Source organism: Onychomys torridus, chromosome 17 (genome assembly GCF_903995425.1).
Source record: "Onychomys torridus chromosome 17, mOncTor1.1, whole genome shotgun sequence".
Classification (NCBI taxonomy): Eukaryota; Metazoa; Chordata; class Mammalia; order Rodentia; family Cricetidae; genus Onychomys; species Onychomys torridus.
Window position 1 is genome coordinate 889246 of NC_050459.1, and position 119179 is coordinate 1008424.

General features: G+C 43.3%; 2 protein-coding genes and 3 pseudogenes across 2 annotated transcripts; 3 read left to right on the forward strand and 2 right to left on the reverse strand.

The window, feature by feature from the left end:
• The window catches only part of LOC118569139, a 2552-nt pseudogene extending 1430 nt beyond the window's left edge, over window positions 1-1122 (reverse strand).
• Window positions 60-5546, reverse strand: LOC118569140 (annotated as a pseudogene).
• Window positions 5547-16544: 10998 nt separating this feature from the next.
• LOC118568850 (CD209 antigen-like protein 2) lies at window positions 16545-67961 on the forward strand. Its single transcript, XM_036166340.1, has 6 exons — window positions 16545-16563; window positions 65739-65828; window positions 66113-66187; window positions 66429-66580; window positions 67006-67118; window positions 67447-67961. The coding sequence occupies exons 2-6, from the start codon at window positions 65810-65812 to the stop codon at window positions 67586-67588; spliced, it is 501 nt and encodes a 166-aa protein (XP_036022233.1). The 5' UTR covers window positions 16545-16563; window positions 65739-65809; the 3' UTR covers window positions 67589-67961.
• LOC118568851 lies at window positions 55241-55765 on the forward strand (annotated as a pseudogene).
• A 38096-nt stretch (window positions 67962-106057) lies between the features above and the next one.
• LOC118569141 (CD209 antigen-like protein C) lies at window positions 106058-113508 on the forward strand. The gene is made up of 6 exons (XM_036166866.1): window positions 106058-106103; window positions 107161-107250; window positions 108708-108797; window positions 110186-110337; window positions 111176-111285; window positions 113142-113508. Exons 1-6 carry the CDS (start codon window positions 106058-106060, stop codon window positions 113281-113283), a joined length of 630 nt encoding a protein of 209 aa, XP_036022759.1. The 3' UTR covers window positions 113284-113508.
• Window positions 113509-119179: the final 5671 nt, after the last annotated feature.

Sequence of the window (119179 nt, forward strand, 5' to 3'; positions counted from 1 at the left end):
TCTCCGCTGTCCTCACAGGTGCCTCCATTCATACAGGGGCTGGGCAAACAGCTGCTGTTCTTGGCAATGGTCAGGTGCTGCCCTTCCAGCCTGGAGGTCAGGCGCAGGAGAAGTCATTGACTGGGTCATAGCAGCGGCTGCCGCTGTGGCAGAGGTCGGGGAGGCAGTCGTTTTGGGATTGATGTCACAGTTTGCCTTCCCAGCCGCTGGGGCGGAAGCAGCGGAAGGAGTCCATTTCATCAATGCACATGCCCCCATTGCGGCAAGGCTGCCATGCAGTCATCAATGTTCTCACGGCAGCAGGTGCTTGTGAAGCCGCTCTCACAGACGCAGGAAAAGTTGCCCCCTGGTCATCATCTGCACCTCGCCTGGAAATCCTATCCTCATCAGCACTCGGTCATCATCCAACCCTCGTCTATCTGTCCTCATCCAGGCCACGCCTGGGGACTCGATCATCATCTGGTCTAAGAGAAGATCCCCTCTCTTCATCACCCCCCAGGCGCCTCAGCCGATCCTCACGTCTCCTGTGAGGCCTCTCATCATCCTGAGTTTCTCCTCATCTCCATCCCTTCTCTGGTGGCCCTCTCCTCCATTCAGAGTCAGCTTCTGGTCCTTTTCTCCACGTGCCTTCTGAATCTCTGTCTCCCCACTGAGAATCTTTCCTAGAAAGTGGATCATCTCCCAGTCTCCTCTGTGCCGCTCTCTTTCTTCAGTTTCCAGCTTCCTCTGCCATTTTTTCCTTCCCACTTCTTCCAGTTTCTTGACTCTCTCCTGATACTCTCTAAGTTCTTCCTCCCGTTTTGCTATCTCAGCATGCTCTCTCTCTCCTCGCTCTTTTAGCATCTGTTCCTCTTCCTTTTCTCTGTACTAAGTTATTTTACGTTCTTCTTTTTGTGGCCCTTTCCGTTCTTCCAGGCGATTATGCCTTTCTTCTGCTAACCGTTCTCCAAACTGTTTCAGTTTTTCCTCACAGACAGACTGCCGGGCAGCTTTCAGCCGCATCACAAATAGATCTCTGTCTTCCAACACTCGTAATATTCGATTCTTATGTTCCAGAGCCTTTTCTCGTTCTAGCTGCATTGTAGTAATTCTTTCTTCTTCTTCTTGTTCCCACAGGGCCATGTCTTTAACCCTTTGTTCCTCATAAGCACTCCTTATCAAAGGAATTTCTTCCAAACGCTTGGCTCTTTCAAAGTAGTCAATCTTTTCTTGATTCTTCAGGCGTTTTCCTGAAGTTCCTTCTTCTCTTGATTCTTCAGGCGTTCCTGAAGTTCCTTCTTTTCTTGATTCTTCAGGCGTTCCTGAAGTTCCTTCTTCTCTTCCTCCAGTTGTTCAACCTGTTTGTGGCCATGATGAAATCTGGATCCAGTTCCTCAAGGTCTTCAATGTCGATGTCTTTGAATGCTTTGGCACCCAGTTGGGTCTTCTTGATCTGCTCTAACCGCTCCGAACTTCTCTCACTCCATTGCCTCCTGGTGCAGCCTCTCTTTTTCAGCCTTCTGTACTTTCTGGAGTTCTGCTTCCCTCTGCTCCAGTTCGCAGTGCGGGTCTCCAAAGCCCATTCATTAGGTCTTTGCTGGTGCCGCCATGCTGACACTGCCCATGACAGTCGTTGATGTTGATATGGCAGTTGATGCCCTAGGCCAGCACCACTCCGTGCGCCTCCTTAGCTCTCCGCTGCCCGTCTGCTAACTGTTCTTGGCCCAGGATAAGGATGCCGTGTGGTTTGATGGGGTGCCAGGATGCCAGACTCTCACCAGAGCCCCGCAGCTCCCCATTCTGGTAGGCAGACCACAGCCCATCCCTGGTCGTCCAGGCAGTGCAGATATGGTGCCAATTGTTGTCCTTCAGGCTCAGAGGCAGCTGGGCCACCTTGTCGTTGATCATCAGTTCCATTGGCTCAGGGCCAGCCTCCAGCAGCACGATCTCATTGGCCTGCCCGGGCACTGAGTAGGAGAAGGGGGTGCCCTGGATGGAGCCACCCGACCTGGAACGCAGCCACATGCCGGCAGTGAAGGCGTAGAGCTCAGGCAGCGCCTTGCGAACGCGGGCATACATGTAGTTGTTGCGGATGGGGATGCTGACCTTGAAGGCATCTGGGGGACTGTAGGCCAAGGACCCGGGCTCCAGCTCTGCCATGAGACCCTGCAGGGCATTCAGCTCCCTCTCCACTTCCTGTCGCTGGTGGCTGCCGGTGACTGAGGGCAGCACGGCCAGCACCTTCGCGAGCAGCTGGCCTTCTAGCTTGTCCATCTTGGAGTGCAGGGCGGTGGGCACAGCTGGGGCTGGTGCCGAGGAGAAGTTTCCACAGGCTGGGAGTTCCTGCTCGATGCGCTGGATGCATTCCCGCAGCCAGCACCGCGTCCTCCAACTCCAGGAGCAGCGCGGGTGAGTCCTAAGCACCGTCGGCCATAGTGTCGCGGCGCGGTCCGGTGTCCTGGAGGCCGCGCGGCAGGCCGCTCTCACAGCGGCCCAGCTTGCCGGTGAGCTTGCGGTTGGTGTCCCGGGTCTGCCTGCCGATGCGTGCCTCCTGCTTTAGCACCATCTGGCGCAGCTGCTCCACCGTGCTCTGCAGCAGAAGCGGCTCTGCACGCTCGCCCGCCGCGTAACAGAAGGTGAAGCAGGTCTTAGCCCCCGTGGTGGGCGACTCGTGGGTCACCTTGCGCAGGCCTTTGGTGCCATAGTAAGAGTCCGGGCCCTTGAGTGTGGCCCAGGCGGTGTGGTTGACATTGGGCAGGACCCCGACTGGCTCCTTGAACATAACGCGGAAGGTACTAGCAGAGCCGTCACAGCTGAACCCGGTGTCGTTCTGGCCGAGAACCGTGTTGCTGTCCATGTGGATGATCTGGATGTTCACTTGATAGTCAGTGGGCCCGTGGATGGAACCGTAGAGCCCAGACCCCACCATAAAGATGCGCTTGTTGACAGAGAGCCTGATTTGGTCACTGGTGCCACTGTAGCCCCAGCGGCTTTCCACCTGCTGGAACCGGTTAATACTGCACTCCTTGGCCCGCAGGCAGCACCGGGGCCTGTTGATGAACTCCATGGCTTGTCGATGAACTCCAGGCGCGGCTTGAGGTTCACAGTAAAGTCCAGGAAGAGGCTCACCACTTCGCAGTCCACCAGGATGCCGGACTGTGTGGGGCCTGCAGTTAATTCTCCGATGGTCATCAGCGGGAAGCAGATGAGGCCCAGGGCCTTGCCTAGCGCCTTCCTCTTGTTCTCAGGCGTCACCTGAAGCTGCTGCCGTTGGCACTCGGCTTCAGACCAGCGCACTACAGCATTGAACAGCCGAACTTCGCGGATGTCCAGGGTGTCACGCTCCAGCACTGTCACCAGCGTGTCCAGATTGATGTCAGTGAAGCCCTGGGCGGCGAGGGCATCGGCCGTGTTCTGGTCAAGCAGGCCAGCTGCGGCTCATCGAAGAGCCGGCCTGTGTGAGCAGCATGAAGGCGTTGTCAGCCCGCAGGTGCTTCTTCAGGAACTCCACAAAGTGCGCCTCCAGTGCCGGCACTGTGTACTTCTTGGCGGTGTACAACATGGTCATCACTGTCTCAGGCCGGATCTGTACTTCATTGGAATATAGGAACTTGATTTTTTTTTTAATTTTTTTTTTTTTTTTAAGCTGAGGATCGAACCCAGGGCCCTGCGCTTGCTAGGCAAGCGTGCTACCACTGAGCTAAATCCGCAACCTGGAATATAGGAACTTGAGCAGTGCTACGAAGGCAGAAGGCCTCACATCAGGCAGCTGTGGTAGCCATCCCGCCACTGAATATAGAGCGTCAAACACAGCGCTGCCCACGGCTAGCACAAACCCCGAGGACGAGCATCCTAGGCAGAGGCTCTACCCACTGGTCCCCAAGCCGATCCCGGTGGCATCACAAGCCCCGTGGCAAGCTGGTGTGGAATCTGTGGACAGTCCCCCTCTGTAACTACCAAAGGAGCAAGGCATGGAGGCCCAGGCCTGGCATCCCAGCACTCAGGTCGAGGCTGGAGGACCGCAACAATTTCAAGACAGCCTGGGCTACTGCGGAGTTCAGGCCAGCCTGTCTGTGCGTGGGGATGCGCTGCGAGCTGAGCCCCTGCCCACCAGGGGCACAGCACTGGAAGAGGAAGGCGAAGCGCTCCTGCACCGTGGATTTGGTGGCCTGCCAGTTGTACACGGGCTGGGGCAGCAGCGCACCAGGCCCCGCGTCGTCGCGCTCGCCGCCCATGGCCTGCGCGTCCGGCACGGGCCGGGTGGCGGGGATGGAGGGGGCAGCGGCCCCGGGGCGCAGGCGGCGGCGAAGCCGGAGGCCGCAGCGGCGTTGGCGCTGGGCCCCAGGCCGCCCGCGCCAGCCCCGACTCCCGGCGGGCACGACGCGCGCCAGCTGCCCCCTGCTGGGCTCCGGACGGGCAGGCGGCGTGTAGAGGAAGCGGCTGAGCAGGGGCCCGAGGGTCCGGCCAAGCCGCCAGCGCCGTGCAGTGAGCTCAGGCTGCGCTGCTAGCCCCGGCCGCCGGCCGCCGAGGCTTTGTGGGCGTGGGCGGGGCCGGCCGCCAAGGGCATGCTGGCGATGATGCAGATGACTGCACCGAGAAACGCCAGCATGCCCGCGGCCAGCAGCACGACCAAGAACTTCTGCGTGAAGCGCGGAGGCGGGGTGGGGTGGGGGGCGTGGGAGCCGGAGATGTTGCAGCGGTCGCTGCTGCTGCTCGCTACAGCCGCCGGGCCGGTCTTCAGCGTCCGCCCTATGAGCCCCGCGGCACACAGGCCCGGCTCCCACCCAGCGGTGGCGGGTTCCTGGAGAGGGTAAAGTGAGGATACCCGAGGGGTTGAGGAAAAGGAGGGTACGGGGAGCAGGGGACAGAGGATGGTTTCTTTGCCCGCTCTTTTATCCTACAGCTTTGAGTTCATCTGTGCAGCTAGCTGCACATTGACTTCTGCCTCTGGCTCTTACAGGTCCCTCTTCTTCAATGATCCCTAAGGAAGAAGAAATGTGATATAGATGTGCCAGTTAGAACTTACCATTCCACAATCTCCTATTCTCTGCACCTTGACTACTTGTAGGTAGCACTGTTTCACTGTTTGGGTCACCTAATAAAAGAGGCTTCTCTGATGAGGGTTGAGAGATGCACTAATCTACGGATCTAGCAGCAGGTCATGAGGAGTCTGTTTAGTTCTGTGCCCGTTTAGCAGAGTAATAGTATAGCAGGCTCTCTACTGCGTGCTATGACCTGTCTAGTCACAAGTTCTAGACACTGAGAGTAGTGCCAGGTATGGGTTTCAACTTCTGGCGTGGGCATTACATCTAATCAGAAAGTGGTTGGGGACACCCATAACATTTGCCCCATTGTTGCATCAGTGGACATGTCTTGCCATGCCCGTCATTATTGTAGTTCAGAAAGTTCTTAGTTGGATAGGAATTGCAATTACTTTTATCCTGCAGTAGCATGCAAAGTACCTCTGCCACTATGAAACCTAACCAGTAAGGATGGAGCTTCTGGCTGAGTACCAACTTGGTTTCTCCATGATCTCAACTATTTGGCACCATTACCAATAGGGTCATACTGTCAAGTTCTGGAGGGTAACCAAGAGCATTGGCAGTAACCTATAACATTTGGGGGTCTATAGAATGTCACTGGCTAACAAGCCTCAATGAGAAAATCTATCCCTGACATGGGGATTTTTGCTTCTTAGTTTGTGGTGTCACCCCATTATAGGATGACTCCATTTTAATTCTTTTTGAAACTCCTACAGTAATATGTTTCCATGTGACACTTTCAAAAGGTCTTTAGTGTTGTTTATTCCTACTCATATTTCTTCCATTATCCTGCCCTCCCATCCCAAGCCAATTTAACATTCCCATTCCATTATCCCCTTTAGTCCTTCACACCAATGTTTTTTATCCACCCTTCTTTGAAAACCCTTCCATGGCCCCTTAATAAATTTATGGCTTCTATGAGTATTCCAAATCAAAGCTAACATTCACAAATGAGAGAAAACATTTAACACTTGTCTTTCTGTGTCTGGGTTACCTTGTTCAGAATGGTTGTTTCCACCTACATCCATTTACCTCCAAATTTAATTTTTCTTAATAGATGAATAATATTCCATTGTAGATGTACCCTTATCCATTCATCAGCTTATGGGCATTAGGCTGTTTTTATTTCTTAACCATTGTTTCCATTTATTGTAAAGTATATGTGAAGGGATACTTTTCCTTATTTGTTTGATAAGGATTTTCACTTGCTAATTTTTAAGACTTCTGATGCACTTAACTCTTTTGTTGTTATTGTTATCAAGTGCTGGGGACTTGAACCCACAAACTTTTGCATATTAGGCAGTCACTCTACTGATGCACTACCCAGCACTGTCATTTTGTTGGTGTTCTTAAAAACAGCAAAACCCACATAGGGTGTTCTACCAAATACCTGGTTTTGTGTCACCTCTTCTGTCAGCATAGCAACATTGAGTTACTTTAGTGGGTTCTTTTAACTGATGAGGAACCTTCAGATGTATGCTCTTCTTTTATTTTGAAGGACACTGAATTTACCTTTTTTGCTGCTTCTCTCTCTCTCTCTCTCTCTCTCTCTCTCTCTCTCTCTCTCTCTTCCTTCTTCTTTCTCCTCCCTCTCTCCATACCTTCTCTAGGAGCCATACTTTTTGAAGACTTTCCATAGTCCATTTTCTGTTGCAATAATAAAATATTTGAAACTGTGTAATGTATAAAGGAAAGTTTATTTAGTCATTTCATTTAGAAAGTTATTTGTGGTTTTAGAGACTGTTGTGTGAATTTTTCCTGGGGGAAATTAACAAATATCTATTCACCCCAAATAGGAAACCAAAATGAATGATTCCACTCATGTGTAGCTCAGCAAACCAATGAGTTAAATTAGGTTTCTTACAGAAGCATGGGCAACTTACAAGTGTCTATGCCAGAAAACGTCTTTCTCCCAGCAATTGTTAACTACCTATAAACCCTTAGGGTGAGTGGAGACCCATGATTCCCTTCTCCTTCACAACCATTAACTCTCTATAAATTTCCAGATAGGGTGGGATCTCATAAACCTCTCCACTAGCAACTATCTATCAATCCTCATATAGGGGCAGGACCTCATGAGCCTTTCCTGCCAAAGCCATTGCCTGTCTAAATCCTTAGGATGGGGCAGGCCTCATAAGCCTCTCCTGCTCCATGATGGAACATTAATGCGCCCAATCTTGTGCAAATAATCACAGCTGCTCAGATTTCAAGGGTGCAAAGGCTATGCTATGGGCAGAGAACAGTATCCCACAATAGAGGCTAGAAGTCCAATGAGAACATCTGGTGAGGGCCTTGCAATGCTCTATAACATGAAAGAAAAGCAGATGTGTTTAAAGACATAACACAGGGTTTTTTTTCTTTCCTTTCTTTCTTTTCTTTTCTTTCTTTTTTTTTTTAATGGCAGTTGCCCCATAATGAGTCCTGTCTGACAAAATAGAGAACATATACCCAAAGAGAATAAACTCACTTCCCCAATGGTGCCATTTATCCAAGCAAAGAGAAGCTTAAAGAACCCCTCTGCATTTAACCCACTTCACCTGACTGTACTTCATTTCATTTCACTTTGTTTTAATTGTATTTTACTATGCGTGTGCATGCATGCTCACACATTTGCCACAGAAGATATGTGTAGGTCAGAGAACAGCTTTCAGGAGTTGGCTCTTTCTTTGAGATCCCAGAGATCAAACACAGGTTGTCAGGCTTAGCTGCAGGCTCTTGTATCTGCTGAACCCACCAATATCTCTCTTTTCCTCCCTGCCTCTCTCCGTGTGTGTGTGCGTGTGTGTGTGTGTGTGTGTGTGTGTGTGTGTGTGTGTGTACACGTTTATATAATGTGTATTTAGAATATATAGAAATATACAACATACTTATATATTTATAGATAGAAATACATCTTTATTGTGTGTATACTCATGTATCTGCAAGTGTATAAATATGCATGTTCCTGTGTAGGCTAGAGTATGGGTATGTAGCTCAGTAATTTTCTTCCTTATGATTCTGGAACAGGATCTTTCACCACTAAACCTGGTGCTCTGTAATCCAGATGGATTGGCTAGCTCCAGAACTGCCCATCTCTCTCAGTCTTAGCATTTGGATTTTAGGTTGCACTTCCATGCCCAGTTTTATATGGGTGCTGATTGTGAGAACTCAGATACTCAAACTCATGCAGCAAGTACTTTACTAAGTGAGAAATCTCCCACACCACACTTCTTCTGATGTTAGTTACTTGTGAAGCACAATCCTAATTAGTCTTAACAATAAAAACTTGGAGTCAGATATTAGGGTGAAAGATGAAAGATCAGACAAGCAGAGCAGCAGCCACTAGAAACTTCTTACCTCCACAAATCCTCAGACAAAATGGGGCCCAGATCCTTTCTCCATCCACCTTATATTCTTGTCTCCACCTCCCTACTGCTGGAATTAAAGGCGTGTGTCTGGCTCTGTTTCTTTTTTAGATTGGTTTAATCTTGTGTAGCTCAGGGTGGCCTTGAACTCTTGATCTTCCTGATTTCTCCTCCTAAGTGCTGGGATTAAAGGTTTGTGCCACTATGGTTAAGTAGTGGCTATCTCTATCATACAACATTTACCCCTTCTTGTCTAAACAAAAAGTGAAGGGTTTTAACTAACATAGAAAAACTATAAACAATAAGTACAATAACTACATATAAATATATAAGGCAAAAATTACATTAACAATGTTTATTCAATTAGCATTTGACAAATTCAGAGAAAATATTCCATTATCTACTCTATCTTGGTGAGTTCAAAGTATTGTACCTAATTCACTTTCTATCTTAACTTGCATTACCAACCCAAAACTATCTTTTGATGTCTCTCTACCATATATACTGTACATATCTTTACTGAGTTTCTTTTCTGAGTCTGGTAACAAGGAAAACTATTAACTATCTAGTCTTCAACTTCATCAGAGACCTGAGAAAGATATAATATTACCTGAGTAAATAGGAAGTATAGAGCAAACAACTTCCAAAAATAAGAAATGACAGAAAGAGTTGGCTGCCTAGACAGTAACCCGAGGTTCCTCTGCAATGTTGGGGCATCCATCTTTGGCCTATAGACCTAGAATATCTGACAGACTTTTCTGTGAGGCAGGAATTTTGAAGAACTGTCACACCCTGTCAAGGCAAAGTTCTGCAGTCATTTTCTTTTCTGTCCTGCTTGTCCAATTTGGACAGCATAGTGTCAGCAGTCAAGGCAAGGGCACTTTTTTGCCCAGTGGCTAACTTTTGCCATAAAGAAAGTATACTAGAGAGCTCCCATCTGGACCACAAGTGAGAGACTGGGTTCATACCCAGGGAGGTCTGTCCCTAGGTCTCATCCCTGGCCCCCAGCTGTTCCTGGGGAAGACCTGCCCAACTTGGCCCCAGTTGCCAGCCAGCAGGCAGGGATCCTAAGGGAGGGTTCCCCTTCTCAAAGACCCCCCAGTGCAATCTACACACCCTATCTCCACACCCATCTCCCCCAAGACCACCCCCCACTTCCTGAGACATAGAGACCAGCCCCCAGCTCCCATCTAGCCCAGAGAGCTCACATCCAGTCCAGAGAGAGAGAGCTCTCATGGGACAAAGAGTCATCATTGGACCAAAAGTAAACTCAGGAGACAGGGAATCTTCCAGCCCTGATTAGACCTAGAGTGGCTTTCTGAGAAGTAGAATCTGCCACCTCTCATTGGACCAAGAGAGGCTCCCTGAAATGCTGAGTCTGTCAGCTATGACTGGACAAAGAGTCCTGATAAGACCAAGAATGAATCCACCAAGTGACGTGTAGATGTCAAGGCAGAAGTACATACAACAACATAAAGAGCAATACAGCATCACTAGAACCTAGCCCTCCTCCAAAAGCAAGATCTGAACATCACAAGTTGGAAGAAGCACAAGAAAGCAACCTTAAGAATAGCATCATGAAGATGCTGGAGGCCTTTCAAGAAAAAATAAATAAATAAATAAATGAAATTGAGGAAAAGATAAACAAAAAGTAGAGGAAATCAATAAAGAAAATGAGAAAAAGTCAAACAAAAAAATGGGAAGAACTCTATAAAAACTAGAGGAAAAGAAAATTAAAGCAAGAGAAAACAATAAATCCCTTAAAGAAAACCATGAAAAATCAATGAAACAGGTGAAGGAAACAGTCCAAGACCTGAAGAGGGAAATAGAAACAATGAAGAAGACACAAACAGAGGGAATGTTGGAAATAGAAAATCTGAGTAAATGAACAGGAAACACAGATGCAAGCATAACCAACAGAATGCAAGAGATGGAAGAAAGGATCTTTGGTGGAGAGGATACAATAGAGGAAATGGATTTGTCAGTCAAAGAAAATACTAATGCCAAAAAAATTATAACACAAAATGTCTAAGAAATCTGGGACATCATGAAAAGACCAAACCTAAGAATAATAAGGATAGAGGAAGGAGAAGAATACCAACTCAAAGGCACAGAAAATATATTCAACAAGATTATAGGAGAAAACTTTCCCAACTTGAAGGAAATGCCTATGAAGACACAAGAAGACTATAGAATACCAAACAGACTAGACCCCCCAAAAAAGTCCCCTCGCCACATAATAATTAAATAACTAAATGTACAGAATAAAGAAAGAATATTAAGAGCAGCAAAGGAAAAAGGCCAAGTGACTTATAAAGGCAAACACATCAGAATAACACTTGATTTCTCAATGGAGACTTTGAAAGCCAGAAGGACCTGGACAGATGTAATGCAGATGCTAAGAGACTATGGGTGCCAGCCTAGACTAAATATACCCCGCAAAACTTTCCATCATCATAGATGAAGTGAACAAGACATTCCAAGACAAAGCCAGATTTAAAAAATACTTATCCATAAACTCAGCCCTACAGAAAGAACTAGAAGAAAAATTCCAACCTGAGGAAGTCAGATACACTCATGAAAACACAAGCAATAGATAACACCACAGCAGTAAACCCCAAGAAAGAGAAGTACATACACACACTACCACCAAAAAATAACTGGAATGAACAATCACTGGTCATTAATATCCCTTAATATCAATGGACTTAATTAACCTATAAAAAGACACAGGCTAAAAGAATGGATAGGAAAGCAGGACCCAACTTTCTGCTGCATACAAGAAACACACCTCAAATTCAAAGATAGACACTACCTAAGAATAAAAGGCTGGGAAAAGTCTTTCCAATTAAATGGTCTTAAGAAGCAAGCTGGTGTAGCCATCCTAATATCCTGCAAAATAGATTTCAAATTAAATCAATCAAAAGAGATCAAGAAGGGCATTACATACTAATCACAGGAAAGATCCACCAAGATGAAGTTTCAATTCTGAACATTTATATCCCAAACACAAGGGAACATTACTAAAGTTTAAATCACATACAAAACCCCACACATTAATAATGGGAGACTTCAACTCCAAACAAAAAAGAATATACCTTCTTCTCAGCACCCCATGGAACCTTCTCTAAAATTGACCAAATACATATTTGGCCACAAAGCAAATCTCAACAGACACAAAACAATTGGAATAGCCTCCTGTGTTCTATCACAAAAACTACAGAAAGCTTACAATCTCATGGAAACTGAATAATGCTCAAGTGAATCACCAACAGGATAAGGAAGAAATCAAGAAAGAAATTAAAGACTTCCTAGAGATCAATGAAAATGAATATGCCACATACCCGAACTTATGGGATAGTATGAAAGCAGTGCTAGGAGGGAAATTCATAGCACTAAATGCCCACATAAGGAAGTTAGAGAAATCTTACATAAGTGACTTAACAGCACACCTGAAAGCTCTAGAACAAGAAGAAGCAAAGTCACCCAGGAGAAATAGATGCCAGGAAATAATCAAATTGACAACTGAAATCAATAAAATAGAAACAAAGAGAACAATACAAAGAATTAATGAAACAAAGAGTTGGTTCTTTGAGAAAATCAAGATAGACAAGCCCTTATCCAAACTTACCAAAAGACAGAGAGAGAGAGAGAGAGAGAGAGAGAGAGAGAGAGAGAGAGAGAGAACATCCAAATTAGCAAAATCAGAAATGAAAAGGGAGATATAACAACTAACACTGAAGAAATCCAGAAAATCATCAGGTCATACTTCCAAAACCTCTACTCCACAAAACTGGAAAATCTAAAAGAAATGGATAATTTTCTGGATAGGTACCACATACATAAGTTAAATTAAGACCAGATGAACTATTTAAATAGTCCAATAACCCATAAGGAAATAGAATCAGTCATTAAAAGTCTCCCAACCAAAAAAGCCCAGGACCAGGTGATTTTCAGTGCAGAATTCTACCAGATCTTCAAAGAAGAGTTAATATCCTATGCTTCCACAGAATAGAAAAAAAAAGGAACATTACCAAACTCCTTCTATGAGGCTACAATTACCCTGATTCCCAAGCCAAACAAAGATGCAAAAAAGAAAGAGAGCTACAGACCAATCTCCTTCATGAACATCAATGCAAAAAATACTCAATAAAATACTGATAAACAGATTCCAAGAACACATCAAAACAATTATCTACCATGATCAACTAGGCTTCATCCAGGGATGCAAGGGTGGTTCAAGATATGAAAGTCTGTCAATGTAATACACCATATAAACAAACTGAAAGAAAAAACCACACAATAATCTGACTAGATGCTGAAAAGGCATTCAACAAAATCCAACACCCCTTCATGATAAAGGTCTTGGAGAGATCAGGAATACAGGGAACATACCTAAACATAATAAAGGCAATTTACAGCAAGCCAACAGCCAACATCAAAGTAAATGGAGAGAAACTCAAAGTGATTTCACCAAAATTAGGAACAAGGCAATGCTGTCCACTCTCCCCATACTTATTCAATATAGTGCTTGAAGTTCTAGCCAGAGCAATAAGACAACATAAGGAAATCAAGGTGATACAAATTGGAAAGTAAGAAGTCAAGCATTTACTATTTGCAGATGACATGATAGTATACATGAGTGACCCCAAAAATTTGACCAAGGAACTCATACAGGTTATAAACACCTTCAGCAATGTAGCAGGATACAAGATTAACTTAAAAACACACACACACACACACACACACACACACACACACACACACACACACACACAAAACCTGTAGCTCTCCTATATACAATTGACAAACAGGCTGAGAAGGAAATCAGAGATACATCACCCTTTACAATAGCCACAAATGATATAAAATACTTTTGGGTAACTCTAACTAAGCAAGTGAAGGACCTGTATGACAAGAACTTTAAGTCCCTGAAAAAAGAAATTGAAGAAGATGCCAGAAAATGGAAAGATTTTCCATGCTCATGGATAGGCAGGATTAACATAGTAAAAATGGCAATTGTACCAAAAGCAATCTACAGATTCAATGCAATCTCCATCAAAATCCCAACACAATTCTTCATAGACTTGCAAAGAACAATACTCAGCTTCATATGGACAAACAAAAAATCCAGGATAGCCAAAAGAATCCTGTACAATGAAACAACCTCTGGAGGCATCATGATCCCTGACTTCAAGCTCTACTATAGAGCTACAGTAATAAAAATAGCTTGGTACTGGCATAAAGACCAACATGTGGACCAATGGAATTGAATTGAAGACCCTGACATTAATCCACACATCTATGAACGTATAATTTTCGACAAAAAAGCCAAAACTGTACAATGGAAACAAAAGAAAGCATCTTCAACAATTGGTGCTGGCATAACTGGATGTCAACATGTAGAAGACTGTAAATATATCCATATCTGTCACCATGCACAAAACTTAAGTCCAAGTGGATCAAAGACCTCAACATAAATCCAGTTACTCTGAACCTGATAGAAGAGAAAGTAGGAAGTACTTTTGAATGCATTGGAACAGGAGATCACTTCCTAAATATAACACCAGTAGCACAGACACTGAGAGAAACAATTAATCAATGGGACCTGTTGAAACAGAGAAGCTTTCCTAGAGCAAAGGACACGGTCAACAAGACAAAGTGACAGCTTACTGAATGGGAAAAGGTCTTCACCAACCTGACATCTGACAGAGGGCTGATATCCAGAATATATAAAGAACTCAAGAAATTAGACATCAAAATGCTCAACAGTCCAATTAAGAAATGGGCTATAGAACTAAATAGAGAATTCTCAACAGAGGAAGCACAAATGGCTGAAAGCATTTAAGGAATTGCTCAACATACCTAATCATCAGGGAAATGCAAATCAAAATGACTCTGAGATACCACCTTACACCTGTCAGAATGGCTAAGAACAAAAACACAGAAGACAGCTTATGCTGGAGAGGATGTGGATCAAGGGGAACTCTCCTCCACTGTTGGTGGGAATGCAAGCTTGTACGGCCACTTTGGAAACCAATATGGTGCTTTCTTAGAAAATTGGGAGTCCATCTCCCCCAAGACCCACTATACCATTCTTGGGCATATACCCAAGGAATGCACATTCATACCACAAGGGCACATGCTCAGCTATGTTCATATCAGCATTATTTGTAATAGCCAGAACCTGGAAACAACCTAGATGCTCTTCAGCTGAAGAATGGATAAATTAAATGTGGTACATATACACAATGGAGTACTACTCTGCAGAGAAAAACAATGACATCATGAGGTTTGCAGGCAAATGGATGGATCTAGAAAAAATCACCCTGAGTGAGGTAACCCAGATTCAGAAAGACAAACATGGTATGTACTCACTCATAGGAGGATACTAGATGTAAAACAAAGAATGACTAGGCTAAAAAAATAAAAAATAAAAAAAGTATACTCAATATGGAATTTCTTTGATTCCCATCATCTTCTTTGAAGTAAATTGGTGCTGCCTGGAGCAGATATGTCTTATTGTCATAAAAAATAACCTTATGCTTTTAAAACATTTCAAATACCATGTTCTGTAGATCTCTGAAGTATTTGAAGACCACCTGTCTACTTAAAATAATCTCTTTGACTTTGAAAACATACCTAATGTGACTACAAGTTTGATTGTAATATATGACTAACTACTAATCTGCATTTCTTTATTGTCCTAAATAATTTGTAGTAATAATTTTCAAAGACTAGAAATTTACATTACATTTTAAATGAGCTGTATAGGTACAATACTTTGAACAAAAATTGAAACAAATGTACAGTATGTTATAATCAAAATAACCTTAAATTTGTATCAATATACAAAAATCCAAGCCAATATAAAATATTTAAAACTAGTAGTTGCTTTTTTGGTTTAAAAGTAGATTCAATAATCTACCTTTTTATCCTATCATTTCCATCACTTATATACAGTATAACAAAAATAATCTCAAATTTGTATCAATATACAAAAATCCAAGGCAATGTAAAATATTTAAAAGTAGTGGTTTTTTTTTTTTGGTCTAAAAATAGATTCAATAACCTACTTTTTTATCCTATTTTTATATCCCCCTTTTTCTTTTTGGAACAAGATCCCTGAATCTAATATCTTTTGTTCATCTTTTTCCTGACCATTACCACTTGTAACTGACCACCCTAAATGATGACAGATATCCATAACCAACTGAATGACCAGAATCCAGCCACCCCACCTCTTGGGAATGTGGGTATCATGTCCTTAAAATTTCTTCCTGCTGTCCGGGCGTCGCGCCCGCCTCAACCAGCAAGGATGATGCTCTTCTTTAAGCAGTTTATTCAGGACCTTGTTACAAGCGATGTCTCTCTCCAGGCGAGCCTCTCCCAGCCCTTAAGTAGGCATGGGCTGCCAACCCTGAGCAGCCACGTGGGTGCTGTCCATGGGTCCATGCAAATGCAAGCAACACTCAGTTCCAGCCACAGCCAAATAAGGATTTGTTTACCACTCTGAGCACTCGCCCTCGGGAGGAGGGTGGAAGCCAGCGCCATCTTTAAGGTGCGGCTGCACGCAGCTCTCTACATCCGGGGGCAATGGCATCTTTAGGGGACCCTAAAGCATATTGAGATAATTGTCAAGTCCTGGGAGAGCTAGCTGTATAATTTGTTGCCTAGTCTCTATGTAATGGGAAAGTGCAAGGCTTGTCTCAAGTAGTGGCTAGAGTAGTCTGTGAGGCTAGATCATCTCAGCCAGCCACCTTGAAATTGTCCTGAGTAGTTTGTAGTCCAAAGCCAATCTTTAGATGGTGTTTATCAGCTTATTCGTGTTACCATAGTCCAGGTGGAATCATTTAGCTCAGTGGTAGAGCACTTGCTTAGCTAAAAAAAAAAAAAAAAAAAAAAAAAAAAAGAATTCCCAAGTGTGTCACTAAATCTGCTGCCGATGATGGTGAAGATGATGGTAAAGTGTGAGGCTGACTGCTGCTGTGTAGAACAACAGAAGCCTGATGACCTGTCACTGAGGAGGGAGAAAGGGCAACTAAAGGGGCCAGAAGAGAGGAAGGTGTGTGCTTTGGTCTATAAAGGGAAGGATCATTAACTAGATCAAAGAAGACAGATTCATCCTGTTCTTACTTCACAGATAGCAGGAGCTGGGTGGGGGAACAGGAAGCACAGAAAGAAGGTTTGGAGTGAAGGTAAGCAAAAGCTTTAATATAGAGGGTCTCTTTCCATTCCTCTGGTCATTCACAGTGGTTGTAAAGGTCCCTAATAATATTGGGATCTATTGTGCCATTATGTGGCCATTTAGATTGGTTATCTAAGGGATATTGAGGCCAAACTTTACTGCAAAGGTGAACAAATTTAGGGCCTTTCAAGTTGGGTGCCAGATGTAAAGGTTTGAGATTTTCTAGGAGGCATCCCAAGGGGGAATGGGAGGGTATGGAATACAGAGTTCCCATGGATGAGAGGTGACGGAAGAGTTCACTGCAGCCTATAGTCACAGGCATCCCCTGCACTCAGGGAGGACCAACCAAGGACCAAGCCATTCAGAGGGTCATCACCCACCTCAACAGGGGTCAAGTATAGCAAGCTTAGCCTGGCTAAGCCAGTGGAGAAACTCAGGTACCTGGTACCAGGGCTTCCATAGAGGCAAGAAGACAAGAGAAAACTGAGCTCTAGGGGGAGAGTCTCATCCAGAGGAAAGGGCTGGAAAAGGAGACTTTTGTGACTCCTTTTTTTGTGGGGAAGAGAGGGGGAGAACACAAGAATGGATGCTATAACCTAATTGGGCCTAAGGAAACTGCCCGATTGCAGCTCTAATGGTAGGGAGTGTCGTCAGGTGAAGAGGGCCAGCGGTAGCCGTAAAGACCATGGCTGGAGGTACCTCCACTTCTGAGAGTACTAGAGGGGTGCCACCCAATGGTCACTTCTTCAAACCCAGGGAAATGTTTACACCGACCAAAGGGGGAGCTTACCTAATTACTGCTGTTGATGGGATTCTGAGCAATCAGTGAGCCAGAAGTTGAGTCCATTGCAGATGGAGTGGAGATAAGGGACAGGGTCCCAGTGTGGCTCAGACCACAAGGGGAAACTACAGGCACCAAGGGAGTCTATCCTGGGTTTCAGCACCAAAAAGGTAAGCCAGTGTACAGCTCTGGGGGGAAGAGTATCCTGACTGCTCAGGAAGTCAGGCTGTACCTGGAGCTTCAGTTGGACAGTTCTGGTGGCTGAAGCTGGAATGGGACAGCTCAGCTCTGGAGGGAACGATCCTGACTGGGAAGTCAGGCTATCCCTGGAGCTGGGATGTGGTGGGGGATGATCTCCCCATAGGATATAACAATCCTGTTCCCTCCTGGAGAGCCACTACAGCTGAGCTTTCCTCCACCTCCCTTTAAGGGGCCTTCCTAGCAGAGCTTTGTTTCTTCTCTGGCCCAAGATGTTGCTTCTTTTGCTTCACTCTGCTAAAGGGGAAACCCCTGCAGAAATGTAGCAATCTCCTCCAGCTCTGGGGAAAAGTTGTTACTTTTTCTGCTCTGCCTTGCTCAGTCCCCTAAATGACATATCAGCAAGGTTCTTCTGTTCTGCTCTGCTTTGCCCAGCCAACAAGGGAAGTCTCAGCAAGGTTCTTATTCTCTATACTGGCAAAACTGGGGAATGATGATCTTTGCCCAAGACTCTTTTGAAAAAGAGATTTATTTGGAAAGGAGGAGTCCAAGAGAGTGGCTGCCTCTATCAGGGTGGGAAAGAATAACAGGGTGGTTTATATAGGACTGCTCAAGGATTGGTGATTTTTTTTTCTGCTAAGGGATTGGTTAGTTTAATTGGTCAGAGGCAAAGATGGTCCTGATTTCAGAGCCAAACTGTGTTTCTTTCTTTCTTTCTTTTTCTTTTTTTTCCACCAAAAGGATATTGCAATTTTATTTTTTTATTTTTATTTTTTATTATTATGTGTTTTAATTTTATACATCAGCCATGGGTTCCCCTGTCCTCCCCCGCTCCCGGCCCCACCCCCACCTTTCCCCCAGCCACTGCCCTCCATTGCCATGTCCTCCAGGATCAAGACACCCCTGGGGACTCATTTAAAACTGGTGGATTCAATACAGGCAGGTCCAGTCCCCTCCTTCAAGGCTGAGCATGTGTCCCTGTGTAAGCCCCAGGTTCCAAACAGCCAGCTCATGCACCAAGGACAGGTCTCTGTCCCACAGCCTGGATGACTCCCAAACAGTTCAAGCTATTCAATTGTCTCACTTATCTAGAGGGCCTGATACAGGTGGGGGGCTCCAGAGCCGTTGGTTCATAATTCATGTGCTTCCATTTGATTGGCTATTTGTCCCTGTGCTTTTTGCATTCTTGGATTCAACAATTCATGCTCTTGCAGTCCCTCCTCCTTCTTGACAGTTGGACACCTGGAGCTCAACTTGGGGCCTAGCGGAGGATCTCTGCATCCACTTCCATCAGTTATTGGATGAGAGTTCCAAGATGACTGCTAGGGCGTTTAGTCATCTGATCACCAGACTAGGTTGGATCAAGCTTTCTTTCGACCATTGCCAGCAATCTACAGAGGATATATCATTGTGGATTTCAGGGGACCTCTCCAGCACTCTGCCCACTCCTGTTCTCATGTGGTCTTCATTTATCATGGTCTGTTATTCCTCATTCTCCCTTTCTGTTCTTGATCCAGCTGGGATCTCCTGCTCCCCTAAGCTTTCTTTCCCTCAAATCTTGCCCTTTATTACTCCCACTGTCGTCTAGGTTGTTCATGTAGATCTCATCCATTTCTCTGTCATTGGGTGATCCCTGTGTCTTTCCTAGGGTCCCGTTTTCTAGGTAGCCTCCCTGGAGTTGTGTAGCAGTCTAGTCATCTTTGTTTTACATCTAGTATCCTCCTATGAGTGAGTACATACCATGTTTGTCCTTCTGAGTCTGGGTTACCTCACTCAGGATGATTTTTTCTAGATCCATCCATTTGCCTGCAAACCTCATGATGTCATTGTTTTTCTCTGCAGAGTAGTACTCCATTGTGTATATGTACCATATTTTCTTTATCCATTCTTCAGTTGAAGGGCATCTAGGTTGTTTCCAGGTTCTGGCTATTATAAACAATGCTGATATGAACATAGCTGAGCAAATGCCCTTGTGGTATGATTGAGCATTCCTTAGGTATATGCCCAAGAGTGCTACAGCTGGGTCTTGGGGGAGATGGATTCCCAATTTTCTACCATATTGATTTCCAAAGTGGCTGTACAAGCTTGCATTCCCACTAGCAGTGGAGGAGAGTTCCCCTTGATCCACATCCTCTCCAGCATAAGCTGTCTTCAGTGTTTTTGATCTTAGCCACTCTGACAGGTGTAAGGTGGTATCTCAGAGTCGTTTTGATTTGCATTTCCCTGATGATTAGGTATGTTGAGCAATTCCTTAAATGTCTTTCAGCCATTTGAACTTCCTCTGTGGAGAATTCTCTGTTTAGTTCTATAGCCCATTTCTTAATTGGACTGTTGGGCATTTTGATGTCTAATTTCTTGAGTTCTTTATATATTCTGGATATCAGCCCTCTGTCAGATGTGGGGTTGGTAAAGAACTTTTCCCATTCTGTAGGCTGTCGCTTTGTCTTGTTGACCATGTCCTTTGCTCCACAAAAGCATCTCAGTTTCAACAGGTCCCATTGATTGATTGTTTCTCTCAGTGTCTGTGCTACTGGTGTTATATTTAGAAAGTGATCTCTGGTGCCAATGCATTCAAGAGTACTTCCTACTTTCTCTTCTATCAGTTTCAGAATAACTGGATTTATGTTGAGGTCTTTGATCCACTTGGACTTAAGTTTTGTGCATGGTGACAGATATGGATCTATTTGCAGCCTTCTACACATTGACATCCAGTTATGCCAGCACCATTTGTTGAAGATGCTTTCTTTTTTCCATTGTACAGTTTTGGCCTCTTTGTCAAAAATTATAGGTTCAGGTGTGCGGGTTAATGTCAGGGTTTTCAATTCAATTCCATTGGTCCACATGTCGGTTTTTATGCCAGTACCAAGCGGTTTTCATTACTGTAGCTCTATAGTAGAGCTTGAGGTCGGGGATCATGATGCCTCCAGAGGTTGTTTTATTGTACAGGATTCTTTTGGCTATCCTGGGGTTTTTGTTTTTCCATATGAAGTTGAGTATTATTCTTTCCAGATCTGTGAAGAATTGTGTTGGTAATTTGATGGGGATTGCGTTGAATCTGTAGATTGCTTTTTGTAAGATCGCCATTTTTACTATGTTAATCCTGCCTATCCATGAGCATGGGAAATCTTTCCATTTTCTGACATCTTCTTCAATTTCTTTTATCAGGGACTTAAAGTTCTTGTCATATAGGTCCTTCACATGCTTAGTTAGAGTAACCCCAAGGTATTTTATATCATTTGTGGCTATTGTAAAGGGTGATATATCTCTGATTTCCTTCTCAGCCTCTTTGTCTATTGTATATAGTAGGGCTACTGATTTTTTACAGTTGATCTTGTATTCTGCTATGTTGCTGAAGGTTTTTATTAGCTGTATCATGTTCCTTGGTTGAATTTTTGGGGTCACTCATGTACACTATCATGTCATCTGCAAATAGGGAAAGCTTGACTTCTTCCTTTCCAATTTGTATCCCCTTAATCTCTTTGTGTTGTCTTATAGCTCTGCCTAGAACTTCAAGTACTATATTGAATAAGTATGTGGAGAGGGGACAGCCTTGCCTTGTTCCTGATTTTAGTGGTATTGCTTTGAGTTTCTCTCCATTTACTTTGATGTTGGCTGTTGGCTTGCTGTAGATTGCCATTATTATGTTTAGGTATGTTCCCTGTATTCCTGTTCGCTCCAAGACCTTTCTCATGAAGGGGTGTTGGATTTTGTCAAACGCCTTTTCTGCATCTAGTGAGATGATCATGTGTTTTTTTTTCCTTTTAGTTTGTTTATATGGTGTATTACATTGACAGACTTTCATATGTTGAACCACTCTTGCATCCCTGGGATGAAGCTGACTTGATCATAGTGGGTAATTGTTTTGATGTGTTCTTGGAGTCTGTTTGCCAGAATTTTATTGAGTATTTTTGCATCAATGTTCATGAGGGAGATCGGTCTGTAGTTCTCTTTCTTTGTTGCATCTTTGTTTGGTTTAGGAATCAGGGTAATTGTAGCCTCATAGAAGGAGTTTGGTAATATACCTTCTGATTCTATTGTGTGGAACAATTTAAAGAGTATTGGTATTAAGTATTCTTTGAAGATCGGGTAGAATTCTGCACTGAAACCATCTGGTCCTGGGCTTTTTTTTTGGTTGGGAGACTTTTAATGACTGATTTATTTCAGGGGTTATTGGACTATTTAAATGGTTTATCTGCTCTTGATTTAACTTAGGTATGTGGTACCTATCCAGAAAATTATCCATTCCTTTTAGATTTTCCAGTTTCCTGGAGTAGAGGTTTTTGAAGTATGACCTGATGATTCTCTGGATTTCTTCATTGTCTGTTGTTATGTCCCCCTTTTCATTTCTGATTTTGTTAATTTGGATGCTCTCTCTCCGTCTTTTGGTTAGTTTCGATAAGGGCTTGTCTATCTTGTTGATCTTCTCAAAGAACCAACTGTTTGTTTCATTAATCCTTTGTATTGTTCTCTTTATTTCTATTTTATTGATTTCAGCTCTCATTTTGATAATTTCCTGGCATCTGTTCCTCCTTGGAGACTTTGCTTCTTCCTGTTCAAGGACTTTCAGGTGTGCTGTCAAGTCACTAGCGTGAGATTTCTCCAGCTTCTTTATGTGGGCATTCAGTGCTATGAATTTCTCTCTTAGCACTGCTTTCATAGTATCCTATAAGTTTGGGTATGTGGTGTATTCATTTTCATTGATCTCTAGGAAGTCTTTAATTTCTTTCTTTATTTCTTCCTTAACCATTGGTGATTCAGTTGAGCATTATTCAGTTTCCATGAGATTGTAGGATTTCTGTAGTTTATTCTGTTGTTGAAATCTAACTTTAAACTATGGTGGTCTGATAGAACACAGGAGGTTATTCCCATTGTTTTGTATCTGTTGAGATTTGCTTTGTGGCCAAGTATGTGGTCGATTTTAGAGAAGGTTTCATGGGCTGCTGAGAAGAAGGTATATTCTCTTTTGTTCAGGTGGAATGTTCTGTAGATATTGATTAAGTCCATTTGAGCCATAACATCAGTTAAGTCCTTTATGTCTCTGTTAAGTTTCAATTTGGCCGATCTGTCCAGAGGTGAAAGTGGGGTGTTGAAGTCTCTCACTATTAATGTGTGGGGTTTTATATGTGATTTAAGCTTTAGTAATGTTTCTTTTACATATGTGGGTGCCCTTGTGTTTGGGGCATAACTGTTCAGAATTGAAACTTCATCTTGGTGGATCTTTCCTGCGATGACTATGTAATGTCCTTCATCATCTCTTTTGATTGATTTTAGTTTGAAGTCTATTTTGCTGGATATTAGGATGGCTACACCAGCTTTCTTCTTAAGACCATTTGATTGGAAAGTCTTTTCCCAGGCTTTTATTATTAGGAGGTGTCTCTCTTTGAATTTGAGGTGTGTTTCTTGTATGCAGCAGAAAGATGGGTCCTGTTTTCATATCCATTCTTTTATTCTGTGTCTTTTTATAGGTGAATTAAGTCCATTGATATTGAGGGTTATTAATGACCAGTGATTGTTCGTTCCTGTTGTTATTTTTATTTTTTTGGTTGTAGTGTGTGTGTACTTCTCTTCTTTGGTGTTTACTGCTGTGGTGTTATCTATTGCCTGCATTTTCATGGGTGTATCTGCCTTCCTTAGGTTGGAATTTTTCTTGTAGTGCTTTCTGTAGGGCTGGGTTTGTGGATAAGTATTGTTTAAATCTGGTTTTGTCTTGAAAGGTCTTGTTCACTCCATCTATGATCATTGAAAGTTTTGCTGGGTATATTAGTCTAGGCTGGCATCCATGGTCTCTTAGTGTCTGCATTATATCCAGGTCTTTCTGGCTTTAAAAGTCTCCATTGAGAAATCGGGTGTTATTCTGATGGGTTTGCCTTTATAAGTCACTTGGCCTTTTTCCTTTGCTGCCCTTAATATTCTTTCTTTATTCTGAACATTTAGTTGTTTAATTATTATGTGGTGAGGGGACTGTTTTTGTGGGGTCTAGTCTGTTTGGTGTTCTATAGGCTTCTTGTATCTTCATAGGCATTTCCTTCTTTAAGTTGGGAAAGTTTTCGTCTATGATGTTGTTAAATATATTTTCTGTGCCTTTGAGTTCGTATTCTCCTTCTTCCTCTATCCCTATTTTCGTAGGTTTGGTCTTTTCATGGTGTCCTAAATTTCTTGGACATTTTGGGTCATGACTTTATTGGTTTTAGTGTTTTCTTTGACTGATGAATCTATTTCTTCTACCATATCTTCAACACCAGAGATCCTCTCCTCCATCTCTTGCATTCCGTTGGTTATACTTGCCTCTGAAGTTCCTGTTTGTTTACTCAGATTTTCTATTTCCAGCATTCCTTCTGCTAGTGTCTTCTTCATTTTTTCTATTTCCCTCTTCAGGTCTTGGACTATTTCCCTTGCTTTTTCATGATTTTCTTTCAAGGTCTTATTGTTTTCTTCTGCTTTAATTGTCCTTTCCTCTCGTTTTTTTTATAGCATTCTTTCCATTTTTTTGTCTGTTCCTCTACTTTATTTTTTATTTCTTCTATATAAGGCTCTAGCCTCTTCATGATGTTACTTATAAGGTTGTTTTCTTCTTCCTCCATTCTGTTATGTTCAGATCTAGCTGTTGGAGAAGGGCTAGGTTCTGGTGATGCTGTATTGCTCTTTTTTTGTTGTATGTACTTCTGCCTTGACGTCTGCCCATCCCCTCTTTGGTTTGTTATGGTCTTATCAGTGTACTTGGTCCAGAGAGAGCTGACAGATTTAGGGAGCCTCTCTCTGGTCCAGATGGAAGCTCTGGGCCAGATGGGAGCACTGGTCCAGATGAGAATGCTGGCCGGATAGGAGCTGGGGGGCTGGACTCTGAGTCTCGGGAAGTCCCTGGGGTCTCCTCATTTTGTCCAGATGGGAGCTCCTCTTGTCCAGATGGGACTTCCTCTGGTCTCTGGTCCAGATTGGAGTTCCAGGGCAGGATGGAAGCTGGGGGCTGGTCTCTGATTCTCAGGAAGTGGCTGGGATCTTGGGCAAATGGATGTGGGGGCAGGGTGTGGAGACTGCAGGGTCTGCCTGCAGTCTTGGAAAAGGGAAGCCTTCCTGCAGGGCCCGATTGGCCAGAAACTGGGGCCAAGTTGGGCAGTTCCTCCTGGGATGGCCTGTGTCCAGTGGTGGGACCCAGGGACAGTTGCCTCTCTGGCTATAACCCCAGGCACTCACCTCTGGTCCAGATGGGAGTTCCCGGCCTGTTTTTTTTTTTTTTTTTTTTTTTTTTTTTTTTAATTCAGCTTTTTGGCTCCACTTCTAAGGCCAGGGCATATTTTTTCTGCTGGCTCTGATTCTAGGGACAAAATATGTTTCTTTGGCACTGGTTTCAGGGCATATTTCTTTGGTTCTAGGTTAAGGGATAAAGTTTTTCTTTCACTGGCTCAGGTCCCAGATCCAGGCTGTGTTTCTTTCAGTGGTTCTGGGTCTCAAGGCCAGGATGGGTTTCTTTGGCTGGCCCCTTTCCCTATGCTCTTGATTTAAACCCACTGAAAAATTAGTGCTATCTGTACATGTACTAGTATAGGATGATATACTTGATTAGGGGCTTATCAGGGACCTTATCTGACAACAAAATGGATTTTTTTTCTAGCATGCATCAACTGCTAACAGTTCCTCAGCTATGGTGGCATTTTGTGAGCCCCTCCTTAGTCCATGGTGAGATTTTGGTCTGGCTTTATCTTGTGTAGGTCTTGTACAGGCAACCATTACAATTTCTTAGGTGTAACCGCCCTATAATGTCCAGAAAGCACTCTGGTTGTTACACTACTTCAGTCCCCTCTTCCATGATAATCCCTAAGTCTTGGGGGGAGGGGGTACCCCATTTAGAACTGATCAGTTTGCAGTCTCTTATTCTGTGCACAATAACCAGTTGTGTAAACTCTTTACATATGTTAAAGTGAAATTACATTCCTCCCCACTTCCTCCCTGCAGCCCCCTGGGTGCCCTTCCTCCACTCCTCCCATGCTCCCCACAAATAAATCCATAGCCTGTAACATGAATCTTAAATGGTTTTATTAATAAAAAAAGACTCAGTGCCAGCTACTGGGGTAAATTCTGAAAGATCAGAGAGACAGAACAAGCTACAGCTAATCTCACTTCACCACCTTCTCAGCCGATCCTGTTTCCTCAAACTGGAAACCTCTGAGTCCTCACCCAGAGGGGATCTCAGCTGAACTGTGTTAAAAGCCTAAAAGCTTAAAAACCTCTAGTTCCTGGTCCTCACACTTTATATATCTTTCTGCTTTCTACCATCACTTCCTGGGATTAAAGGTGTGTATCTTCCCCAAGAAAAGACATAAGATCTCAAGTGCCAGAATTAAAGATGTGTGCCCCAAAAAAGGGAGGGGGTGGGGATTTAGCTCAGTGGTAGAGCACTTGCCTGCAAGGCCCTGGGTTCGATCTTCAGCTACACACACACACACACACACACACACACACACACACACACAAAAGTAAAGATGTGTGCCACCACACATGGCTCTGTTCTTAGTATGGCCTTGAACTCACAGGGATCTAGATGGATTTTTGCCTCCAGAATGCTAGGATTAAAGGCATGTGCTACCACCACCATCTGGCCTCTATGTCTAATATAGTGGCTGTTTTGTTCTCTGACCCCAGATAAGTTTATTAGGGTGCACAATATATTGGGGGACAAAATAGATCACAATAGCCTATTTTCCTTTGACTATATATATATATATACATATATATGTATATATATGTGTGTATATATATATATATATGTATATATATATATATATATATATATATATATACATATATATATATATACACACACAAGTATATAAATATAACCTGGTGAGTATATTTTTGTTGTGTATATGTGGTTTCAGAGCTGACCAATCTGCACTGAACAATCAATAAAGGGGTATCATGCTTGTAAGAGGCCAGTTCTTCTAGCAGTCAATAGTTGCCTGTAGTTCTTTATCTAGAGATGGGACCCAGTGAAATTTCCTCCCCTCCCACATTAGCATGTCTGTGATATTGCCATTGTTCTGGTCTTGTTTAGTGCATTCATTTATAGAAGAGATTGTTTCACAGCAGAGCTCCTGGTATTCTGGCTTTTATAATCTTTCTTTCTCCTCTCCTGGGATATTTCCTCAACCATAAGTGCTGGAGCTGTAATGTAATGTATTTGTTTGCTGGGTTCGCTGTGATCCATTGATTCTGTATTGTGTCCAGTTGTGGTTTTCTATGATGGTCTCCACTTGCTGTAAAGAGATGATTCTTTGGTGAGATATGATTTAGACTGTAGCTAAGTAGTGCAGTAGTAGATTATTTTCTAAAGTAGATTCTTTAAATAAAAAACTTTCCACATTAGTGATTAACACACTGCATAACAGGCAAGGGGGGGGGAGCTGGGTGTGGTTATATTTCATATTTCATCCCTGTTAGGATAATTTTTTTTTTAAACTGAGGACCAAACCCCAGGGCTTGTGCTTGCTAGGCAAGCGCTCTACCACTGAGCTGAATCCCCAACCCAGGATAATCTTTTGTACACTGTGTGAAGATGTTTCTCTGTTTTACCTCACCTGTCTATGGCACTTTCTGATTAGTTTAATAAAGAGCTGAGCAGCCAATAGTGAGGCAGGAGAGGATAGGTGGGATGTCCAGGGTGAGATAGGAACTCTGGAAAAAGCACGGGAAACTTGCCAGCCAGATGTGGAGGAAGTTGGATGGGTGGTACTGAGTAGATGTAACCCGCCATGCAGCAGAATGTAGATTAATATAAACAGGTTAATTTAAGTTTTAAGAGCTAGTTGGGAACAAGCCTAAGCAAAGGACAAGCTTTCATAATTAATAAAAAGTCTCTGTGGCATCGTTATTCAGGAGCTGGTGGTCCAACAAAAGACCTGCTACAAGCCCCATTATATTTTTTCCAAGCTGGTAATGGGGCTCATGTGTGGTAGTTAATCCTGGTTGTAAACTTTATTGGATCCTGGAACAACTAAGAGGCATGTCTCTGGGTGGGATGTGAGGGTGTTCCCTGGAGGGATTACCCGGGGTAGGGGGTGGAGCAGACGGTGCCTCAGAGGGAGTAGCAGCCCAGATATCAGCAGGAATGGGGGTGCAAGCTGCAGCTTTTGCCCGTTTGCCTGTGCTGATTAGTTTTAACTGCCAATATGACACAACCTAGAATCAGCTAGGGGAGAGTCTCAGTGAGGAATTGCCTAGATCAGGTTGGCTGTGGACATTCTGTGAGGGATTGTTTTGTGTGTTGACTAATGTGAGAGGACCCAGCCATATGGATGACATCATTCCCTAGGCAGGATAAGAGTGAAGGGCAAGTGAGCAAGCAGGCAGGATGGAGGAATTTGTTGCTACTCTTGATGAGAATATGATGTGATCAGCTGTCTCAAGCTCCGGCATGATGATGTCCCTACAGTTATGGACTCCAACCTGGAACTGTAAACCCCGTAAAACCTTTATCCCAAAGTTGTTTTGAGACAGGGTCTTTTATCATGGTAGCAGAAATGTAACTAGGGCACTGCCTTTGGTCCTGCTGCTGAGTGCATCCACACCCCTGCAGTCACTGCTGCTGAGTGCATCCACACCCCTGCAGTCAGTCACTGCTGCTGAGTGCATCCACACCCCTGCAGTCACTGCTGCTGAGTGCATCCACACCCTTGCAGTCACTGCTGGTGAGTGCATCCACACCCCTGTAGTCAGTCTCTGCTGGTGAGTGCATCCACACCCCTGCTGTCTGTCACTGCTGGTGAGTGCATCCACACCCCTGCAGTCAGTCTCTGCTGGTGAGTGCATCCACACCCCTGCTGTCTGTCAGTCACTGTTGGTGAGTGCATCTACACCCCTGCTGTCAGTCACTGCTGATGAGTGCATCCACACCCCTGCTGTCACTTGTAAGTAAACTGCAAAAACTCTGGGTTTGGTGCCCCAGGTTTTGGCACCAAATGTAAGTAAACAAACTGCAAAACTCTGGGTTTGGTGTCCCGGGTTTCAGCACCAAAATGTTAGTAAATTGATGGCTGAAACTGCAAGGAGACAGTTCAGCCCCAGAGGGTGAGGTATTCCGGACACCTCGATCTACTTAGAACAAGAGCTCTGCCCTGAAGGTGTCCCGGACACCTGAAGCTGTTCAGCACAGCTGTAACGGCTGAACTGTCTCCAGTTCAGCCCTAGAGGGCGAGGTATCACCTCGAGCTACTTGGAACAAGAGCTCTGCCCTGAAGGTGTCCTGGACACATAAAGCTGTTTAGCACAGCTGTGATGGCTAGGGCAGCAAAGAAACAGGTCAACCTTGTAAAGGAAGGTTTCCTGACTTCTCAGGAGAGCCAGGCCTGGAATTGCTTCAGCAAGGAATTTTGAAGGACTGTCCTACCTTGTCTTGGCTAAGTTTGGCAGTCACTTTCCTTTGTGTCCTGCTTGTTCAATTTGGATAGCATACTGTCTTCAATTGAGGCAAAGGCAGATACTTCTTGTCCAATGATTAGCTTTGCCACAAATGAAAGCAAACTCCATATAGAGGTTCTTCAATGTCTATCATCCTTTTTTTGTTTGTTTGTTTGTTTGTTTGTTTGTTTGTTTTTAAGTAAATTGGTGCTGCCAGGAGCAGACATGTCTCATTGTCATGAAAAGCCTTATGTTATTAAAACATTTTTAAATGCCATATTCTGTAGGTCTTTGAAGTGTTTGAAGACAACCTATTTATTTAAAATATATCTGCTTGACCTTGAAAAACTACCTATCATGACTATAAGTTTGATTATTATAGATGGCTAACTACTAACCTGTCTTTCTTTATTATCCTAAATAGATTTCAAGGACTAAAACTTTATATTACATTTTTAATGAGCTGCATAGGTATAAGAACTTAAACAAGAATAGAAACATACATATGGTATAACAAAACTAATCTTACATTTGTATCAATACATAAAAAATCCATACCAATGTAAAATATTTGAGACTAGTGGTTGTTCAAAAGTAGACGCAACAATCCACCCTTTTATCCTATGATCTCTATTCTATACCCCTCTTTTTCCTTTCAGAAAAAAAGCTCTGAATCTAATCTCCTTTGTTTAGCTTTCTCCCTGACCATTACCAGTGACAACTTGTAAACAACCCCCTTAAATGATGACAAACATCCATAACCTATCAAATGACCAAATATCACCCATTCCACTTCTTAAGAATGTGGGCATCATGTTCTATAGACTTCTTCCTGTAGTCTGAGGGTGATGGCATCTTTGGGGGATGCTGATAAAATTAGGATAATGATCAAGTTTTGGAAGAGCTAGCGATAGCATTTGCTGCCCAGTCTCTGTGTAAAGTGCAAGGCTTATCTGCAGTCCTGGCCAGAACAGTCTGCGAGGCTGAAACATCTCAGCCAGCAGCCTTGAAGCTGTTCTGGATATTGAACTCTGAAGAAACTGCAACAGAGGCACTCTGAGAGGCTGGATCACCTGGGCCACCCATTGGTGTCTGGTCCCCTTGCAATAAAATGCACAAATTTTCAAAGATAACATGTATATCTGCATTAATCCAAGTATGGACTGTGCATTGTACACTAGCCAGCCAAAGATGATTTCCTTGTTTTCTGTTTGAGCAGGTAAAATGTAAGTCACCCGTCTTGCAGTTTTTCTAGGTTTATTTCTTTATGTCTGTAGCTGGGATTTTCAGGGGGTCTTCCTCTGACCAAACCTGATATCTATAAACCTTGAATGAATCGACAGCCTTTTGTTTTCTGTGGGAACAAAAGCAAAACCTCTTCTCCAAAGAAATACATGTTCTGACTTCCATTTTAAAGTTAAGGCATTTCTAAAGTATCTAGGCTGGATTAATTCAGCAGTCCCTCTTACAATCCCATGTCTCTCAGCAGCTGTTGTTTGCTCATCTGCAATAAAAAAATTCGAAGTCAACAAGGCACTATACATACAGGATCCAGACTCCCTGTGTATTTTCCATCTTTATGTAGCTTATACTTTGTATTATTTTATTATTTATATACTATTTTCTATGACTGTCTGTAACCATTTTCTTTTATGTTTTAAGCCTGTGCACATTTTTAAACATGCTGTACCCTGTTTAGATGTTGTTTTTGTTTTTGTTTTTTCCCTATCTGGATCTGTCTTTACTGAGTACCTGCAACATTCTCTCACCATGTGAGACACGTCTTTTTTTCCTGTTTTTTTTATTATTATTAAGAAATTTTCTATTCATTTTACATACTAACCACAGATTCCCCCTCATCCCTCCTCCCATCTCCCAGCCTTCCCCACAACCCATCCCCCATTCCCACCTCCTCCAAGGTAAAGCCTCCCACAGGGAGTCCACAGAGCCTGGTACATTCAGTTGAGGCAGGCCCAAGCCGCTCCCCCTATGCCAAGTCCTGGTAAGGTGTTCTGACAAAAAGCCCTCTCATGCACCAGGGATGAATCCTGATCCCACTGCCAGGGGGCACCTTAAGCAGGTCAAGCTATATAACTGTCTTGCCTATGCAGAAGGCCTAGTCGAGTCCAGCAGAGGCTCCACAGCTATTGGTCCAGAGTTCATGAGTTCCCTTTGATTGTCTCTGTATGTTTTCTCATCATGATCTTGATGTCCCTTGCTCATAGAACCCCTCTTTGCTTTTGTGAACTGGACTCCTGGAGCTCAGCTTGGTGCTTGGCTATACATCTCTGCTTCTGGTTCCACCAGTTACTGGATGAAGGCTCTATAATGACAGTGAGGGTATTCACCAATCTGATTACCAGGGTAGGCTAGTTCAGGCACCTCTCCATTATTTCTAGTAGTCTAAGGTGAGGTCATCCTTGTGGATTCCTAGGAATTTCCCTAGCACCCTGTTTCTCCCCTATCCCCATGATGGCACCCTCGATCATGATATCTCTTTCCTTGCTCTCCCACTCTGTCCCTGTCCCAGCTCAAACATCTTGTTTCTTTATGTTCTCATCTCCCATCCCCTACCCTCCATTGCCTCCCCAATACCCTCAGTTTACTCATGGAGATCTCATCTATTTCCCCTTCCCAGGGTTATCCATTCATCTCTCAATGAAAAAAAGAGTTGGTTCTTTGAGAAAATCAACAAGATAGACAAGCCGTCTCCAAACTAACCAAAAGGCAGAGAGAGAGAACACCTAAATTAACAAAATCAGAAATGAAAAGGGAGACATAACAACAGACAATGAGGAAATCAGAAAATCATCAGGTCACACTTCAAAAACATATACTCCACAAAATTGGAAAAATCTAAAAGAAATGGACAATTTTATGGATAGGTACCACTTATCAAAGTTAAATCAAGACAAATAAACAATTTAAATAGACCAATAACCCCTAAGGAAATAGAAACAGTCATCAAAATTCTCCCAACCAAAAAAAGCCCAAGCACAGAATTCTACCAGAATTTCAAAGTAGAGCTAATACCAATATTCTTCAAATTGTTCCACACAATAGAATCAAAAGGAACATTACTGAACTCTTTTTTATGAGGCTACAGTTACCCTGATAACCAAACCACATAAAAATGCAACAAAGAAAGAGAATTATAGACCAATCTCCCTCATGAACATTGATGCAAAAATACTCAAGAAGATACTGGCAAACCAAATCCAAGAACACATCAAAAAAGTTATCCACCATGACCAAGTAGGCTTCATTCCAGAGATGCAAGGATGGTTCAACATATGAAAATCTGTCAATGTAATACACCATGTAAACAAACTGAAAGAAAAAAATCCACATGATCATCTCATTAGATTCTGAAAAAGCCTTTGACAAAATCCAATACCCTTTCTTGAGAGATCAGGAATACAAAGAACATGCCTAAATATAATAAAGGCAATTTACAGCAAGCAGACAGCCACCATCAAATTAAATGGAAGGAAATTCAAAGTGATTCTACTAAAATTAGGAGCAAGACAAGGCTGTCCACCCTCCCCATATCTTTTCAGTATAGTACTTGAAGTTCTAGCTAGAGCAATAAGACAAATCTTAAACTGCCATGTCAGCTGCCACATGGCTCAGCTTAGCTCATGGCACTGGCGGCTGGCTGAAGTTCACAGGCGGCTGCCGGTAGCCATACCTCTGTATGCCAAGCACTGGCCCGCCTGAAAGACTGCAGAACTAGAAAGCCCCATGTGGCTCTTTCTCTAGAACTCTGTTTTAGCTTTCTCAGGCCCTATGTTTGGATGTTCAAACCCTCATGTTGGATATCATGTGTAGTCAGACTTCCCTTTGAACTGCCAGCTCAGAAGAAAATGGCACCAAGACTTTAATTATGAAAGCATGGCCTTAGCGTAGGCTTGTTTCTAACTTAAGTTTTTATAACTTAAATTGACCCATTTCTATAAACCTACATGCTGTCATACGGCTCGTGGATTTTACCTCTCCTCCTGCATGTTCTTCTTCCTCTCCATCTCCTCTGGCATCTCCCCTGCCTAGATTCATCTCCTCTTTTCTCTGTCCAGAAATCCCACCTAATCTCTTCCTGCCCAGCTATTGGCTATTCAGCTCTTTATTAAGTGAATCAGTAGGCACCTTGGCAAAGACATATCTTTACAGTGTACAAAAAGATTATTCCACAACACATGAGACTGTGGGGGAGGTGAATTTCATGTAAAAGTCACAACATCCCATCTCAATCCCCCAAATGTCTTATGGTCATTTTATAATGTAAAATATATTTAATGTCCACTCAGAGTTCACACTTTCCAAAGGTGAAATTCAAAGACTCTTTAGACTCAAGGAGACCTTTTAGCAATTGTAAAACAAAATTTAAAAGTTTGCACACCCTGAAGATAAAATGTCACAGAATTGACATTCTCACCCAAAATCGAAGAATCTTTTAATGAGATGGCTTAGTGGATAAAGGCAGTCATCACTCAACCTGATGATCTGCATTTGATCCCTGGGACTCTTATGGTAGAAGGAAAGACTGACTCCCGCAAGTTGTTCTCTGACCTCTGTACAAATGCTGTGATGCACATACCCACACTCCTTTTAATAAAAGTTTCAAATTTCTTATAGGTATATAGCATATATTGAGTATATCCCACCCACCCTGCTTCTCCCACTCTACCCCTTCCCCCATCTCTCTCCCTTTGTTCCCCTAGACAACTTTATTTCTACTCTCATTTACATACGCATACATGATTTATGTGACTATAAAGGAACCACAAATGGGATAAGCTGTGAGGGCTGATGGGAGGACCTGAGCATCAGTTGTTGGAGCAGGATGTTGAGGACTTCTTGCAGATCCAGGATTTCTCTGTCTCGCACTTGTCATCATCCCAGCCATGATCTGTCAGTTCTGCACAGTCAGTCTCTGGATGGTCTCCTTTTTTCCATGGGGACCAATATTTTTTAAATCTGCAAAACCCACACACACTGTGAACCTGTGTCCCTTCCCTCATCTATAAATGAAGTTTCAAGCTTCTGGAAACTGGATGTCTTCGTTTTGTCCCTGAGTACCAATGGCAGACACGTTTTATTCTAGCCCAGTAGCTTGCTTAGTGCCATGTCCTTGACCCCACGTGTCTTCTGGCTAGTGTTGGAGACAGAAGTCCTTCTGTTGAAGGTGTGATGTTTAGACACAAGTTAGTTAGTTGAGACTTCACATCCCAACTACATTATCGGGCTTTTACACTCTGGCTGCTGTGTACCCACTTTAACCACACCAGGAAGGCATCAGATAGCTAAGGATAGAACCCACTGAAATGATTCAAACTGGCTAATCCAAAATCCGTTTTACCATATCAATCTAGTCCTTCCTGCGTGAATAGTGATGAGGGCTCCTGGCCACATCTCCCCTCCCTCACCCATGTCTTGGCTGAGCGTGGCCATTATGCACATGGTCACTTGGGGTGTAGGATATATTCCTTTCCTTGGAAACTAGGCAGCCAACATCTCCAGAGCTATTGGTTTTGTCATATAGCATATTCTTATTTTAGGAGTGTGTGTGTGTGTGTGTGTGTGTGTGTGTGTGTGTGTGTGTGTAGGTGTACATTATTTGAGTCCTCTGAAATTGGAGTGGCAAGTGACAGTGAACTGCCTGACATGGGTTCTGTAAACCTAACTCCTATCGTTTGCAAGAACCATCCACGCTCTTTATTACTGAGCCATCTCCCCAACCCCTTAGATTCTTTCTAACACACTATATTTACATTTCCCAGAACCCAAGCTCCTCCTGCATCTCTACTACTGGCATTTCAAAGCATTTGCCATCTTGCCTGAACCTGGGCATGAATTACCTTTCTACTCAGTAAGTGACACATGTTTATGTCTGAGGGATAAAAACCCCAGACAAGGATCTTTCACATTAGTGTTTCAGACACCAGCCCATCCACCCCCATTTTACCCTTGTTTTTGATCTACCTTGGCGACAAAGGTGACTCATCCACCCACTGCCACAAGCCCTCATGTTTCATGTCCGACAGCCCTAACCAGAGATGGCTATTAATCTTCTTCATTTTCTGTATGAAGCTCTGTAAGAGGAGAAGAGTAGTTGAGATATAGCTGAGTACATCATTTTCTATCCAGTGTCCCTGTAAAGTCCAGATGGGAAATCCTATTTGCAATCAGACCTTCTAGGGCACCACACCATGCTGCCTAATGTGTGTTCACAAGAGTGGAGTCCTCCTGTCGCTGTGCCCTATAAGCAAATGACTTGCACAGAGACGTGCACAGATGGCCTCTTGTCACATACACTTGTTTTTACTGCACATTTCTCTAACTTTGAGTTTTGAGCATGCCCTCTTGGATTTACTCATGACTGACTGAATGTGTGAGCCATGTGTTTAGCAATTGGTCAATGGCACACAGCAGAGTTTTCTCTGTGTGTTATTAAGTACTAGCCAACCTATTAATAGGCATTCTTTATATTTTCAAGTCTTCCTCTAAATCATACATACACACATGGTCAAGACTTGCTTGGTGTGTGTGTGTGTGTGTGTGTGTGTGTGTGTGTATGCGCGTGCACACATTTGTGTGTATAAGGTATTGATTCCCCAATTCATAACCCGCTTCTCTTCCATTTCCCCTTGAAAGTCTATGTGGTCATCCACCTTCAATGGCTTGTCATGTAGTAAAATACATGCCCCCCCATCTGTATCATGTCACCTCCCTCCAAGACTCAGAAATCATCAAGAAAGAGGGAAAGAAGATTGTGAGAGCCAGAGGTAGTAGACAGCTGAGGTGAATTGGACAGGGCAATTGTACACATGAATTCACAGTGGCTACATGATATCAAGACAGTCAAAGTCTCAGCCTAGACAGGGAAGGGCTCCTGGAGTCCCACCCTTGGCTGAAGAACTGTTGACAATTGATGGCTTATAAGTAGAGAAGTTAGTTTTTTCAGACATATAGCTCCTGAGAGGATACCCATGCTCCAGTCTTAAATCCGTGTACATGTAGGCAGCACTAAGGGAATCCATGAGTTTTGAAAGAGAAAGTAGATGAAATTGGGAGGGGAAATATTGGGACAAGAAAAAAATTGGAAGGGAGATAATAGGGGCAGGTTTAGTCAAGAAACATGGTATGATGCATGAAATCTACAACAATAAAAAGATGTATGTCCCACTCCTGAATCAGGCATACCTGCTCCTCATCACTTTCAATGATGATTAGTTGGGCCCCTACTTCCTGGCAAGCAGTGAGGGAATAACTCCAATTACGTTTAGTTATGGAGAAGAAGAAACACTTTCCTTGGAAGAACATCCAGTCCCAGGGGCAGGGGCGGCATAAAAGGTCTGTTGGGGGAGGCTAGTTAGAATAAACCCAGACTTGATTGTCGGTATTCCTAGATCTGCTCAACCTTCTAGCCCTCCAGAGTCAGGAACCCCCAAGCATTACAGTGGGGAGACATTACCTTCTCCACTTCCCAAGTCTCTTCCTCATCCTAAAAGAACCCAGGAGTCCTGGCCCCATTCACACTAGGAGAAGTAGGAGCTAAGATCTCAGAAAGACTCCAGGAAACTGGCATAACTGGATCCTTACTACATATGCTTTCTTGTAAACACCCAAAACAAATTTTGATGTTATCCTGTATTCCCAATTGACAAAGAATAACATTAAAAGTGTCAAACTCAACCAAAGTGCCCCCACATGGATAACCCATTAAGATCCCTGGTGAGTCAGCTTCTAATCACACACCAACTCTAGGCTTCAGCTGCATGAGTTCCTGGTAGATCTCCTCCTGATCCTGGGTGCAGGGAACCTTTGGAACTGCAATAAGAAAAAAGAAAAAGAAAAATAAATAAATAAAGAAAGAAACTACAACTATTAAATACCTACAGTGTGCCATAGTCTACACTACCTATGTAGAAACATATTGTCTGGGAGCCAACTCTTTGTTGTAAAACACTTAAGGAAGAGGAATTCTGAGCTGGAGAGATGACTGAGCTGGTAATGCACTTGCCCTTCAAGCATGAGGAGCTGAGTTCAGTCTCCCAGGACCCACATTCTAAAATTCAGGCATGTTGGTGTATGATGATGATCACGGTTCTAGAGATTTCAAGAACAGGCAGATCCCTTGGGTTCACTAGCTAGCCAGACTTGTTTTTTGATGACCTTAGAGAAGAGACCATTTTTCAATAAACAAGGTGGGAAGAATCTGAGGAATGACCATTGAGGCTGTCTACAGCCTTAGTGACTATATATACACACACGTGTACATCTGCCTGTGGAGGTGCATGTGCCTGCAAACACACACACACACACACACACACACACACACACACACACACACACACACACACACACCATGGAGAGAGAGAGTGTGTATCACCATCCAGAAAAGGCTGAATTACAAGGGCAAATGGAACAAAGACCCTCTCCCATTCCTCTTCCATTTTCCCTGCTGTATATGTTGGAGAAGTCCTAAGATATGCTCAGAAGTCACAGAAGGACCAGGTTCCAGCTTCGGTCTTGTCTCTCTGTTTGTACCAGCCAAAAGACCAGCATTAAGATCCCAAGTACTCAGAGCCATCTGACCTTGGAGAAGAAATGCCAGAAGGACTCCAGAGAAGAGAATGAGGAAAAGCACGTGCAGCATGAGGGGGACCAGGCCGTGTCTCACATGCCCTGTGGAAGAGAAGGACATGGTTTCAGCACACATGTGCCCTATATCAGCTGGGCCCAGGGACACGCAGGCCACCAGCGTACTCCTGCCCAGACACACGACTTTAGGACTCAAGCTTCTAGGTTGCCATAGCCACGAGTCTGGGTCTCAACCTCCCAGGACCCATGTGTACAGAATTCCATCTTCCATTTCACAGGAACCAATAGCTAGGAAGCACCCACTCCTCCTCAGCCTCTCTCTGTGCAGTGACTACAAAACTATTTGATCCAGGAGCTATTTGAAACCCAGAGCCTGACACTGGCCGTCAGCTTCTAGTCTGTTCAAATCAGAGGGGAAAAAATAAGAGCCTGGCCAGATGGCTCTTGATTGCCCACTGGAAACTGATGGTAAGACCAGTTGCTGAAGAGAGCACACAGTTTAATCACAGGATGTGGAAAAATCAAATTGACAATGGTCTGGAAACCTCCTCCCTGCTAAGTAGTTTCAGTAGCCCTGGGATGTGCTGTGCAGGCTTCTGGGGTAGAAAAGCCATTGACAGCCTCATCCAGCTGTGAACCCTGCCCGCTGATGCAGTAGTGCCAGGAGCATTGTGACACAGGCAACCAACCACTTTCTGGCTACATTTAAAGCCTGCTCCACAAAATGGAACTCACGCCTGGCAATGTAAATCGAACCAAGAATGTGTACCTCAATAGTTTCTGAGGTCCTAAGGGTGGCCTAATAATTATTTTGCCAAATGGATAAGGTATCAAACTTCCTTCTAAATACTCTATACTCAGTCTTCATCAGAGAAGTTTCTCTGGGTGGTGGATAATGGTTAATACAGAGTCTCATAACTAGTTAAAGTGCAGAAGATAAGTATCTGTGGTGTGCTCAGTTATAAATGGGGCATCTATGTCACAACCCTCCTGACAGGGCAGGGAGAGGTTAAGAGGACTGAGTGAAATAGCACCTTCCGGACATGACAGTGCTACTGCACTCATGAACTCAAGAGGCTGTGGTTTCCTTCACAAGACCTGCACGAGATCAAGCCAGTCAACACTCCAGCATGAGCAGGGGAGGGGTTCGTGAGCTCACATCCTTAGCAGAGGAGCTATTGATGGTTGATGGTTGCTAGAGGATGGAGAGTTAGGTTTCTTAAAGGTTTGTCTTCCTGTTAGGTTGGCCAGAGTCAGTAAGCCCAATAAATTCATTGGATCTCAACAGGTAAATTTTAGTGGAATTGTTCTTTGGGTTTTGGTTGGGACTTTGAGGAGGGAGTTTGTCTCCCCAGGGAAGGAGTTCTCATAACACCATAGGATCTATCTATCTCTTTCTCATCCAGGACACACAAATGGGAATCCAGAGATGTAACCCAGAGCTCTTGAGTTATTTTCCTGAAGCTCATTGATCCTTTTCACTGTGTCTTCCTTGTACTTCCCCTTCTGAACAATCTCTTTTTTACTATTTTTTGCATGCAATTCTATGTTTTGCATGCAATTCTTCAACACTTTGAACAAGATGCCAAGAACCTATGTTAGATCCAGTCTAAGCCCAGCAGTGGTGGCACACTCCTTTAATTCCAACACTCAGGCAAAGGCAGGTGGATCTCTGTGAATTTGATGTCAGCTTTGTCTGCAGAGTGAGTTCCAGGACAGCCAGAGCCATACAAAGAAACTGTCTCAAAAAAAAAAAAAAAAAACAAGAAAAGAAAAGAAAGGGGGGTGGTGAGGAAGAACCAGTCTAGGAAATAGGTAACACAAGTATTGGACAAAAGTTTCAAAAGAGACCAAAATATGATTTGGAAGCCATGTTCTAGATGTTTGGAATTTTAGGTGAGATATTTAAATATAAATTTTGATTTGTGTTTAAATTAATGGATGAAGTAAAATTGGCATATATGCACACTGGGGTTTTACTGATCCATGCAGAGGAATGAATTTATGCCACTTTCAGAGAAATGAGTGGATTATCATACTAAGCAAATAAGCCAGACTGAGAGAAACAAGTATTACAGGCTTTTTCTCATACACACAATACTGCTATATGTCCATCTGTGTGTTATCTATCTATCTGTCTGTCTGTCTGCCTGTCTACCTGATAGTCAATCTGTCTATATAATCTATCATCTGTCTATATATTACCTATCTATCTGAAAATATAAGTGACAATAGCAGGGAAATTATATATAAAATAGAGGAAGGGAATCATGCAGTGGTGGTGCACGCCTTTAATCTCAGCATTCAGGAGGCAGAGGCAGGTGAATCTCTGAGTTGAAGTCTAGCCTGGTCTACAGAGCAAATTCCAGGACAGTCAGGGATACACAGAGAAACCCTGTCTTGAAAAAAAAAACAAAAACAAAGTAAGTTGGAGGAAGGGGGTGACAAGAAAGGATGATGGGAACAATAACAAATACAAGAAAAGAAAATATCACATAATAATTATTCTGCTTGGAATACATACATAAATATAACATAAAACAGAAATTAAACTATTGTGAGGTACACATTCTGAAGTGTGTAGGGAAATAGAGAGATAAGAGGGAAAATATTAGAAAAATCCAATACTATAGCTGTAGAAAATGTCATAAAAACTCACTACATTATATATTTTCTAAAATAATTTATAAAAAATAAAAAGAACTCCAGAGTTAAGATTCTCCCTTGACAGGGGACCCATAAAAAGCTGCTCTACCACTAGCCACTCCCCACCTCCAGGAGAATACAGAAACCTTTGCCCCATCTATTCCAAAATGAGGAAAGTAAGGACTTCATAACTCTGAAGAAACCCAGAAGATTGTCTCTGTGTATGGATGCCTGCAAACAACATGTGTCATCCTCAGTGGTACCCTGTGTTTCTATTTCACAGTTGAAACAAAAAGCACGTTGGAGGCCAGGGACACAGGTGACCACACCACAGAGACATCTGCAGGCGTATGGGGAGCTGGTTTTTGGTCACTTACCGACTTCAGCTTTCACCTCTGTTATTTCATTGTAGATCGGCTCCTCACCCTGGGAACAGGACATATCAACAGCTGTGCTGAGAAATGAAGAAGTTAATGTTCATCTCTGGAGAACTGGTAATGAAAATATGATGCATACACAGTGGAATTGTATTCAGTTGTAAAGAGAGATGAAGTTTGTAAGAAAGGAATGAATCTGAAGAGTACAGTATTTAATGAGGTAATCAGACTCAGAAAGACAAAACCTGCTTATGTGGATCCTAGCCTGTAATAAGATGGCAATGATAGGAAAGAAGAAAGAAGTTAGAAAGGAAGGATTACAGGAGGGAGTGGGGGCCAGGGACAGCGAGGCCGGGGCATGATGGAAGAGTAGGATCTGTTACATGGTGTGGTGTTAGTTTTTAACCGACAGCTAGAATCGCCTGAGAAAGGAGTCTCAGTGAGGAATGATCTAGATTGGGTTGGCCTATAAGCATGTCTACAGGGAATTGGTGTGACTGTTAGATCATCAGGGAGGGCCCAGCTTCTGGTGGGCTGCACCACTCCATGGCTGGGCCCTGAGCATGAAGAGTGAAGAAAGCTATCTAAGCACAAGCAGGACAGACACATGAGAGCACTCTCTTCTCTCTGCTCTGGGTCAGCCATCTCAAGCTCCTGCCTCTGTGACTCCTATGCAGCAGGGGACTGTAACCTGGATTAAACCTTTCCCGGCTCAGGTGTTTTCTGTCTGAGTAGTTATCAGAGCCACAGAAATTAAGCTAGAATACATATTTTGTTTAAAAAAGTCATAATATCCAATGCCATGTACATTAATTTTTTAAAATATCATTATGAAACATCTTGTGTGTGCCATATCTGTACTGAATCCCCAGGAACCTGACTTCTGAGACATCTTGTTTAATACCATTTAAACAGGAAAAACCCTAATTAAGTAAAAAATCTTTAACACAGGTTAAATAAAGCTCTCACTCCATATTGCTTCTTCTGCCTCTGGCCTTTTATGTCAGTGGTATAGACCATGATTAGCCCCTAACATCTACTGTAAGACTAAATTCCCATTTCAGATGCACCTTCCTTCTGAACTAGATGCCCCAGAGTAGAGGCTAGCCCTGTGGCAGATCAACTCTGACCTTGAAGAGGGAAGTCCAACACAAACACAGCCAACTGAGCAAAGGAGAGAAACTGCAGGACACATAACCTTTAGGAGAGAAGAATTAAACCTTCTAGCCTCTACATAGCCCAGGGATGACCTGGTCACCAGGCTTCTCCTAAAGGTTACATAGGTTGCTGGGTTAGGGAGAAGCTTCAGTAGGTAAAGCCTTTGCTTCAGTAGAAGAAAGCGTTGAGGCTTGGGTTTAGAGCTGTAAACCTGTGTAAATCCTGAAACAGTAATCTACATCTGTAATGCAAGTGATCCATGAGTGAGGGAGGAAGTAGAGACATGTGATATTGACAAAGAATGTTAGCCCGTGACTTCCACAATTGCACTACATCCTGTTTGTACCTGCACTTGCACAAATACACCACAACTCTCATGTGCATGTATGCATGTACACACACACACACACACACACACACACACACACACACACATACACACACACACACACATTTCTAAGTGCACAAATTCAAAGGCTCCCATCCATCATTTTCATCCCAGAGTCAATCTCAGTCCAGTGGTGTAAGCCTTCACCATCCAGGACCTAGAAGCCCAGAGTTGTAAACGCTACCTCATTGACCCAGGGATTTAGAGGAGCAACCTCCATAAAAACTCCTACAGAAAGTAGGCATGTGGGAAAAATTGCCCACCCCTCAGCCTCTTATCCCTGCTGTACCTGGGAAACTATAAAGTCCAGAAGCTGGCTGGAGCTCAGAGCCTTTGGAGGAAGATCTGTTGCCACTAGGCTTCAGCCCCTGCTCTGGTTGAGAAGAGCATCAGCAAGAGCCAGGGTGAGATCTGAACTGGTCCCGGTGGAGCTCCCATTATTTCATCCTGTCCTCACCTAGTGGGACCAGCTCCCTCACCCTGACTTTCTTGGAGTTTCTCATGGTTACTGCTGTCTTTTAGTGTGCAGGACTCCTGGACAACAGCTTTCAGATGTCACACCCTCTTGCTTAGTCCCCAAACCCTCAGAAAGACAGATAAGGAAGTGGGTTCTACACTGAAAGAGATAGAGTAGAGGTTGAGCCTCTCATGTGGCATGGTACTTACTGAATATTCTAGAAAATTTATTTGAGAAAATTTGACATCTCTAACAGAAAGAACTACTCCACTTATGGTGTGACCAAGCTGTGAGCTGCTTTTAATATTTTCAATGACTTCTGAAATAAGAATCTTTGTTGGAAGGGGCCAAGCAATTCTCTGAGTCTTTCATAAATGTCATTTGTTCCAACCCATGCTTTGCTTCCTTGGTTTGACATTGTCTCCATTCACAGCAATTTCTGCTTCCTGAACCATTGTTGCTGATAGTTACTTTGTGCTTGTATCTTCAGCCATGTTTATAGATGATTTCCTGTGCTCATTCACTGAATTTCCCCACACTTATAGTTAATCCACTGTCTACTTAGCAGGTAAGGAAAACCAAAGCACAGTAAGTTAGGATTTAGGCTCTTGGCTATACAGCTCCTTCATGGGAAATCCAGAATTTGTTTTTCTCCCTTCTAAAACTGAAAACTTTTATTCACCCTTTGACAATTCCATACATGTATGCAATGTATCTTTATCACATTCACTCCCAAACTTTCCTTCTTACTTCCCAGGGATATATCTTCTACAGACCTCCCTCCAACTTTGATGTGTTCTTTTCTTTCTTCCTTTCTTGTAACCTATTGAGTCCAATTAATGCTGCCACCTGCTGAAGTGACTGATCCTGCTGGCTTGAGCATGTCCCAGACTTATGCAACTAACTGTAGATGAGTCACTTGACAGATGAGTGCAATGGTCATGCTGTGTCCAGAAGACAGCATTTCACAGCCCCTCCCCACTCTGGCTCTTATATTTGCTTTTTTCTCTGTTCCCTGAGCCTTGGGATAGTTGATATAGATGTTCCATTTAGGACTGAACTCTCTCTCAGCAGTTACTAATTCTCAACACATTCATCAGCTATGAGTTAATTATTGCTGCCTATCACAGAAAGAGGCTTTTTGTCTAAGGCTGAGCGTAGCACTAAACCATGTGTATAAACATGAACATTTAAAAAGTGTATTGTAGATGAAATTCTAAACAGTCTTAGTAAATAAGCCACAGAGCCAAATACGGTGGTAAATAGCCAAGGAGATCAGAGAGCCATGACTACCACCTCGACACTGTTGCTTCCCCAGAGAGAGCTTTTTTCTGTCTGACTTGTCTTTTTATTGCCTTTTTGTTCTGCCTTCTCATTGGCTCTAAACACAACCACATGGCCTCCTTGTCACTGCCTGTCTATACAGACCTTCAGGTCTCTATGGTTGGTACTGGAATTAAAGGTTTCCTTTACAATATTTGGCTGTGTCCTTGACCACACCAAGACTCTGCTTGCCATGTGATCGGATTAAGGGCGTGTGCTACCACCACCTGACTCTGCTTATGGCTCTCTTTGACCTCTCATCTCCAGGCAACTTTATTTATTAACATACAAATAAAATCACATTTCAGCACAAATAAAATATCATCATAGTGTATAAACATGAATATTTAAGAGGTTCCCCTGCTTGGGAATATGGCCTCCTGGGACGTGGGCTTTTGACCAGGAGTCAATGCCATGGTGGATACTTCAGAAAAGGCCTCAGATTCAACCAGAAAGCTGCAACTACTTCTGTAACCTTCCAGGCAATACTGCACTAGTGAAAAAAGTTCATGAATACTGTGATGGACGTGTGATTGATGCTGAGAGACAAGAGCAGTATGGATAGCACTTTCCTTAAAGGACCTGTTTTCAATGATGCCAAAGTGGAAATCAAATTTCAATATGAATTTTGGGAGCGGGGCACAATCTGTATTCAAACCACAACACTTTTCAATTCTACTTCTTCAAATCCATGTCCTTCTCACAGGTGCAATCATTCTATCCCAAGGATCCACAAAGTCCTCTTGTTCCAGCTCCAACTCAAAAGCCCCAAAGTCCCAACTATGAGCCTATAAAATGAAAACAAAATTTCCCAATTTTAATGATGATGCTACTATATCCAAGTCTACCTGCTTGCTGCCCCCTCTCCCCACCAAAGCAATGCTTGGAACATGAGAAAATAATCAGATTTGTTCAATGGATAATCATCTGAGAAGTGTTTGTTTTCTGCATTTGTTAGTTTTTCTGATACTATGACAGACTGAGAAAATCAACTTGCAGAGAGAACATTTATTTTGGCTCACTGTTTGAGAAGTTTCAGTTCGTGGTCCTGTGATGCCATGGTTTCTGGCTTGTAATGAGGGAGAACACCATCATTAGGAGCATGGGGTGGAGCACAAATGCTCAGCTCATGTCAGCCTCAAGAAAGACAATGCTGCTGCTGCTGCTGTTGCTGCTGTTGCTGCTGCTGCTGCTGTTGCTGCTGCTGCTGCTGCTGCTACTGCTGCTGCTGGTGATGATGATGATGATGATGGTGGTGGTGGTGGTAATAATGACGATGATAATATGATGACCACAACAATGATGATAATAAGGAAAAGGAGGATGATAGGAGGAGGAGGAAGAAGAGAAGGAGAAGGAGCTACAGGCACAAGATTAGATTTTACCTCTCAATAGGCCCAAGATACTCAGGAAGTTCCACATCTCTCCACAGCTTCTGGGGAAGGTGCAGTCCCAGATGGACCATATTTGATTCTAAGTTGGATTCACAAGATCATAAGAAGTCACACATCTCCCAGAGGCTTCAGCAAAAGCTGTGGGCCCAGGAGAGGATCAGATCTGACTTTGAGTTAGTCCCACAGGTATGTAGGAATTCCACGTTCCACAGCATCTTCAACCTAAGCTGTGGACATGGGGTGGTGACAGGATCTCACCATGAGTAAGATTTATCAGTGTGTGGCAGGGAGGTGGCCAGGTGTCCCACAGCTCATAGAAAAGCTATGACCCAGGAAGGAGGTACAAGCTGACATAGGACAATATCTCAAAGGAACACTCAAGATAGAGCTTAAATGAAACAGAGAAATCTAGAATCATTAATTATATCATAAATCAAATGGACTTAATAGATATCTGCATAACATTCTACCCAAACACCAAAGAATAGTCTTAGTTATGATTACTATTGTGATAAAACTCCATGACCTAAGAAACATGGAATGGAAAGGTTTTATTTCACTCACAATTCCATATTTCAATCACAACTCATCATGGAAAGCAATGAGGGTAGGAACACATGCAGGAGAGGAGCCTAGTGGCAGGAGATGATGCAGAGGCCAGGCAGAAACACTGATTACTGGCTTGTTCATCATGACTTGCTCAGCCTGCTTTCTTAAAGAACCCAGGACCATCAGCCCAGGGATGGCCCCACCCACATGGGCTGAGCCCTCCCCATCAATCACTAATCAAGAAAATGTCAGTTCTTATGGAGCATTTTCTCAATTGAATGTCCCTCCCTTCAAATAACTCTAGTTTGTGTCAAGTCCACATAAAATTACCAGCACAAGAACATACATTCTTCTTTTTTCTTTTGGTTATTGAGGCAGGGTCTCACTATGTAGTAGTCCTGGTTGTCTAGGAATTTGATCTTTATACCAGGTTGGCCTGGAACTCACAGAGATCCAACAACCTCTCCCTCCCAAGTGTTGGGATTAAAAGCATGCACCAACATATTCAGCCTAAGAACACACATTCTTTTCAGCAGCCCTTGGAACCTTCTCCAAGTGAACACATATTAATATACAAAGCAAGTCTCTTACATTCCATCTGACCACAATGAAATAAAGCTGGATGCCAACAGCAAAAGAAATTTAAAAAGGTATAAAACACAGGGAAACTAAAAAACATACTGCTAAATGATAATTCAGTCAAGAAAAAAATAAAGAGAAATTTAAAATTCCCATAATTCAGTGAAATTTTAAAAAAATCCAAAATCTATGTGAACAGTGAAGGCAGTCACAAGAGGTAAGTTTAAGACTTTTTTGGCCTTGTGCTTGCTAGGCAAGCGCTCTACCACTGAGCTAAATCTCCAACCCCACAAGAGGTAAGTTTATAAGACTAAATGCCTACATCAGAGAACTGAGAGATCTCTAATTCATCACGTAATGATTTGCTATAAAGCTTTGTAAAAGTAGGAACAAACAATGAAATAACCAAATTCAGGGCTAAAATAATGAAATAGAAATGAACGGTTACAAAGAATCAATTAAGTGAAGAGTAAGTTCTTTGGAGAGTAACAATGTTGACAATCTTTAGTTAAATTAACCAGAGAGAGAGAGAGAGAGAGAGAGGATCAAGATTAATAAAATTAGATATGAAAGGGGAACTGTTACAGAAGACACTGATGAAATGACAATCTTTAGGACACAGTGTGAAAATTATGTTCCTCACCCATCTGGACCAGAGGTGAGTGCCTGGGGTTATAGTAAGAGAGGCAACTGCCCCTGGGTCCCACACCTGGGCACCATCCTGGGAGGACGTGCCCAACTTGGCCTCAGATTCCCACCAATCTGCAGGCCCTGTGGGAAGGCTCCCCTTTTCCAAGACTGCAGGCAGACCCTGCAGGCAGACCCTGCAGTCTCCACACCCTGCCCCCACACCCATTTGCCGGAGACCCCAGCCACTTCCTGAGACTCAGAAACCAGGCCCTAGCTCCCATCTGCCCCGAACTCCCATCTGGACCAGAGACCAGAGAGACCCTCCAGTGGACACTACAACCTCAATGCCTTGCCCCCACACCCATCTGCTGGAGACCCCAGCCACTTCCAGAGACTTTAGAAACCAGTGTCCAGTACCCTATCCTGTCCTGGATCTCCCATTTGCCCCGGAACTCCCATCTGGACAAGAGGAGCTCCCATCTGGACAAGATAAGGAGATCCCAGGGACTTCCTGAGACTTAGAGTCCAGCCCACCAGCTCCTATCTGGCCAGCACTCTCATCTGGACCAGACTTCCCATCCGGCCCAGAGCTTCCATCTGGACCACAGAGAGGCTCCCTAAATCTGTCAGCTCTCTCTGGACCAAGTACACTGGTAAGACCAAGAATGAATCCACGAGGAGATGGGCAGATGTCAAGGCAGAAGTACATACAACAAAATAAAGAGCAATACAGCATCACCAGAACCTAGCCCTTCTCCAACAGCTAGACCTGAACATCACACAATGGAAAAAGAGGAAGAAGAAGGAGAAGGGGAAGGAGAAGGAGAAGGAGAAGGAGAAGGAGAAGGAGAAGAAGAAGAAGAAGAAGAAGAAGAAGAAGAAGAAGAAGAAGAAGAAGAAAACAACCTTAAAAGTAACATCATGAAGAGGCTAAAGCCTTATATAGAAGAAATCAAAAATAAAGTGGAGGAACAGACAAACAAAAAATGGGAAGAACATTATAAAAAACTAGAGGAAAGGACAATTAAAGCAGAAGAAAACAATTAGTCCCTGAAAGAAAATCAGGAAAAAACAAGGGAAAGAGTCCAAGACCCGATAGGGAAATAGAAAAAATGAAGAAGACACTAGCAGAAGGAATGCGGGAAATAGAAAATCTGAGTAAACAAACAGGAACTTCAGATGCAAATATAACCAACAGAATGCAAGAGATGGAAGAGAGGATCTCTGGGGTTGAAGATACGGTAGAAGAAATAGATTCATCAGTCAAAGAAAACACTAAAACCAACAAAGTCATGACCCAAAATGTCCAAGAAATTAGGGACACCATGAAAAGACCAAACCTATGAAAAATAGGGATAGAGGAAGGAGAAGAATACCAACTCAAAGGCACAGAAAATATATTTAACAGGATCATAGAAGAAAACTTTCCCACCTTAAAGAACGAAATGCCTATGAAGATACAAGAAGCCTATAGAACACCAAACAGACTAGACCCCACAAAAACAGTCCCCTTGCCACATAATAATTAAACAACTAAATGTTCAGAATAAAGAAAGAATATTAAGGGCAACAAAGGAAAAAGGCCAAGTGACTTAAAAAAGGAAACCCATCAGAATAACACCCAATTTCTCAATGGAGACTTTGAAAGCCACAAGGACCTGGACAGATATAATGCAGACACTAAGAGACCATGGATGCCAGCCTAGACTAATATACCCAGCAAACTCTCAATCATCATAGATGGAGTGACTAAGACCTTCCAAGACAAAACCAGATTTAAACAATACTTATTCACAAACTCAGCCCTACAGAAAGCACTAGAAGGAAAATTCCAACCTAAGGAAGGCAGATACACCCATGAAAACACAGGCAACAGATAACACCACAGCAGTAAACCCCAAAGAAGCGAAGTACACACACACTACCACCAAATAATAAAAATAATAACAGGAACAAACAATCATTGGTCATTAATATCCCTTAATATCAATGGACTTAATTCACCTATAAAAAGACACAGACTAACAGAATGGATACGAAAACAGGACCCATCTTTCTGCTGCATACAAGAAACACACCTCAGATTCAAGAATAAACCACCTAAGAATAAAAGACTGGGAAAAGACTTTCCAATCAAATGGTCTTAAGAAACAAGCTGGTGTAGCCATCTTAATATCCAGCAAAATAGACTTCAAACTAAAAATCAATGAAAAGAGATGATGAAGGACATTACATACTCTTCGCAGGAAAGATCCACCAAGATGAAGTCTCAATTCTGAATATTTACACCCCAAACAAAAGGACACCCACATGTGTAAAAGAAACACTACTAAAGCTTAAATATCATATAAAACCCTACACATTAATAGTGGGAGACTTCAATACCCCACTTTCACCTCTGGACAGATTGGCCAAATTGAAAATTAACAGAGACATAATGGGCTTCACTGATGTTATGGCTCAAATGGACTTAATTGATATCTACAGAACATTCCATCTGAACAAAAAAGAATATACCTTCTTCTAAGCACCCCATGGAACCTTCTCTAAAATCGACCACACACTTGGCCACAAAGAAATCTCAACAGATACAAAACAATGGGAATAACCCCCTGTGTTCTGTCAGACCACCATGGTTTAAAGTTAGATTTCAACAACAGAAAAACCTACAGAAATCCTACAATCTCATGGAAACTGAATAATGCTCAACTGAATCACCAATGGGTTAAGGAAGAAATAAAGAAAGAAATTAAAGACTTCCTAGAGATCAATGAAAATGAATACACCACATACCCAAACTTATGGGACACTATGAAAGCAATGCTAAGAGAGAAATTCATAGCACTAAATGCCCACATAAAGAAGCTGGAGAAATCTCATGCTAGTGACTTGACAGCACACCTGAAAGCCCTTGAACAGGAAGAAGTAAAGTCTCCCAGGAGGAACAGACACCAGGAAATTACCAAATTGAGAGCTGAAATCAATAAAATAGAAACAAAGAGAACAATACAAAGGATTAATGAAACAAAGAGTTGGCTCTTTGAGAAGATCAACAAGATAGACAAGCCCTTATCCAAACTAACCAAAAGAGAGAGGGAGAGCATCCAAATTAACAAAATCAGAAATGAAAACGGGGACATAACAACAGACAATGAGGAAGTCAGAGAATCATCAGATCATACTTCAAAAACCTCTACTCCACAAAACTGGAAAACATAAAAGAAATGGATAATTTTCTGAATAGGTACCACATACCTAAGTTAAATCAAGAGCAGATAAACCATTTAAATAGTCCAATAACCCCTGAAATAAATCAGTCATTAAAAGTCTCCCAACCAAAAAAAAAGCCCAGGACCAGATGGTTTCAGTGCAGAATTCGACCAGATCTTCAAAGAAGACTTAATACCAATACTCTTTAAATTGTTCCACACAATAAAAGCAGAAGGAATATTACCAAACTCCTTCTATGAGGCTACAACGACCCTGATTCCTAAACCAAACAAAGATGTAACAAAGAAAGAGAACTACAGACCGATCTCCCTCATGAACATTGATGCAAAAATACTCAATAAAATTCTGGCAAACAGACTCCAAGAACACATCAAAACAATTATCCACCATGATCAAGTAGGGTTCATCCCAGGAATGTGAGGGTGGTTCAACATATGAAAGTCCGTCAATGTAATACACCATATAAACAAACTCAAAGAAAAAAACCACATGATCATCTCACTAGATGCAGAAAAGGCATTTGACAAAATCCAACACCCCTTCATGAGAAAGGTCTTGGAGCGAACAGGAATACAGGGAACATACCTAAACATAATAAAGGCAATCTACAGCAAGCCAACAGCCAACATCAAATTAAATGGAGAGAAACTCAAAGCAATACCACTAAAATCAGGAACAAGGCAAGGCTGTCTGCTCTCCCCATACTTATTCAATATAGTACTTGAAGTTCTAGCCAGAGCTACAAGACAACATAAGGAGATTAAGGGGATACAAATTGGAAAGGAAGAAGTCAAGCTCTCCCTATTTGCAGATGACATGATAGTATATATGAGTGACCCCAAAAATTCAACCAAGGTACTGATACAGCTAATAAAAACCTTCAGCAACATAGCAGGATACAAGATCAACTCAAAAAAATTAGTAGCTCTCCTATATACAATAGACAAACAGGCTGAGAAGGAAATCAGAGATATATCACCCTTTACAATAGCCACAAATGATATAAAATACCTTGGGGTTACTCTAACTAAGCATGTGAAGGATCTATATGATAAGAACTTTAAGTCCCTGAAAAAAGAAATTGAGGAAGATGTCAGAAAATGGAAAGATCTCCCATGCTCATGGATAGGCAGGATTAACATAGTAAAAATGGCGATCTTACCTAAAGCAATCGATAGATTCAACACAATCCCCATCAAATTACCAACACAATTCTTCACAGATCTGGAAAGAATAATATGGAAAAACAAAAAACCCAGGATAGCCAAAAGAATCCTGTACAATAGAACAACCTCTGGAGGCATCACGATCCCCGACCTCAAGCTCTACTCTAGAGCTACAGTAATAAAAACCGCTTGGTACTGGCATAAAAACCGACATGTGGACCAATGGAATTGAATTGAAAACCCTGACATTAACCTGCACACCTGAACCTATAATTTTTGACAAAGAGGCCAAAACTGTACAATGGAAAAAAGAAAGCATCTTCAACAAATGGTGCTGGCATAACTGGATGTCAATGTGTAGAAGGCTGCAAATAGATCCATATCTGTCACCATGCACAAAACTTAAGTCCAAGTGGATCAAAGACCTCAACATAAATCCAGTTACTCTGAACCTGATAGAAGAGAAAGTAGGAAGTAGTCTTGAACGCATTGGCACCGGAGATCACTTTCTAAATGTAACACCAATAGCACAGACACTGAGAGAAACAATCAATCAATGGGACCTGTTGAAACTGAGAAGCTTTTGTAGAGCAAAGGACATGGTCAACAAGACAAAGCAACAGCCTACAGAATGGGAAAAGGTCTTCACCAACCCCACATCTGACAGAGGGCTGATATCCAGAATATATAAAGAACTCAAGAAATTAGACATCAAAATGCCCAACAGTCCAATTAAGAAATGGGCTATAGAACTAAATAGAGAATTCTCAACGAAGGAAGTTCAAATGGCTGAAAGATATTTAAGGAATTGCTCAACATCCCTAATTATCCGGGAAATGTAAATCAAAAGGACTCTGAGATACCACCTTACACCTGTCAGAATGGCTAAGATCAAAAACACTGAAGACAGCTTATGCTGGAGAGGATGTGGAGCAAGGGGAACTCTCCTCCACTCCTGGTGGGAATGCAAGCTTGTACAGCCACTTTGGAAATCAATATGGCGCTTCCTTAGAAAATTGGGAATCCATCTCCCCCAAGACCCAGCTGTTGCACTCTTGGGCATATACCTAAGGAATGCTCAATCATACCACAAGGGCATTTGCTCAGCTATGTTCATATCAGCATTGTTTGTAATAGCCAGAACCTGGAAACAACCTACATGCCCTTCAACTGAAGAATGGATAAAGAAAATATGGTACATATACACAATGGAGTACTACTCAGCAGAGAAAAACAATGACATCATGAGGTTTGCAGGCAAATGGATGGATCTAGAAAAAATCATCCTGAGTGAGGTAACCCAGACTCAGAAGGACAAACATGGTATGTACTCACTCATAGGAGGATACTAGATGTAAAACAAAGATGACTAGACTGCTACACAACTCCAGGGAGGCTACCTAGAAAATGGGACCCTAGGAAAGACCCAGGGATCACCCAATGACAGAGAAATGGATGAGATCTACATGAACAACCTAGACGACAGTGGGAGTAATAAGGGCAAGGTTTGAGGGAAAGAAAGCTTAGGGGAGCAGGAGATCCCAGCTGGATCAGGAACAGAAAGGGAGAACAAGGAATAACAGACCATAATAAATGAAGACCACATGAGAACAGGAGTGGGCAGAGTGCTGGAGAGGTCCCCTGAGATCCACAGTGATGCATCCTCTGTAGACTGCTGGCATTGGTTGAGAGAAATCCTGATCTGACCTAGTCTGGGTGGTCAGATGGCCAAAAACTCTGACGGTTGGGCTGGAACTCTCCTCCAGTGACTGATGGCAGTGGATGCAGAGATCCTCAGCCAGGCCCCAGGTGGAGTTCCAGGTGTCCAGTTGTCGAGAAGGAGGAGGGACTGTGGGAGCGTGAATTGTTGAGGCCAGGATTGGAAAAAGCATGGGGACGAAAAGCCAGACGGATGGAAGCACATGCATTGTGAACCAAAGGCTGTAGAGCCCCCAGCTGGATCAGGCCCTCTGGACTAGCAAGACAGTTGAGTGGCTTGGACTGTTTGGGAGACACCCAGTCTGTGGGACCAGGACCTGTCCTTAGTGCATGAGCTGGCTATTTGGAACCTGGGGCTTACACAGGGACACTTTGCTCAGCCTGGAAGGATGGGACTGGACCTGCCTGTACTTAATCCACCAAGTTTAACTGAATCCCCAGGGGAGTCTTGGCCCTGGAGGAGACGGGAATAGAGGGGAGGGGATGGGGGATAGGTGGGAGTGGGGGCAGGAGGGGGGAGGACGGAGGAACCCATGGCTGATGTGTAAAATTAAAACACAAATATAATTTTTAAAAAAGGGGGGAAAAAAGAAAATTATGTTCCTCTAAACTGAAAAGTCTAAATAAAACAAATGGGTGCCTTGATGCATACAACCTACTAAATTTAAATCAAGATGAAGTAAATAATTGAAACAGATCCATAACTCCAATGAGATAGAAGCAGTGATCAAAAATCTCCCACTTAAAAAGAACCCAGGAACAGAGAATGTGACTAGACCTACAAAGACGGACTAACACAAATACCCTCAAATTATTCCTTAAAACAGAAAAGAAACACATCCAAATTATTTTTAGAAAGCCAGTAATACTCCGATACAAAAACCAGACAAAGATGTATACACACACACACACACACACACACACACACACACACACACACACACAGAGAGAGAGAGAGAGAGAGAGAGAGAGAGAGAGAGAGAGAGAGAGACAGAGAGAGAGACAGAGAGAGAGACAGAGACACAGACACAGACAGAGACACAGGCATAGACAGAGACACAGACAGACAGACAGAGAAAGAGAGACAGAGAAGAAAAGAGAGAGAATTATCCGCTGATCTCTGTGATGAACATAGATGCAAACTTCTCAATAAAATGCTTGCAAACATAACAAAGTATCAAAAATATCATCCACCATGATCAAGTCAGCTTCCTTTCAGAGAGTCAAGGATATTTCAACATGTATAAATAATCAAACATAACAATGTATCATTAGAAATAATGCAATTTCTGTGTCCATTGAGCAGAATTGCAGTTGCTTTCCCCATAGGGCCCAGAAGCTATCTAGTCTCAGGTTCTTGGACTCATTAACAGTGTCACATGTGTGATCCATAACATGGACTGTGCCTTAAGTCCATTGAAAGTGGTTGGTTACTCCCTTAACATTTGTGTTACTATATAGCCATGGATCACTACAGCACTCACCCCTCATCAGAGAAGCTTCATTCAATATATAATAATTAACATAGGACCCACAGCTGTAGATATTGAGAAACTTAGTTCTAAATGGAAGGTCTTTATCACATTCAAGACTTGGGATCCATGTGGAAGAGGTAGAAAGATTATAAGAGACAGAGTTGATGGGTCCAGATACAACAGGAATGATGCACATATGAACTCACAGAGATTGTCACAGCATGCACAAGATCTGAAATTTGAAGCCAGACAAAGTCCCAGTGCTGAGACTGTAAAGTGGACACACAGTCCCACCCCTAACCAAGAATCTATTGTAGTAGATAGCCACTGGGGGAAGGGAAAACCGGTTTTCTCCAGTGGAGTGACACTGGTTATACCAACCACATTCCAGGGCCAGCCCCTTGCTCAGGAGTAGTAGGCCAACACAAAATGGACTCCCTGTGTGTACTTTTATTGTTGTTGTTTTTTCTTATTTGGTGAGTTTGTCTTCTTTAATTTTGTTTTGTTGAAGTTGTGTTTGTTGGTTTTGTTTTAAGAGAAAGAGGCTGGAGAGCAAGACCACTGCTGAGACAAAAGCTTCACTGGGTATCATGGTGGCAGAAACACTACTGCCTCTGATTGCCTTTGGTCCTCAGAACTCCAAGAGAAACAGGGTTTGATAAGGATTATGAGCTGAAGTCCAAAGCATGGCAGATTATAAACAAGTTTGGCACTTAGCACTAATCAGTCTCTTCAGTTTCTCACCTATAAAACCAGAACCAGCCAACATAACTCTACAAGATCCATGGCCAACAGTACTCCTATGATAAAGATACACCCTGAAAACAATCAAGAATCAAGATGATGTTACTGGACCTCGTAAGAGAAGTGGATCCCAACGAACAGTGGGCTGAAGATATAGAAGGGGTGCTGTTGAAGATCACCAATGACTTCCTTGACAGTGTACTAACAATAGCTTGTCAGATCCTTTCAAATTGCAAGCCCAGTACTCTGGAGGTGAAATGCCTCCAGCTTCATCCAGAATGCCAGTAGAGCATGTGGACCCCAGGATTTCAGTCCAAAGACATTTGGCCTGACAAAAAAGTTGAGACCACAGAAGGTCACAAGTAGAGAACAAAATCAAACCAGAAAACAACCAAGAAATAATCCAGGGAATGATCAGGGGAGGTGATGAACTATGTACAGAGATATTTGAGCTGAGTCCTTAGCTATCCAATCCTTGGGATTTTTAAAAAATGCATTACAAATGAACTTATAATTTATATTAACAGTAAAGAAATATCTGTAACGACCGAGAAGATCTCCCAAAAGAATAAAGACTCCTACTGCAAGCTCTGGTCTCTTCCTTGCCATTAAAAAATAGTAGTGTATCATCCGGAGATGTTATTTGTAGTTTATTATATAGGTAATTGAATGTAGGACATGTTGCTGTGTTTAGTGAATGGAGGCTTTTGTGTAGATGTAACAGTCTTACTATTAAATAAGAACCACAGAGCCAAATGCAGAGTTAAAAGCCCAAGAGGTCAGAGCAGTAGTAAGAGCTGAGACTTAAAACCACCTTCTTACCCTTCCTGCCACTGCTGTCTTCCCTTCAGCAAGAGACCTACTTCCCGTGTATCTGTCTTTTTAATGACTTTCTGTTCTGCCTTCTCATTGGTTGTAAACCCAACCACATCACCTCCTCGTCACTGCCTGTCTATACAGACCTCCAGGTCTTCAATGGTTGGTATTGAGATTAAAGGCATGTGTCTCCATGCTGGCTGTATCCTTGAACACACAGATAGATATCTGCCTGTCATGTGATCTGGATTAAAGGTATGTGCCACCACCACCTGGTTTCTGCTATGGCTTGCTATTAGCTCTGACTCCCAGGCAACTTTATTTATTAACATACAAATAAAATCACATTTCAGTACAATTAAAGTATCACCATACTTTTTTCTGTTCCACCCCATCCTGTAGCCATTTTCAAATAATTACTCAGAGGCTCATATTAATTATAAATGTATGGTCAATGGCTCAGGCTTATTACTAACTAGCTCTTACATTTAAGTTAACCCATTTCTAATAATCTTTGTATTTCATGTGGCCCGTGGCTTCCTAGTGCTCTGGTATCTTGCTCCTTTGGCAGCTTCTGGCAGCTGTCTGACTCTGCCCTTCTTCATCTCTGTCTTCCGTTTGGATGTACTGCTTAACCTTATTCAAACCTGGCTTTATTTGTTAACAAATGAAAGCAACACATATCCACAGTGTACAGAAAGATATCCCATAGCAAGATAGTGGTAGCAGGTTTGTATAGGGTTTGGTCCTTCCCCTTCTCCTTGTCCCTGTACTTTGTAATTTCAGTGTTTATATGAATATGAACTTGATACACTCTTCCAGAATAAAGAAGTTATTAATTGAAAAAAAGAAATAGAAAGACCATGAAGTTGGGTGGGAGGTGGGGAGGATCTGGGAAGACTTGGGGGAGGAGAAAGAATACAATCAGAATATGTTATATAATAACTTTTTATATAATGAAATGTAATAAAAATTTAAAAACAACTAAAGGACAGAGGAATGGAAAAAGTCATTAAACATAATCCACCACATAGATATACATAAGGATAGACACCACATGATTGCCTCATTAGATACAGAAAAGGCCTTTGACAAAATTCAACATCATTCCATGATAAAAAACCATGGAGAGACTAGGGATGGAGGCAATATATCTCAACATAATAAAGTCAGTATACAACAAACCACAGCAAACATAACCCTAAAGAGAGAAAAACTTGACTCATTCCTACTAAAATCAGAAGCAGGACAAGGATGCCACCCTCCTTATTCCTATTCAAGACAGTGTTTCATCTCTCAGCTAGAGTAATAAGACAAGAGGAGAAAAATAGGATATAAATAAAAAAGGAAGAAGAGCATCCTTATTTGAAGATGTTATGATTCTATGCATAAAAGACCCTAAAGATTCCACAGGAAAATCCCTGAATCTGATAAATACATTTATCTACATAGCAATATACAATTTTAACACAAAATCAGTACCTTCTTATATACAAACATACAGAAAAACAAATCCAGAAGAAATTAATCTCATTTACAACCACCTCAAAAAAATCTTAGAATAAATCTAATCAAAGAAGCAAAATACATATACAGTGAAAACTTTAGCACTGTAGAAAGGAACTGAAGAAGATACTAGAAGAGGAAAAGACCTCCTTGGCTCCTGGATTGGTAGGATTAATATTGTGAGAATGGCCATCCCACCAGAAGCAATCTACAAATTCAATGTAACCCCATCAAAATTCTGTTGCAATTCTTAGAATGGAAACCTACTACTGCGGAAACTTTCTAGAATATATACATACAAACCAAATTTATTTTTATTTATTTATTTATTTATTTATTTATTTATTTATTTATTTATTTACGTGTAGACACTGGTATTACTATTACTTTTTTTTTTTTTTTTGAGCTGAGGATCGAACCCAGGGCCTTGGCTTGCTAGGCAAGCACTCTACCACTGAGCTAAATCCCCAACCCTACAAACCAAGTTTAAATGGAGTTACTCTATAATGTGGGAACAGGGCCCTACTAGACCCCACATACTAACAAATAAAGAGCCAGGTGCCAGTAATGGGCTAACTTTCTTGGAGTTGTTGGCCAGTTAAATCTGATAGAGCCCCTAAATATTCCAAGTCACTGTTCTGGGTTACTGTAACCCCTCATGCTACACCAGTGACCAGACTCCTCCCCTAAAGACCTCTAGCTGCTAGGTGTCACTCACAGAAGACTTTAGCTGCTCTAACTGCTAGATACTGCCCACCACCCTACAGAGTAAAAAGCCAAATCTCTGGACATGAAATCCCACCAATCTCCACTCTGGAAAGCTTCACACTGAAAAGTCCTACCCCCTTCCCAAGAAACTCTATCTAAGCCCTGTTTCTGTTCAGTTGGCTGCTGTTTCTCATCTGAGCAGAGGCAGCCATCTTCCTGGTTTTTTCACTCCCAATAAATCTCTTTGTGTGAGATTTGTCATGCAGTGTGACTTTGTGATATTCTCTGGCTCCTGGCTTCCAGGATACCTTTCCAGCCAATCTGTAATGCTTACAGTTACCCTCCCTAATAACTTGATGATAAGACCCTATTATTGAAGATACCACATTTGTGAGAATTCAACTTGAAGAAATCAAGTTTATACTCACCTGGAAGCCTCACCTCTACAGAACAGGTTTGATGGCATTGAAAGGTACTATAAATGCTACCAGGGGAGAAAAGTAGCCATCAACCTTACCCAGCTGTGAATTCTGAAAACTTCAGTTATGGCTGGCCTGAAAAGTCATGCCCCCAAGTATTATAGTAGGATGAATGTCACAGTAATAACCAACCACTTTCTGATTAGATTTCATGCCTACTCCACAAATGGGCACCACTATCTGGACCATACTGGCACCATTATTGGGACCAACGACTTGTAACTAGGTAGGTCATAGACCTACAGGAGAACCTAATACTCTTATTCTGTTAAATGAACATACTATTAACCTGCACCTAAGATTTTATCTTTATATTTATAGATTAGTGCATCTTTCAACACTTCTCAGAGGTGCTTCTTTCATGAGAAGTGTAGAGAGCTGCGTGTAGCCGCACCCTAAAGATGGCTCTGGCTTCTACCCTCTGCCTTCCCGATGGCAAACACTCTTTAGGGTAAACAGCTCCTTATTTGTCTATGGCTGGATTCATGTGTTGCTGGCATATGCGTGAACCTGTGGACAGTGCCCACGTGGCTGCCTGGGGTTGGTTGCCCAGCCCTACTTAGGTGCTGGGAGAGGCTTGCCCGGAGAGAGAGAGACACAATGCAATTAATCAAAGGTCTGAATAAACTGTGATGAGAAGGATCCCGGTGTCGTCTTCCTTGCTGGTCGAGGCGGGCGCGACAGAGAAGATTGTGTTAATATAGAGAAACACAACAGGTAAATATGCAGGAGTAAGGAAGGGTCTGTTGTTCTCAGATCTAAATGGAACATCTATATCATATCCCCACCTAAGGCTCCAGGATCCTCAAGGGAGGGGCAGAAAGATTGTTGACAGTCACAGGTAGGGAACGTCTGCAGCAAAACATCATTTGCTCAGCATGAGAGAACTGTTGCACATATGAACTCAAGCAGCTGTGACTGCATGCAAGGATATTGAGTCAGCCAAAATCCCATCTTGAACAGAGGAATGTATCATGAAGTCCCAAGGCTATCTGAGAATGTGTGGGCCATTGAAGGCTGTTGGGGAAGGAGAGTCTGTTTTCTTCAGGGTTGTGGACCCTGAGAAGCTACCCATGCTCTGGTAGATGGTCCTAAAGCCATGCACACACAGCCAAGCACCAAATGAAGTCAGTGGGTTTAAAAAAGCAAAGAGGGCAAAGGAAGCAGGAAGGAAAAAGAGATGGGAGGGGTTGGGGGAATTGGAGGGAGAGGAATGGATGGACTTGATTAAATGCAGTATATGCATGTGTTTAATTAAAGGATGCAGAAGAGGGGGATAAAGAATAGGCATAGAGGAAAATGAAAAGAAGAAAGAGGAAGAGACAAGTTAAGAGAAAAGGGAGAGACAAGAAATAACTTCTATATATGTGCCCAGTGACCCACTTCCTCCAACTAGGTCCTACCTCATAACAGTTTATTCAGCAATAAATTAATTGATGTATTAATACATTTATCAAATTAAGACCCTATTATTTAATCACCTCTTAAAGAAGCACCTCTGATCAGTGCTGCTGCATTAAGTACCATCCTTACATACAGGCTTCTTTGAAGGATTTTTTTGTTTTGTTTTGTTTTTCAAGACAGGGTTTCTCCATGTAGTTTTGGTGCCTGTCTTAGATCTCACTCTGTAGGCCAGGCTGGCCTGGAACTCACAGATATCTGCCTGCCTCTGCCTCCCAAGTGCTGGGATTAAAGGCATGCACCACCACAGCCCGGCTTGAAGGATGTCTTATATCTGAAAAATAATATCTGTTCTGCAAACAATGGCTCTCTAAGGGAACTAAGGTGGACACATTAGCCTTAAAGGAAGGAATGGAGCTTCAGGGGACAGAGGGTAGGATGGTCATGTGCTATTCAACATCCTTATCATCATTTTCCTATATAGTTTTCCCTTCTTCTTTAATATTATCAGGACAACCTATGATGGTTTGGCTTCCTGTTGCTTTAAAAAGTACCCTCCAAAAGCAACTTCCTAGGAAAGGGGGTCTTTGTGGATGGCAGTTCCATGTTACAGTCCAACAGATCAGGGAAGTTACAGTGGCATGAGCTTACATTGAGCACATCAACATCTGTTCCATAATGAGGAACAGAACAGGGAACACATGGATGGCAGTAGTCAGCTTGTTTTTCTATTCTTTCCCAGTTCAGGATCCTCTGCTTAGGGAATGGTGTCACTCACAGTGGATGGTCCTTTCACATCAATTAAGGCAATCAAGACAATCCCTGACATAGACACAGGCCAACCTGATCTAAATGCTCCCTCACTGAGTCATTCCCTGGTGACTCTAGATTGTGTCAAGTTGACAATTTAATCATCACACAATTGAACTTCATCTTCTAGGTTGGTGTCTACAATTCTTCAAACACATTTTTTATTTCTCTGTAAGTTAAACATTATTCTCCTCTCCATGTGTGCAGTGCAGTGTATGCACACATGCACCAGGGTGACAAAGGGAGGATGTCAGGTATCCCATGCTTTCACATTCCACCTCAGTCCCTTGAGACTGGCTCTCTAACTGAATCTAAAGCTGGACTGGCAGGCAAACAGCCCCAGTCACCCTCCTGTTACCATGTGTGCATGCATACACACACACACACACACACACACACACACACACACACACACTGTGCCTGGATTACAGATGTGGCCCCATGATTCCTTCTTCATGGAAACTCAGGTCCAATATTATCTCCTGAGGCAACTCCCCAACACCTATTACAAGACTTTAAAAAGATCAAGATTAGCAAGTCTCTGGCCTGTTCTCTGATGTGATCTGAAGACCATTATAGGTTCTGAGATCTGAAGATCTAGAGAACTATGACCAACTAAGCAATCTTGTGACCAGGGCTTATCTATTTCCTTTTCCTGTAATACTCCACACCAGCAGTTAGAATGTCTGTCACTCACAGGCAATTTTCTTTAGAATTATAATCTTGGTGAAAGGGAGAGACAAGGGACTATTTAAAAAGGTCAATCTGCAAAGTAAAAAGGAACTAAAGTAAGGTCTAGTATACATGGTTGCATTGCAGTTATCCAAGTTATACAGGTAATAGACACAAGTTAGTTATCCAAATCTGGTGTGTTCATTTTTTTTTTTTTTTTTGTCTAATTATATCATTTTTATTATTATCCCTTAGAACTATGTTTGTTTTCTAAGGAGAAACACATGGGAGAGGATGTGGGGAGGAATGGGGAGTAGTAAAGGGAGCAGAAACTTGAAATCAGGATATATTGTATAAAAATCCATCTTTAATAAAAGAAAAATGGTAAGGTTATGGTGAGATACAACTTTAATCTCAGTCGTTGGGAGGGTGGGCAGGCCAATCTGTCAGTTAGAGGCTAGCCTGGACTACATAGCAAGTTCCAGGACATCCATGGCAGTACAGTGAGACCCTATTTCAAAACAATAAAGAGGACAGAGACTTGGAGGACAGTGAGGTGGGAGAGGGAAGTGGGAGGAGTTAGGAGAATAGTGGCAGCTGGATAGGATCAAAGCACATTGTCTAAAGTCTCAATAATTCATTCTTTTCATTTGCCTGTGTGGTGCATGCATAGGAGTGTGCAGCTGTGTGCTCTACATGCTCACACAGAGATCAGAAGGAGACCTCATGTCTCCTCTGCTCATTTTCTACCATCTTGCCTTGAGACAGGGTCTCTCGATGAACTGGAAGCTCACCTTTGAGCTAGTCTGACTGGCCTTCAAGCTTTCAGGGTTCTCCTGTCTCTAGCTCACTCTACAGTGTTGTGGTTACAGGCCCATGCAGTCATTCCTGGCTTTGTATGTGGGTGAAGAGTTCAACAATTGGTTATCCAAGATGAAATTGTCAGCCGTGAACCTCATACAGACTGGGCAGGTTATGTTCATGTATTTAGGTGAATCTGAAATGATCAAGGGGAGTATATGGGAGGGTTTGGAGGAAAACAGGGAAGGGAAAATGATGGAAGTATATTATAATTTCAAATTTTTAAATAACTTTAAAGGTGTGTGTTTGAAGGACAGAGATCTAAGTGAGTCCTTTCCAGCCCCCACTCTGAAGGGGATGCCCGTCCAGGAGGAGCAGAGGCAGAGGAAGCAGCAGCAGGCAGCTCATCCCCAGTGTCTGGTTACCGCCTCTACGTCGCTGTTGGACCATCTAGGCAGGAGTTAGTTTAAGGTCAACAGAGTTCACTGTCACTAACAGAAAGGAAACAAGAATCAGACAAGGCACACTCACAAGTTAGCAGACAGAAACATTTTGAAAGAAACTCAAGAATCCTGAAATGCAATGAAATTCAAAAAGTTTCAAAAATGGTACAGCCCCTGTTAAAATACTTAGATAAAAAAAAAAATCTTTAAGAAGCTCTGGGGTGTAACTTTTTCTTTCCTTGAGCATATCTCTATTTTTCTGTTTTTGCTACATTCATTCATTCACTTATTCATCTATTTCTTGTGTGTGTGTGTGTCTGCTCGTGTGTGAATGTGCACAAGCCATGGTAAGAGTGTGAAGGTCAGGAGAGAACTTGTGGGGGAATCCTTCCCTCCTTTCACCATGTGAGTCCCAGGATCAATCCAAGGTCAGGGCAGACAGCAAGACTCTACCCCCTGTGCCATCTTGTCCAACCACCATTTATTTATAAGAAACTCCAACTCAGCTTGATACTGCCTCATTCTGAAGTCCTTTCTGCATCAAAACCATGGGCCTGGTTTCACATTAGCTGAACCCTTAAAAGATGAAGAGAACTCCTCTGCTTGGTGCGGAGGCAACATGGAGTTCTATCAGTTTCTATATTCTGGGTTATTCTCATCGCATGGAATAAACAAATGTAAATGGACATGATTCAGTACCAAGTGTCAATCACTAGAAACTGCCAAGAATAAGAACATTGGCAAAAAAAATCTGGGAGACAATTAAGATTAAGTTTCAGAGACAGTGTGGAAAGCCCTTCCTAATCTTCACTATAGGTCCAGGAGACATAACAAATCAGGCCTATTTTGTAAGTTTAAAATTTTTCATTTTAATGTGTTGACAAGGAAGGTGTGCATATATGTATATGAAATTTGCATGTATCAGGACAGTGCTATTTGGGGGGACAGGTGCATGTGGAGGCCTGAGGTTGATATTGGGAATCATCTTTGACTGCTCTTGTACTTTATTCCCTGAGTCAGGGTCCCTAAATCAGACCCAGAACTCACACAGATGGCCAGTCTTTCTAGGCAGCCTGCTTTAGGGATCTACTGTCTCTAATTCCCAAGGCTGCATTTAAATGCAGTCATCTACACCACACAAAAGACATTAAAATAAGCATGAAAGTCAATAGGAATAATTATATGTATAGCGATGTATAAAACCATTACCATTACCCAGTTATTAGTGGATAGGCATCTTAGCTGCTTCCATTTCCTGGCTATTGTGAGTCCAGAAGCAATGAACATGGATGGTTAGATACCTCTGTAGAGGGATATAGAGACCTTTGTGTAGATCCCAGGAGGACTATACCTGGATGGGATATTTTTGTTAAAGGCATCAAGAGATTGGTGCTGCTAAGAATGGATCAACGCTTTTGCCTCTGGGCTTCTAAACATCCTCATCTCCCTGAAATCCCTGGAGCTTGTCCATTTCATCCCTTGTCTGATCCTCAGCCTCCTTCCTGTAGCTCATCTTGTGTCAGTCACCACTTCCCCTTTTCTCTTCCTGGTTGAGAATAGGTTAGAGGAGTGTGAAAAGGGGGTGGCAAAGACAAACCGGGCTCCAGATTTCTGCACACTGTTGGGCAGCAAGGACCATGGGCGACTCCAAGGAAGAGAGGGAGAAACATCTGTACTTCCCCGGTGAGGCTGAGCTAGGACACAAGGAGCTCAGGGAAGAGTCAGGAGGGACAGCTCGGGTCTCAGCCTGCCCGGGCTCTGACAGATGATGCAACTGTTCAGTGATGGAGCTTGTGATCAGGAAAACCAGCCATTTCTAAGAAGCCTAGGACTACAGCCTGTTCATGGCTTCAAGAGTTTCTGAAGCAGACAAAAGTTTGCAAGGTACTGAGGCTAGGACAGAACAGGGAGTCTTCAGTACTGAGGGCAGGGGACTGGGTTGTAGATCCCTGGGTCCTGGGATGATTGGGACTGTGGGTCTTTATGCTTTTGTCTGGGGAATGGAGGACGTGAAATTGGAAAGCTGGGTCTTGAGGAGATGAACACTAGAGAACTTGACTCCTGGACACTGGAGAAGAGGAGGCTGGGGTTTAGAGTTCTGAATCCTAAGAACATTGGTTCTGAAAACCTGGAATCCTGAGGCCTGTCAAGGCAGAGCTGATGGTCTAGATTCTTCTATTCTGAAGAAGTAAGGGCTGGAGGCTGTATTCCTGGCTCCTACAGAGGAGGAGGTTGAGTATTTCATTCCTGGGTCTTAGAGAGGTGAAGGGTGAGTCTGACCTCCTTTGTCCTGGGGGAGGAGTGTCTAGGAAGAGGAGCCCTGTTTAGGTGAGGTGCATACTGGGAAACAGGAATCCTCAATCCTGTGGGGTAAAGGAGTGTGCCGAATGCCCCATCATAAGAAGTAGAGCTGGGGTCTGAAGTCCTGCTTCTGTGAAAGTGGCCTCTGGGAACTGATCTCCTAGTTTATGGAATGGTGGGCCTGAGGATCTTTGTTATTGGTGCCAGGGAGATTGAAACAAGATGATTGAAACGCAGGATTCTGGGATAGCTGAGGCTGGAAACAGACTTCTGATGCTCATGTGGCAGATGATGGCCAGGAAAACCCAGGCAGTGGGAGAATGGTGACTGAGCATCTGTAATCCTGTGTTCAGGAAGGGCAAGAGGGGCTAGGCTCTCCCTGGTTCAGGATGTGGCAGGGACAAGGGCCTGCAGGACCACTGGACTTTCTTTCCTCAGGGTGTCAGGACTGCCATCGGTCCATCACGATCCTGCAGCTCATCTCCCTGGTGCTCTTCTCTGCTCTGCTCATGGTTGTCCTTGCCAAAGGTCAGGAACTTCAAGGTTGGGGCTTCCTTGGGAGAGGACTCTGAGGCTGTGTGAGGTGGGCAAGCATGGGCACAGGCATGCTAGGAGTGTGGCAGAATGTGAGAGGCCATGGAACTATGCCAGTTCCTGTGTCCTGACAGTGTTGGGACAGGGTCTGAGACTCAGTGTTCTGGCCTGTGAAATGGGCTCCTGGGGTTACTGTGACCACCAACAGTGATCTTGTGGGTCCAGCTTTGCACCAGGCACACAGTTGGTGTTTAATTGTTGCAAACCTCTTCTTGTAGTTGCTGTTCCTCCTGCGCAGACACACAGCCTGGAGCAGATCCAGCAGCAGCTGACTCAGATCAATATCTCTCTGGGTGAGACTCCAGGGCCGGAGTTAGGAGGGAGCTGAGGGGTCATCAGAGGGGTTGGCATCTGCCTTCTGGGCTTCCACCGAGGCAGGCGGGATAGAGCACAGGGATGTGGTCCGGGTTTTGGGAGCACTGGGGTGGTAGCCGAAATAGAAGCCCAGCCCTGGGCTCTAAGGCCCAAGGCAGAGGGGAGAAGAGAACCCAGGCCCTGAGCTCATGTGTCCCCACTGCACTGCTTACTCTGCAGCTGGCCTGTGCCGGCCCTGCCCCTGGGACTGGGAGCTCTTCCAGGGAAGCTGCTACCTCTTCTCCAGGACTCTGGGCAGCTGGGAAGCCTCAGCCTCCTCCTGCCAGGATCTTGGAGCCCACCTGGTGATTATCAAGAGTTTTGAAGAGCAGGTGAGTGGGGCCACAAGAATCCTACCACTTTGTCCTAGGCATTGGATTCCAGATGGGAGGCTGTGGGACATGGAGGAGATGCAGTCAGAGGGGGCTTCCTGTAGGAGGAGGCACACTGGAGTGGGGAGGTCCTGTAGGGGAGGAACACATGAGAAGGTGGGTTAGGTGTGAAGGGAGTCAGAGGAGCTTTGAAACATCGAGTGACCCTCCTGGGACACACCTCTGAGCTGAGATGTAAGTGAACATATTCCACACGTGTGTACTTTGACCTGCACCCATGGCATGCCTTCACCAGCCAGTCCACACAACTGGACTAACAGCCCTAGGCTTGGGAGCAGAAAGGCTTGGATGGAAGGAAGGGAAGAGTGGGTTATGGATGGATGATGGCATCATAGACCTTTCTCTCAACTGCTGTATCCATTCAGAGATTCATGAAATACTGGAATGTGAGGAAGAACCAACGGTCCTGGATTGGCCTCAGTGACCACAGACGTGAAGGTTCTTGGCAGTGGGTGGATGACACCCCTCTGCAGCTCAGGTGAACTCTTAGAATCCATGGCTTAGAAAATAGCTCACAGGAAGATGCCTCTCACTCTAAACACAGCTTGCACTGTGGAAAACACTCAGAGAGCATAATAACTACAGCCCCATACCATTCTCACCCCCCAGCTTAAGTCCCCATTTTTGCTTTGCTGGGTTGATTCTCGTGGAGGTGAGGTTAGAGCCCACATTTTCCTAAAGCTGTCCCATGCACTCTGGTTGGTTCCTGGTCTTTTACCATGGAAGACTCAGTCCAGGTCTTCTTTGCTGTTTATGGGGTAGGTCTGGGTGTGATGGCTGTCTCTGATGACTGATGATGTTTGCAGCTTTTGGAAAGAAGGGGAGCCCAACAATGATGGGGATGAGGACTGTGTGGAGCTGTTCATGGATGACTGGAATGATAATAAATGCACCGAGCAAAACTTCTGGGTGTGTGAGCAGCCCTCGGCTCCCTGCCCTCGTCACTGAGGGTCTGTGCTTCCCCTAGCTGTGCAGGCAACTTGGGGGCACTCTGCTCTAGTTCCAGCCACCTTATTCATCCCCAGTGTCCCTGCTCTGAGTCCTTTGGGATCTTGAGAGTCCCTGAGATACCTCCCCTGCAGTTCTCCCCTCTTCTTCTGTGGATGATCTCATTTGCTCTTTTCAGCCCATGAACCCCTCAGTAGAGCCACACTACCGTGTGTTGGGGCTGTACCTCAATGACATGCACTTTACCTAGCATGAGTGGATCTCTGAGTTCCATCCCCAGCACTAAAATAAAAGAATGAACAAAAATTCACACGTGGTCTGATGTGTTCCATTCAGTAGATTGTCTATTTCTGAACACTGTCTTCACTAATAAAGCTTTGAAATGTTTGATATTAACTAGGATATTAGTGTCTGCATTATCTTTTGGCTGTGAAGCACTCTTTTTTTTTTTTTTTTTCCGGTGACAAGAGTCTCATGTACCTCTGGCAGGATTTGAACTCAATATGTAGATCAGGCTAACCTTGAACTCACTCTTTCTCTTGTAGCCTCGGTCCCTCTTGCCACTGTGGGACAGGGTATGCATAGCACCTTAGCCCCTCTCCTTCAGGAAAGCTGTCTCCAGAGCCTGCTGTCACCCCAGCCAAGAAGGCTCCTTTTCCTGGTGATGACAAAGGCTCAGCCCCCTCTAGTGTCTTGAAACCTAAGGAAGCTTTTAGCATCTCAGAGGAAAATTCTCCCTCAGTCCTCTGGGTGGCGCCCGACATCATGCAAAGCGTTGTGTTTACTCTGCTGCCTCTGACCTCCTCAGGGATGCCTGGCTTCCCTCACTGTCCTCAGGACCAAGGAGAGTGCCTGTCCCTGGTCAGGGACCGCTCCCAGTCTCTGCACTTGCCTGGTTGCCTGTGCACCTCCAACCTCCCTGGTTCCCTGCATGGATTCCTCTCTTGCCTCACCTGGGAATGAGCCTTTAATATACTCACTAGACTATCTTTAATTGTTGACTTTGATTACTGATGAGGAAGTATGTTCTTTTTTTTTTTTTTTTTTGAGACAGGGTTTCCCTGTGTAGCTTTGCGCCTTTTCTGGAACTTGTTTTGGAGACCAGGCTGGCCTCGAACTCACAGAGATACGCCTGGGTCTGCCTCCCGAGTGCTGGGATTAAAGGCGTGTGCCACCACCACCTGGCATGGCAGTGTGTTCTTATGAACCTTTTCTTTCTGACCAGCCTCAGATGGCCTGGCACTTACTATGTAGTTTAGGATGGCCTTGAACTCCTGGTCTCACTCCTCCGTAATTCATGTGGACAGACTCCCTGCCTGCCTTGTGTTTTTCCTTTCTCCCTTGCTTCCTTTCATTTGTGTGTGTGTGCGTGCGTGCGTGCGTGCGTGCGTGTGTGTGTGTGTGTGTGTGTGTATGTGTCTGTGTGCGTGTGTGCGTATGTGTGTGTGTGTGTGCGTGTGTGTGTGCGCGCGCGTGCATGTGTGTGCGTGTGCGTGTGTGCGTGTGTGCGTGTGTGTGCGTGCGTGCGTGTGTGTGTGTGTGTGTGTGTGTGTGTTAGGTACTTCATGAATTCTAGCTAAGCACTCTACCATAGAACCACGTTCCTGGCCCTGCTGTGAAATTTCATCCCTGCCATTTACTTTGAATTAACTAATTAATTTGCAATTTCACACATATTCTAGGCATGCTGACCACTCTCACCCACCACCTTCCTGCCACCCCACCTACCCTCCCTACTCCCCACAAATCTCTATTTTTTTTTAAATTTTTTTACTTACATGCTGGGGGACTGAAACCTGAACCTTGTACATGCTAGGCAATCACTCTACCCCTAAGCTACACCCTGTACCTACCATTTTTTTTAAAGTTAATTCTTAAGAAACCCTAGAGTTCCCTGGGGTACCTGGGTGCACATCTCCCCCAGCTGTCATTGCAGCAGCCTTGCTTAGCTTAGAGGAGGCTGTCTCCTTGTGGACTTCTTGCTGTCCTCACAGAAAACCCGAGTTTGGATCCTAGCTGTGGCTCACAGCTGCATGTAACTCTAACTCCAGGCCATCTGAATTAGATAGTCTCTACACACACACACACACACACACACACACACACACACACACACACACACACACACACACACACACACACACACACACGTTTCCATAATTGAAAAGAAATCTTTAAAATACCCCTAAAAACAGTCATCTGTGTAATCTAGCTACACCACTCCTGGGTCTTTTACCCAAGGGATTCCACACCCACAGGTTGTGGGGACACTCCCACACCAGTGTGTACTGAAGCACTGGTCCCAGCAACTAAGCTATGGACCACAGATGTTGTCCAAGAAGGGAACAGACAAAGGAAATGTCGCTGGTCTGCAGAATGGAAGTTTCTCAGCTGTAAAGAGGAGTGGAGTGTCTTTTGGGACCAGGGACCATCCCATCACAGGGAGCCAGTTCAGAAGGACAAATAGTGTGTTCTCTCTCATTTGTGCCTCCTAATCTTTTCAAAGGTACATAAACTCATGTGTGTAAACATGAAATGGGAGCAGATGTAAAACTGTGTAGGGTTCTGAAGGGAAGAAGGAGAAGGAGGAGGACTGGGAGGGTTTGAGGGAGAGCAAGCTCATAAACAACGGATTCAGGGTCACAGCTTTATTTTCTTTATCTTTAAGAATTCCTGCCAGGTGCACACCTTTAATCCTAGCACTCAGGAGGCAGAGGCAAGTGTGTCTCTGTGGGTTGGAGGCCAGCCTGATCTACATAGGGAATTCCAGGACAGCCAGGGCTACCCTGTCTCAAAAAACTAATCAACCAACCAACCAAACAAACAAAAACCCCAAACAACACCCCCAAAAGCCTCAGATTTCTTTGTGTGTAAGTGAATGTATGGTGTATTTATCACATGTATGTGCAGATGTGTGAACTCCTGCTTGTGCACAGAGTTCTGAGAAGGACACAGGATATCCAGCTCTATCACTCCCCATCCATTCTCGTGAGCAAGGAGTCTTACTAGAACTGGAGTGGGGCTGGTAGCCAGCACCCCCAGAGATCCTCTTGTCTCCACACCCCTCTCCACACTGGGCTCCTAGGCACACATAAGGTCTTGCCTGGTTATGTGGGTGCTGGAGACTTGAACCCTGGTCCTCTCATGGTTATGCGGCACAAGTTACAGCCTGTACAACTTTAAAATACTAAGGGCTCAGTTTAAAGGTTGGCATTCTTTCCAAGTGGAGCCGCATGTATATAAACTTCAGCATGTGGGAAGCCGAGGCAGAAGTATCCGAAACACACCTCCCACTCTTGGTGGAGTTGTCTCTGACTGAAGCTCATGGTGGGGTTTTAGGAAGAAAAGTTTGAGAGACAAGAAGCTAAGTGATTAAGTAGACACCAGCACCCTCACCATCATGAGCCTCTGGAGATTTCATGTGTGTGTGAACTATATGCATGTGTCTATGCTCACATATGTGTACGTGTATGCATGCATGTGGAGGCCAGATGTTGACAGGGAATATTTTCTTCCTTCCTTCCTTCCTTCCTTCCTTCCTTTCTCTTTTTCTTTTCTTTTCTTTTTTTTTTTCAAGACAAGGTTTCCCTGTGTAGCTTTGTGCCTTTTTCCTGGAGCTCACAGAGATCCACCTGCCTCTGCCTCCTGAGTGCTGGGATTAAAGGCGTGTGCCACTACTGCCCGGCGACAGGGAGTATTTTCTTCTATTGCTGTCTATCTTAATTTTTGAGATGAGTCTCTGAATGAACTTGGAGTTCACTGCTCCAGCTGGGCTGTCTGCCCAGCAAGTCCCAGGCCCTCCCCAGCCCAGCTGTTATAGGTGCTGCTGCACCCTGCTTCTCATGGAGGTGTTGAGTGTTATGAATTATGCACTCGGGGGGACCCTGAGGGTATCCTGCATGTGTAGGGAAACACGCTGGCATGCTGGGCAGCTGTAACAGCTGGCTGGCAGGCAACCTACACCATGCAGGCATGGCTGCATGGGTGGCAGGTGGACATTCACAACCCAGTTGCTGCATCCACACGGAAATGGCTTATAATAGAGAGATGAAGGGAAGATAGAAAAGAGGGAGACGGGGCGGGTGTCAGGGGGTGCACACCTCATGGGAGTGAAAAGAGAGAGAGAGAGAGAGAGAGAGAGAGAGAGAGAGAGAGAGAGAGAGAACATGAGCGCAGAAGAGAGAGAGGAAGCGGAGAGTTTTTCCTTGAGGTCAGGAGGAAGATCAACCTGAAGAGGCAGCATTTCAAGGGACAGGACAGAATATTAACATTGGGGATCAGAATTCAGGTGCTTGTATTGCACAGCGGATATGATACTAAGTGAACCACTTCTCCAGCACCATACAAGAACTATGACTCCCACACAGAGAAAATCTTAGGAAAACTGAGGTAAATGAGAAAATTTTTATTGGGAGGAGGAGGGGGCAGGGACTGTTTTGGTCCGGTTCTCTATAGGAACAAAACGGGGGGGGGAGACAAAAAAGAACAGAATTTATTTAGTGATCTTTAAAATAATAATGATAGCCAAATCGCACTGGAGGGCTGAGAACCCCATGGTAACTAGGTCTGCAAGGTGGGGTGCCTCAAGTAGTCCCAATCCGGTACTGAATGCCTGGAAAGTTCCAGGTGCTGTTGGTCCCTGCTCCCTGATGAAAGCTGGGAGGTGCTGCCTCTGTTGCTAAGCAACCAGCAGCAACAGCAACAGGTCAATCAACTTGGTGCAAGTGGGGAGACCTGAGGAGCAACAGCAGCTGTGCTTCCCTCTGCACACCCTCTTTATCTGGGCTGCTCCCCACATCAGTCAAGGGAGGGATTCTTTAGGTGGAGGTTCTTTAGGTGAGGATTCCTACTCAAGGCTGCACAGCACCAACTATCCCTAGCAGGAAGGCTTGCAACATTCTTCCTTAGAGAATGGAATTTGCCCTGCCCTTGGATGTTATCTGAAGATACCAGATGTTTTGGGTTCTGAACTACTAGACAGAGATGACTGATTAGATAGATGGTCTTGGGACTAGTGCTTATCAAGTCCTTTCCTGTAACAGTCCACTTGAGCAGTTATCCAAAAGCAGGGTTTTTAAAAAATTTTTAATTTTTTTATGAATGTACAGTTTTGTGCAAAGTGGAGAGAAAAAGAACAATCAAGCTTACACACTTGCAATGTAGAAGTGATCTAAAATAGAGGCTGGGAAGATGGCAGAGTAAGTATGAGGTCTAGGCTCAGACCCCCAGCACCCATGTGAAAGCTGCGTAAGGTGGTGTGTATCTCTAATCCCAGTGCGGACAGGTGGAGACAGGTGGCCCAGGGGCTCCCTGGCCACTAGCTAAATCAGTGGGGTGCAAGTTCAGCAAAATTCAGGCTCAGTGACAGACATGTTGCAAAGGTGGAGAGCTGCCGAGGAAGACACCTGACATTGGCTTTTCTTTCCACATGTACATGCTCGAGCATGAACATGTGCACATGGACACACACACACACACACACACACACACACACCAGAGACAGAGCGAGAGGGAGAATAATCTAAACTAGGCTGGCATGTGACGTGACAGTGTTGCTGTTATCTCTGAGTCCTAGCTTCATTCAATTGATGTGATAAAACACTGACCAAAAGCAACCTAGAGGAAGAGAGAATTATTTTTTATTTTTTGTTTCCTGGTCACAACTCATAATTGAGAGAAGTCAGGGTAGAAACTTGAAGGCAAGTCTGTTGGCTCTTCCATGAAGCATTACCTCCCACCAGGAAACCTACCCACAGTGAGAAAGACCAGCAGGAGCTGTGTAAGATGCTGCATGTTCACTGGCTTGCTCTTGGACTCCATCCCAGGCTCACGCTTGGCCAGCTTCCTTATACAATACAGCTGCACATCCTTAGGGATGGTGCCACCCACAGTAGGCTGGCCCTCTCATGTCAACTGTTAATCAAGAAAATGCCCCACAGGCTCGCCTACAGGCCAGTGTGTTTTTCTTGATTGTGGTTCCCTCTTCCCAGATGACCCTGGCTTTTGTCAAGCTGACAAAATCAAGAAAACATATCAGCACAATAACATGTCTTGATCATATCCAGTCCCCACCATCCCTCCAACCCCCCATCACATCTCTCTTTCTTGACTCCATGCTTTCCCCATTAAAATTAATCAGTGAATTATTTTTATCCCACTGAGTCTGATTAGTGTTGTTCACATGTCCATGGGTGTATGGTAATCAACTGGGGCAAGGGGAACATACTAATGGGCACTTTCTCAAAGAAAAGGGACTGCTTTTTTCTTCAGCCTGGAGATGAGGCCCTGGGAGCTCCTTCTCATCCATCCTGGAATCCTTAATTGGCTTGATCTTATGCAGGTTGTGGAGGGGCCCCAAAACAGCTTGACCACACAGTTTCCATGACAGGCTTAGGGGCCTAGACACAGCTTCTGTGACAGGCTTGCTGGCAGGTGTAACACCCAGATCCAGGAAAAGCCTTAAGCTGATACCACCCAGGGATCCACCCAGGGATGGGGAAGTACCTGACATCTCAAACATTCCAACCATTAGATAAGGTGGCCAGATGTTCAAGAGTGTAGCACACACCTGTGTTTGTTTTACAGATACCCCTAGATAATTGTCAGCCAATCAGGGTCCTGGAACCTGGAAATCTCCAAACCCAGCCTCTGCTATGATAAAAATCCCACCCTGCCTGGGCTCAGGACTCTCTGCTCTCACCGCTGTGTCAGACAGACAGAGAGACCAAGCTCGGAGCTCGAAGATAATAAAGGCTCTTTGCTTTTACATGCAGGATTCGGTCTCCATGTTGGTCTTTTGGGGGTCCCCTGAAATCTGGGCATAACACAGGTAACTATAGCTGCTGTGAGCTGGTGAGTGTAACAGCCATGTCATGTGCAGGGGCAGCATCTTGCAGCTGTCTTTTCCATCCTCTGGCTCTTACATTCTTTCGCCTCCTTGATGTTCTCTGAGCTTTGGGGTGGGGAGGCTGATATCGACACCCCATCTGTGACTGCGTCCTTTATTCTCAGCACTTTCCACAGTACCAAGTCTCGGCACTAAGCTTCTCTGACCGAGGCGGAGAGCAGCACAGATCTGCACAATCCATGTTTCTGCATGCTCAAGCTGGAGCTCTGCGATGGACGTATTTCCCACAAGGAATACAGCAGGAGAGGGAGCAGAAAGAATGTCATGGTCAGAAGTCAGGGGGAGGGGCTGAGAAATGCCACCTTCCGGGCATGACATGGCTGTGTCTGTCAACCATGAATTCTGGAGGGGCGCAGGAGGTCATACCCCTCTCTGCTGAACTATTGATTACTTGTGGATTTGGGGATCGGGGAAGTCAAGGTCCTCAGTACCCACAGGTGACTCTACCAGGCTCCAAGGTTCAGTTTCAAATCCACAGTCACACAGACAACCCTGGTTAAACTCTGTGGTCACAAAACAAACAAGAAAATATGAACATGGGAAAGGGACCTGCAGGGAGGAGGGATTTTGACAGGGTGCAGGAGACAGGGGGATGCAGGGACCAATTTATGTTTTGATGATGTGGCACTGATGTTAATATCTGTCATGGGCTCAGATAGCTAACGCTGGACTCATGCCCTGGGTATGAGCTATCACAAAATGGCTAAAGTTGGATATTCAGAGAACCTAAAAATAAATAGTAATATAATCTGTTATTTAACCCTTTATGGCACAATGCCGCTTTTTGTGTGGGTTTTGCATAAATATGGTCTTGAGGTTAGAGGTGTTAGTTATTTAGCAGCACTCTTACCCTGTGAGAAGACGTTCCGAACACGACAAGTCCACGGAAGAGTTTTTATTAAAAGAGGATAGAGAATGTGACAGGCCTGTGTGAAGCACACACGTGAGTGAGGAGGCAAGAGAGAGACCTGTGCAAAATGGCACTGGCTTTTTAAAGAGTGTGCTGCGCATGCATACAGGACCGCATGTGGCTACTCCACGCATGTGCGTAGATTACATGGCCGAGCACGCTCTATGCAGCCATGCAAAGCCATGGAGTCTCAGTCCTGAGAGATGTTTTGACCCGGAAATGGCTATTTTGAACCTGAAATAACTAGGTGGTCCACCGGGAAAGCCCAACCATGTGGACACGTTGTGATTTCCTATCAAGAGGCATGTGCATTTCCCTCAGATTTTGCCAGCCTGTCTGTGTGTGTCTGCCTATGGACTGTGCGCAGCTCATATGTGTCAGCATGGGCCTTGGTACCCACCAGTGTCTGTCTGCCCAGCAGCCTGTGTGCCAATGAATTAAGTGTATCTTACCTGCCTAAGACTTGCATTCTCTTCAACATCCTGGTCTCTTGTTAACCTTGACCTTTCCTGGCATCAGAAGATGGACTTCACACCAGGGTAGGAGGGAGGGAGGTAAGAAAGGGTGTGGGTGAGAATAATTGGAATGCATTATATACTCGTAGACTTCATGTCAAAGAACAAATTTAATTAATAAAAATAGGTGATGTTAAGAAAGGCAGAAGTGTTTGTGTTCAGAAGTCTGCCCAGTGTCACACCATGGAAAAGACAGGCAAGCACAAGACTGGCTTACATCTCCTTGGTCTGCTTGGGTGGAAGACCTTTCAGGTCACCAGATTTTTTTACACAGATGCTGATAAGAACAAAGGTCTGTACCCCCTGTCTCCTAGCTCAGCAGAGACCTGCTCCTCGGTTCAGCGGCCCGAGAGGAGGGGATCGGAAAGAGAAAGTAACTGATGGCGGTGGAACGCCTCTGGGGTAACCTCAGGCTTCCCCATACCACCTGCTCAATCCTGGATGCCAGAACTTGGAGCAACTAGTTGCCAGCTGAACCCTGACTCTTCCGATGAGGGAGGCTGATGCTGAAAAGTGAAGGGGCTTGCTTTCCCCACAGACCTGGCTCTCCAAGATGGCAGTGTGGACCAAGAAAATGAAGCACGGGCCCACTTCTGGTTAGTGAGGTTCATCCAGAGTTCTTTGGAGGGATGAATGCACACGGCGTCAAATAATCTGCCGCGTCCTTGGACACACGCCTGTGTTGGTGAATCTGAGCTCTCCACAGAGGCTCTGGGCTCAGTAGCCGGCTGTCCTGGAGTGAGAATGTGTCACAGCGCCCCCACCTGGCGGAAGTCTGTCTTACCTCTGTGCAAAGCGGAATAGCTGGTTGAACTTGGTGGGATGAGGTGTGTGTGAAGGTTTTTCTACTGCCATGGAAAACAAATGGACACAATATAACAGCATTAGTGGGAAATAATACTTCATTCAGAACTAGACACATTTATAAAGAAAATATAACAAAAAGGAGACCCAGAAATGTACCAAACCCAGATTCTGAGGAGTCCAAAGACACAGTGGTAAAAATTCTGTCTTTGCAGCCAAGGAATGAACTCTGTCCCATTACTACTGGTCTTTAGTGATTTATTTAACACCTGAGTCTAATATTTCCTCATATATAAATGGGCATTTGAAAAAAAGCCTACCTGGTGATGGTGGTGCATGCCTTTAATCCCAGCACTGGGGAGCCAGAGGCAGGTGGATTTCTGTGAGTTCCAGAGACAGAGTGAGTCTACAGAGCCAGGCCTGGGACAGACAGCCAGGGCTACGCAAAGAAACCCTGTATTGAACCTCCCCCCTCAAAAAACAAAACAAAACAAAACAAAACCCTCCTACTTTATGGGGCTACTGGCAAGATAAAATGTGGTTTATCTAAGGAACTTAATGGGTACCCAAACTGCTACAAGAACTGAGCCAAAGAAATGATATCACACTACATTTATTTCCTTGTTTTATATATGTATGTGGGGTGTGTGTGTGTGTGTGTGTGTGTGTGTGTGTGTGTGTGTGTGTGTTTTAAATTTATTTATTTTTATTTTGTGTGCATTGGTGTTTGGCCTGGATGTATGTCTGTGTGAGGGTGTTGGATCCTGGTGTTACAGACAGTTGTGGGCTTCTATGTGGGTGCTGGGAATTGAACTCCGGTCCTCTAGAAGAGCAGTCAGTGCTCTTAACCGCTGAGCCATCTCTCCAGTCCCTCTTTATTATATTTGTTTGTATGGTATGTGTGCATGTGTACGCTTGGTACAAGGAGTCCAAACGAGGCCATCAGATTCCTAGGAACTGGAGTTACAGATGGTTGTGAGCTGGCATGTGGGTGCTGGGAACTGAACCTGGGTCCTCTACAAGAATAGCCAGTACTTTTAACCACTGAACCATCTCTGTAGCCTCTCCTCTGTCTTTTAATAAGAGATAGGATGGCTCAAGAGTTGTATTTGGATGGAATTACAATCTATTGGTAAAACTGGAAACTGAAGCCGGGTGGTGGTGGCACATGCCTTTGGTCCCAGCACTTGGGAGGCTTAGCCAGGCAGATCACTATGGGTTCCAGGCCAGCCTGGTCTGCAGAGTGAGTTCCAGGCCAGGATCCAAAAAGCTGCACAGAGAGACCCTGTCTTGAAAAAAACAGAAAAACAAAATAAAAACTGGAAACTGCTGGGTTGTATGAGGGTTTAGTGCATGTCCTTTCCCTGTTACTGGGGGTTCTAGTGAGAGTCCTAGAAAATTGGAAGTTTTTGACAGAGCCATCTTCCTAGCAGCTGTGTGTTTAGTTTAATAAGAAATCACTAAACTCTCCTACAATAGCTATACCGTTTTGTAATCTCCTTGCCAATGTGTGAGTATTCCATTTTCTCCACATCCTTCCCAGCATCTGGTTGTATCACTCATTTTCATTTAAACTACCCAGTTGATTTAAAGTAATATTATGAGATGGTTTTGTTTTGCTTTTTTGTTTGTTTGTTTTTTTGTTTTTCAAGACAGGGTTTCTCTGTGTAGCCCTGGCTGTCCTGGAACTCATTCTGGAGACCGGGGCTGGCCTTGAACTCACAGAGATCCACCTGCCTCTGCCTCCCTGAGTGCTGGGATTGGGGAACTTGTGCCACCACGGCCCAGCTTGCTTTGCTTTTTGAGACACACTCTTACTAGGTAAATCAGGCTGAACTTGAACTCGAGAGTCCCCTAACAGCCTCTAGAGCACTGTGCATGCCTGTGCTGTGGTGTCCCCATTTGTTCCCGTGGTTAGTGACAGTGAACAGTGTGTGCAGGTTCTTCTCTGCCATCTCTAGCTTTGTATTAAATACACTAACAATCTGCACAAATATGTTCACCTCTTTGACTCTTTCGATCCTGTAAAGCTGTAATGCCACTAAGTCCAGCTCTTCCCTCCCCTCCCATACCAGCTTTCTCCCTTCTGACTCTAAGATCTGCACTTGTAAAATAAATTGTTAATCCCACCATTGAGAATAAAACCACTACCTCAATTAAAAAAAAAAAAAAGAACAAAGTTCTCACCTGTTGGGGTGGGGCACTGATGGAGAATTTGGAGACTCATTTGAAGTGTATCTTTGCAGCAAAAATGATCTTTCCTAAAATTAAAAAGAAGGGAAACTCTAAGGCTCAGGGAACATTGCTGAGGAGGAGAGGGAAAGGATATAAGAGCTGGAGAATGGGAGGAAAATCTAATGGCTGTCATACAAAATATTTGGCACAGGGTTGGGCTATTCAACATTCCCTGCGGGAATACCCTCCATTGATATCTCTTAACAGGCTGAGAAGTAGAGACTGTGAAGGCAACTCTTTCTCTGTCCTTTTCTTGTAAGGGTATTGAAAAGAAACAGTTTTCTAAATAGATAACTGTAAAAGGCCATCCTTTAGGCAACAAAGTAAGCAAAGGAATCCTGGATTGTAGAGAACACATGGGCTGAATTACCTTGTTAATTGCCCTTAGGTCTGTTTCCATTCTCCATTTACCAGGTTTATTTTTAATAACAAATACAAGAGAATTCCAAGGTCTGATTGATTCTTCAATATGCTGAGAATTTAACTGCTTTTGTACCAGCTCTTCTAAAGCCTGAAGTTAAAGGCCATTGCTGAACCCATACAGGTTATCTGTTAACCATTTTAAAGGTAGAGCTGTTGGTGTCTTTGAAAGATCAGCAGTTGTTGTGCCCTGTTTTTGTACAATCTGGATGACCAGTAACTGCTCTTTATAATATCTCCTAATATTTATCTCAGAAACATGTGTTAGCTTATGGTTTGTCTCTGAGTTTGGAGGAATGCTGATCTGGGTATTCAATGTTGTAATAGATCATGGCCCCATAAATTCATAGCTATATTAGCCACATATGGCTTTAAATTTCCTCTCTGTCCTTCTGGTCCTGTACATTCAGCCCATCTTGCACTCTCTTTCACTTGAGAGAATGTTCCAATCCCTAACAGCTGAACATTTACCTCTTGAAGAGGCTAATTTGGATGCCAAAATTCTGGTGCAATTACTGTGACATCCACACCTGTGTCTACAAGATCTTCCAAGAGAAAGCCATTTATTCACATTTTTAATTTTTGTCTCTGTTCATTTATAGAAGTTTGTCAAAACAATTTGCTTTATGTTTTTTCCTGAATTTTCTGTTCTCTCTGCTATAGCTGTCCTATTACCCCAAGCAGTATGTTCTATTCCAGTAGGCATTTGTCTATTTAATTGCTCTGAGAAGGAGTTTCTTCTACAATGGCAGGAAAGGACTGAACTGAATTTGCCATGGGGGTCTGTGTGTGGCCCCTCAGGGAGTTTCCCAATGGCTGTCCCTTGTTGATCTACATTCCTTAGTCCATTGTTTACATATACCTCATATTCTGCATAATCCAGAAGGAAGGGCCATTCTCTTGCCATTGTTCCTTGAAGAAACATTGTTTCTAGGAATGCCCTGTTTGTGGTCCCTTTCTAGGTTACCTTGTTTACCACAGCTAAAGTATCTGACATTATTATTTTTCCTCAAAGCTTTTGAAATCACTTCTCCTATCCACATATCATCATGATCGTGAGACTCAATATTAATTGTATCCCTGATCCAATCCTCCAAGGGTGCTGATCTGGCCTTTAATGGCCTGATTACCTTCTTGCATGCGGCATTTATGTTCTCAAAAGCCAAAGATTCAATTATTATCTGTGTAGCTTCTGAATCTAGTACCATTCTATTAACTGCTAAAGACAGCCTTTGTAAGAAATCCATGAAGGATTCTTTGGAGCCTTGTATAGCTTTTGTAAATGATTCAACATTCTTCCCTGCTTCCTCAATTCTGTCCCATGCATTCATGGCTGCCATGTGGCATAGAATTAGGGTTTGGTTATCATAGAAACATTGTCTTTGTATGTCAGTGTAATTGCCTTCTCCAAGAAGCTGATCCTGGGAAATTTTCACACTTCCAGTCCTACATTGTTGGTCTATAGTTTTAGCCTCCTCTTTTCCCTATGCTCTCCACTGTAATTGTGGCCCAGCCTCTAGCACCACTGTAACTAATTCTTTCCAATACTGAGGGATAATTCTACTACAAGTTGGCCACAAATTTCACATCTGCTTTACCAAGGAGAATGCATGGCATATGATACTATAGCTTCTTTAAATCTCCTAAAATCTAACATTTCTACTGGAGTCCAATTAGCTCATACACACCCTTTAGCATTTGGCAGTTCCTGTAAGTTTACTGGTAGATTAATGTTTGCTGTCTGATAACCTGAGGCTGTTTCTCTGTAACCGTGTAATTCAATCCTGAGATAAGGTCACCTTTAAATTCTTATGTCTGGGTCTGAATTTCTCTGTAATTCACTTTAACAGGTTTTTCTAAAGCTTTTATCTTGGCACTCAGATTGACCAATCTTTTTAATGCTAAAATAAAAATTATCAAACAAATAATATTCATAATTGATGTTACATATATACCATCAACATTAATTATCCTCTCATTTAATTGCTCCACTTTCAGACTGCCTAATGTATTATCAGAGACCAAATTCCTTCCATTGTGAAAATGTTTCCCATTTTTTAATGTGGAAAAAAATTCTCTTTTAACTAATGTCTTCCTTTGAGATAGCTTAATTGACTTACCAGTTCTGTTGACTGCATAGAACAGTAGAAATCCCAGGGAATTTCAAAGCAGTTACCTAGTGTAGTGGGGGTTCAAGATGGATCCAGAGAGAGCCCACCACCCACCAGGAGGAAAAAAGCCAGAGTCTCCTCTGACCTATGTGGGGTGGAGATCAAGCCATGTGCAGCTCCAGCCTCAGTTTTGCAGCTTCAGCCTGAGTTGTGCAGCTTGAGCCTGAGCTTGGGTGCCTGTAAGGCCACAAGAGGCTTTTTATTGAATTCTTGCCACAATCATTGGAGCACCAATTGTAGACAAGTTGCTAAATGGTCTTATTAAATAAAAACACATGATGTCAGATATAGGGGTGAAAACCTGAGAGATTAGGGAAGTAGGACAAGCCAGAAGCTAATCTTACCTCACTGACACCTCAGTCTCCAAAGAGAGCTACTTACGGTATATCCACACCTATACGCCTTTCTGTTCTGTGCTCTCATTGGCTCTCTCTGTCCAGCTACATCAATCCTCTTCCTGCTCAGCTCTGTTACTTCCTATCTGTCTATAGAGACCTCCAGATCTCTTTGGTTACTGCTGGGATTAAAGGTGTGTGTCACCATGCTTGGCTCTGTTCCCAGTGTGGCCTTGAACTCACAGAGATCCAGACAGATCCCTGCCTCCCAAGTGACAGTATTAAAGGCATGTGCTTCCATTGCCTGTGTTCTATGTTGAATATTGGCTTTTTCCTCTGATCCTCAGATAAATTTTATTGGAGGACACAATATATTGGGGGATTTAATACATCACCACAGTAGACCATTTTGTAATTCAATTATTTGGTAATTTGGTGGCTAGTTTATTGAGTTCTTGATATATTTTGGAGATCAGCCCTCTGCCCAATGTAGGGTGGGTGAAAATCATTTGCCATTCTGTAGGCTGTCATTTTCTCTTATTCATAGTGTCATTTGCCTTCGAGAAGCTTTTCAGTTTCAGGAGGTCCCATTTATTGAATGTTGCTCTTAGTTTCTGTGCTAATGGTATTGTGTTTAGGAAGTGATCTCCTGTGCCAATGCATTTAAATCTACTTCCCACTTTATCTTTTATCAGGTTCAGTGTAACTGGATTTATATTGAGGTCTTTGATCCACTTGGACTTGATTTTTGTGCATGGCAACAGCTATGGATCTATTGGAATCTTCTACATGTTGGCATCTAGTTATGCCAGCATCATTTGTTGAAGATGCTTTCTTTTTTCCATTGTAGAGTTTCAGTTTCTTTGTCAAAAATCAGATGTTTATAGATGTGCAGGTTAATATCAGGGTCTTCAATTTGATTCCATTGGTCCACATATCAATTTTCATGCCAATACCAAACTGTTTTTATTTGTATAGCTCTATAGTAGAGCTTGAAGTCAGAGATGGTGATGCCTTCAGAAATTCCTTTATTGTACAGTATTGTTTTAGCTATCCTGGAGTTTTTGTTTTACTATATGAAGTTAAGTATTGCTCTTTTGAGGTCTGTGAGAAATTGTGTTGGGATTTTGATGGGGATTGCATTGAATCTGTGGCACAGCCATATCTGGATTGAATGGCAGAAGTCATAAAGCCAGCACAGCTGCTTGACAAAGATCCAGCAAAGCTGAATCACATGATGGCTGCCATTCCACCTTTGGTTTTCATCTCTACCCATTACATACTTGGGGCACTTTTAATATTTGTACAATTTGGGGATATTAGATTGATGGGAAATTTTTTATGAATCATTTATGTGTTCTCCCAGGAATGCTGCTTTTAAGCTCCCCCAGGTAAAGCCCCTACTTATAGGGAGCTATCCTTATCTACTTGAAGGTCTTCCATATGTCTTGGAGCTTATGACACATAAAGAAGCCAGAGGTCAAGCTGGGCGGTAGTGGTGCATGCCTGTAATCCCAGCACTTGGGAGGCAGAGACAGGCGGATCTTTGTGAGTTCGAGGCCAGCATGGTCTACAGAGCGAGATCCAGAAAAGTCACAAAGCTACACAGAGAAACCCTGTCTTGAAAAACCAAAATAAAATAAAATAAAATAAAGAAGCCAGAGGTCTCTTCATGAGGCTATGAGACATTCTTGAAACATCTGTCCCTGTACTTACACAGAAATAAGATATTAAAAATGAAGTAAACTTTAAAAGGTCAACAAGATTTGGTGGGCTAGAGGTTTGGCCACAGTTCATATTACAAGTCTCTTCCCACTGTACACTCAGACATTTACATGGCATACAACTCTGCCCTACATAGCTACATATTGATGAGCAAAGTATGGAGTGGAAAGATGATAAAAGTATGAGGTGTCAGGACCTCCCTCTCTTTGAAAAGTTAGCTCATGCAGAGCCACTATAATATCTTATGACCAAGGAACAACAGAATGCCAGAATTAGACATATAGACAAATTCTATAAAGATCTAAATGTGAACATTGTATTATGTCAGAATTTGAATAATAACTGCAGCAGCTGTGGCCTTAGGATTTTTCCTAAGCACTCTGACCACTAAGAGTTAATAATATACTGCTTGGGACATAGCAAAATGCCCAGGGTGATTGAAGATTTTGTTTTGGTCTAGTGTCCTTGAAGCAACCAAAGCTACTAGCCTGAGAACAGGCTGTCATATGCCTCTAGATTCTCAAAAATTGGGTTATAGGGTTAATGAGTAAGAACGATAACTCTGTTAATAATGTCAAAACATGAGGGAAAATGATTGGAAATGATAATTCTGTTCTGTCATAGTTTATTAATGATAACTAAAAGATGAGCAAAAGGAAGTAAAACACATGTCCAAAAACAAAAATGGCATGATCTATGTTTTGGAACATCATGAATGTAACCCTGCTTACTAAATTCTGTATAAATAAAAACACACTCTGGCTGTTAGTCAGTCAGGCTGCGAGATTTTCCCAACCACCATGGCCTGCCTCACTTCTTTCCCCTGCCAACTCCTTATTCCCTTTGTAGGACCCATTCACTGCCAAGGATGGCTCCCAGCACATCTGTAGATTGCTTTTGGTAAGATTGCCATTTTCATTATATTGATCCTACCTATCCATGAGCATGGGAAATCTTTCCATTTTCTGATGTCTCCTTCAATTTCTTTCTTCAAAGACTGAAAGTTCTTGTCACACATGTCCTTTACTTGCTTGATTAGAGTTACCCTAAGGTATTTTATGTTATTTGTGGCTATTGTAAAGGGTGATGTTTCTCTGATTTCCTTCTTGGCCCATTTATCATTTTATATAGAAGGGCCTATACAGTACAATATATACTGGTTTTGTTTGTTGTTGTTGTTTGTTTATTTGTTTTTAGTTAATCTTGTATCCTGCCACATTACTGAAGGTGTTTATCAGTTGTAGGAGTTTCTTGGTAGAATTTTTGGGGTCATTTATGCATACTATCATATCATCTGCAAATAACAAAAGTTTGACTTCTTCCTTTCCAATGTATATCCCCTTGATCTCCTCTTGTTGTCTTACTGCTCCAGCTAGAGCTTTAAGTACTATATTGAATAGATAGCTTTGTCTTGTTCCTCACTTTAGTGGAATTGCTTTGAGTTTCTCTCCATTTAATTTGATGTTGGCCATCATCTTGCTGTATATTGCCTTTATTATGTTTAGGCACGTTCCTTTATTCCTGATATCTCTAAGATCTTTATCATGAAGGGGTGTTGGATTTTGTCAAAGTCTTTTTCAGAATTTAATGAGAAGATCCTGCGGGTTTTTTCTTTAAGTTTGTTTATATGGTGGATTATATTTTGTATGTTGAACCATTCCTGCATCTCTGGGATGAAGCCTACTTGATCATGGTGGATTATTTTTTGATGTGTTCTTGGATTTGGCTTGCCATATTTTATTGAGTATATTTGCATCGATGTTCATGAGGGAGAATGGTCTGTAATTCTCTTTCTTTATTGCATCTTTGTGTGGTTTGGGTTTCAGCCTCATAAAAGGAGTTTGACAATGAACCTTCTGTTTCTTTTGTGTGGAACAGTTTGAGGAATATTGGCACTAGCTCTTCTTTGAAATTCTGATAAAATTCTACACTGAAACTATCTGGCCCTGGGTTTTTGTTGGTTGTGAGACTTTTAATAACTGCTTCTATTTCTTTAGAGGTTATAGGTCTATTTAAATTGTTTTTCTGGTCTTGGTGTAATTTTGGAATGTGCTACCTATGAAGAAAAGTGTACATTTCTTTTAGATTTTCCAATTTTGTGGAGTACAGGTTTTTGATTATGACCTACTGGGTTTTTGGATTTCCTCAGTGTCTGTTGTTATGTCCCCCTTTCATTTCTGATTTTGTAAATTTGGATATTCTCTCTCTGACTTTCAGTTAGTTTGGATAAGGGTTTGTCTATCTTGTTGATTTTCTCAAAGAAACAACTCTGTTTCATTGATTCTTTGTACTATTCTCTTTGTTTCTATTTTATTGATTTCAAGCCCTGAGTTTGATTATTTCCTGCCTTCTACTCCTCCCGAGTGAGTTTGCTTCTCTTTATTCTAGAGCTTTCAGATGTGCTGTTAAGTCATTAGTGTGAGATTTCTCCAACATCTTTATGTAGGCATTTGGTGCTTTGAACTTTCCACTTAGCACTGCTTTCATGGTGTCACATAAATTTGGGTATGTTGTGCATTCCTTTTCATTGAAATCTAGGAAGACTTTAATTTCTTTACTTGACTCAGTGGTAGTTCAGTTGAGAGTTAGTTGTTCAGTATCCATGAGTTTGTAGGCTTTTTGTAGTTTGTATTGTTGTTGAATTCTAACTTAAACCTATGGTGATCCAATAAGATACAGGGGGTTATTCCATTTTTTTTTTATTTTTGTATCAGTTGATATTTGCTTTATCATCAAGTATGTGGTCAATTTTAAAGAAGGTTTCATGAGGTGCTGAAAATAAGGTACATTCTTTTGTGTTTGGGGAAAATGTTCTATAGGTGTCTGTAGATGTCTATTTGAGTCATAACATCTGTTAGTTCCCTTATTTCTCTGTTAAGTTTCTGTCTGGCAGACCTGTACATTGTTGAGAGTTTTTCTTTTTCCTTTGGTTTTTTCGAGACAGGGTTTCTCTGTGTAGCTTTGCGCCTTTCCGGAACTCGCTTTATGGACCAAACTGGCTTTGAACTCACAGAGATCTGCCTGCATCTGCCTCCCAAGTGCTGGGATTAAAAGTGTGTGCCACCACCGCCTGGCCCGAAGTCTCCCACTATTAATGTGTAGGGCTTGGTGTGTGATTTAAGCTTTAGTAATTTTTTTTTTTTTTTACAAATATGGGTGCCCTTATAGTTGGGGCATAAATGTTCAAAATTGAGATGCCATTCTGGTGGATTTTTCCTGTGGTGAATATGAAATGTCCTTCTCCCATCTCTTTTGATTAATTTTAGTTTGATGTATTTTGTTAGATATTAGGATAGTTACATCATCTTGCTTCTTAAGTTCATTTGATTTGAAAGTCTTTCCCCAAACTTTTACTCTGAGGTAATGTTCATATTTGAAGTTGTGGCATGTTTCTTGTATGCAGCAGAAGGATAGATCCTGATTTTGTACACATTCTGTTAGCCTGTGCCTTTTGTAGGTGAATTGAGCCCATTGATATTCAGGGATATTAATGATCAGTGATTGTTAATCCTGTTATTTTTTGGTATTGGTGGAGGTGATGGTAGTGTGTGTGTGTTTCCCTTCACTGGTATTTGCTGCTGTGGTTTTATCTATTGCCTGTGTTTTCATAGGTACACTTGACCTCCTTGGGTTGGAGTTTTCCTTCTAGTGCTTTATGTAGGGCTGAATTTGTAGATAAGTATTATTTCTACCTGGTTTTGTCATGAAATATCTTATTTACTTCATTTATGGTGATTGAAAGTTTTGCTGGGTATGGTAGTCTGGGCTGGCATCTGTGTTCTCTTGGTGTCTATAGAACACTTGTCCAGGACCTTTTGGTTTTTATAATCCCCTTTGAGAGGTTAGATATAATACTAATAGCTCTGCCTTTATATTTTACTTGGCCTTTTTTCTTTGCAGCTCTTAATATCCTTTCTTTATTCTGTATATTTACTGTTTTGATTATTATATGGTGAGGGGACTTTTTTTTTTTTCTGGTCCAGTCTATTTTGTGTTCTTTAAGCTTCTTGTATCTTCATAGGCATTTCTTTCTTTAGGTTGGAAAGTTTTCTTCTAGGAATTTGTTGAATATATTTTCTATGCCTTTGAGGTGGAATTCTTCAGAGTCCAGTGCATGGAAATTGTGGTGGTGCAGTATGCCTGCAGGTCTCTCCAATGCTGGCTTATTGCTGAGGACTGTACCAGAGCAGTGGGGTTCCACCAGAATTGGGATCCAGGCCCACCTGCCTTGCTGGGATTGAGATGGGAAGGGGAGGGGCACTGAATGTGCCCTGGGGTTTAGGGCTTTGAGATTGTAGCAGTTTAGCTGGCAGACCAGTCACTCACCTGTTCTAGCTGGTGTGGGTGGCACTTATGCCTATAGGGTCTGATGATGTTGTGGGAGAGGGCTGTCCATGGGGAGGATCTTGGGAATATGGAGGTGGGAGGTGGAGTGGATCTTGTGGGAACAGAGTCCAGTGGGTGGCAGTGGTGGTGGTTCATCTTACCTGCAGGTCTCTCACCTGCTGGCCAGCTGCTGGGGTCTGCACCGGGACAATGGGGTTTCCATCAGAATTGGGGGCAGGGCTCAGCTGCCTTGCCTAAGCTGAGATGGGAGGGGGAGGGGCTCAGGCAGGGGCTGTGCCTTGGGGCTTAGGACCTGGAGTTTGGGGCAGTTCAGCTGGGACAATAGTCACTCACCTGTTCTTCCAACTGAGCTTAATAATTTCTATTGGGTATTCCAGTTTAGTTTCTGAAGGAGACCCCCAAACAGTGGGGGCATCCTCCTGGACCCTAGCTTAGGCACAAACCACACCCAAACACCTGTTTTCACAGAGAGATTCTTTATTAAGCAGGGAAGAAAAGTTAGTGACTGCTTTCTGACTCAGGCAGAAAACAGCAGCAAATGACCTTGCAGGTGAAATTTTAAGAGGAGGAAAAGGGGAGGTCTGTGTTAGACTGAACTAGGGTCTGATGATAAAGGAGACAGAGGATGAGGGAGAAGGGGAAAGGGGGAGGGAGTATTTGTCCTGGGGGGACAAAGGACTGCCTATGGATAGAGGGAAGGCAGCGGTGGCACCCAGGAAAATGGTGGTTTATAAAGGTAAAGGGGAAACCTGTGTTAGAATGAGATATTTAATTGGGCATGTTAATTAGGTGAACCAAAGCAGGCTTTTGAGCACTGGACTTTGGCAGTCAGCCTCAGGAGGAGGAAGTAACCAAATAAGGGAACAGACCTTGGTGGCTAGCTTTAGGAATGGGATCTAATGGTTTTTAGCAGAGCAAAGGGAGAAGGGCAAGGCCTGCTGGAGCCACATGTTGAAGTGGGCTAGTGCCCTTCAGTTTCCACTGCTGAGATAAACACCATGACTGAAAGCAGGTTGGGAAGGGAAGGGCTTGTTTCAGCTGATAGTTGGAGTCCATCATGAAGGGAAATCAGAAGAAACTGAGGCAAAGGCACAAAGGCCATGGAGGAATACTGCCTACTGTGTTGCTCATCCCGGAATATGCAATGAATGCTGTGGGAGGCTCAGTCTCCTCCATCCAACCACTTCTGGTGTTGATACCCACTTCCTGTTTTCCTCTTTAGTGCTAGTATATTCAGCAGATGAAGTTTGGGGGACAGACCACCAAAGTCTATTAAACCAAAAGCAAGCTTTATTCCAGAAAAAAATAAAAATAAAAAATTAAAATTAAAATAAAACACCACAGGGCACAAAAGTTTATCAGCTAGCTGAGACCACAGCCAATGTTGGAATTTGGTGGCTTGGCTATGAAGGCAGGTATTGGCTCCCTTTATAGTGTCAGGTAGGGGTGCGTGCTAGGAGTCACATAGGAACAACTATTAAAAGTTAACTTTGGTCCAGACAGTTGTTGGCTATAAGGGGCAAAGAGTTTAAAAGTTAACCTCTGGCTATTGATAGAGGAGAGCCATTGTTAACAATTAGCCTTTAGAGCTGATGATTGTCAGTTTTTACCTCTTAAGCTTGCAATTTTTATTTCTATCTTTCTGGACCCTTCAAAGAATGGGGTGTAGTGAACAAAAGCTCTGTCCACAGCAGTCCTTAGCAGTGAGGGACAGAAGAGAAATGAAAGACAATAAAACTGAGGGTAGAGGAGTTGGGCTTCCTGGAACCCAGCTGGGCTGGGGTTCTGGGAACTGGGGAAGAGGATCTGGGAATGGGAAGCAGGGATCTGGGAATTGGGGAAGAGGTTCTAGGAATGGGAAGCAGGGTTCTAGGAACTGGGGAAGAGGATCTGGGAATGGGAAGCGGGGTTCTGGGAACTGGGGAAGAGGTTCTGGGAACTGATGGAGGGGTCATGAGGAAAAGGCTTCCGAGGATAGCTGTGCTTTTTTCCTTCCCAGGCTTTGGCTAATCTAACTAATGCTTTGTCCATGCAGAGAAGCAGAAAATGACTTAAGGAACAAAATATTTCAGAATATGAAATAGATGTCAGAGTACATTTCTGGGTTCCATCTCTTTGGAGATAGAACAGGATCAACAGTTGAAATGGATTGGGAATCTATTCTCAGATACTTGAGTCTGGGAAGAGAAAGGTTTTGACTCTGGATTCTTGAGTCTTGTGGAAGCAGGAGTTGAGACTCTGGACTCCTGAGGTGTACAAAAGTGGAGGTCAGGATTCTGGACCTCTTAGTACTGGGAAAGTAGAGGCTGGACACTGGACTTCTGGGTTCTGAGAAGGTGGTGGCTAGGACTCTTCAGTCTTGAGTCCTGGGGAAGTAAAGTTTGGCATTCTGACTCCTAAGTCCTGTGGAATTGGAGGCTGGAATTCTACACTCATGGTTTCTTGGGGAAGTGAAAGCTAGGACTCTGGACCCCTGGGTCCTGGAAAGCTGGAGGGAAGCCCCAGATCTTTGGGTTCTGGGAACTCAGAGTTTGAACTTCTGATCACCTTAGAAGGTGGCAGTTCATACTATGAGCTCCTGGTTCATGGATACTTGAAAGTTGAATGTAGGTTCTTGTGTTCTGGTGAAGGGAAGTTGAGATTTTTGAGACTTATGACCTATGTGGTGAAGGTTTAACCTGGATTTATCATAGGCCTTGTACTGTAGTTCAGAGGCAGAATGATGGTCTAGTGTGCCAGAAACTCTGGATTCCATCTCCAACACCATATATACTGGGGTGGTGGCACACAGAACCAGATCCTAAGTGCTCAGTAAGTGAAATCAGAGGAATCAGAAGAACTGGGTTCTACTCAACCTCTGTCTCTTCCTGGACAACCAGGGCACCATGAGAACCTGACCAACAACAGGGACAAGTTATTCCCTGTTCACCAAGTTATGGTGGTCCATCTTCCCAAGCCTGGTTGAGGCAGGGATACTGGTACTAAAACACTCATATTCTCTCCTGCAGAGTGTCTGAAACATGGTCGTGTATTCCCATGGATGCAGCTGATATCAATCATTCTCTTGGCTGTAATCTTGGTGGTTGAACTTTTTCAAGGTCACACAGGACTGATGGTTGTGTCTTCCTGGCTTGGTCCCCCATATTGCACAGCTAGATCAAGGGAAGAAGCTCAGATATACACTTCCTTTGGCCTCTAAGTGCCTATCCCACCTCTGGGAACATGGGAGGGGAGACAACAGAAGGAGAAAAGGGTACTGACTCTACCTGCATTTTTAGTTTAGCCTTCCCTGGATGCTGGGTTTCCTATTCCTCCAGTGGAATTAAACATGGTACTGGCTTAGAAACACTGTTCCTGGTGGATCAATGCAGGCCATTGCACATGCTAGGCTTTGGATAATTAGGGTTTTGTTTTTTGCATGACCCAGGCTTCAAAACACCCAGATACCAGGATAAGGAGCTAATCAATCAGGAATTGGTCCAGCTAAAGGCTGAAGTCTGTGAATGACTTCATATTGCATATCCAGAGGTCTGAGAGTGTCTCCAATGTGGGATCATTTTGCTTGATTCTATGGCTCTTTCTTAGCATCAGTTTCCTATATATGACATGGGAATATAGGGTAATATCCAAGATAGCACATTTTGGTGTCAAAGTACTCTGTAAACAGTAGGTACTCAATTAAGCCAGTCTCTTGGATTTCTGAACTCTAACCATCAGCTTCTGTGAAGGCCTAGACTTAACTTTACAGGCTCCATTTTAGGGAAAGGGCCACCATCTCAGATCACCTGCTGTATGTACACAGTTCCAGGAAGGACCTCAGGAGTGTACCAAGACTTGAATGGATATAGAGCAGTATCCTCCTACAGATATCCTGTCTGTGGTTTATGGCCCTTGAAGATATCTAGATAATCCTGCTATGTAGTCCAGATAATTCTGTTTAGTGGGTTTTGTTTCTCCACCAAAATTCTAGCCCAATGGTTTCAAATACGGTTTAATGCCCAAAGTCTAGACCAATAGTTTCTAAAAATATTACCTTCCCTCATGTGCCTTCTACCCAATTCCAAGTTGCCAATTCCCAGCTTGTGGTTTTTCCCTATAAAAACTCTCTACACCTGTGCTCATGGCCGCTGCCACATTTCCTTCCATCTGCTGTGTGGTGGCCCAGGTTGAACCTGAATAGAAGGACCCTTATGTGCTTGCATTGGAAACCAGCTCCTTGGTGGTCTCCGGGGGTTTTGTGAAATGGGTACAACACTTCTCCCAGACTGGAGCCTGTGTCAGGACTTCTGGGTTCTCTTGGAGGTGGCAAAGGGACTTGTAAAGCAGAGAGTGGGCTGGGTTTCTCAGGGTGCTGTGTTATGGAGTGTCCTGATTCTAGAGTACTTGAAGAGTGGACAAAAAGAGGAACATTGGCATTCAAATACGGATACAATCTGACTAGTCTCTCCCAACAGTGACTGTGCCACCCCTGACCCTGGGCTTTCTTCCCAGGAAACGGCCACTCTTCTCTATGACTCAACAAAACTGGAGCAACCCCATCATTGCCTGTCAGGAAATGGAGGCCCAGCTAGTCATCATCAAGAGTGATGAGGATCAGGTAGGACTCAGGCTTGTCGAAGTGTGTCATGGCATGGGTGTGGTGGTTCATGTGGATCCATGGACAGAAGACTCAGAGGCATCCTAAGAATGAATCAGGGCAGGAGGGTCCAGCCTAGAAGGACTGAAGCACTTTCCCTTTGCCCAGAGTATCTTCCTTTTCTCTCTATTTACAGTTTAGCCAGTTAATTAAGTACCTTCAAAGCAACTTGAAAGGAGCTTCCAAAGATAAAATGCCAAGTGCAAATTCCTTGATTTCTCAGGTACCATGGTTTTCCAGGTTTCCTGAACCAAGTTTTGCATAGGCCATTGATCCTTGGGAGACCCTCATGTAAGATTCATGCAGGGCAATAAGAGAAACAAAAGGTGTCAGTTAAACAAAGGATGGATTAGGGCTAGGTGCTACTCTCTGGAGCCAGGCCAAGAGTAGCTCAGCAGGAATGCAGCCACACAGGCTGGTCTTAGACAGCTGGTCGGAATTTGCTAGAGGAAGAGATGATTGGTTGGCAGGGTTCATGAGTGAGTGAGTACTTTCTCCATTTAGGAAGGAGAAAAGAGCAGTAACAGTGAAAAATTTTAGTCATTTTGCAAGGAGCCATAGAGAAGCTCTGTAGTAGTGACATGTTTTGTGGCTGTGATAAAATACCACAACAAAAGCAGCTTAAAGGAGCGTATTAGGTTTCTTCAGAGTAATGGAACTTATAGAATGAAACCCCACTCTATATCTAATGTGTGTGTGTGTGTGTGTGTGTGTGTGTGTGTGTGTGTGTGTGTGTAATTTATTAATGACTTACAGGCTGCAGTCCAGCTAATCCAACAATGACTAGTTGTGTACAGAAAGTCTAGGAATCCATTAGTTGCACAGTCCACAAGGCTGGATGTCTCAGCTGGTCTTCATTAGATACTGGAATTCCAGAGAAGTTGACCTCAATGATAGCAAAGGAATCGATGTGCTAGCAAGGCCAGGGCAAGCAGACAAAAAGAAAAGCTTCCTTCTTCCATGTTCTGATGTAGGCTTCCAGCAGAAGGTGGGACCCAAATTCAAGTGTCTTCCCCCTCAAGATCTGGAGCAAAGATGTGCATCTTCCTACCACAAAGGTCTGGAATAGAAAAGAATTCACCCAAGAAAAAATAATCTGTTGCAGTTCTGCCCTCCATTTCTGGACTTTAGTTCATTCCAGATACAGTCAAGGTGACAACCAAGAAGAGCCATCATAACTCACAAGTCCACCCCTTGTCAACCTGACACATCATCAAATATCTCCTTCATCATGATCAGTTTCCAAATGGAAATAATAATCATCTCATAACAATGCCTAAACATAGTACATCTATCCTATGTTGGGAACAGGTGAAAAGCACCTTGTCCTAAGTACAGCCACCTGGACTCAGTCTCTGTTTTACCTGTAGAGTGAAAGAAGTTCAGTTCCCAAGCCCCAGGAGAGCTGGGAACTTTCCATTAATGACCAACCTCCTCCTTAAAAAATAGAAACAGTCTGTCATGCATCTAAAGACATTATGGCTGTTCTTAAGAGAAAGGACAAATGATTCTGATTGGTTGGACTGAAAAGCTTACATTCTGTGTCAGTTGACAATGATGGAACACATAGGGAAATCCCCTAATCTTTGAATTCTGATGGATAGAAAGATGTAACTGTAACTTGTCACAGATGTTGGTGGTTTTGGTGCTTAAATAGTCGCTGAGATGAACATTTGAGGACACAGTCAGCTACCAAGTCTGCACTGTTGTCTCTGACTGGTCTGTTTCTGTTATGCTGCCAAGTAATAAATCTTGTTTTGCAGAACCGCTTGTGTCTGCTTGGGTTCTTTTGGAGTCTTGGACCCATGACACCTACATATAATCACGAACACATTATATATTTAGCCAGGTCATAATTATGCATAACATGATATTGCTGTCACTTGTACAACTGCAAATGCATTATAAATTTAGAATAGGTAGCAATGTCACTTGGGGACATTCTTTGAGTATTTCAAACATAATATGAAGAACATTGATATTCCTTAAGTTGATATTACAATACATGATAAAGAAATTGGAAGAAAATACAAATATCTATACAAAGACAGTCTTAACATAACAAAACAGAAATATTCATGTAAACTATAATCCTTGTTTCTGCAAGTGCTCACATGGCCTTTGCTGGTATCTATAACTTCCTTCTTGTACTCATTCTGTGGTTTCCTCCACCCTATGTAAGAACCTCAGCAAACCTCAGCTCTTTTCCTGGAGTGAACCACACTTTCATTCCGGATATGTCTGAGCCCTTTGTCAACCTGTCTGGATTAGGCTGTTGGAGGTTACATTGACTGTAATCACAGTGCAGGGTAGCACTGAGGGATGCCCTATTATCAGGTTGTGTGATAACTTGGTGGCTCATTCTCAAATGCTCAGTTTCCACTAAGGCCCAATAGCAGGCCAAGAGCTGTCTTTCAAAGGGAGAAGAGTTGTCTGGAGATGATGGTAGAGCCTTGCTCCAAAATCCCAAAGATTTCTTCTGAGATTCACCTATGGGGGCCTGCCAAAGGCTCCAAACAGCACCCCTGTCTGCCATGCTACCTCAAGTACCATCAGGTCAGTTGGGTCACATGGTCCAAGTAGAGCAGCCTCAACAACAGCTGGAACCTATCAAAGAGCCTTCTCCTGTTCCAGGTCCCACCCAAAGCTAGCAGCTTTCTGAGTCACTTGATATCTGGGCTGCCATAACACACCCAAGTGTGAAAGTGCTCTCTCCAGAATCCAAGCATGCCACTAAACATTGTATTTCTTTCTGGGTGGTAGGAGGGCCCAGGTGCAATACCTTATCCTTTACCCTAGAACGAGTGTCTCTGCATTCCCCACTCCACTAGCCTCGTAAGAATTTCACTAAGGTAGAAGGCCCTTGAGATTTGGTTAGATTTATTTCCCACCTTCTGATACGAGTAAGTGTTACTAATGAGTTTAAAAGTGGTTGCTATCTCCTGCTCATTTGGTCCAATAAGCATAATGTAACCAATATCACTATATTGGTGTAATACTTTATGAGACAGATCTTCAAGATCCCTTCTAACTAAATTATGACACAGGGCTGGAGAGTTTATACATTCTTGAGGTAAAACTGTCAAGCTATACTGCTGACCTTGTTAACTGAAAGCAAATTGCTTCTGGTGGTCCTTATGGATAGGTACCAAGAAAAAAGCATTTGCTAGATCAATAGCTGCATACCATGTACCAGGAGATGTGTTAATTTCCTCAAATAGGGACACCACATCTGGTACAGCAGTTGCAATTGGAGTCACTACCTGATTGAGTTTTCAATAGTCAACTGTCATTCTCCACCATCCCTCTGTCTTCTGCACTGTCCAGATAGGAGAGTTAATGGGAGATGTGGTGGGAACCACCACCTCTGCATCGTTCAAGTCCACTGACTCTTTATTGGCTCTTGGGACCTTTTTCTTCTCTCAGCCTTGACATGAAAAGAGGATGGTAAAGAGTAGGAACAGAGAAGATTAAAAGAAAAAAAGAGGAAGACACAAATTATGAGGAAAGAGAATGACAAGCTATACCATCCATGCATGTCCCCAGTGACCCATTTCCTCCCACTAGGTCCCATCTCATAACAGCTCATTCAGCAATAAATTAATCAATGCATTGATGTATTTATCAAATTAAGTCCCTATTATTTCATCACCTCTTAAAGAAGCACCTCTGATCACTGCTGCTGCATTGAGTACCAGCCTTCAATATGGGCTTCTCTGAGGGAAATTTTATATCTGAAGAATAAATCTGCAAACAAGGGCTCTCAAAGGGAACTAAGGTGGACACATTAGCCTTAAAGGAAGGAATGGAGCTTCAGGGGACAGAGGGTAGGATGGTCATGTGTTATTCAACATCCTTATCATCATTTTCCTATATAGTTTTCCCTTCTTCTTTAATATTATCAGGACAACCTATGATGGTTTGGCTTCCTGTTGCTTTAAAAAGTACCCTCCAAAAGCAACTTCCTAGGAAAGGGGTCTTTTGGATGGCAGTTCCATGTTACAGTCCAACAGATCAGGGAAGTTACAGTGGCATGAGCTTACATTGAGCACATCACATCTGTTCCATAATGAGGAACAGAACAGGGAACACATGGATGGCAGTAGTCAGCTTGTTTTTCTATTCTTTCCCAGTTCAGGATCCTCTGCTTAGGGAATGGTGTCATTCACAGTGGATGGTCCTCTCATATCAATTAAGGCAATCAAGACAATCCCTGACATAGACACAGGCCAACTTAATCTAAACACTCCTTCATTGAGACTATTCCCTGGTGACTCTAGATTGTGTCAAGTTGACAATTTAATCATCACACAATTGAACTTCATCTTCTAGGTTGGTGTCTACAATTCTTCAAACACATTTTTTATTTTTCTGTAAGTTAAACGTTATTTTTCTCTCCACGTGTACAGTACAGTGTATGCACACATGTACCAGTGCATGCTCAGGGTGACAAAGGAAGATGTCAGGTATCCCATGATTCACATTTCACCTCAGTCCCTTGAGACTGGCTCTCTAACTGAACCTAAAGCTGGACTGGCAGGCAAACAGCCCCAGTCACCCTCCTGTTACCATGTGTGCATGTATGCACACATATATGGGCACACACACACACACACACACACACACACACACACACACGGCCCCACCCTTCTTTCTTCATGGAAACTCAGGTCTAATGTTAATCTCCTGAGGCAACTCCCCAACCCCTATGACAGGACTTTAAAAAGATCAAGTTTAGCACATCCCTCGTCTATTCTCTGACATGATCTGAAGATCGTTACAGGTTCTGAGATCTGAAGATCTAGAGAACTATGACCAACTAAGCAATCTTGTGACCAGGGCTTATCTATTTCCTTTTCCTGTAATACTCCACACCAGCAGTTAGAATGTCTGTCACTCACAGGCAATTTTCTTTAGAATATATAATCTTGGTGAAAGGGAGAGACAAGGAATTATTTTAAAAGGTCAATTTGCAAAGTAGAATGGAACTAAAGTAGGGTCATGTATACATGGTTGCATTGCTGTTATCCAAATTATACAGGTGATAGACACAAGTTAGTTGTCCAACTCTGTTGTGTTAGTTTTTATGTTTTAATTTATCTTATATTATATTTTATTGTTGTCCCTTAGAAGCCTGTTTGTTTTCTAATGAGAGACAGAAAGTGAGTGGATCCTTTTGGGAGGGAACATGGAGATGAACTGGGAGGACTAGAGAGTGTAGAAAACTTGTAATCAGCATATATTGTATAAAAATAATCCATTTTAAATAAAAGAAAAAAATGGAGATATGTTGGGATACAACTTTAATCCAGTACTTGGGATGGTGGGCAGGCCAATCTGTCAGTTAGAGGCTAGCCTGGACTACATAGCAAGTTCCAGGACATCCACGGCTACAAAGTGAGACCCTGCCTCAAAACAATAAAGAAAAGAGGATAGAGACTTGGAGGACAGTGAGGTGGAAGAGGGAAGTGGGAGGAGTTAGGAGAATAGTGGCAGCTGGATAGGATCAAAGCACATTGTCTAAAGTCTCAATAATTCATTCTTTTCATTTGCCTGTGTGGTGCATGCACAGGAATGTGCAGCTGTGTGCTCTACATGCTCACACAGAGATCAGAAGGAGACCTCGTGTCTCCTCTGCTATTGTTCTCTGCCTTATTGCCTTGAGACAGGGTCTCTCACTGAACCAGAAGCTCACCCTTTGAGCTAGTCTGACTGGCCATCAAGCTTTCAGGGTCCTCCTGTCTCTACCTCACTTTACAGTGTTGTGGTTACAGACCCATGTAGTCACTCCTGGCTTTGTATGTGGGTGCTGGGGATCCTAACTTGGGTCCCTATGCTTGGGCACTAAGTACCCTTACATACTGAGCCATATTTCCAGCTCAAATAAAATTTCTACATTGGATAAATTAATGATTTATTTGTTCCCAACAAAGAAGAGCCAGTTGACTAAAATGTCCTACTGTAGGGGTGGCCCATATATAGTCACCCCAAATCTCTAGACATCCTTCCTTATATCTTTGCTTAGCTAGTAAAATTCTGAGGGACTGTGAAATGGCTACTTTTAATTTTCAACCTGACATAATCTAGAAATACCTGAGATGAGAGTCTTAAGGATGTCTTGACCACTTTTACCTGTGGGTGTATCTATGGGGATTGTCTGGATTACAAGCATTAATCAATGAGGGAAGATCCAATCCACTGTGAGTGGCACCATTCCCTGAATAATCCTGTGTATGTCCATTCTCTTTCTGATCTTGACTATGGATGTGACTAGCTACTTCAATTTCCCATTTCTTTATCTTCCCTACAATGATGGACTGTATCCAGGAACTGTAAGCTCAATAACCCTTCCTTTCCATAAACATCCCTTTCTTGGGGTATTTTGTCACAGCAGCAGAAATAAAACCAGGACTGGTTGTACAGCAGAGATGTAATGGAAGGTTAACTACTGACAAGGCATGGGAGTTAAGTCACTGCTAAAGAAAATGTTTTCTTGCAGCTAGGTTACTGAACATTAATAATGTTTACTGGGCACAGGGAAGCTGCTCTCAAGACTCTTCCTCCTCTTGGGTTGAGTTTTCCAGCCTCAATATGAAGGCTTGTGCCTTGTGTTACTGTATCTGGTTTTGTTCTGTTTGGTTGTGTTCTCTTGGATGTCTGCTCTTTTTTGGAGAGGAGACTGAGGAGGTATTGATTGGGGTAGAGGAGATGTGGGAGGAGCTGGGTGGAATGAAAGGAAAGTAAACTGTGGTCAGGATGTATTGCATGATAGAAGAATCTATTTTCTGTTTTTTCTTTTATTATTATTATTAAGAGATTTTTTCTATTCATTTTTACATACCAACCACAGATTCCCCTTTCCTGCTTCCTCCCATTCCCAGGTTTTCCTCACAACCCACTCCACATTTTCACCTCCTTCAAGGCAAGGTCCCCATGAGGAGTCAGCAGTGCCTGGTACATTCATTCAGCTGAGGTAGGTCCAAGCCCCTCCCTCGTAACCAAGACTGTGTAAGGTTTCCCACCAGGTACTGGGCTCCAAAAAGTCACTAATGCAGCAGGGATGGATCCTAATCCCACTGCCAGGATCCTCCTAAACAGTTCAAGCTAAACAACTGTCTCATGTATGCATAAGGCCTAGTTTAGTCCACTAGTTTGGCTGGTCATCTCTGTTCATTTTCCCGTCATGATCTTGATGTTCCTTACTCATAGATTACCTCCTCTCTCTCATTGATTGGACTCCTGGATCTCGGCCTGGTGCCTGGCTGTGGATTTCTGCATCTGCCTCCACATGTCACTGGATAAGGGCTCTATGACGACAGTTAGGGTATTCAGCCTGTGACCACCAGAATAGGCCAGTTCAGGCACCTTCTTAACTACTGCCAGTAGTCTAAGGTGGGATCATCCTTGTGGATTCCTGGAAACTTCCCTAGCACTCTGTTTCTCCCTATTCCCATGATGTCTTCATTTATCATGGTATCTCTTTCTTCACTTTCCCACTCTGTCCCTGTTCCAGTTTGAACCTCCTATTCCCCTATGTTCTCATCCCCTATCTCTTGCCCTCCATTACCCCCCTCACTCCCAGTTTACTCATGTAGATCTCATCTATTTCTCCTCCACTGGGCAGTTCATGCGTACCTCCTAGGGCCCTCCATGCTAGCTAGCCTTCCTGGAGCTGTGGGTTGCAGTCTGGCTATCCTTTGCTTTATATCTAGTACCCATGTATGAATGAGTACATACCATGTCCTTCTGAGTCTGGATTACCTCACTCAGGATGACATTTTCTAGTTCTATCCATCTGCCTGCAAATTTGATGATGTCATTGTTTTTCTTTGCTGAGTGGTACTCCACTGCGTATATGTACCACAATTTTTTAATCCATTCTTCAGTTGAGGAGCATCTAGGTTGTTTTTAGGTTCTGGCTGTTATGAATAATCCTGCTATGAACATAGTTGAGCATGTGTCCTTGTGGCATGATTGAGCATTCCTTGAGTATATATGCCCATGAGTGGTATAGCTGGGTCTTGAGAGAGGTTGATTCCCAATTTTCTGAGAAACTACCATACTGATTTCAAAAGTGGCTATACAAGCTTGCATTTCCACCAACAGCGGAGGAGTGTTCCCCTTGCTCCACATCCTCTCCAACATAAGCTGTCTTCAGTGTTTTTGGTCTTAGCCATTCTGACAGGTGTTATCTCAGAGTCATTTTGATTTGCATTTCCCTGATGACTAAAAATGTTGAGCTATTCCTTAAATGTCTTTCAGCCATTTGGGATTCTTCCATTGAGAATTCTCTGTTTAGCTCTGTAGCCCATTTTTTAATTGGATTGGTAGGTATTTTGATGTCTAGTTTCTTGAGTTCTTTATATATTTTGGAGATCAGCCCTCTGTCAAATGTGGGGTTGGTGAAGATCTTTTCCCATTCTGTAGGCTGTCATTTTGTGTTATTGACCATATCCTTTGCCCTGCAAAAGCTCAGTTTCAAGAGGTCCCATTTATTAATTGTTGCTCTTAGTGTCTGGGCTACTGGTGCTATATTTAGGAAGTGGTTTCTGGTGCCAATGCATTGAAGACTACTTCCTACTTTCTCTTCTATCAAGTTCAGTGTAATTGGATTTATATTGAGATCTTTGATCCACCTAGACTTGAGTTTTGTGCATGGTCATAGATATGGATGTATTTGCAATCTTGATATGTTGATATCCAGTTATGCCAGCACTATTTGTTGAAGATACTTACTTTTTTTTTTCATTGTATAGTATAGGCTTCTTTGTCAAAAATCAGGTGTTCAAACATGTGTGGATTAATGTTAGGGTCTTCCAATTGATTCCATTGGTCCACGTGACAATTTTTATGCCAGTACCAAGCTGTTTTTAATTATTATAGCTCCATAATAGAGCTCGAAGTCAGGGGTCCTGATGCCGCCAGAAATTGCTTTATTGTATAGGATTATTTTAGCTATCCTGGGTTTTTTGTTTTTCCATATGAAGTTGAGTATTGTTCTTTGCAAGTCTGTGAAGAATTGTGTTGGGATTTTGATAGGGGTTGCATTGAATCTGTAGATTGCTTTTGGTAAGACTGCCATTTTTACTATGGAAATCCTATCTATTCATGAGCGTGGAAGATCATTCCATTTTCTAATATCTTCTTCAATTTCTTTCTTCAAAGACTTAATATTCTTAATATATAGGTTCTTCACTTTTTTAGTTAGAGTTACCCCAAGGTATTTTATATTGTTTGTGGCTGTTGTAAAGGGTAATGTTTCTCTTACTTCTTTCTCAGTCAATTTGTCATTTGTATGTAGGAGGGCCACTGATTTTTTTTTTTTTTTTTTTTTTAGTTAATCTTGTATGCTGCCATGTTACTGAAGGTGTTTATCAGTTGTAGGAGTTCCCAGGTAGAATTTTTGTGATCACTTATGTATACTATCATATTGTCTGCAAAGAGCAAAAATTTGACTTCTTCCTTTCCAATTTGTATCCCCTTGATCTCCTTTTGTTGTCTTCTTGCTCTATCTAGAACTTCAGGTACTATATTAAATAAATATATGGAGAGTGGACAGCCTTGTCTTGTTCCTTGTTCAATTCCTTTTAGTGGAATTGCTTTGAGTTTCTCTCCATTTAATTTGATGGTGGCTGTCAGCTTGCTGTAAATTGCCTTTATTATGTTAAGGTATGTTGCTTGTATTCCTGATCTCTCCAAGACCTTTATCATAAAGGGGTGTTGGATTTTTTCAAAGGGTTTTTCAGCATCTAATGAGATGGTCATGTGTTTTTTTTTTCTTTCAGATTGTTTATATGGTGTATTATGTTGACAGATTTTCGTATGTTGAACCATCATTGCACCTCTAAGATGAAGCCTACTTGGTCATGGTGGATAATTATTTTTATGTGTTCTTGCATTCAGTTTGCCCATATTTTATTGAGTATTTTCCATCAATGTTCATGAGGGAGATTTGTGTGTAAATCTCTTTCTTGGTTGCATCTTTGTGTCGTTAGGGTATCAGGATAACTGTAGCCTCATAGGAAGAGTTTGGTAAGTTTCCTTCTGTTTCTAGTGTGTGGATAAAATTTGGAGAGTATTGAAATTAGCTCTTCTTTAAAAATCTGGTAGAATTCTGTGCTAAAAAAAAACCCATCTGGTCCTGGGCTTTTTTTGGTTGGGAGACTTTCAATGACTATTTCTATTTCCTTAGGGGTTACTGGTCTATTTAAATAGTTTATTTGGTCTTGATTTAACTTTCGTATATGGTACCTATCCAGGAAATTGTCCATTTCTTTCAGATTTTCCAATTTTGTGGAGTACAGATGTTTGAAGTATGACCTGATGATTCTCTGGATTTCCTCATTGTCTGTTGTTATGTCTCACTTTTCATTTCTGATTTTGTTAATTTGGATACCATCTCTCTTCCTTTTGGTTAGTTTGGATAAAGACTTGTCTATCATGCTGATTTTTTCCAAAGAACCAACTCTTTGTTTTGTTGATTCTTTGTACTGTTCTCTTTGTTTCTATTTCATTGATTTCAGCTCTCAATTTGATTATTTCCTGGCATTGATTCTTCCTGGGTCAGTTTGCTTCTTCTTTTTTTTTTTTTTCCTAGAGCTTTCAGGTATGCTGTTAAGTCATTGATATGAAATTTCTCCAACATCTTTATGTAGGCATTTAGTGCTATGCATTTTCCTCTTAGCACTGCTTTTATAGTGTCCCATGTGTTTGGGTATGTTGTACTTTCATTTTCATTGAATTCTAGGGGGGTGGTTGGGGATTTAGCTCAGTGGTAAAGCACTTGCCTAGCAAGCACAAGGTCCTGGGTTCAATCCTCAGCTCAAAAAAAAAAAATGACACTGAGTGATCATTGAATTCTAGGAAGTCTTTAATTTCTTTCTTTCGTCCTTGACCCATTGGTGATTGATTTCTTGAGCATTATTCAGTTTCCATGAGATTGTAGGATTCCTGTAATTTTTGTTGTTGTTGAAATCTGACTTTAAGCCGTGGTGGTCTGATAAAATACAGGAGGTTATTCCAATTATTTTGTATCTGTTGAGATTTGCTTTGTGACCAAGTATGTGGTTGATTTTAGACAAGGTTCCATGGGGTGCTGAGAAGAAGGTATATTCTTACTTGTTAGGGTAAAATGTTCTCTAGATATTTATTAAGTCCATTTGAATTATAATATCTGTTAGTTCCCTTATTTTTTGTTAAGTTTCTGTCTGGCAGACCTGTCCAGTGGTGAGAGTGGGATGTTGAATTCCCCACTACTAGTGTTTGAGGTTTGATGTGTGATTTAAACTTTAGTAATGTTTCCTTTACAAGTGTGGGTGCCCTTGTATTTGGGGCACAAATGTTTAGAATTGAGACTTCATCTTGGTGGATTTTCCCTGTGATAAATATGTAGTCCTTCCCAGTATGTTTTAATTGATTTTAGTTTGAAGTCTATCTTGTTAGACATTAGGATAGCTACACCAGCTTGCTTCTTAAATCCATTTGCTTAAAAAGTCTTTTCCCCGCCTCTTGCTCTGAGATAGTACCTGTCTTTGAAGTTGAGGTGTATTTCTTGTATGCAGCAGAAGGATGGATTCTGTTTTCATATTCATTCTATCAGCCTGTGTCTTTTGTTTTGTTTTGTTTTTTGAGACAGGGTTTCTCTATGTAGCTTTGTGCCTTTCCTGGAACTCGCTTTGTAGACCAGGCTGGCCTCGAACTCACAGAGATCCACCTGCCTTTGCCTTCTGAGTGCTGGGACTAAAGGCGTGCACCACCACCTCCCGGCCAGCTTGTGTCTTTTTATAGGCAAAATGAGTCCATTGATATTCAGGGATATTAATGACCAGTGATTGTTAATTCCTGTTATTTTTTGGTGGTAGTGTTGTCTGTTTCCCTTTGTTGGTGTTTGTTGGTGTGGGATTATCTATTGCCTGTGTTTTCATGGGTGTATCTAACTCCCTAAGGTTGGATTTTTCCTTCTAGTGCTTTCTGTAGGCCTAGATTTGTAGATAGGTATTGTTCAAATCTGGTTTTATCATGGGATACTTTGTTTACTCCATCTATGGCAATTGAGAGTTTTTCTGGGTATAATAGTCTGGTTTGGCATCAATGTTGTCTTAATGTCTACATAACATCTGTCCAGATACTTCTGGCTTTCTGAATCTCCATTGAGAAGTCAGGTGTTATTCTGATGGGTCTCTCTTTATATTTATTTGTTCTTTTCCCTTTGTAGCTCTTAATATTTTTTCTTTATTCTGTATGTTTAGTGGTTTGATTATTATGTGGAGAGGGAACTTTTTTTGGAACCAGTCTATTTGGTGTTCTGAAAACTTCTTGTATCTTCACAGGCATTTCCTTCTTTAGGTTGGAAAAGTTTTCTTCTATGATTTTGTTGAATACATTTTCTGTGCCTTTGAGTTGATATTCTTCTCCTTCTTCTATCCCTATTATTCTTAGTTTTGGTCTTCTCATGGTGTCGCAAATTTCCTAGACGTTTTGTGCTATGACTTTTTGGGCTTTAGTGTTTTCTTAGACTGAAGAATCAATTTCCTCTATTGTATCCTACACCCTAGAGATTCTCTCTTCCATCTCTTGCATTCTGTTGGTTATGCTTGTATCTATAGTTCCTGTTCCTTTACTCAAATTTTCCACTTCCAGCATTCCCTCAGTTTGAGTCTTCTTTATTGTCTCTATTTCCATTTAAAATGTTTTAATTTTAATATGTTGGCAAGGAGGGTGTGCATATATGTATATGACATTTGCATGTGTCAGGCAGTGCTATTTGGGGGCACAGGTGCATGTGGAGGCCTGAGATTGATATTGGGAATCATTTTTGACTGCTCTTGTACTTTATTCCCTGAGTCAGGGTCCCTAAATCAGACCCAGAACTCACCCAGATGGCCAGTCTTTCTAGGCAGCATTCTCTAGGGATCTACTGTCTCTACTTCCTAAGGCTGCATTTATACACAGTCATCTACACCACACAAAAGACATGCTTAAAATAAGCATGAAAGTCAATAGGAATAATTATATGTATAGGGATGTATATAACCATTACCATTACCATTACCCAGTTATTAGTGGATAGGCATCTTGGCTGCTTCCATTTCCTGGCTATTGTGAGTCCAGAAGCAATGAACATGGATGGTTAGATAGCTCTGTAGTAGGATATAGAGACCTTTGTGTAGATCCCAGGAGGACTATACCTGGATGGGATATTTTTGTTAAAGGCATCAAGAGATTGGTGCTGCTAAGAATGGACCAATGCTTTTGCATCTGGGCTTCTAAACATCCTCATCTCCCTGGAGCTTGTCCATTTCATCCCTTGTCTGATCCTCAGCCTCCTTCCTGTAGCTCATCTGGTGTCAGTCACGACTTCTCCTTTTCTCTTCCTGGTTGAGAATAGGTTAGAGGAGTGTGGAAAGGAGGTGGCAAAGACAAACTGGGCTCCAGATTTCTGCACACTGTTGGACAGCAAGGACCATGGGCGACTCCAAGGAAGAGAGGGAGAAACATCTGTGCTCCCTGGGTGAGGCTGAGCTAGGACGCAGGGAGCTCAGGGAAGAGTCAGGAGGGACAGCTCGGGTCTCAGCCTGCCCAGGCTCTGACAGATGATACAAATGTTCAGTGATGGAGCTTCTGAGCAGGAGCACCAGCCATTTCTAAGAAGCCTAGGACTACAGCCTGTTCATGGCTTCAAGAGTTTCTGAAGCAGACAAAAGTTTGCAAGGTACTGAGGCTAGGACAGAACAGGGAGTCTTCAGTACTGAGGGTAGGGAGACTGGGTTATAGATCTCTGGGTCCTGGGATGATTGGGACTGTGGGTCTTTATGCTTTTGTCTGGGGAATGGAGGATGTGAAATTGGAAAGCTGGGTCTTGAGGAGATGAACACTAGAGGACTTGACTCCTGGACACTGGAGAAGAGGGGGCTGGGGTCTAGAGTTCTGAGTCCTAAGAACGTTGATTCTGAAAACCTGGAATCCTGAGGCCTGTCAAGGCAGAACTGATGGTCCAGACTCTTCTGTCCTGAAGAAGTGAGGGCTGGAGGCTGCATTCCTTGATCCTACAGAGGAGGAGGTTGAGTATTTCATTCCTGGGTCTTAGAGAGGTGAAGGGTGAGTCTGACCTCCTTTGTCCTGGGGGAGCAGTGTCTAGGAAGAGGAGCCCTGTTTAGGTGAGGTGCATACTGGGAAAACAGGAATCCTCAATCCTGTGGGGTAAAGGAGGTGCTGAATGCCCCATCATAAGAAGTAGAGCTGGGGTCTGAAGTCCTGCTTCTGTGAAAGTGGCCTCTGGGAACTGATCTCCTAGTTTATGGAGTGGTGGGCCTGAGGATCTTTGTTACTGGTGCCAGAGAGTCTGAAACAGAATGGTTGAAATGCAGGGTCCTGGGATAGCTGAGGCTGGAAACAGACTTCTGATGCTCATGTGGCAGATGATGGCCAGGAAAACCCAGGCAGTGGGAGAATGGTGACTGAGCATCTGTAATCCTGTGTTCAGGAAGGGCAAGAGGGGCTAGGCTCTCCCTGGTTCAGGATGTGACAGGGACAAGAGCCTGCAGGACCACTGGACTTTCTTTCCTCAGGGTGTCAGGACTGCCATCGGTCCATCACAATCCTGCAGCTCATCTCCCTGGTGCTCCTGGCTGCTCTCCTCGTGGCTGTCCTTGTCAAAGGTCAGGAAACTTCCAGGTTGGGGCTCCCTGATCGAACCTTTCAGGGTTGGAGGGGACACAGGAGCTGTGGCTCTGGTCTTACATGCCTGCTAGGAACCAGTCACAGGTCATCTCAAGACTCCTGTGCAGCTGAAGGAGGTTGTCTCAGGGGCGTGGTCTGACTCCATTTGCCCTGTGGTTCATGCTTCCCTAGGCACCAGGATTCCTCATCTTCAATGAGACAGATTCAAATAAGATGCAGGGACTTGAGCATGGTGTTCCTGGGGATCCAATTCTTGTTAGTTAGATCATGATCTAGCCGGTATTTAAATATTATTATTTTGCAAATTTCATATGTGAATATAATGTTTTGATCAAGTCCACTACTTCCTCCCTACCCTCCAACTCCTCTCCTGTGCCCTACCACATTTTCTTCCCAACTCCATGTGCTCCTTCATTTTTATAATCCTCCAAATCCAGTTACTGCTCTACAGATACACGGGTGTAAGACCATTTTCTGGATTATGGGTAGCCTCTAGGGCAGAAGGTAGGAGACCCTCCCACAGCAGCCATCAATTGCTAACAGTTCCCCACCTAGGGTTGGGGATTCATGAGTCCCTTCTCCATCTGTTTTGGACGTTTTCAGGTTTAGCTTGAGCAGGTTTGAACTGCAGTCACAGCACTGTGAGTCCATGTGAGCATCAGGCCTGTGGGGTCCAGGAAACAGTTTTCCAGCAGCCCTCCCCTGCCTCTGGCTTCTACACTCTCTCTGGCCCCTTCGTGATGATCCCTCAGCTCCTGGCGGAGGGTTCATGTTAGAGATATCCCACCTGTGATCACATCTCCTGAGGATCTTATCCTTTGCACATTGAGACACTGTGAGTCTCTATGTCAATCACAACTTACTGCAAAAAGGAGCTGCCCTGGTTAGTACTGAGAACTGGTCACTTTAAGGTCTGGATCCCACAGCCTGAAGCAATCAGACCTAACTCCTAGCAGCTCTCCTTCTGTGGTCAGAGAGTTCAAAAGCTTCTGTGTGGCTTGAAGCCTCCAGTGCATGTACCCGGTCCCTCTGTGCTCTTTGTCACCTATGCTATGCTGAAGAAATCATGTGTGAAAGTCTGTGACTCCCTGGAAGTGTAAAAGTCAGATCTTTCCGTTGTTTGGGGAATTTCTCTGAAGGCTGCTGTGGTCTTGTCCCATCATCTCTCATCCTGTGGTGAAAGCTATTCTCTTACTCTTACTAGAAACTCTTCCAGGTGTTAAAGGGAAGCCTCTCTCTTGTTTTAGGGGCATGTTACATTGTTTCATATAGTAATGTTTTCTTTCCAAACCTGGAGGCTTGGGCATGGTCTTGAAGCCCTTCTAATAAAGCTTATCCTGAAGGGTGAGCTGGTGTCAGCTCCTTTCATTAACCAGCGAGTCCCTCTCTTACATCTATCAGCATTAATGTCTTCATCTTCACTCTCTTGGCATAGGCTCTGACGTTCCTACCTCCCAGGAGCAGCAGCAGGAGCAGGTAAAGCAACGCATCCACCAGGAACTGGACCAACTGAAGGATGGACTAGGTGTGTGACCAGAAAATGGATTTCCAAGAGTATGAAAAGGTTTCCATGTGGTATGAGGTGACTTCAGTGACTGATCCTCCAGTCCCTCAGATTCTCTGTCTGTTGAATGGGAACACAGAGTAACATTAAAGATGGCAGTCACTAGACACAAGGGTCATGCACACAGAACATGTTCTATTAAACCAGACTACTGACTGTTCTGGTATTTAAAGACCCTGCTGTTCTCTGTGCTTACATGAGATGGCCATGGCCTCCTTGATTATCCTGGAGGCAACAGACTCAGGAAGTTAAGATTGTGCCTGCAGGTATAGCTCAGCAAATAAAGTGGTTTATTGACAATCATGAGGACCTGGGTTTGGATTGCTCACACCCATACAGAAGCTGAGCATAGTCACACAAAGCTGCTACTTGAGGGTGTTGGGGAGACAGGCAGATTCCAGGGCTCACTTGATAGTCTGGCCAAAACAGGGAGCTCTAGGTTCAGTGGGAGAACCAGTTTCAAAAGTAAGATAGGAAGGAAAGAGAGATAGACAGGCACACAGAGATGCAGAAATAAATAAACAAATAAATGGAAGGGAGGGAGTGAGGGAGAGAATGATAAGGAAGGAGGGAAGGAAGGAAGGAAGGAAGGAAGGAAGGAAGGAAGGGAGGAAGGAAGGAAGGACACACTGGCTGGAAGTACTAGCTTGACTCAGGCTAAAGCAACAGTGCATGAACTTGGCAAGATCATGTGGTTGGGTGCTTCTGAAGGGAGGGCACAGGGGCGGGATTTCATCAAAAGTATTGACTGCATACAGATGTGTATGACTGCATACAGATGTGCGTGCAATAACAGTCAGTTTACAAAGGTCATGAACTCCAAGAAGAGTGGAGAAGGATACATTGGAGTGTTTGGATGGATGAAAGGGAAGACAAAAATGTTCTAACTAAATTATACTCTAAAAAGCAAGACAAAAAAGTTAATGTCTATGTATATCAAATGTTTAAAAATAAATAAATAATATATATTTTAATTTAAATTTTTAGCTAAGCAATGATTACATAATTTCTTTCCCTTGTTTGTAAGCTCTCCCATGCTTTTCTCTGAAACTGATGGTCTTTTTCTTTTCTTTTTATTGTTTCATATATATAAGAATTTTTTTAAAATAGGGCAATGGAGGAAGACTTCCAACATTCAATCTGGCCTCCACTAGCACACACACAGAACAGTGCACATACACACACATTTGAACACATAAGAATACAACACACACTACAAATGATAGAGGAATATGGTTCACCATGTGCAGTTTCAAGATAGGGCGACAACTCTTGAAGACCTAAAGGCTGGACTGATTCACATACATGGATACCACTGTGTGTTTAACCTGACTCACCTTCCCCAACAGATCGCCTGTGCCGCCCCTGTGCCTGGGACTGGACTCTCTTCCAAGGAAACTGTTACTTCTTCTCCACGTTCCAACAGAACTGGAAGGAATCTGTCACCGCCTGCAGAGAAGTGGGGGCCCAACTTGTTGTCATCAAGAGTCATGAGGAGCAGGTGTGTTGATCTGGGGCTTTGGCATGGCTCAAGCTAGATAGAATTTTTTAGATAAGTATTCATCACTACACATGAAAAGGGAGATAACACGCCTGTGGACTGGGAAAGGCTGGTCCAAGACTGTGCACGTGTGTAAACACAAGTGGTAACATGGATGCTTGCTCTAGGGAACACTTAATATGAAGGGGACACTTCTGGAGTGCTGGCCAGTTTAACAAGTACTCTGGTGTTCAAAGTCTTGACCTGGTCCCTGGAAGGTGGATCAGTGGATGACAGTGCTTGTTACTGCAGGGTAGAAAGAGAACCAATGCCTACCAATTGTCCTCTGACTACCCCCACACACACACCTTCATATGCACACAGATGCACACACACACACATGCGCACACACACACACACACACACACACACACACACACACGTGCACACATATACACACTGTTTATTATTCTGAAGAGGGAATCCCTAGAGATGTCCAGAACCCAGGAAACACCAGACTTCTCTAAGTTTGGGAAGCTGAGAGCAAGTTTCATGTCACATTATTTTAGTTCAACAAAACATATGAGACAAAGGGGAACCAGATGCCAAACATTAGGATCTGTCATGTCATAGCACACACTGCTTCTTAATTCTCTGTCCCAGAGAGCTTGTGTGAGGTCTGGCCTGATCGTCCTATCTGTGCCTGTGCATGTGTGCATGTAAAGCATGTGTGGGATTTCTAAGCACATGTGTGGGTTTGTTGTTGCACTAGAAAGCTGAGGGTCAGACTGCAAGCAGAACTATGGACCATGGTAGAAAATGACGGTAGAGCCGTTCATGGCTTCCCCTTCCTCTCCAGAGCTTCCTGCAGCAGACCTCTCAGAGGACAGGCAATGCCTGGATGGGGCTGTCGGACATAAAACAGGAAGGCAAATGGATGTGGTTGGACGATACACCACTGAAATGGAGGTAATACATGGTATTGGGGGTGAAACTATTCCCCCCAAAATAGTTATGTGCTGTGGGATGTTCTGTTTGCCAAATGCGTTCCTCTGATTGGTTAGTAAATACAACATTGATTGGCCAGTAGCCAGACAGGAAGTATAGGTGGGACAAGAGAGAGGAGAACTGGGGGAAGTATAAGGCAGATAGAGAGAGACTGGCCAGCTGCTGTCATACCAAGCAAAATGTAAGGTACCGGTAAGCCATGAGCTACGTGGCAAAGTATAGATTAATAGAAATGGGCTAAATATAAGAGTGAGAGCTAGACAATGGTAGGCCTGAGTTAATGGCCAAAGAGTTTAAACAATATAAGCGTCTGTATGTTTATTTTATAAATGGGTTGTCAGACTAACAGGGCTTGGCGGGGGCTGGAGAGAAGGTTTCCACCTACAGTTATGGTTTCTACATGCTCCTCAGATTCCTAGACATGACAGTTATTTAATTGGGATGTATAAAGAGATGAGTTCAGATATGGTTTTTCAGTTCCATCACCTGTTCTGTGGTAGATACTGCAGAATTTCTTCCCTGGGGATGTGTGAATAGTTCTTACTCTCAGGAGAGTGGAAAATCAGGGGAGGATCCGATGGCCCACCCCAACTTCTCCCAACAAGAAATGTGAACTGTCCACCAAGAACAATTGAGATGGATTTTGCAAGCAGACACACCTGAAACAATGAAAATGGAGATTGTTGTGCTCAAAAGGTTTAGATCAACAAATGATCCAATTCAGGGTACTAAGAAAATCTAAATACAGGAGTATGGTTGCCTGGAAAATATAGCTTGTTGTTGGACATTAGTGGCACATTTCTTTAATCCCAGCACTCAGGAGGCAAAGGCAGGCAGAACTCTGTTAGTTCAAGGCCATCCTGGTATACAGGACAAACAATAAAGTCACACAGAGAAACCCTGTCTCAAAACAAACAAACAAACAAACAAAAATACAGCTTGTCATACTTAAAGAACCATGATGTCATGTGAGCAACAAAGGAACTGCCTCATACTATGGAGAAATGAAAAGAAATAGGTGAAAGGAAGGAGCCAAGGCTGGTCTCTTGATGTCCATGAAAAGAAACATGGAAGATTATAAAACCAGGCTAGTGTGCAATGTCAGTGGGTTCTGAGATGTCATAATGTTCCATTTTCAGGATAAGGCATGATAGACATCATCAAAGAATCACAGATAAGCAGGAAACACTGGGCCCCAGATTTTCCCAGCTGGCACTTGCTAGTCAGGAGATCTCAGTTTAGATTAGGGTTAGAGAGTGACAGGAAGCTGCTATGTGACTGAGTCCATGTAAAAGGGACGGTGGGGAGGGAATCCCCAGTCCCAGGGTGTTGGTTAGACAAGGTTTTGTGTCCTGACTCAATAGAATGGGGAATTTGAGAAGGGGGCTGTACAAGATGCTGGGAAGATTGGTCCTTGCTGGAGAACTTAGTCATTGAGGGATAAACAGGAGAAAAATGTAGTAAGGAATATAAAAAACCCACTGCTTTGCGTCAAGTCTGCATGGGAGCCGTTTTTTGCCTTTGGTTCAGCTGACACATGATTCTGCAAAACCAAAGATAAAAGTTCTTCAATTTTGGGTTGGGGATTTAGCTCAGTGGTAGAGCACTTGCCTAGCAAGCTCAAGGCCCTGGGTTTGGTCCTCAGCTCCGGCAAGAAAAAAAAAGCGTCAGTTTCACAATTTGAAGTCTCTTCATTCTGCATTGTAGAATAAGGGTTTCTCACACAAACACTTTAAGCACTTCAGTATGAGAAGTTAGATTAGTGACAGTATAGACTGGGACAGAGGCTCATGTTGTTTGGGGATTTTCAATTTCAGCCAATATTGGTCTCAAGGGGAGCCCAACAATGTTCATGATGAAGACTGTGCAGACCTTTCAGAAAATGGATGGAGTGATAATTCATGTTCCTTAGAGAAATTCTGGATCTGCAAGAAGGCTGCATCTCCCTGCTCTAGGTGAAATCTGCCCATCTCCATGCCCATTGTTTGTCCAACCTATTCATCTCTTATTCAAACTTGAAGAACACTCATTTCAGTTCCTTCTGCCTTTCTGTGGATACTGGACTCCCAACAATAGATCAGGACTCTACTTTTCCACATACCTTGTCCCTAAGGACTTGGGCCACTGCTCTGCCCTCTCCTGTGCCTACAATTTCTATGGTTGAGACTATGTTTCTGACCCATATTTTCAGCTTTCTTCCTGGATAAAATTCTGGATTGATCACCATTGTGTTGGTCTGACTGAGATTGTCCCCCAGAGGCTTGCATGTTTGAACACTTGGTCTCCAGTAGGTGGTGCTGTTTGAGGAGTTGATGGACCATTTAGCAACTGGACCCTTGCTAGAGGAAGCACATCATTAGGGGTGGGTTTTGGAGTTTATATTCTCACCTCACCTGCTGTTCTCACTTTGTGTCTTGTGTGTGGATGAACTTATGATCAGCCAGCTTCCTGTTCCCAATGCCATGCTTTACCTTTCCCTGCCTGTTGCTATGTCTCCACGGCCATGATGAACTCTATCTCTTTGGAGCAATAAGCCAAAATAAACCCTTCCATCACTATATTGCTTTCTGTCTGGGTATTTTTATCATGGCAACAGAAAAGTATGTTAGTCAAATCCAACACTTAAGAGATGAGAGTCAGCACAAGGGAATCAAGTGTAATGAGCATCTGGCTTCCTGGAATAATCAAGGCTATCACCATCTAAGGTTCATCTTGGGAAACCCAAGTGTGCTAATGTCTTTATTAGGAGAGGAAGGAGGTACAGGGAGAGCATAAGCAGTAAGGCTATCTCCTGAGTGAACCATTCTTATCTATAGCATATGTCTCCTTTATCCTCCTACCTGCAGTGTTGAAGTTTATCCTGACCTATGACCCAGTTTAGTTTTGTTCAAACAGACATGTTACTTTTCAGAAGTTAAACCTGGCAGCCACTTACCAGCTTCTCATAGGCGATGTCTAGGAAGAGACTGGGTGTGTGTGTGAGGGGCACTAAGAAAGCATTCTTACAACAGCAGTGAATTCAGAGACTGGTGGCTGTCCAAGATGCTGAGAATGAGTGAAGGTTGTGGGCTCAGCACTAAACAAGACATATAGACATCCCCCTCTAAGGCTCAAGCAACATTCTGGAAGAGGGTACAGAGAGCATGTAAGAGACAGAAGGTGAGGTCAAGGGCTGCCAAAAGCCATTCTCTAGAATCCACACAACTATTGCAATCACTAACTCACAACAGTAGTTGCCTGCACTGGACCCATGCAAGACCTGCCCTGTCAGTCAAGTGATGGGCAGGTAATATCAGGGTCCAATCCATGACCTTGGAATAGCTGTTAAGAGATTCTGAGAGAGGAAAATCATTGTCCCTGGTTGTGTACTCACTGCTGAACCCACCAGTTTCCAGTGAAGAGCACCAGCTTCAGGTCACACACATGACCCAGATAAATTCAGTAGGTCACAACGCAAATATACAGATGTGGTCTTGGGTGAGATTTGTTGGAGGGTCAGGAGTGGACAGAGGTGTCAGGGAGATGAAAGAGGCTAGGATCAGAGTGTGGTCAGTATGCACTTTATACATGTGGGGAATTGTTTAAGAACAAATTTAATTAATAAAAAGTTAGAAGCCACTAGGGACTGGAGAGATGACTCAGTGGCTAAGAGCTCTTATTCCTCTTGAAGAGGGCCTAGCTTCAGTTTCAACCACCCACATTGGGTGGCCCCAAGTGACCTGTAACTCCAGTTCTGGGAGGTGTAACACCCTCTTCTGATGGTGGCAGGTGTGCATGTCATGTGGTGCTCATAAACTCATGCAGGCACACATGTTTACACATGGATGGGGAGGGAAGAGAGGGAGAAAGGGAAGAAGTCTCCAGATGTTTTAGGCTCTGAAGGTCTAAAGAGAAATGTTTTAGAAGTGAGCATTTTAACGATTTAGGCCTTGATTTATTTCAATTTGTCACCTTAGGAATAAAATTCCTGGGAGCCATTTTTCCTTTTCAGATTACTTGACTCTCCTTGGTCCACAGTATCAACTGTGGAGGCTGGTTCTCTGTGTTCAGAAATCCCACTGCCACTGTTAAAAGGCTCTAACTGGGGGCCAGTGTTCCCAGAATTCCCTCCACACAGTATTTCCTCCATAGGAAAAGGAACCTAAACGAACACCAAGCCTTCCATGTATGAGACACCTAGGCGAACCTGATCCCCTGTCCTCTGCCAAGATGACACTCGGAAGAGGGGAGGGAAGACTGTTAAAATGCAGGGCAAGAGCAGACAGACACACCATGTGACAGGGCTCACATGGAGGGCTTATTAAGGGGGAGAGAAGAGTTGAGAGAACAGAGAAGGGAGGGGGAGGGAATGATTGAGGAGACTCGGGGAGAGGGGAATGGAAGGGAAGGGAAAGAGAAGGAGGGGTAGAGAAGGGAGTGAAGAGCAGGAATTCAGGGCAGGAGCTGATACTCAGTCCTTGAGTTGTCTCAGCACTGGGCCAACAGAACCCGGTGAGGTTTCCCTTACAGCTCTGGGGGTTACAAGTTCATACATGGCAGCAGCACTCATGTGCAAACGGTTGTGCTGGTGCACAGGACTCCAGAGCTGTGCAGACACCGCCCTCCTCTGCAGCTTCAGCTGATATTGCAGACAGCACAGGAGCCCAGAGAGAAACTTCTCCCTGAGAAAAGCTGCTGCCGAGTCACCACCTGTGCTCCTGGATCTGGGGTCAGAGGATGGCAGGAAGAGGAGGAAGTGAGCTGCACAGGGCTTCCTTCTCCCTCTCTGCTCTCTATGGTGGCAACATGAGCAGTTTCCTTAGGTTGTGGTCACTCTCGCTTCCCACTGGGTGAACTGCACCCTCACACTGCTAGCCAGTTCCCAAATGAACCCGTGTTTCTTCGAGTTGTTTTCGCCAGGCATTTGGTAGCAGCAATGACGGAAGTACCCAACACACCTCCACAGCCCTCCCCAAAGTCATGCCAGGTCCTGCTGTGTCAGATGCTCAGCACCTCCCTCTGGCCTCTTCTGGTGCTGGTCCCCACTTCCCTTTTTCTCTTTCCGCATTCAGATTCAGAGAGTGAGGAGCAGATGTGTGGAAATGTACATGATGTGTGTGGTATTTGTCCACGTATGTTTATGTGCACGTGTTCATGTGTGTCAGTGTGGGCATGTATGTACCATGCTGGTCAGAGAACAACCTCAGATACTGGTCCTTGCCTTACATCTCATCAGAGGCAGGGTCACTCGCTGTTCACTACTGTGGACTCCATCTAGCTGGCTTACAAGCTTCTATAGGTTCTGTCTCTGCTTCCCATCTCCCTTGCATTACAGATGAACACTACTATGCCATGCTTTACTTGGGTAGCAGAGATTTGAACTCCGGGCCTCACACTTGCACCCTGAGCACTTAAATGTCAGTGCCCCTATTGCAGCTTTAAGGGTATCTTGCAGGGCTGGTCATTGTTGTGGTTCCGGGGCATCTTAGTTGGGTAGGACTGTTTATAGCTTTCTCCCTTTGGCATCTTACATAGCATCCTCAATATTATGAAAGCTAGTTCTCAAGGAAGAGGCCTTCAGGTCAGATCCAGCTGGAATCTTCAGAGTTCTGTGTCTGAAATACATTGTCACCTGATTTTTTTTGAGATGGGATATGTCATTGAACATGGACATAACCTATTGGCTAGATTAACTTGCCAGCAAGCCCTAAGAATCCCGTCTCCAATCTCTGCCTCAGCCCTTGAGTTATGGATATACACCACCACACAGGCTTTGTGTGTGTGTATGCGTGTGAGCTAGGGATGGAAACTCAGGTCCTTATGCTTGCATGGCAACCAAGTAGCCCACTGAGCCATTTCTCAGTCCTATTTATTTACTATTTAAAATTTATCTTTTTCTTTTTGTTTTTTCTCTATGTGTGTCCTCATGCCACAGAAAGTATGTGGTCAGAGGACAACTTTCAGGAGTTGATTCTCTCCTTTTATCATGTGTGTTTGGAGTCAGGACCTCAGGCTTGGCAGCAAGTGCCTTTACCTGCAGAATCGTTTTGATAACCCTTATGTATGTATGTATGTATGTATGTATGTATGTATGTATGTATAAATAAGATAGAATGTCATATATAATTGTTTGGCTTTGAACTCAAGAAGCTGAAGATAACTTTGAACTCCTGATCATCTTGCCCCATTTCTTGGGTGCTTTGAATACCGGCATGCATCAACATACCTGGCTTATGGGATACTGGAAATTGAACCCAGGGCTTCATGCATGCTAGGTGCTTACACTCTGCTAACTGAGCCCCAGCTCCAGCCTGAAATCTATCTTTTTTATACATGTACTTACTAAAAAGACAATAAAAGCATTCCATAGGTTTTCCTATTTTTTAAATATGTTTTTATTTGAAATAGAATTACATCATCCACACCCTCACCATGTTTCTTACTTCCAGATCCCTCCAGGCACCTTCTCATGTCTCCCCGTGCTCTCAAGTTAATAGCTCATTTTTCTTCGATTATTATTGCTATACACACATGCATGTATGAGTGTGCACAATATATAGCTACAACCTGCTGGGTATGTTTTGTTGTTTGTATATAGTTTCAGTGCTGACAACTCTGTATTTGATAACAAGCTCACCCTTGGGAAAGGCTAATTATTCTCCCAGCAGTCATTAATTACCTGTAGTTCATAGTCTAAGGGTGGGACCACTAACATGGTCTACTAACACGGACACCTTCCATGTTAATGTGCCCATTGACATTGACATTGTACCAGTCTTGTTTATGCAGCCATTTCTAAGAGAGTGTTTTACAGCAGACTTCCCGGTATTCTGGCACTTACAATCTTTCCACCCCCTTTCCCTCAATGTTCCCTGAACTACAGATGCAGGAGCAGTAATGTAGATTTGTCTGTTGGGGCCGGCCTCCCCTTTTGTCCATTAACTTCTGAATTGTATCTAGCTGTGGTTTCTTCTGGATGGCCTCTGTTTTCTATAAAAAGAAACACCTTTGATGAGGGGTGATAGCGGTACTTATCTCTGGGTACAAGGGTGAAATTTAGAATGCAGTAAGGAATTATGGTGTTCTAGCAAATCTGTGGTAGGTCCATGGCCTCACTAGCTCTGGGAAGCTGGCTAAGTTTTCAGTACCAGACATTATTTCCCTCCAGTTGAATGGGCCTTAGGTCTTAAAGAGATGTTCCCACTGACATGAGTGCCACCTATCGCCCCTCTGTGGATGTCTTGCTATGCTGGTCCTCATGGTTTACAGGTGTTATGCTGGGCAGGGCTGTTCTCAAGCCCCTTTTCACAATGTTGATTCCAAGATACCTTTTGATTTTTTGTTCTTAGTTTGAGTTTCTATTGCTGTGAAGAGACACCATGACCATGGAAACTTTTGAAAAGGAAAACATTTAACTGGGGCTGGCTTACAGTTTCAGAAGTTTAGTCCATTATCATCATGACAGGAAGCATTGCTGTACATGGGCAGATGTGGTGCTGGAGAAGGAGCTGAGGGTTCTACATCTTGTTGCACAGTCAGCAGAAGGAGACTGTGAGCCACACTGGGTGTAGCTTGAGTGTTTGAGACCTTAAAGCCCACTCCCACAGTGAAACACTTCCTCCAATAAGGCCATACCTTCTAATAGTGACACTCCCTATGGGCCAAGCATTTAAACACATGAGTCTATGGGGGCCATTCCTATTCAAACCATTTTAAAACAAATTTTATAGAAGTTTTGTTTGCATTTGAGTGTATGTGTGCCTGCATGAGTTTATGTGCATCACATTCATGAGGCATCTGTTGACGGGGCTGAACTCAGAGCCCTAGGCAATGATTATGGCTGGCTGAACTCATGCAGGAATGGGCTGAAACAATA

Coding starts and splice junctions, on each gene's coding strand:
- LOC118568850 (XM_036166340.1), top strand. Junction 66,188..66,428: donor TCAGATCAATATCTCTCTGG/GTGAGACTCCAG, acceptor CTTACTCTGCAG/CTGGCCTGTGCCGGCCCTGC. Junction 67,119..67,446: donor GACACCCCTCTGCAGCTCAG/GTGAACTCTTAG, acceptor TGATGTTTGCAG/CTTTTGGAAAGAAGGGGAGC.
- LOC118569141 (XM_036166866.1), top strand. CDS start 106,058: ATGGGCGACTCCAAGGAAGAGAGGGAGAAACATCTGTGCTCCCTGG. Junction 107,251..108,707: donor CGTGGCTGTCCTTGTCAAAG/GTCAGGAAACTT, acceptor CTCTTGGCATAG/GCTCTGACGTTCCTACCTCC. Junction 108,798..110,185: donor CCAACTGAAGGATGGACTAG/GTGTGTGACCAG, acceptor CTTCCCCAACAG/ATCGCCTGTGCCGCCCCTGT.